General features: G+C 39.3%; 1 protein-coding gene across 1 annotated transcript; it reads right to left on the minus strand.

Moving 5' to 3' along the window:
• Nucleotides 1-6114: 6114 nt before the first annotated feature.
• LOC124775007 (probable aconitate hydratase, mitochondrial) lies at nucleotides 6115-115082 on the minus strand. The gene is given in 16 exon segments (XM_047249760.1): nucleotides 6115-6424; nucleotides 14764-14975; nucleotides 17480-17616; nucleotides 20022-20119; nucleotides 26426-26631; nucleotides 28930-29188; nucleotides 40740-40897; nucleotides 43649-43703; nucleotides 43705-43779; nucleotides 51379-51554; nucleotides 53177-53327; nucleotides 62411-62569; nucleotides 83323-83448; nucleotides 91109-91334; nucleotides 91592-91752; nucleotides 114941-115082. Coding segments are annotated over 16 exon segments (2373 nt in total). The 5' UTR covers nucleotides 114974-115082; the 3' UTR covers nucleotides 6115-6283.
• Nucleotides 115083-144179: the final 29097 nt, after the last annotated feature.

Below are 144179 nucleotides of genomic sequence, written 5' to 3' on the forward strand. Positions count from 1 at the left end.
AGTTTCCTCTTGTGAGCACGTTGTAGGTGTCGCCACCGGCGTCAATCCTGTGTGAATACTCTGAAAAGCTAATCATTTGCATATCACAGTTAGTTAGGCCAGTAGTGTAAATAGCCAATATATATTTCATTCCACCACGAGCGGTCGGTAGTGGTCACAAGACGTCCACCGATACAGTTTGAAGTGGCTGAATGGGAATGATTGAATGTAGAATGGTTTTGTTACTTCTATTGTTGACTTTTGCTTTCTGACAAATGTCACATGTTCTTACTATTTTTTGAACCATACGTTTAACATTCAGAATATAACACCATCTTTGTGTCGTTTCGGTGATATAATATATTGTTCTCTATTTTATAACAGTAGGTTTCGTTACCGTCTTGTTCTGTTATTATTGAGTGTTTTATTTTCTTCTGGATATGGTCTTCGTCTTGCAGCTGTCCTACTATTCCTATACAGGTGCATATATTCTCGACGGTACGGTTGTGACGTCATCAATAAAACTTTAAATTTGGACGCTTGCTCTGCCATTTCTACTAGTTGTGACATTCGTACTGGTAGACGTGACAATGCGACGGCAATATATTATCCTTTCCTTTGATGTACATTAGTCTTAGATCATATTCCTGTAGTACTAGTGCCCAAGTGCTAGTCTGGCATGTAATAACTTGCATGTTAATAGGAAGCTTAAGGCCTGATGATCGCAGAACGAGTTTATCTGTTTGCCGTAAAGATAATAATGGAATTTTAGGAGTGCCCAAATGACACTTAGTGCATCCAGTTCTGTTACTGGATAGGCCCTTTCACACTTGTTAAGCACCCTGCTGGCGAAAGCTATTACCCTTATTTCACAATCCCCTTTGGTTTTTTCTAGTTGAAACAAACATGCTCCTAAACCATAGGATGAAGAATCAGTGGCTATACAAAAATCTTTGTTCATATCGGGATGATATAACAATTGTACATTTACTAAGGCTATATTGATATCTTTGTAGGCTTGCTGACATTCTTCGGACGGGATCAGTTCCAGGTAACGTTTTTACAAAATAAGGTGAGCTATGCTTCATGGTTGAGCAACAGATTCTGTACAAAACGTCAGAAAAAGGAAACCAATCTGATGAATGATTTTTAACTGTTTTTTGTTTATAGGTTATGAGAATTCTTTAATTGCTTGGAGCTTTTTTTCGTCGGACATTGTTCCAACTTAAGTTGTTTTCTCCCAGACTTGGATTTTTCAATATTTGCAGTAATACCTGCCTCTGCTAGTTTACTTAACACTCTCTCTAAAATTTATACATGTTCTTTCCATGTGGGTGTGGCTACTAAAAGATTGTCTACGTAAAGAGTCACTTTTTCTAACAAATCTGCGCCTAGTGCTTGATCCAGTGCGGTAATGAATACTCCTGTGCTTACATTGAGTCCAAAGGTTAATACTCTAAAGTGGTAGCGCCTTCCGTTGAAAATGAAGGCACTATATTTCCTAGATTCTTTCGTTAGCGGGATTTGTCAATAACTGCTTCGCAAATCTATCGAGGTCAGGTATTTTACACCATAAAACTTTTGTATTTGTTCCTCTAGGCTCGCCGGCCTTGTCCTCATGGGTATGATAATTTTATTTATGTTCCTCACGTCTAGGACAAGTCTAATTTTTCCACCGGGTTTGGCTACAGCTACTAGAGGACTGCTATATGGTGATAGGGATGGTTCTAGAATTCCCCATTGCACCATCTTTTGTGTTTCCTTGTTTACTGCTTCTTTAGTCCATGGAACAGAATATGAAGCTTGGCAGTATATTTTGTGGGAAAACACATCTGTATTGTGCTCGTACCCTTTTACGATTCCAGGTCTTTCGGAAAATACTTCACTATAATGGTTTAATAACTGTATAAGTTGTTGCCGTTGTGATCCGGTCAAGTAATCTGATTCTTGTACTTTGCCGTCAATGGTTTTTGTCCAGCTAAATGTTTCATTAGGAACTACATATGCATAATACTCTTATTGTCCCCTTAAGTCGCTGCTTACTTGTAATATTGGCAGCCCTCCGCTTTTAACTTGTATGCACTGGCTATCTGTACCAGGGATACTTTCTGTTCGCACCAAATCCAGCACAATCTGTCTATTTTCATTCAAAATGCAAGTCTTTCCGCTTGAGAGTCAATTTGTGCCTTTCCTGAGCTAAGAAAGTCGCACCCCAGGCTGCAGGCCACTCGCAATCCTTTAACCACCAGAAAGGCACATTTTATGTTTTCCTTTCCGAGGCATGAATCTACCCACACCTGGTATTGAATGTGTTGTACTTGTGCACTAATGGCTCCAGTAACACGACAGTTCTGTACTGGGTATGCAGTTTTGACTTATGGTTTTAAAAAGATCGCAGCTCATGACATTTGTAGTAGCACCTGTATCTATATATATTTATATTGGAATTTCACTGATTCTTGCTTTTACAATGGTGTGCACTACATCTACTTCTGTGTTATTACATTTGTTTGGTTTGGTTAACAAATCCTGTTGCATACTATTTCTGTCCTGTTACCTAAGCAGTCGTACATTGTCTTGTGCATTACTTATGGATGTGCCCCCTATCTGTCCGTCGACCAACAATTGGGAGCTTATTGCGGTCATTTCTCATTTGACGGTCACGCATTGTTATTGCTGCCTTCACCTGTCATCTCAACGATTCTTATGCTACTGTTATTGTCTGTCCATGGTTGCAGTATGGCACTTGCATTCTGTATGGAATTGCGGTTGTCACATTGATAGGTATTACTGTTGACGGGCGGTGGTTGTGTCATTGAAGCTTGCATGCACTGCACCAGATAGTTATGGTTGTTCGCGTTATTACTTTGGTTAGGCCATTGACCATCGTTCGACCTGCGTTTATTTTTCAGGTTGCTGTTGTTATTGTATCTGGGATGGTATCTTTCTTCCCATCTATGTTTTTTATTGTAAGGTGTTTGACCATTTCCGTTTCTGCTATTCTGATCTGCATGTGGGTTTTCTTTGCCATTGCTGTTGTTCTCAAAGTTGATGAGTATTAGTATTATTATTTCGATTCCCATATTTGCGTGACGAAAAGTTCCCGTTTTCTCGGTCCCTATTCACCCTGCTTTCTTCTTACGATAGATCGATTTCATCTAATACAGATAAATATCTTTCCAAGTCATCTACGGGCACATTGATCAGTTTGTCACAAATATGACCTGACAATCGCAATTTTAATATCCTGATTACATCACGTGCTGATATGGGCTCATCCCAATATCTGGTTTTATTAATGTATTTCTCGAAATATTTTTGAAGCGTGCCTTGGTTTTGGTTGCATATCTGTGGGCTATAAACTTTGGTTCTAAGATGTTCTTGAATCGCTTTAGACCAATATCTTTCCAAAAATGATGTTTTGAACTGTGCTACATTATGACAATTGTCTATTATTTTGTTTGCCCACAGGGCAGTGTCACCCTGGATGTGTGCTACAATAAATTGGGTCTTTTGACGGTCTTTCCATATGCTACTACTTGTGGAAGGAGAAGCTGCCACCACCTGATTAGGAGTAAGCTTACTTCCGTGAACATGCATATTTTCTTTTTCTGAATTATTGCTTGTTGATATGAACCGTACATGCCATTTCCTTTTCCACGAGTGTTCCTACTCCGGCCATTTTACCACTGTGTTGAAGCGTTTGCGAATACACACGTTCGAGCTCGGAAATCCGATGGGGAAGGAAGTTGGCCGTGCCCTTTCAAAGGAACCATCCCAGCATTTGCCTGGAGCGATTTAGGGAAATCACAGAAAACCTAAATCAGGATGGCTAGACGCGGGATTGAACAGTCGTCCTCCCAAACCATGGGCTAAAGGCTTATGGATCCTGGGAAACCATCCTCCACGTAACCCATGAGAAGATTGGCATAGGAAGGAGCTATTCTGGTTTCCATGGCCATACCCTAATCTGTTTTTATGTCTGCCCCTTAAAGGCGAAGTAAGTGTCGGTAAGCATAAAGCTGATAAAGGTGAACAGGAAGCATGTCAAAGATTTGGAATCAGATGGGTGCTGACTGACGAAATGTTCAACAGCAGACCTACCATGTACACGGGGAATGCTGGTATAGAGGGAGGTGGCATCAATGGTGACGAGCCAGGTGTGTGGTGGAAGTGGGACGTTCATGGATTTCAGACGATGTGGAAATGGTTGGTGTCTTTAATATAGCAAGAAAGTCTCTGTACTATGGGTTGCAGCTGTGGATCAACTGAGGCAGATATTCATTCAGTAGGTGTTTTGTAGCCAGGAACTATAGGATGGCCAGGATGATTTGGTTTGTGGGTCTTAGGAAGAAGGTAAAAAGATAGGGGTGCAGGGTTTGGACGGAGTGAGAAGTTGTATGGATTGAGGTGTTAGTAGTGAGGGGCCTGAGGTTCTAAGGAGGGACTGCAGGTCAATTTGAATCACAGGGATGGAATCTTGAAGGGAGGTGCTGTATGTAGAGGTATGAGACAACTGCCATAGGCCTTCACTAACATATGATTACTCCTGTCAGTCAAGAACCACGATGGTAGATCCTTTGTCTGATGGGAGGATAATGATGGGGTCGTCAGCTTTTAGGGAATGAAGAGCTGGGAGTTCTTCAAAGGACAGGCTAAGGGTCATGTTATAGGGACCTGAGGAATGGTTCCTTCTCACCCCATTCGTTAAGTTACCTCTGACCTCTGGCGACTTTTCTGAACACAGCCCCCTTTTTCTAAACTTCTCCAGCTCTTTTTCTTCACCCCTCTTCTTTACCCTTCAACTCTTCTGCTGGAAGCCACTGGCTCCAAAAGCTTGCATACCTAAAACGTTTTCTTTTTATGTCTGTTCTCCTGCTGACACTTGATGACTAAATTTTTTTTCTTCTTCATGAAGTTAGGCATTTTAACTGCATCGTCACGCTACATTTATTCACTAACGAAATTCATAATAAATAATCCATCACAGTTTGAGAAGAATAGTAACACCTACAACACTAGAGGGAGAAATGACATTTATTACCCGTTATTAAAGTTGTTAGTGGCTTACAAAGGAGTTCAATATTCAGCAACATCATTTGGGCAATCACATAAAATGACCCACAAGTTGTGAATCTAGCCTAATGTAATTGCTCCTGGACAACTTTCATTCCATTGACAAATTTTTATTTAAAAGCTAGTAGCATGTAGGAAAGTACAAGTTTTTGAGTGTAGTTGCACGAGTAGGAGTAAGGAATAATATGTTCCCTAATGTTAACACCAATCGTGTATATATATCCTGTAAACTAACTTGTTCTACTGTCTGTCTGTCTCTCTCTCTCTCTCTCCAATGCAATGAAAGTAATTAATAATTAATTCCCGAAGTCTTGTTAAGATTTGCAATACAACATTGATATCAAAGGGAGAAATTGACAATGCATTGAATCAATATTAAAGTTGACCAATACATGGAAAAAAAATTGAAGTTCTCAATTAGATACAATAATTTATTTTCCATCTCAACAACAGGCACTACAAAATATACGATACTTAAGTCTTGTTGAAACTCAAGCTACAGAAGAATGGAACTTTTAGGAAGCTCTCAATGTATATATTATAAATAGTTACATAGGAATGGAGGTATCACATTTGTTGATGTGACAAAGTGTCTAGCTGCAAAAATAGAAATGGACGCACCCACTAATGCTGGAAACTTACCTAGTAATTATTGCTTCTTGAAGCGTACCACAATAATACCACAGCTACGCTTGACACTAAAGTTTGCATGCTTCAGGCTCCTTCCAAGCATTGGAAAATGTATATAAAACTGATAGCCCTACTCCAACTGATACAATTTTAAGGGCTGCATTGGTTCAGAAAAATCAGTGTCAACTGAATAAATAGCTATACTTTCACCAGTATCAATTTTTACATCTAGCACTTTGCAACAACAACCCTGTCATTGTCATCATTGTCATTATATTATCGTCATCACCACCATCACACTGACCAGTAAAACAGTGATCAGTTAAAGTTGTTCCTCGTTTTGTTTCGTTCAGTCATCATCAAAAATTCCTTATAAAAAGGGAGGCACTGCATCATTATAACCCATTTATAATAAAATGGGAAGGATAATTACCTTACAATAATTTATTGTGTACAAATTACTGCACATAAGCTGCATCACAAATGTTCATATTACAAATATAAAACAAATGGTTCACTATATACACAACACTTGCAATACGCACTAGTTACTGTCCTGCAACTGTCTACTTGCTGCACCAATAACAGTATATTTCCTTTACTTTCCTGCTGCTACTCTCTTCATGTGATTAAGGGCACTGCCTGCCTTGAACCATTGTATCTGCTGTTCGTTCATTGTGTGATTCAACTGTATCTGCTCTTTCTTTCCATCTGCATGTTTCACTTCTGCCGTTACAGGCTGAAACAAATAGCAATATTTACAATTCTGTAGGCATATACATATTTTTAAAATATGTCAATACAAAGTGACAAAAATGACAAATAAATACTACTACTAAACTATCATATCTATATGTACATCCTGCAAAACACTGAAGTGCATGTCAAAGAATGCTTCCCACTTATCACATTAGGATTGCCTTCTGTTCCATTCAGTTATGGAATTCATAAAGAATAACCTATCCAGGGTGTAATTTATTTATTAATTAAATTCTGGCTTTCAGTTGCAGGAGAAATATATAGGAGGAGTCTAGTAATTCCTGGAGTCCTCACATAATGCTGATCCTTGAAACACTGAGTGACTTGTGGGACAGTTGGCGTCTAAATATGTTGTAAGATTTTACACACACACACACACACACACACACACACACACACACACACACACACACACACACACACACACAAAAAGAAATAGCCTAGGATGGTTTGCATGAGGTATCCTTCTTAGACTTAGTTTATTTTCCAGGTAACCAACCAAATTGAATGCAATCATTCAATATCATGCCCAAACAAACAGTTATTCCCAGGTATTTGTACAAGCTGGAGTCTAAAGATATTACATTTTTGCATTTTGCAAATTTCAGAATTTTACATTTCTGAACATTCAAAGCAATTTGCCGGTCTCTGCACTACTTTTGAATCTTCTTAATATCTGGCTAAATATTTCTGCAGCTATTCTCAGTGAGTACATTATAGGTAACTGTGTAATACGAAAAAATGTGAGGTTACTCTTAATACTGTCTTACAGGTCAGGAAACACTGCAGCTGCCTGACTGCCTTGACCCAGGGCTTTCAGCCACATGAGGTAAGTGCAAGTTGGGATTCATGTGACTGATGTTTTCAGAACCTATGCCGGCCTGCATGTAGGTCGTTCTGATTGATATATGTCACTCTCTCTGACCTTACAATATGTTCTAAAATCCTGCAACAGACATACGACAAGGACACTGAAAGATAGCTCTGTGAATAACTTCTGAACTGTTTCTTATGGACTGGTGTGAGCTTTGCATTTCCTATTACTACATACAAAATTTTGGTTGACGAGTCTTTGGTGTATTACGGTTAAAGAGGGGGCTAACTCTGTCACATATTTATATCATTACGTGACTAACCCAAGGCACAGTAAACTGGTCCCAGTTGCAGATTGCCTACATAACAGCTTCCATGGGATACAAGAACTTTATTTTCAGTATGTCATAATTTTTGACCAAATTTAAAATGCTGCCATAATCTACTGATTAAAGAGTTATAATTTTACATTACAGGTTTAACCCAGCAAAACAAGTATTGCATTTAGAAACTGTGCATATTTCTTAAGCCAGCACAACCAACAGCATGCAAATGTCTTGACTACATTCATAAAATACTAGAGAATGAAAGGATTTATTAAGTTCCAACATACTGAAAACACACCTATACAGAACTCTTTCTTGCTTATACACTTAAGATCAAATATTTAACGCATTAAATCACTTGTAAAGCAATCAGACTTTTGAAACTGTTTTATACCTGGAAGCTTCACTGGCTGCGTAAAGCATCTGACAGGGAACCTAGAGCTTGGCTCAGTTTTAGCAATTTCAACTGCTTCTCAATTGACACAAATTAATCCCCTTTGCAGTGGTGTGGCAATTAAATTGTGACACCACTAATGGAAATTCATTCTATGAGGGGAAGTCAAACAAAAACCTTAAATATTTTTTACTGAGCAGAAGTGGAATAGAAATGTATAATTTTTGGACACAATCTCCCTGTCGAACAACAACCTTCCTCCGATGCATAGGAAGTACATCGATTCCTTTGGGGGGGGGGGGGGGGGGGGGGGGGACTTTTTCTGCGCTTGTGCACAGCCACTTGAGCACCAGCAGCTGCGCCTCTTCATCTGAACGAAATTTCTTCCCTCCCATCATCTCTCTTAGAGGTCCAAACATGTGGCAATCGCTCAGTGCGAAGTCTGGTGAGTCACGTTGGATGTGGCAGAGTATAAAAGTGCAGGTCATCGGTGGTTGCAAGTGTTGCATGGGCAGTACAAGGCTGAGTATTGTCATGCTGCAAAATAACACCCGTAGTCAGCAGTCCATGGTGCTTTGAATGTACTGCAGGCTAAAGCAAATGACTGTGTCCAAAACTTCTTGAGTTTTGGTAATGAGGAATGGCATGACTCCTTGCCTGCTCTCTTTTGTTTTGATTTGGTGGTAGTGTAATCATGTTTCATTTCCTGTAAATGATTCTTGCAAAGAAGCCATAACCTTCAGCTTCTGAGTGCCGCTCAAGTTCTTCGCAGATGTCAACCTGTTGCTCTTCCAGTTCTAGAGCAAGGTGCTGTCGCATCCATCTAGCAAACACTTTGAGAAACTTAAAGACTTCATATTTATGGCTATTTTATTCATTGTCACATGGCTTCAACTGCCACAGTAGTTGGGTGTCACAAGGTGCTATGCCGGACATGAATGCTGAGCGTCTGTCACAGAAATCGTGCCATGTCTGACTTTTCCACTCCACTCGCACACTTGCAGCAGTGATTGACATGTGTCCCCATACTGGAACTTCATTTGCTGATGGATTTCAATAAGTTTCATACCTTTGCTGCTCAGAAAAGGTATGACAGGATGCTGCTCTTCCTTGGTGCATGTCACCAGATGGGAAACCATTTTGAAGAGGTACTGTGGACACATTTCACTAGTCTGTAGTATGTTGCCACCTTGCAAAAAGGGACATTTGAAGAACAGAATTCAGAATTTCTGCTTTTGCTTTGCTATTCTGTGCTACTCAAGAGTGTCTGGACATTAAACTTGGTGCCACTCATAGCCTTCACATATGATCAGAAATTTTTAGATTTTGTGAGTACTTTAGAAAAGATTCTGTCATGGTTGTTACTGAAGGCTTTACAATTTCCCCTTTACAGCGCCAAACATGATCCTCTAAGCAATGCTCCATTTATACTTCTGTGCTTTCTTTTGTACTCCCATTGAAAGGATCCCTTGACATCCCACTCACACAGTCAAGTGTATGAGTGGTGACAAATTCTGTATTTCCTGTAATGTGGACAGCATAGTACCTTAGCTGCATTTGATATCCCTGGTACATGTCTCGGTACGTTTCTTAACACACCCATTTGCAGAATCTTCCAGTCACTTGATTTGCAGGTGCTTACAGATAGCGACTATTTCATCTCATGCCCAAGAATAACATTCATAGTGGGGCTGCACTGTAAACAACTATAAATTTATTTTGTCGATTATCTTAATTTTGTATCAGTTATAACACAAGCCCCTGTTAAGAACTGATTCAAATACACATAACATTTCTGTGTGATATATCTCCTTTTGTTTATGAGTATGAAGATACTCTGAACATGCTGTTGCCTACTAACTACAGTTGGCCATGTTTATTGCACCGAAACAACTTAACAACTGTTCGTACTGACTAAGGCCATCAGACATACTGAAATCGCTACTTCAACCAGTCACCATGCCGTGGCTCTTTAGAAAGTGAAGTAGTAGTAGTAGTAGTAGTAGTAGTACACTCCACTAGTTAGGTGCAAGCCGCAGGAGGTTTAACAGACTGGAGACAGCAATTTAAAGGGTGCAACACAAAGTGTGCTTGAATTGTGATTAACTTGCTATCTTGAACGTTTATCTCTTACAAATATTTAAGACAATATCTTAATTCTGCAGTGTCAATGAACTGATGAATGGTTCACTTTCACTACAAACTGTACATCTCAATACATGCTAGTAAATGTATTACTTAATACATGGACATCTTCCAGATATCAAAAATTTTGTTGATTATGATTAAGTTGTAGGTTATTATTTTACTGATGTACAAATATTTAAAAAATGTGTTTAGAAATTATTTCTACAAATATAAAAAGTGAAATAATAAAGTAGTTCAAAATAAGAATAAAACCACTAGAAATTGTGTTAAACATATTCTGTTCAATTTTGAGGGGGTCTTATGAAATTGTTAAATTTATTATTATTAATTGTTATTTACATAGTGTGTGTGTGTGTGTGTGTGTGTGTGTGTGTGTGTGTGTGTCATTAACATGACTGCTTGAATTGCATTTTTCACCCATGTGCAGTAAATGTGATAAATAGTGAATATAAACTTCTATTTATCATCTTACTTATGTACAAATATAAAAAAATATTTTTGTAACATTGTTAGTATTCCATGCTGGATTTCCCATTGTTTAAATATAAAGTCCTGCATCTTTCATTCAGGGTGTATACGTGGACGAGGAAAAAAAATCCCTAGATTTCCCGGTTAAAAATACACTTTCTCCCGGATGAAAAAACACTTTTTCCGTATTAAGTAACAGCATACTTTTCCTCAGAACTGTAAAACTTATCAATCCTTTCAATGGTTGTGGTTTTACACACCGGCGTAGCATTTCTGGGCACTTTAGAAAACGAAACTCTGGGGGAAAAGCACGTTTTGGAAAGATGTCTGATGTGCAGCAACATGTACACTGCATATTTTTGTATTACGAAAGTATAAATTTGAATTCCACCAAACACTGCATGTTACTTTCCGAAGAACTGAAATCGAGATTGCGATGCACTTTTGTAAGCCAGTCGTAGCTGATGTCAGCGATCTCGCCAGCCGATGACAGCGTATATTCAGAGCATAGCACACATGATGTAGTCAGCCAATAGCAACATCACTTAAGTAGTGCGAACACACAAATAGGAAAAAGTAACAGTTTAAATTAATATACATAGTGTTGCTATAAGAAAAGAAAAGTTTTTACGTATAATATTGGTCTCTTAAGATCAATAAGCTGCAAGAAAAGCTAAGCTTTCAAACATAATGTTGATCTTTTTTGCGCATGTTGCACTTTAAGATACATTACACAAATGTGCCAGTAAAATTTGTAACAATGACATATATGTCTGATCTTCTGGGCTCGCAAATATTATAAATGGTCATTGTCAAAGATTTTATTCTTGAAAGAGTCAAACGCTCTGTGATTTAAAAAATTCATCAGACATTCGCACACAGAGTTCATCTTGCTTAAAAAGAAATTTACTTTGAAAGTAACACTTTCCAAACAACCATTCGGAATATTTTCTCGCGACCTGTTAGAAACAGATTCATTTCAGTAGTTGCCAGATAGCGCTGGAACAGGCTTCACTGCGCTTGCGCAGCTACGGTGACGCAGGAAGCCTGTATGTTTGCATTTGTAAAACATTGAAAGATCTTACAGTATGTCGTAAAAGAAACTAGACATTAGAGGATACTCCAAGAGCATGGGAATTTTGTGAACCATAATAAAATGCATCATTTGGCTTAAAGTGCACATCTGTATGTCCAGATTCAGATGTAAATTTTCTTGGAGTACCAGTACTGTATTATCTCATGTTTGGTTCTTTATTAAGGCATAATCCCATACGTGCTAGAAGATGGGAATGTGAACTTGAAATGCAGCGAATAGTTGAAACTAGCCAATAGTGTGGAATGAAACACTTTGTTCAAATAAATTGACTGGCTCAACAGAAAATATTTCTCTAACAAACCGACAAAAATAACTTAATTGTTCTGCAAGGCGATTAACGCTTGACTGTCAGACAGGTGGAAACAAAATAAAATCTGAAACTAATTACATATTTTAGCCTTCCGTAGTTACGTGAATGTATTTTAATTCACTTGATAGCTCCCGGTCACAGAAATCCGATTTGTTTTCATTTGACGTGAGAGCAATAAACAAAGAGGAAACAGCAAAATCACTTAACGTAAACACGGGTCACGTGTAAGACAAGTTATCTGGTCTTAAGTGTGCCAAAGTGCAGTGCCACACCTCTTCACACAGCGTTCTTCCATCGCATGTCTCTGTATTTCACTCTGTGGAATTCCAACCTGTAATATTTTGTAATGGGTGCCATCAAACTATATTCATGCCAGTGGAAATGAAAATGTCCTGTGGAACCTTTCCTGCTCCCAATCGGCCGGTTTGACATCCTGTCCCTCTTTAAAAAAATCTCACAATTAATACTGGATGGGATTATTTGTAACCGGCAGAACAAGAACTCTTCAGAAAATCTGCAGTCTTTACAGCATATTAGCTAATAACTTGCTGTTTTGTGTGAAATAAAATTAAATATAGGATACATTAAACGAGTAAAGGCAAGAGACAAGCAAGACAGTAGAACACATTTCTTCAACCCTTAAGTCCTAGCTTTTTTTCTCTCTAATCTTGCCACAGCTTTATATGGCGTACTTTACTTTCTGGGAAAGAATCTATTACCTCATCAAAGTTTGTCAATGTTTTGCTACATGAAAAAACAAAATGACGTTGTCTAACACTAGAAAAGCTGTTGATACAAATAGTACCCAAGACAGGTGTGGTTTCTCGATCTGATTACGTGTATTTTGTCACTGTCTGCTAGATAAAATGAAATACGCCTGCCTAATATTGCAGCAATTGTTACACACACCAAATGAACGAGACTGTTTTGGCACAAACGGTCATTTTTATAACACCACAGAATATCATTCATGAAGTACCAATATCAAATGCCTATTAGGCCTACTACAAGAAAAATGCTTTATGTTAGGAAATAGTTTCACATTTCATTCATACACTCTGGTTTCTGAAGCATGAGATTGAAACGTAGTAGTACGGAATTTTTATATAAATTTGGATATTCTATCGTGCTTTGTGTGAGTCCCTGTTTCTTCTCCTTCCACGTTCTAACAAACAATCTTGTCATCACTAATCCTCTAACTATTCCTGCCGGTGTCAAAACTTATTCTTCGGTTAACTTCCCTAACCCTGCCACAATCACCGGTTTAGTTACCCCGCATTTATTCTCCGGTTAGGTGGTGTTATGTGTTCGTACAACACGTTTTGCGCGCTACTCCCAGAACAGAACTTTAGCGGCTGCTAGCCAGGGACTGTATCACCGGCCGTTAGAAGTGTAGCGGTCTGGCCAAATATTTTCTGTCAAAATTTCATTTTCTTGGATACACGGAGGAGACAATACAGAATCTTTTTCGCCTGTTATTCCCGTTAGCCGTTTATTTCCACTGTGGTAGTCTGAATCTATGGAATTCGCTAGTAGTTATAACAACGCTGATCATTTGCAAACCCTGTCAACCACATAAACAGCAATTGGCCATCTCTTTTGACTGCAGGAAAGTTTATTTCTAGATGCGACAGGATTCTCCTGGCAGACATCACGTACACTATGCACGCATTCAAAAATCAACTTACGATTCTTTCAGAAATCAACAGGGATTTGCTCAAAATCATGTGGGTAATCGATAGACCAACGTGCGATCTGCCGCCTGGGGCAGATACAGAAGTTTGTCCCTGACCCCTAGTTCCGGGCCTGTTGCGCATTTGTGAATCTGGCAGCTTAGGCGCACCAGTAAAATTTTTCCAGTAAAATTTTTCCAGATGGCATCTGGCTGCCTGCTGCTACTGCTTGTACAGCTAACTGCTGCGCTTCTCTAGCCAGTAATAGGAGAAAGTACTACTCATATGCGACTCAACTGCACATGTGCATAAGCTCGATCGCAACTCCTCAAGCGAATCTAATGTAAACAGTTGTGACGCCATGCTCATCAGAGTCAATTTGTTGTTATGAAACTTTGCATAGTCTTCCTAAAGCCTTCGACACATTTTGCTTGGCAGACGCTTGTATGAGCACTGTGTTTTGTTGTGTATGCTGCATTTCCTTTGCAACTTCAGTTTTATTTTCTTTTTTTTTTGCTGCAGTATTATTCTGCAGTAGTGAGATACAGTAATATTCTATGTTAGAGTATTGGTTATTACCAGTCAAAGTTACAGAAATTTAACTGAAAACTAAAGCAATGAAAAATTCCCAGAATTCTAAAAAAATTCCCTGGTTTTTCCTGGTTTTCAACGGGATGAAAAAATTCCCGGGTTTTTCCCGGATCTCCCAGTTGTCCCGGGTCGTATATGCCCTGTTCATTACTAATATTAATACACAGCAGGAAATTAAATCAAATAATCTTCTGCATGACACAGGAACAATTTATACCTCATCAAAACAACCATGCCAATACTATGAAGAAGATATAATGGAGATCACGAAATAAGACGAGTCCAAATAATTATTTACAACTTTCTGATTGAAATTTAGATTCAAGTTCTAATATATTATCTTTTTGCTCCCGCTCTTTAAGCAGTTGAACAGTGAGCCACATTAGTTCACTATTACATTTAGGTTTGCAAAAAACAATTTTTTGTTGTCTATAAAAATGACTAGGTTTAGAAGTTTGAGTTTAATGAGGAAGAAATTATAAATGTAACTGGATCCTTACCTTTCCTGGTGCAAGATTTTTAAGACCAAGAAGTGAAATCTTATCTGTAGGTTGTATCTTGTCATAGTCTGCAGGATTAGCAAATGTGAGTGGCAATAGACCCTGCTTCTTCAGGTTGGTCTCATGGATACGAGCAAATGACTTGACAATGATGGCTCGACCACCCAGATGGCGGGGTTCCAGGGCAGCGTGTTCCCTGCTGCTTCCTTCCCCTGAGAAACATTTAATGTCAAGTCACATAAGGAATAGCATTCTACTTAATTTCTAACACAGAAGACATGCTTACACACTCTCAAACTTTCTTATTTAATATGTGAAAACAAAAAATGGCAAGAACAGATACATCTGACACCAGAGATTTAAAATTACTTTGCTGAAACAACAAGCTCTGGATTATGTCTCAAGTTCGACACTGACTGATCAGTTTATGACATAGTAGTATATGGACTACCAAAATGATCCAATACTGTTGGAAACAATCTAGCAGGTAAACATATCACGGTGAGGAGACCACTCGTTTCATTTAGCATAATGAAATTTTCATGTAACACTATGAATACTGATAAACAAATGCTGTGTACAAACTCTTGGAGCTGTTGAGAGATCCCACAGTCATATCACCAAACATGACATCCTTTCACTGTGTTCTTATCAGTCCATCAGTATCCATTCTTCAGTAAAAGTCCTTCAATTTATGCTGCCATTACAACTGTGCAATCATTTTTCATGCCTCTATTCAGAATTATTACCTACTGAACTAAAATTAGGGAACTTCGGAGCAAGATTGTCCCATGGTTCAGACTATCCTGTGTTGACACACCATCACCCCCATAACTCACAATTATTGATTTACCTCTGTTTCAGCAAACAAAGACATGCTGTATAATGACATTATCCTCAACTCATTAATATTTGAAAAAAAGAGTGAAATATTAATGACGAAAAAAAAGCAAAAATCAAGATGACAAATGGAAATTATGATCTCTGTCTCACTTCTGTTTTCCCTCGTGAAGGAAAAATTAACTTGCCACCCCCCCTCTCCTCTATGAAATGGCAAGAAGAGATTGTTACAATGTAACGTGAAGGCTTCTGTATGCCTTGTGACAACAGAGAGAAAACAAACTGGAGTGGATGGAATAGTCACTGCAACAACTCATTACTAATTGCTGCTTTAATGCCAATCCACTGCACAGTGTAAATAACAACTTGGAAAAGTAATGGATATGGTTTCTAGTGAAAGAGTTCCTGGCCATTATTGTTTATCTCCAGAAATACCTGGGGCCCACTGACTTTTACTTCACATTTTAATAGCTATCGATCATCTTTTCTTTTTACACACTGTGTATCTTGCCAGCAATACACTATGGAATATGTTATAAGTGAACTGGTAGTTCACTTCACTCTTTGACAGCATTAAGCAAACAAGTTAAGGTTTTTTTGGGGACAGTCAACTATATCTGCCCGTGCTCAACTGATTACAGTGTTGTTCTTCCACATTACTGAAGTTCTGGGTCGAACATCCATAGCACCTAAACGTTAAACACTACTCACTGCATTCCTTCCTACTTCACTTAGCAGCAAAGAGCTTACTTCCTTCTGGGAACTGGATCCTAACACCATAACCCATCCGAGTTCTAAGTGACATTACAAACAACAATATGGGAAGGCTAGATTGCTACTCACCACATACAGGTGGTGTCGAGTCACAGACAGATTCAATGAAAAAGAACACTAGAGTATTTCAGTTTTTGGACAAAGTCCTCCTTTGGAAATAGAAATGCATGCATGCAAAAACACACATGGCCACGGTCACCAGGCATTAAACCCCTACTGCAACTGTCTCTGATGTGAGTAACTGTCTAGTTGGGGAGCAAAGAATAGGTGTGGAGTAGGGATACAGAGGGATAACAGCGTAGAGATGGGAGTAGATGCTAGTTGCTACCTGTGGGAACATGCAGGAGGATAGGGCTGCCAGGTGCAGTGTTGGGAGTAGGAGGAGGGGGCTAAAGGGGAGGAAGGAAAGTACAATGTAGGTGCATTGGCAGAATAGAAGTACCGAGCGGGAGCAGGGAAGGAGATAGGCAGGTGGAGAACATGGATATTCTCCCTGGTCTTCCACCTGCCTACCCCCCTTCCCTGCTCACTTGCTAGTACTACACATCCCTTCTATCCTGTTAATGCACCCATACTGTCCTTTCCTCTTTTCTACTTCTTTCCTCTCCATAACCCCCCCCCCCCCCCCCACACACACACACACACACACACACATCCTCTCAATACCACTCCCAGCAACTCTATCCAGTCCCCAGCACATCCCTGGACACACCAACAGGTACCACTAGCAGCTTCCCCTACTCCTACCCTGCTATCCCCCTCCATCCCTACCCCACACCTATTCTTTGCTCCCACTCTACCCACCCCAGCTAGATTCTTGTTAATGTCAGGTTATGTTGCAGCAGTGCTTTAGTGCCTGGAGACAGCGGCCATGTGTGTGTGAGTTGTTCTAATGTGTATGTGTTCCCTATGTCTGAAGAAGTAGTTTATCCTAAAGCTGAAATATTTCTAGTGTTCTTTTACACTGCCCGTCTGTGACTCAAGGCCTCTTCTATGTGGTGAGTAGTTCTCTATCCTTTCGTACTGCGATACCAGTGTTTCACATGATTGCTGTAAAAGAGTCTTAACAAGGCACGAGATACCAGTTAAGGATACTACTCACCATAATTCTCATCTCCAACAGCTACCCATCTTACACCCTTCGCTTTGTAGGCTCTCGCAACATCTGGGACTGGTCCCCATTCACCAGTAAGTTGATTTTTCACTTTGTTCATTTCACCATTATCAGCATTCACAGCTCTAAAATTCGAGAAATAATCAATCAACCAATCACTAACTTATGTGCTTCATTACAACAACACTACAAAAGTAATTTACAAGGGCCAACCACAAAGCGAAGAACATTCTGCCATACCAAGATATTCTTTAATAATAATACAGAAACTGAATGGACATGTTTCGGCACATACTTTGTCTACTGTTTCACATTGTTGCCTCTGATATTAAGGCACTTCTTGTACCTTGACACCACTTTGTGTATGCCCTCATTATACCATGTGGCTGCCTAGCTATTCAAGAAGGCCACTGCAGCATCCTTGAGGTCTTCATCATTTGTGAAGCATTTACCAGCAAGGTTTCCTTCAGTTTTGGCAAACAGGAGGAAGTCCGAACATGCCAGGTCTGGACTGTATGGAATATGCTTGAAGATGTCCCACTGGAATTTCTCATGCAGCAAGGCTTGTGTCTGCTGGGCAGTACACAGACATGCAGTGTCATACAACAAAAAAATTCCATGCGAGAGCTTCCCGCTTCAGCAGTTCCGGGAAGCCCAATGAAAACATTCAGGGGTGTCACAGTGTGCATCACTATTGACTGTTGTGTTGCGGGGCATGAAATTGATGAGTAGTGCCCCTTCACTGTCTCAGAATACAGAAGCCTTCAGTTGTTGAGTTGATTCAGTTGGTCTTAACTCGTGTGGCTCCTTTGGTGACTGGCAACGATGCCACTCCATAGATTGTCACTCCATTATGAGGGTGTTATGAGTAACCCAGAGTTCTTTTCACGTAACAATCTGTTCAATGAACATGTTGCCATCCCTTTCTTAATATGCCAAGAAAGCTAATGCAGCTCCCATTCCTGCAGCTTTCTGGTCAGCTGTGAGCAACTGTGGAACCCACCATGCACAAATTTTGTGACATCCCAAGTGCAGAGTGACAATTTCACGCACAATTGAACAAGACATTTCCTGACATTCTTCATGCATGTTGCTACTTGTTAATCTTCTATTATCTTAAATGATGCAAACCATCTCGTGTTTCAGCACATCTGTGATGATGAAGGGCCACGCTGATCTATCTTTATCATGAACATTTGTTCTTCTGTTCTTAGACATTATGCATCGCTTTTGGACACTGGCTACATTCATTAAACTTTTGAAGTAAATGATAAATCTGCAATGAATGTCACAGAGTCTAATATTTTCCACCTGCAGAAACTGAATAACACCTCGCAACTCTCAGTTGGTGAGATTCATAGTCAGCATAGCCATGATCACAGCTATCTCTGCACTTACCGTGTAACCAGGTCCTAATTACAACCACACGCAGTGACTGCCGCATCACAATAAACCAAAAACAGTGAGTGGCTGCTGCAACACAGATGTGTGGACTGTGACACAAATGTTCTTTACTTTCTGGATGGCTCTTATACCTAAGGTTCAAAAATATAAACTAATTCTTGTAATATTTTTATGTAGTTGTTCAACTTATTGAGAACGTATAAAAAGACTAAGAGAAGTACTTTAAAGAATTTTTTGAATTAAACTTTTATGAGGCTTGCTTGAGAATAATATACATAAACACTGCTTACAGGAGAACATTTATACAAAACTCTTCTCCTGTTACAACACTACCAAATGAATATACATTACAGTCATTATCATTCAACTCAGCTTGCTCAGAAATTGACATCACCTATTTTATTGTGTGCTCCCACAACTCATTAATTGATACTTACATGTTTGGTTAAGTTCATAAGCTTCCTGTGTAACCAAGATTAATATTGATCTTGACATTTTATGCATCATTGAGGAGATATGAACAAAAATTTGCTGCTTTCGTCTGTTACGGTCCCTTTCTCTCCTTTCACAATATTGCAGAGGGTGTTACAACATAGCTAATATAATTTACTACAATCAGCACTAAAGTCATGCATACTCTGAACTGCAGCATGAAGCATGAATTACTGCACGCACGCACACACACTCACCCACACCCAGTAGTTACTGCTTCCCCCTCCCCCCCCCCCCCCCACCACCACCACCACTCAATTGAGGACATTTAAAGTGTGAGAAAATGTAGGGATTAGAACATACTGATATGCGATTCATCCTGAAATACTGTTTATGCAGCAATAAAATTACATACCATTATCTGAATATATATTTGCGTGTGTGTTAAAAGTAATATGAAAATGGTTGCTGGTGACAACCAAAATCTGTAATGTTGTGAAGTTACCATGCAATCTTGTTAATGAATAAAATAATATTTTTAGGGCATTACCACAATTTTCCAACCAACCTTTCACAGTATTATTGAGCTGCTATCTTTCCTGAAAGCTTGTTTTAATATAATATCTGCTTTATATTCTTATTTTTCCTCCAGTTTTAGAAAGAAAGCGAACTTAATGATTTATGAATATCTTACCCTATGAACATGTTATTCGAAATGTTATCGAGATGGCCACGATACTTCAGCCATGGGCCTGCTGCAGAGATGTGATCAGTTGTGCACTTGCCCTTTACCTGTAACAATGAAAATTGTGTGTCTTTAGCCTATATTGATATTAAGGTCCTTGTTTGATTACAAAAGCAGAAGCTAGTAGAGAAAACAAAAATAATACAGTCAAGCAAGGACACTAGTGATGTATTCACAATGGTGAAATTATGAAGAGAGAACTGCACAAAATAATACTTTAAGTTAATACTTCATAAACTGTCAAACTTCAAATACAAGAAGCTTATTTATTTATGTTCCACCCTCCTAAACCACTGGACTAATTTCAACCAAACTTGGTAAACATATCACTTAATGTCTGGAGATAAACACTGTGGGGGTAAGACCTACCTAACTTCAGATGGGCAGGGGTGGGGGTTAACAGGAGAGGAACAGAGAAGGAGAAAAGAACAGTGGGTGTGCCAACAGAAAGCAGTGCACACTGAGGGTGAAGCGAAGGAAATCATGAGGAAGTGAAAGGACAAAGGGGGCAGAAATGGGTGGAGGGTACGGGGAGAGTAGGTTACTATACGTTGAGCCTGGGATGACTTTTGGGAGTGGAGAATGTGTTGTATGGATAGCTCCCGTCTGCACAGGTCAGGAAAGCTGGTAGAGGAGGGACAATCCAGATGGCTCCAGTTGTGAAGCAAGCACTGAAATTGGGCACGAAATCTAAAAGCTGCATATTGTGCCACATGGTGATCCATTTTGCTCTTGGTCACAGTTTGCCAGTGCCCATTCATGCTGGTGGACAGCTTAGTCATACCAACATAAAAATCTGAGCAATGATTGCAGCAGAGTTGGTATGTAACATGGCTGCTCACACTGGTGGGAAGAGGAAGTGCTGGGTGGGTGGACTAGGCAGGTCTTGCATATGGGTCTCCCACAGGGATATGATACTTGTGGCAAGGTGTTGGGATTGAGAGTAGTACAGGGACAGAATAGGATGATGTGGAGGTTAGGTGGGTGACAACATGCCACTTTAGGAGGGCTGGAAAGGGTCTTGGGTACGAAACACTGATGAGAGATGTGGTTCAGCAGTTATAGTCTTGGGTCACACGATGTGACAAAGGAAACACTATTTTGTAGCTGGTTCTTGGGGATGGCGGGAGGTTTGGTGGTTGTTGGGGATCCGACACAGGAAATATGTTTGAGGATTAGGTTTGGGAAATAGTGTATCTGTGAAGGCCTTTCTGTAACATTCAGCATACTATGCAAGGGAGCTCCCTGTTACTGCAGATATGCTGTTCCCGGGTGGTCAGGGTGTATGGGAGGGATTTTTTGGTGTAGAAGGGATGACAGCTATCTAAATGCAAGTTGTTGGTTGGTAGGTTTAACATGGACAGAGGTGTGGATGGAGGCAGCAGAAAGGAGGTGGTCAGTTTCCAAGAATGTTGGGTTGAGGATGACCAAGTGAAAGAGATGGGAGAAAAGGTGTTGAGGTTGTAAAGGTATGAAGCTAGGGGGCCCAGGTTCAGATCATTAAGATATCATCAATGAACCTGAACCAGAAAGAGGTTAGGGGTTTGGGGATGCTAGGAAGTCTCATCATCATGTCTGTCTGCAACTCAATGTTTCATCTTTATTGTGAGTAGCAATCTATGGAAGAAGGTTCAAAGTTTTGACACAGCTGCACTGTTGTTTGTAGCAACACTGTGATTACACCAGAAGAGAAATTATTGTGCATGTAGGAATTTGTGCAAAATGAAGCCACTGTTCAAGTGCAACGTGCATTCCACCATCAATTCAGCAAGAAGCAGATTTATGACTGGTATACAAAATTCTTGGAAGTTGGTTGCATATGAAAAGGGAAGAGCACTGGTTGGTGACGCACATCTGATGAAAATATCGAGCATATCCGAGATGCGTCCATGACAGGTAGGTGAGGAACTTCAAACTTCCTCAAATTAATCAATGTTTCATTTACTGGGTAAAGCAAACTGCCATAATATAAGAATTTGTGGCTCACAAATCCTGGCATCATCGTTGAACATGAAAGAGACTCACCAAAACTGAATGTGTTTCATGTTGTTTCTGTTTACAAAGTTTATGGACTTTTCCTTTTTGCAGAGTCACTGACACAGGAATGTAATACCCGGACATGCTGTAAAACTTGTTGTTTCCTCACTTTCCAATAATTGCATTTTTATGCATGACAGCACTCCATTTCATTTTCACCTTGAGGTGCGGTGATATTTTAACAACACCATGCCATAACACAGGAATTTCCAGAAGTGGACAACAAGATCTTTTTTTTTATTGCTTTTGGCTTCCCAGGTCACCAGACCTCATACCTAGCAATTTTTTTTCTGTGGTGGTACATAAAAGAATCTTCGTCCCACCTATGGTAGCTGCCCTTCAAGAACTAAGAAACTGAATTGATGAAGCTGTCCATTCAATAAACAGAGACCTGCTGAATCGTGTATGGAATGAAATGTACTATCATTCTGGTGTTTCACTAAGTGCTTCTGTTGAGTGTATGGTATTGTGTGATTGAGTGTGTGTGTGTGTGTGTGTGTGTGTGTGTGTGTGAGAGAGAGAGAGAGAGAGAGAGAGAGAGAGAGAGAGAGAGAGAACATGAAACTTTAACCTTCCTCTATTCAATTACATGTGCAAAGAGTTTCTTTTTTCCATAGTTCACCTGTAATAAAATCAGTTCTTTCCTTCTGAATCACCCATTACTTTATTGTTAGTATTTGCTACATATCACTGTTACAAAATACTACTGCTTGAAAACTACCATTCACTCTTTAACGCCACAATCCAAATATTTCTACTCTGAGCACTATCATTGCACTTTTTTTCATTAGTTTCCTCACTAAGCACCCTTGCTCCACCCCAGTCACACTTCCTTGTGTGTTGAAACCGTTCAGAGTTACTTTTTGCCCTACTCTACCTCCCACCAACACAATGTGTTATCTGCTAGATAAGATACAGATATCAGCAATGTTTCTACTGCAGCAAACAATACAATTAATTCTACTATCACTGAATCACATTTCTGAAATAACCCAAACTGGTTCAGTAAACATACTGTCAGACTGTTCAACCAGTGGTCGCTGACTTCAGTTTCTTTCTCCTGTTTTGTCTGTAAAATTGTTAAATCTCCTCTTTTGTGAATAGATACACAATCTTATGTCTGTATTTCTTCAACACTTCACAATACATAATTTATACTGATCTTTCATCACGAGAATGGAATGTTCTCATAAATATGGCAACTAATTGCTCCTAGCTGTGTTAAAGTTCAATTTTGTTTAAATGTAGCCAGAAATGTTGTGATCAAATCTTCTCTGTAAATATTTTGCATGGTATTCCAGTGGCCCATTTCCCAGTTAATTCTAGTAAACTGTCTCCACCCTCCCATATCTGCTCCAAAACTCTGCATTAACATACCTTTCAATTCTTTCTTCTGTGATCACATTCCTCTGTTCCAGCTCACTCCCAATACTGGTTGTAGCTCATGCTGAGTATTTCTTGTTATGGTCCTTTATCTGTGACCTTTTCCAGTTCCTGAATCCTCAAACGGACATTGTCCAGCACTGGCATTCCCAAAGAAAGAACTGTCCTCATCTCTTCCACGTTAGGTTTATTTATTATCTTGTCAGTGAAACAATAGTTTCAATGCTCTTTCCTTTCCTTTCCTGGTAAGGCACAGTGTATAATATTACAAGCAGTCAAGTCAGTGTTACACCAGCCAATATTCCAGCCTTCCAGCCATTTAAATGGTGTAAACCTGTCATATCTGCTAGGGCCATGTCCAAATTTGTCCCACCCTTCCTTTGTAAGTTCAAAGAGTTCAAGATACAGTCATTATTTTTCAAATGAGTTCAATGATGGTCTCTTCCAGTTCCCTTCTGCTCAGTATGGCGCCTCAGTCCCAATACTGATTTAGCATATGTATTTATGTATGAATAAGAGACTTCAACTTTCAGAATGACAAACTTCCTGTCAGGGAATAACTGCACGGAAATGGTTAATGAACTAGTCGAAAGAGTAGAGCAAAATTATATTTTAGAGCAATTGTTGTCTAGTACCCAAACCTTAACATTAAAGTTGGTGACATCCGAATTCATTGAATCAAAGAAAGACTGCAGATAGAGATGATTATAGTAACACAATGTTGAAATTGTGAAAGATTAGGTTGCTCGCTATTGTTGGCTAACTGTCTGGAAAACTGAACAATGAAACAGAAAGCTGTCATCACCAAAATTTACAGTGTGGACCCCTTCTATCATCATATGAAGGCATAAGGCTGTTGTTGGCTTCATGATTTATTAATTATGCATGGAAAGGAAGGGAGGAAAATGGAGGAGCAGGGTGTCGAGCCAGATTTTTCTGCCCACCAACAGCTTAAATAATGGAAAGAGTAAAAGTAATGACTCCTCATATATTTGAGCCATTCAGTGGCCAAAACAAACTCAACAATTTTTAAGGTTCCCGTCAAGATCCTCCTCCAGACTTCAGACTTAGCTAGCACAGGAACCCTCCCCCCCCCCCCCCCCCCCACACACACACACACAAAATGTCAAAGAGGACAGTGTATGATAAGCAAGAACAAATGACCGCAACTCTGTAACATTAACAATTTTTATTAGTAACGTTCACAATTTCCAAGAAAGAGCTGTGGTCATTGATGTCACTGAAATGAAATGCTTATGCACCAGCCACATGAAACGGCTACAAAACAGTGTCAGAAATTTTTTCCAATGAAGGACATACCATGAGAAGAAATTCTACTTAAAGAAATATGATCAGTCTAAACTTAATTCCATATTATAGAACACTGTAGTTCACACACATTATGTTTTACTTGAGCGCTGCATTGTGTTTACCTGTACAGCTGTCTCAAATTATTTTCTTGGTGCTAAGACAAAAGCATCTGTCATTGTTTTCTCCCCTCCATACTCTACTATTATCACAGAAAATACAAGTAAAATATTTCACTATTTCCTTCAGTGTGACCGAGTGAGATGGCACAGTGGTTAGCACAGTGGATTCGCATTTGGGAAGATGCTGGTTCTAATCCGCATCCGATCATCCAGATTTAAGTTTTCTGTGATTTCCCCAACATCACTCAAGGCAAATGCCCCAACAAAAACAATTCAAGCTTGTGCTCTGTCTCCAATGACCTCATTGTCGATGGGATGATAAACCATAATCTTCCTTGCTTTCCTTAGGTGTCTCTTGTGTTACTATATAACACTATGAAACCAACATTCAGTATTTTGTTTTTGTTTCATTAATTCAACACATGTTACAAGCACATATTTTCAGTGTGAAGTTTTATTCACAAGGGTAGATAATTTGACACAGGAAAACCATACCTGAACTCAGTCATATTAAGAGTCTCTCTCTCTCTCTCTCTCTCTCTCTCTCTCTCTCTCTCTCTCTCTCAAGAGAAGTCAACCAGTATTTCTGTATGTTTTGTATATCATTTAATTTTGTCATTCTTCTGTTATGTGAATTACTAGCATAACATGCCAAAGAACACAATAAATTATTGCTAGTTATTTTGAAGATAAAGTCTGCCTCCGTAGCATTACTGCCTACCACGCAGGGGGCCCGGGTTCTATTCCCGGCAGGGGACTGGGTGTTGTGTGTCCATCATCATTTTCATCATCACTGACTCGCAAGTTGCCGACGTGGCGTCAACTAAAGACGACTAGCAATACGGTGGCCAAACTCCCCCGAATGGGGCCTCCCAGCCAATAATGCCATATGCTCATTTCCATTCCAAGATACAGCATTCATCTTTACAGGCCAAGTGTACACAACTTTGTTTAACCTGTCTCAGAAGACAGGTGAAAGTCAAACATTTAATATGTGCTGAAACGTCATGTGTGATGCTATCACTTTCTTCCCATGCAGCTCACAAATATTTCCAGAACTTTCATTGCATGTTTGGAACTGGCCAAAGCTCATGTAAATACAGAAATTAAATAGTAACATGGGCACAGTTAACATTTTAGTCTAGGTGTTAGGCATTAGATTATCATTGATATGGACAATTACCCTATGTTGCTATCCACATTTATGACGAGTGGAATTCTGCGAGAGATTAAGTGGATATGTGATTCAGTACACTAATATGGCCTTATTATTAGTTTTCAAAATTGCCCTTATGCCATTTCTCATTGATTTTTCTTATTCCATATTGTTTATTTTTGGATTACACATCAGAAAAAGTAAGAGTGCATATTACATTGGCAGAGACAAAGTCACCCATTATCAAGTGTTAGTTGTCTTCAGGTGTCTACATCAACAACCTTCACAGAAATTATCAATGATACAATGTAAGCCATATGCAGATTACACAAGCACTTCTTCCATACCTTAATGAGTATTGTCATGTCAGTGAGGTCCTTTCCATCCCAAACATCAAATGGTTCCAGAAGTTGCAGACGCTGGCTCTTAGGATCAACATTAACCTTCAATTTGTTACCGTCTGCTGGGGGAGCTTGGTATGTGTCCTCACCTGGGTCAAAGCCTTTCGTTGGTAGTTCATCAGCAAAGGGATCATCCAGCTTAAATTCCTTGCCTGGGAAAAATAATTTCCTTTTTAAATTAATTAGCAATAGCACAAATTTAAAAAAAAAATTCACACACAAAAATATAGCACACCCACTCATAAATGCATGCATGTACAATTGCTCACACAGCAAACCAGAGCAGTGATTTTAATTTAAAAATTGATTAAGTGCTCACAAAGGGAACCAGGACCAATCTTCACTAGAGAGAGATTCCCTGCACCTCTGACCTACATTCTGAACCTCATTTACACTCTCAACTACTTGCTAACAATATTATGACAATGTATTTTGGCTAAGTGTGACAGACAGATGGATGGATGTTGTCATTAGTAGTGTCATGTACAGGGAGACGATATATGGTGTACAAGAAAGATGGACTTAAAACGGTGCTGTGGAAACATTAAAACTCTGATTGGCTCTACTTGGGGGCAAATTTATATCAGAGATATAAGCCAAAAGCACTGGTCCTGGGAGCAGAACAAAGGGGCACGTTAACTACTATGGACAGGGTGGTGGGAGGAAGGAGGGGAAAGAAAGGAAGTTAAATATTGTAGTAACAGACACACACAATGTAGAGGAGAAGAAATTCAAGATGCAAGGGATGGAAATAAAAAGAAAGGTAACACATGGTAGGATGGAGGGCAGGGGAGAGGAGACAAAGGTTTGCAGGTGCACAAGGAAATTGTCGGGGGAAGTAAAATGTAGAAGGCTAAGTGTGGATGAGAAGGGTGACAACATTAATAAGTAAGCCTGGTGGCTCTGCTGAGGAGGATGTTGGCAGCATTCACACAGAATATATGCTACTAGTAGCTTCTGCAAGAGCTACAGAATGTAAATAATGGCATGTGCACTATGTGTACTACTATCTGTGAAAGCATCCGAATTTAAATAACGACATGTGTATAAAAGAAGGTAGTAGCTCAGAAATCTACTACAATAAATAATATTGCCAAACACAGTTACATTTCATGTGTATGATTAGTTTTTTCCCTTTAAAATAGTAACTGAATAATTGAGTAAAATTTGTAAGTTTTCAGTGAAAATATGGACAAGGAAATTAAAGTTCAGGCACCCAACTGCGCAAATAAAATTTCTTCCACTGATATTTCAGCTGTGTGTAGTCCAGCCATCCTCAGAGTGAGTCACAAGACTGATGACAAGGTGCCAAGTGCAGCCTTATATGCTCCACCATGGCGGTAGGTGCCTGCGAGTCACAGACACTGGTCAGCAGCAAAGAGATACGCTTAAACATGCGCCGCCTGTGGCGAAGGCGTACAGACATTTGAATTGCTTATTGATGTATGTTCAGCAGCAATGACACAATAATGGCTTCTCTGCAACTTAATTATCCCAAGAGCCAGATTCCATTTTTTGTCCAAATTAAAACCATTATCTCTTTTTTTTAAATTATTATAAACTAATCTAATCTCTACCCAACTCTTCCTTTTGGGGTTCTGTCTTCAAGGAAGCTATAGAGATTAGATTAGCTAATAATAATTTAATAAACAGAGATAATGGTTTTAATTTGGACAAAGCATGGAATCTGTCACTTGAGATAATTAAACTGCTGAGAAGTCGTCACAGTGACATCGCCGCTGAATATACATTGGCAAGCGAATCAAATATCTGTACGCCTTTGCCGAAGGCAGTGCATGTGAAAGTGTATCTCTTTGATGCTGACTAGCATCTATGACTCGCAGCCACGTACCACCACTGTGGAGTATATAAGGCTGCACTTGGCACCTTGTCAGTCTTGTGTCTCACTCTGAGGATGGCCGGATGATATGCAGCCAAACATCAGTGGAAGAAATTTTATTTGCACAGCTGCTTGCCTGAAATTTAATGCACTATTCATTACACCGCGAAAAGTTGAAAATGCACAAGGATACACATCTCTAGATGAACATTTCTTGAAGTAGAATGATATGTTTAGTTGCTACCAATTTATGCACAATATTTCAACAACTGGGTAGTCACTGAAACAACAACCCAGTTGTGCAACTACAAGCACATTATTAATTTATAATCGTGAGGAAAACTGACAGGTCACAGAGATTCAACTTTTCAGTATGTTGAAATAGTGACAAAAATTCTGTACTTGAGCTTTACTCCTCTGTGCACTTTTTTTTTCTTTTACTATTAGGACACACAAATTATTAAGACATCTGTACAAATTCGATCTGTGCCTATCAATGTGGTACTTAATAACTCAGAAGAGCTGTCTTCATGATCCCTTATACAGGAAGAGCAACTACAGTTTCTGTTGCTTACAACATTAACAGATCTAATAATGCTAAAAAACATACCATCTGATCCCTTCAAGGTATCCTTCGTAGGGTCAAAGTCAAGGGTGCCTGCAATGGACAGAGCAGTAACGAGCTCAGGCGATGTCACAAAGGCATGTGTTGCAGGATTTGCATCATTTCGTCCAGTGAAGTTACGATTGTACGAAGAAACAATTGTATTCTTCTCTCCCTTTTTGACATCTTTGCGATCCCACTGTCCTATACAAGGTCCGCAGGCATTGGCCAAGACTGTGCCTCCAAACTGCCTTAGTGTTTCTGCCTGAAAAATTAATAATCATGGTATTAAAAATGTCAGTTACCAACAGCAAAATTGTCTAGGCAAATAGCGCTATCGGAACAAAAATCAATCCAGCAACACTCAATAAACAAATAAATATTGCACTTACAAGTCATCACATTCCACTGTGGACTTTGAAGTATCATTAGTGAAGCATACAATGAAATGACAATAATTTGTTCCCATGTTAAACAGATGATTCAGTCCCCAAGATTTCTCACTGTTATGCATAATGGCATATTAAAGGAGGGCAAGCAAACGTTTTCAGTCCTTGTTGAGAGAAAAAGGGGGGGGGGGGGGGTGGGGAGGGGGGGGGTGGGAGGAGGGCTGGCAATAAACCTCACTGGTTTCATCTAATGCGAATTAGACATATATCTTTCAGGAAACCCATTAAATAGACAAGTTTATTGGTAGGGTGTGGAAGATTAGGCAGTCAGTGTTATGTTGCTCTACAAAGGAAACAGTTCATTAACATTATGTAAAATAAGGGAAATACAACCACTCACCTATGGTGGATCAAAGCATGGAGCACAGAAACACACAAAATAAAACAGCATTCATACTAGCTTTGGAATATTAGGTCTTTTCCTAGTAATAGTACACACATTCACAAACATAACCACACAAACACTCAAACGCAAGCTCCCATCGCAAGACTAATTATTGGTAATCTGTTACTGAAATCAGTTGCCTGAACTGATAGGGAGAGAGTAGGGAAGGATGAGGTAGTGGAAAAAAGGCAGGTTGTTGCACAGACACACACCAGCCACCTTCTGTTGCGCAATATGAACGCCCATGTTATATCGGCTGCCGAACTAAATAGAGCCGTGCTACGATTCCCAGCTTGACTGTTAGCAGATCATGCATGTTTGTTTATGATGATATTGTACAATCGTATGTGTTCCCTACTGTTGTGGGTATAAATTTGCAATCAAACTTACTTATGGACAGGAGCGCCCGCTATTTCCTGCTACCTTAAAAAAAATTTCCGAACTTCCTTTGTACCTTTCTATATATTACCTGCCATTTATTAACATTGTAACATTTCACCCATAAATTTTCAACTTCTCATTTTCCGTATTTTTTAACAAATTTTCAGTTACTCCTCCTGATGCCAGACCATCCAACCATGAATCTTGGCTCATTCTGCCTGTATCAATCCTGAAAACTTTCCTCTACCCCTAAAAAACTCCAATGACACATCCTCTTTCTAAAGTCCTGTCTGGCACATGGTATACCAGCTAATGGACTTACCATAAAAATGGTCATCACAGGCTGTCTCATATCCTACAGCAGGAGGCTCCACCTTTCTCAATGCCATCAGCCTCTCACCCTCACAAATCAGGCCCTTCATAATCATACAATCCAAGCTCAAAACATACTTTACAGTAGCTACTCTTTTTTGCAAAATCATTTTACTCTGTGACCCCAACAGTTGGAACAGCACTCCCACCACCATTCCCAGCTACTCCAGTCTTATGCCCACATGGGACTACCTACAAGCATGAAAAGCCTACCCCTCTGATCCAACGCCCCTGCCAACCCTCATAGCTCCCCAACCATGCCTTGCAGACTTACTCCACCTTCCATATCTCCAAAAACTTCCATCACTCTCCATGGATCTTGGTACTCCTGAACATCCATCCCACAAAACTGTTGTCAACCTTTCTGCCAAAACTCTGATCCCTCAAGAAGTCCCAGTGTTTTCTAACGGCGTCACCTTTAGCCCAAACTTGATTTCAACCACACTGGAATTGTAGAAACACCTTCTTTCCTTTACTTGTTCTTTGCAAGGGAAACATTTTTTTGGCGCACACACCCCTATTTATAACAGCCAACTGAAACTCCATATACAGCTATGTCTACAGCATTTACAGCCTCCCTACAAACCTGATCCCTCCACAAAGTCATTCTCTGGTTATCTTTAAGGAATTCTCACTTTAACTGGCCTCACCTTCCTTTCCTAGATCCCTTTCTGGTAAGTACATCACCACTTTTGTGGAAAACATTGCCAACTGTAACCTGAAAAACAATCCTGACATCATCATCTTCCCATGACCACAGCGGCCATGAATCATAGTTACTGTGTCGCTGCGGGTCTCCACCAACTTTCCAACACCTCTCCATACAAACCTTACAACCATGATCCCATCCCAAAAGTCTAACATGACCTCAAGCAGTTTCTCAATGCCTTAGGTTCATTTCAAAACCAGACACCTGAATCCACTCCCTTCTCACACCTACAACACCCTACACTACTACTTTCTACCTACTGTCCAAACTCCACAAAGCAAACCCATAGGTCTGCCTACTGGTCACCCAATTGCAGCTGGTTACAATGCTCTCACAGAACGAACGTCTGCCTTTGCTGACCAACACCCCCAAACTCTTGTCCATAGTCTCCCATCCTACATTCAAAACACTGTTCACTTCCTTCACTGCCTCTCCATAGTCACACCAGACTCCCTGTTTGTCAGTGTGGAAGCGACATCCTTTTACACCACCCTCCCCCATGCACACTGCCTTTCCCAACATTGTCCTCATTTCCTCCAGATACCAAACCTGTCAAATTTTTCCTAATCCTCCTGGCCATCCACATTCTGACCCACAATTGTCTCATTTTTGAAGGAAAATCTACAAAGAAATCCATGGTACTGTCATCAGTACTTGCATGGCACCACCCTATGTCAGCTTATTTATGGGCTACCTGAAGGAACCCTTCCTATGCAGTCAACATCTAAATCTCTTGCCTGGTTCAGAGTCAGAAATGACATTTTCACGATTCGGAGTCACAGAATGGACAACATTTGCTCTTTCCTCCATAACTTTAACACTTATTCCCAAACCTGCTTAACCTGATCCTTCTCAACTTGTCAAGCCACCTTCCCAGATATCTACCTCCACCTTTCAGATGGCTCCATAAATACGACTATCCATATCAAGTGCATCAACCACCAACAATACTTCTATTACATGTCAAAAAGTCTCTTCTTTACAGCCTCGCCATCTGTAGACACTGCATATGCAGTGGAAAGCAGGAGCTGCCAAAGTGTGCTGATAACCTTACCAGAGCCTTTACTGATGGACAACATCCTATCCATCTTCCCCATAAACAAGTCTTCTGTGTTATCTGCTTCTCAGACAACAGTAAAACTTTTAACCAGCAACTGACCAGCACTCCTCAGCTCACTCATTATCACCCTGGCCTTGAGAAGCTCCACCACATCCTTCACTAAGACTCTACCTCTTGTCATGGCCTGAGATGTGGGATATTCCACCGAAACTCCTGCCCAAATCGCCCAAAGTAGTGTTCTGCCACTCATGCAATCTACAGAATACCCTTTTCCATTCCTATTCCAAGCCTACTCAAAATCCTGGAACCTATGGATGGTGCTCTTGTCATGGAGCCATGTGCAAGACCTGTCCCATACACCCACCTACCACTTCCTACTGCAGTCCACAGGATTTTTCCACTCAATAAAAGATGGTACCAAGTGCTCGCTCTCTCTCTCTCTCTCTCTCTCTCTCTCTCTCTCTCTCTCTCTCTCTCTCTCTCTCTCTCTCCCCACCCCACTCCAACTCCTCCCTTTCAATACCTCATTTTCTCTCTCCCTCTCTCTTTATCTTCACCTTTCTCTCCTTCCCCCCCCCCCTCCCCTGCTCAGGTCCCACCCTCCTGCATTTATTTTTGCCATACCCTGTGCACTCTTTTCGTCTTGTGTCACTACTGAGTCACCTGTTCGAAGACCTTTCCCGCTACACACTCCCTGCATCCTTCATTACACCCAACTCATCTCTATCTGCTCAGGCGACTGCTCTCAGTAATCAAGTATTAATAATTAGTCTTTCCATGCCCGTGTGTGTGTGTGTGTGTGTGTGTGTGTGTGTGTAATGCTAAAAGAATCGGGGCTCGAAAGCTATGTGAATGCAGTTTTCTGGTTGGTTGGTTTTATTTTTAAAGGGATCAAACTGTGTGGTCATCGGTCCCTTGTTCCAGTGAACCAAGTCCATGGCATAAAACGGAAAACAAACAGTACACACCACAGGAATTCTAGGTGGAAAAAACACGAAGCTGAACAGACTGGGGACAACAGAAGACAAGAAAAGCACAGACACGCAAGAAACAGGCAAAAGAGCTTAAAACAGTACAGCAGATGTCCCGGGCTGGCTGATCATGAGGATAAAAAAGTATGAGCCAGCCACTCTGCAACACATTAAAATTTCCAACCTAAAAGTACTAGGTCAGAAAGCACAGGGAGACAGAGGACAGGACTAAAGCTTAAACCAAAGAATAAAAACTGGCATCATGTAGAAAACATAAAACCAAGTTAGCCGTGGAGGCGTTGTCTCCTAAAATCAAAGGAAGTGTGTCAGAAAGATTAAAATTCCGCCTCAGAATGGCTAGATGTGGACAGTCCAACAAAATGTGGACTACTGTCAAATGGGAACCTGAGCAACAACACGGTGGGGCCTCACGCCAGAGAAGATAGCCATACGTCAGCCAAGTGTGGCTAATGCAAAGGCAGCAGAGGACCACAGAGTCCCTGCGAGAAGCCCGCAGAGAAGACTTCCACTCATTTGTGCTCTCCTTGATGGCACAGAGTTTATTGGGCATATCTAAGCTGCGCCATTCAGCATCCCAAATCCTGAAAAATTTGTGGCTTAACACCGATCGGAGGTCAGGTTCAGGCAGACCAATCTCCAGAAGTGGCTGACGAGTGGCCTGTTTGGCCAGCCTGTCAACAAGCTCATTTCACGGAATTCCGACGTGCCCAGGGGTCCATACAAAGAACATTGACAACCAGACCGTTCTAGGGCATAAACCAACTCCTGGATAGTTGCTACCAGAAGATTGCATGGGTAGCACTGATCAATGGCCTGTAAACCACTGAACGAATCACTGCAGACCAGGTAGGACACACCGGGGCAGGCAGGAACGAATATGCTCAACGGCACGAGAGATGGCCACCAGCTCAGCAGTCAAGACACTGCAGCCATGCGGCAAGGAGCGCTGTCCGATATGTGCCGAGTGAGCGTAGGCAAAGCCTACACGACCATCAACCAGTGAGGCGTCAGTATATATGACTTCAGAACCCTGGGATGCATCGAGTATCGATAGGAAGTGACTGTGGAGTGCCTCAGGAGGAACGGAGTCCTTATGGAAATGCGATAGGTCCAGCCGTAGTTTCAGCCATGGCATACACAACAGAGGTGTATTTTATGGATCCACACGGGACGCTGTAAAGGAAAGGACTCGAGTTCAGACAATAGGGAACAGACACATACAGCAATCGTTATCCCTGACTGAGGTTGCTGTTCCGGGAGATGAACCACTGTGTTCGGGAACAAAAGATGGTAATTCGGATGCTGAGGCGAGCTATGGACGTGCGCTGCATAGTTGGCGAGCAGTTGGCGGCACCTGATGTGCAATGGAGAGACTCCAGCCTCCATTAGGAGACTGGCCACTGGACTAGTTCGAAAAGTCCCCGTTACTAGATGAACCCCACAGTGATGCACAGGATCAAGCAACTTCAATGCTGAGGATGCTGACGAGCCGTACACTACACTCCCATAGTCAAGTCGTGACTAAACCAGGGCTTTGTCGAGCTGCAGCAACGTAGAGCGATCTGCCACCCAAGTGGTGTTGCACAGGCAGTGGAGGGCGTTGAGATACCACCAGCACTGCCGCTTAAGCTGACGAATGTGGGGGAGCCATGTTAGCCTGGTGTCGAAAACCAGTCCTAAAAAACGATATGTTTCGACTACCCGTAGTGGATGGCCATCAAGAAAAAGGGCAGGGTCCGGATTGACTTTCTGTCACTGACAGAAGTGCAAAACATAGGTCTTGTCGGCAGAGAAGTGAAACCCATGACTGCACAGTCCGAATGGCTCCCTGCAGTCAACGTTCAGCAGCACCAATGGTTGAGGAACTGAAGTAAATGCAGAAAGCGTCAGCATATAAGGAGGGCGACACTGACAGCCCTACAGCTGCTGCTAGGCCATTTACAGCAACTAAAAGCAATTGAACACTCAATCCAGAGCCCTGTGGGACCCCATTCTCTTGGATATGGGAGGAGATAAAGGAGTCCTCAACTTGAACACTGAAGGTACAGAGGGAGAGAAAGTTTCGTACAAAAATTGGGAGCGAGCCACAGAGGCCCGAATCATGCAGCGTGGCAAGGATGTGGTGGCACCAGGTCGTGTCGTAGGCCCTCCACAAGTCAAAAAAAGTGGCGACCAGATGTTGGCGCCTGGAAAAAGCTGTTCGGATGGTAGACTCAAGGCACACCAAATTATCTGTCGTTGAGCGACCTCAGTGGGAATCACCCTAGGATGGAGCCAGGAGGCCCAGACACTCCAGGAGCCAACACAACCTCTGTCTCACCATTTGTTCAAGTAATTTGCAGAGAGCATCGGTGAGGCTAATGGGGTGGTAGCTGTCCAACGCTGCAGGGTTCTTCCCAGGATTCAACACTGGGAGGATGATGCTGTCCTGCCACTGGGATGGGAACACTCCCTCATCCCAGATGCGATTCAAGAATGACAGAATCTGACACAATGAGGCCACAGACAGGTGTTTGAGAAATTGAGAGGGAATTTGGTCAGGGCTAGGAGCTGCATCAGGGCAACAGGCAAGGGCGCTGAGGAATTCCCACTCTGTAAAAGGAGCATTGTACGACTCCAGGCGGCGCGATGTAAAAGACAAATGTTGACGTTCTGCCCGCTCTTCCAAGGAACGAAAAGCCAGTTGATAGTTTGCAGATGCAGAACTCCGCGCTAAATTCTCAGCAAAATGCTTGGCGATTTCATCTGAGTCGGTGCACACTGCCCCATTTACTGAAATCCCAGGCACCCCCAGCGGGGTCGGGTAACCATAAAGGTGGCGAATCACCTGGGAGGCAGGGGTATGAGAACCAATGGAGGAAACTTATCTTTCCCAGCACTCTTTGTTCTGCCTTTGTATCAGGAGGCAGGCACGGGCACAGAGCCGCTTAAAAAGAATGAGACACTCCAACAGTGGACACAGCTTATGTCGTTGGAGGGCCCGCCTATGCTCTTTGATGGCCTCAGCGATGTCTGGCGACCACCAAGGCACAGTTTTACGTCGAGGGCACCTGGAAGAAAGAGGAACCGTGCGTTCCACAGCCAATACGACCGGCGCAGTGACCTGCTCGAATATCACATTAATAGCGCCATGCCCAAAAGCAGGAATGGTGGGAGGAGTTGGGAGATCAGAGCAGCCAATTCATTAAGAGGTACTCCACCATACGGAGGAAGGTAGACATTGCAGACGGTAATATCCAAGGCCGTCCTTTTCCTCATAGCAACAGCCTCTAAAGCTGTAAGAAGAGGCAACAATTCAGATTATACAGACATAAGGACATACAGACATACTCCACCTGACGCCCTGTTACAGTCAGTCTAGTTTTTATAATACCCCTGACAGTCACGAAGGGCAGGGGTCCGCATTGCTGGGAACCAGGTTTCTTTGATGGCAATATAGAAAGCAGGTATTGAGCTTAAAATCTGTCTTAGTTCAGCCAATTGGTGGAAAAAAACCACCACAATTCCACTGGAAGATAACGCTTTCTGTGTTCTGGGAAGGCAGGAAGGGACACAGAATGCAGGTTACTCCCTAGGGTCAGTTGCTGCCACCAGTGGAAGGCTAATGGCTAGGTGCATTGCTTCTTTGGAAGCATCAGCGAGAGCTAGGTCCTTGGGGAGGGGGGGGGGGGAGGTTGGGGGGGGGGGGGCGAGCGGAGGACATTAGAAGCTCCACCTTGTCCTCAGAGGCAGAACTGGGGGTGGTGGTGGTGGTGGTGGTGGTGGTGGTGGTGGGACCACCCTGGAACCTCTTTTGGTGGAACAGGTTGTTTCTTTTTCTTGGACTTTTGTTTGTCCTCCCGCCGCTCTTTCGGAGCTAGCTTGGAGGGCTTCCCTGAAGCAGAGACAGGTAAGGACGAAGAGCGGGTAGCCCTCCAACCTGCAGCCTGTAGCTCCTTGAGCCACTGGCTAACTTCCACTTGTGCGCTGTGTGGGGCCCTGGAGGGTAGAGCCCCAAGGGACCCTGTTACGTGGGAGAGTGGCCGAAGAAGGGGGGCACTCCTTCAGCTCAGATGTGGGGCCTGTCATCCCCAATGGTTGGGAGAGCGTTGCTCTCGGAGTTGCGGGAGCAACAGTAATAGGTGGAGCCCCCACCCTTAGGGGAGCAGGTGTGGTCTTGTGGCCCAAAGGGCCAGCCACAAATGACATCACTGAGGAATGTGAAACGTGTGCGGCTGCTACAGCAAATAAAGTTTCCATGCGGACTGGGTTTAACCTCTTGAACTTTTTCTTAGCCTTTGTGTAGGTCAGTCGGTCCAGGGTCTTTTATTCCATTATTTTTCTTTCCTTCTGAAAAACTGGGCACTCTGGTGAGCAAGGGGAATGCTGCACCCCACAGTTGACACAGACGGGACGGTGAATGCATTGAGCGTCAGGATGAGAAGGACATCCACAATCTCAGCATATAAGGCTGGAATTACCGTTGGAAGACATGTAACCGAACTTCCAGCACTTGAAACACCACATAGGGGGAGGGATGTATGGCTGGACATCGCACCGGTACACTATCACCTTGACCTTTTCAGGTCCAGTGTCCTCCTCGAATGCCAAGGTGAAGGCACCGGTGGCAACCCTATTGTCCTTTGGACCCCTGTATATGCGCCAAATGAAGTGAATACCTCGTCGCTCGAGGCTGGCGTGCAACTCATCATCAGACTGCAGAAGGAGGTATTTTCTGAAAGATAAGACCCTGGACCATTTTAAGACTCTTATGGGGCATTATGAAGACAGGACCATCACCCAGGTGGTCGTAGGCAAGGAGCGCCTTTTACTGGGCAGAGGATGCTCTCTGTATTAGGACACCCAGAATGCATCTTGGACAAACTGGCCACCTGCTCATACTTGTCTTCTAAATTGTCAACAAAGAACTGAAGCTTCAAGGTGGTGAAAGATTCCCCATCAGATCATGTGCAAACTAAAAATCAGGGCAAATATGGCTCGTGCCTTTCTGTAGCCTGACATTCCTCCCACAGTGTGGCCAGGGAGGGTAACGATTTCGGATAATATTTCCTGGCATTGAACTGATGCTTTCCACACTTTGAGACTGCTGATTGAGGGCCAGCAACAGATGACACACACTGCTCCATTGTGGGTCATCCGCCTTGATGCCACCCACTATGACCAGGGGCTCTCCCCACGGGTGCCACCCTGACACAGCAAAGAGCACCTGGCAGGATGGCCTTTGCTGGGAGTCCTGAAGCTCCAGGTAGACAGGCATCTACCCCTCAGCATACGCGGGGAGTTAGCAGCTCAGGCATCAGCAGTGCGATCCCTGTGTAGTCAGGGGGCTACCACCTAGAGGGTACATGACGACTCCACTACAACGGGCTGGCTACCGTGCTGGATTTTGGGTGTCAAATATCCATTTGTATCGTGAGTGCGAAGAGGGAAGCGCACAACAGAGGGAAGGTATTCTACCCGGAACATGCTGTGGCCCAAGTGAATGCAAGCTCGGTGCAAGCCTGACTCCGTGACAACAGCGAGTGTGCCGGATCTTAGGGCATGATGGATTTACGATGCACCATGCAAGGCGTCCTTCCCCAAATGGTACGCACTATTAGAAAATTTTGAAAAGTGGAGGTCGAACCCTTTAGGGGACCATCACATTAAGGCCGAAACATTTGAAACTCCTTTTAGTCGCCTCTTACAACAGGCATGATTACTACGGGCCTATTCTAACCCCCAAACCCGCAGGGGGGCCATTTTCTGTTGAGAGTTCTGTACTCCACTGCATCAATCTGATGCAAGTCAGTGGTTGCCTTTCCCTCATTTTTTGTACTACTCCATCAAGGAATTTCTAATACTGTTACGTAATTCATTAATATTAAAAGTCAGAAATATGGGTCCACTTTGCTTCTTGGAAACATTTTCATTTCTTTTATTTTTAAAAAAAGATATCAAATAGCTGGACACCCATTAGTTCCACTCTTTTCTGATATCAATTAAAAAGGAAATGATAATTCTTTTGAAAAAGAAGGGATTTTTTAAATTTATTTTTAAGAGGCCAAAAAGTTAGCTATTTCCAAACACAACTTTTCTTTCCACAGTTTGCAAAATAAAACTCTCACCACACCCTTAAGATTAATTTTCTCAACATGTTTTTATGAAGACTAATGAGGAGTAGATGGACTTGACTCGGTGGTGTCACTTGACCTAAGGCAAGTTTTTCGACGTCACAAGGTGCTGAATGACCTCTCAGAGGATGCTGATTAAACTGGAACTCTCAATCAGAATGATCAGGCAAATAACTTCCAGAAACCTTGCATTAACCATACAATATCCGTAATCAGTTGTCTTCCAATAGAGAATATATTATGGTCATACACGAGTTGTAATGGTTCACACTCAGATAAGGTGCAACATCATACACGTTGAGTGAACTGCTTCTGATCAGACACATCCATCACTGTATCTAGCGCAATTCCTTAATATACACTTTTTTTATTTTTGCAGAATGTCTCAAATGAGTCATAATTATGATATTTCATTTTGTATCGCTGGCACTAACCAACTGCCATGGTGTATTCAGTTCTGGTAAATCATTCATCCTCTTATCAAAAAGGGTGTCATGAAGTTTCCAGTGATTATCCCATTACAACTCAGTGTGTTTTCTGTTCTATCACGGAACCTTAGTTAACCGATAATTGGTAGTAAAGCAGTTCTAGCTTTCTCCTGATCAGCCAGCAGATGTCATACAAGATGGCCACTTGCAGGTGTGCTTTTTTCTCTTTGCTGAACTACTGCAACAGACTCTCGATGGAAAAAGACCCTTTTCATGTATTTTTAACTTTTATCCAGTTACAGAAACCTTTTTAAAAATGGATGTTTTTACAGTGGTGTTCTATTGCTCACTATGTAGGTAGACCTGATGTAAAGATCCTCCATTCGCCCACAGAAACTTACGACAGGACAGGACAGAATGGCGTCAAGGTAGAAGTTATTTAACATTGTCTGACGGATAGTAACTTCCAGGATGTGGGGGTGGAGGGCAAGCAGAAACTATCACACCCCCCCCCCCCCCCCCCACCCAAATCCCCGCAGTTGGTTTTTTTTGCATTGATATAAAATCCTGAAGTGAAATCAATGCTAAATGAAGAATTAGCCATCACTTCAGTGTACTTATTAGCATGTGTGTATCATGGTCAATAGCAGTAACTCCGACATTCAAGCAACTGCTTCAAAATATAGCTTTAATGTCTCATCTTCAGTGAGATTCAGTTTTAGTTCATTAACTGGACCCTACACCGTAACTATGAAAATAAACTAAATCATATGATGGAATGTAAATTATGAAGGCATGTCCAGCTGATATCTTTGTTTCGCTTTTATGATGCTTGTGTATTTATGGCTATTAATCTGCTTATGAAATATTTAACTACAACATTGTCACAAGACAAGCCTTTATAATTTAACATTGAGCCATACTCACAATTCCATCCCTCTCAATTGTTGCTCGCACTTGTTCAGATCCAGGTGTTACATTGAATGGAATCTTCGATTTGAGTCCATGTTTTAGGGCTTGCTTGACAATACTTGCACATCGGCCCATGTCCTCATAGCTAGAATTTGTGCAACTCCCAATGAGACCTAGAAAGAGTAAGAGCGAAGCATCAATATCAAAATGGCACACGAGTGAATGTAGTTGAGGGTACAAAATTTTCCATGTGAAGTTCTATAATGAAAACTTTTTATTACTTTTAGATCATTTATTTTATTTCTGATACTTCATAATACTTGTGAAAGGTATAACAAGTTGTTAAATCTTAAAGAATACATACTAACTGGTTCTAAAGAAAACTTCTGAACACCCAGCATAAATAGAGGCATAGTATGAAGACAGAAGCGGTTCCTTACTGACCTAAGATTTTAATTCGTGTAGTCAGTAAATTACTCTTTATAGTGTAGTGCACTACTGCTCTTTGTGCACATTCCATTTCAGCTGTGGATACAGACATTCATAGTAATGTGACAGGCACATTCATGTTACTTTTTCACTTACTCCACAGAGCAAAAAGTAAATATTTTCATTTTTACTTTTATTTCATAATAGTATGGTTTTGTGTAACCACTGAGCAGACTTATAATCGCTCTCCTTTCACCCTCACTATTTTATCATACGAGGGGAGTCCCAAAAGTAAGGTCTCCTATTTTTTCTAAATACATAGACCTGTTTATTTCTACAATGGTTCACATCAGTTCACAGCTTTAACATTTAGCTATTTTTTGGCACAACCACAATTTCTGTCGATGCAGTTTTGTAGGTACTGTGGCAGTTTTTGTATGCCCAAGTCATACCAGCTCGCTGCCATGCTGTTCAGAAAGTTACGAACCTCTTCTTTCACCTCGTTGTCAGAGCTGAATCGCTTTCTGGCCAAATGTTCATTTAACCAAGGGAACAGGTGATAGTCACTGGGCATGCGTGGGTGAGCGTTGTCATGGAGAATGTGTATGCCCTTGCTCAACATTCCTCTTCTCCAGTTCTGAATTGTCCGTTTGAGTTTTTTCAGAGTCTCATAGTACCTGTCAGTGTTAATTGTGGTCCCAGTGGGCATAAAGTCTACCAACAATACCCCTTTCTGATTTCAAAAAACGGTTGTCATGACTTTACCGGCAGATTGTGTGTGTTTGAATTTCCGCAGCTTTGGCGAAGAAGGATGCAGTCACTGGCGTGATTGTTGCTTTGTCTCAGGTGTAAAGTGGTATGCCCAGGTTTCGTCACCTGTGACAATTGAGTCCATAAAGTTGTCCTGTTCGGCAGCAAGGCAGTGAAGAAATGCGCAGGAAGCATCAACTCGTTGCCGCATGTGGTCCTCAGTCAGCATGCGTGGCACCCCATCTTGCGCACACCTTCCGGTAATTCAATGTTTCTGTTAAAATTCTGTGAACAGTGCTTCGGGAAACCTCAGGAACCAACGAGCAGAGATCATCCAGGGTGATCCGCCGATCTTCACGCATGCTTTTCTCAACCTTCAACACTGTCTCCTCATAAATTGATGGTCTCCCACTCCTTTGTTCATCGTTAATTTCGGCCTGACCAGCTGCAAACTCTCTATGCCACTTATGAACATTTTTGACATCCATGCACGACTCACCATAGACTTCCATCAATTGGTGATGGATTTGAATCGGTGCAGTGCCCTTTGTGTTCAAAAACCGAATAACTGCGCGCAATTCACATTTGGCGGTAACGTCCAATGGGAGCTCTATTCTCAACGGCTGCCAAGCCAAGACTGAGCGCCTTAGCACGGCTTGTGCACGTTTACACACAGTTCATGAAGCACTATTCATAACAGTGTTATCAACTGCCACACAAACAGAGTTCTGTACTTATAAAAAATAGCAGACCTTACTTTTGGGATTACCCTCGTACATCATAACAAGAGCGGTTCATCAGCAAATGTTAAATTTGCAAAGTTTACAGTTTCAAATTCCTGAGTGAAGCACCGGGAACAATGTATGTGAAATTTTCTGTGTATGGCGAAGCAGCTCCACTCACAATTGCGAAGTGAGGACGGCTAGCAGATGTTTCAGCTCAGAACTACAGGGAAACAATTCCAGCTGACTCAAAGAAGTTCAAGGATTTGCAAAATCTACTTCAGTTCATCCCACCAGTGCACCATTCATTTTATAATAGTATTATGTGCAAAGAGAATGGAAGATGTAGAAAGTGGTAGTGACTACGACTGCACTCTTAATGTTGTCTGAACAATCTGTGCTTATGACCTACATTTGTTTAATATATCATGTTAAAACACACTTATTATTTATCAGCAGTTATTTACTATCTAATAGGTAAGAATTAATAAATATCATTCTTTACTGATGTATTACGCCAAGTTCTAAAGTAAGAAAGTGCTAAGCTCACCATTATTTGTGCATGCCTTCATTTAATTGCGATTTACGTAAGGATTTTACTATAAACATGCCATTATACCAACTGAAAATATGGAATAACTGACATAAACCAACATAAGATACTTAAAGTGAAATACGAATATCTGATTTACAGAATTTTTTGAAACTTTAAAATGCACTTCTCCCAGAATGACAAATGTGTAGGATAGTCCATCTTGCTCACAGCCCTTCTTATGTTCTAGGATTAAGTTTGTGACCCTATTGATATCTTCATGATGTTAGTTACATAATTCAGATACAACATGGTAAACAGTCTAATGACTAACATGATTACACTTTGTACAATTATTGTATTATGTTTGATAGTGATAATATATTTGTTCTGTTTCACCATTCACTTCTGCTTAAGATGTGTAACACGGAAGGTTAGTGTTTATGCTGTTTAGTTTCCACTCTCGACATTTTCCTTGTAAAAGTACTTACCCACTCTAATGTCCAAGGGCCATCCTTTCTCCTTAGCTGTTTGACCAACTTTTGAAAATAGGATGACATAAATCTGGGGTGAAGGGTCCATTGATGTGTGGTTCTAGTGTGTCCAAGTTCAGCTCTATTGTCTGCAATATGAGGAAAAAAATCTGAAGTAAATTATGTATTGGATGGCAATTTATACACACATAAATAAATGGCAAACGCTACTTGAACAACATGTAACAGAATAATAATGGTACATTTTTCTGATCATAACATGGGAAGAGAACAAAGTACATAACAAAAAGTAAGAAACTAACACTGACATGAATGAATTTAACGATTTGTCTTGAAATTGTGAAGGAGAATCAAGCAAGTGTGTTTCATAGCGCAAAGAAATGTACAAAGATTCAGAAGTATTATGTTCATGTGGACAATATTGTTACCTAAAAAGAATAAAAATTTCATTAGTATTTTCTAGCTATGTAATGATACAAGAAATGAGTAACAGGTTTAAAGTTCCAGTCTTGCAATTTGATAAAATTGGCAGTTTCTTCAACATAAGCAAAGTACAAACAACTTACTGGGAAGAACAACCAAACCAAAGAGACATTGTGTGTAACATAAAAAACACTCAATAACCATTCAAATCACTATAAACATTTTAACAAATAAAACTATAACAATTAAGAGTGTCAAGAACAATAAGGTGTTTTCCAAAACCTGGATAGTTGTATGCAGGTGCTTTAGTCACAACTAATGTTTTTCACGTCAGCAGACTCCTCTTCAGGTTTATCTGCCAAAACTACAAATCTCTTGAGGGGGGGGGGGGAGGGGGTAAGGTACGGAGTATCCGGCCAGAGAGGGGGGACGCGACGGAAGCACCAGCTGGAGATGGGGGGAGGGGGGAGGGGCAGTCAGCCAGCCAGAGAGAGAGAGAGAGAGAAGAGAGAGAGAGAGAGAGAGAGAGAGAGAGAGGGGGGGGGGGGGGGGGGACGGATCGGTCCGGACAGAGAGAGAGTCATACAGAGTGGTCCAACAGAGAGAGGGGTGGAGCACAGACAGAGAGGGGCAGGGGGGAGAACAGACAGATAGAGAGTGGGTGTGGGAGGGGGGCAGACAGACAGACACACGGAGGGAGGGGGGGGGGGGGGGTGGAGCAGACAGACAGAGAAGGGGTGGAGCACACACATACCACCAGACAGGGGGAAGAAGCAGACAGAAAGAGGGGGGAGGTGGGTGTATGGACTGTTGTCCTGCCTAGAGGAGCCGGCTATCCTGACCAAGGCACGAAGACAGCGGAGGCATGGTAGCGGAAGCATGTACACACGATCCTTGATGAAGCCCAAAGGAAAAACTCGCATGGCGTTAGGTTCGGTGAACGTGGAGGCCATGCAAAGCAAGCCCTGTCATTGGGCCTCTTGCGGCCTATCCAGCACTTGGGTACAGTTGGGAAGTTTAACCAATGTTCAGTGGATTGTGGCAGAAACATTGCGCACTGGTGCCAAACACAACTGTTTGAGTTGCTCTTTCATTTGACATATCATTTATAAGTGTAAGTTTAATGTAATAAATATTATAAAGCTTTAAAACCCCCGATATTCATTTATAAACACCCTGTATATTCGTTCAATGATAGCTGCTGACATGCAAATGCATTTACAGCTAGGCAATGCACTACCTCCAAATTGGGTCAAAAATGGTTCGAGAAATTGAGGTGTAAAGGTGTGTGTACTTGCCCCAATTATTTGATCTAGCTGAGCATATTTGTGACAAGAAGTAAATCATGATCACTTTTGGAATTGCTCCAAAATATGGACAGTGGCTGAGTCGTAATGAAGCAATGTGGTTTCCAAAAACTTTGAGTATTTTATGAAGTCCATGCAAGGATGCACTACTGCTGTTATCAGGACAAACGACAATCTCAGCCTACTTAACAGGTAGACATAAACAGTTACATCTACATACATACTCTGCAATCCACCATATGGTGCGTGTCGGAAGGTACCTCATACCACAACTAGCATCTTCTCTCCCTGTTCCACTCCCACACAGAACGAGGGAAAAATGACTGCATATGTGCCTCTGTACGAGCCCTAATCTCTCTTATCTTATCTTGGTGGTCTTTCAGCGAAATGTAAGTTGGCGGCAGTAAAATTGTACTGCAGTCAGCCTCAAATGCTGGTTCTCTAAATTTCCTCAGTAGCAATTCACGAAAAGAATGCCTCCTTTCCTCCAGAGACTCCCACCCGAGTTCCTGAAGGATTTCCGTAACACTCGCGTGATGATCAAACCTGCCAGTAACAAATCTAGCAGCCCGCCTCTGAGTTGCTTCTATGTCCTCCCTCAATCCAACCTGATAGGGATCCCAAATGCTCAAGCAGTACTCAAGAATAGGTCATATTAGTATTAGTCTCCTTTACAGATGAACCACATCTTCCCAAAATTCTACCAATGAACCGAAGACGACTATCCGCCTTCCCCACAACTGCCATTACATGCTTTTCCCACTTCATATCGCTGTGCAATGTTACGCCCAAATATTTGATCGGCATGACTGTGTCAAGCGCTACACTACTAATGGAGTATTCAAACGTTTCAGGATTCTTTTTCCTATTCATCTGCATTAATTTACATTTATCTATATTTAGAGTTAGCTGCCATTCTTTACACTAATCACAAATCCTGTCCAAGTCATCTTGTATCCTCCTACAGTCACTCAATGACGACACCTTCCTGTACACCACAGCATCATCAGCAAACAGCCGCACATTGCTATCCACCCTATCCAAAAGATCATTTATGTAGATAGAAAACAACAGCGGACGTACCACACTTCCCTGGGGCACTCCAGATGATACCCTCACCTCCAATGAACACTCACCATCGAGGACAACGTACTAGGTTCTATTACTTAAGAAGTCTTCCAGCCACTCACATACTTGGGAACTGATCCCATATGCCTGTACCTTAGTTAGGAGTCTGCAGGTGGGCACCGAATCAAATGCTTTCTCAAGGTCAAGAAATATGGCATCCATCTGACCCTTCATCCATCGTTCGCAAGATGTCAAGTGAAAAAAGGGCGAGTTGCGTTTCGCAGTAGCGATGCTTTCTAAAGCCGTGCTGATGCATGGACAGCAACTTCTTTGTCTCAAGGAAATTCATTATATTCGAACTGAGAATATGTTCGAGAATCCTGCAACAAACCAATGTTAAGGATATTGGTCTGTAATTTTGAGGATCCATCCTCCTACCCTTCTTATATACAGGCGTCACCTACGCTTTTTTCCAGTCGCTCGGGACTTTACGTTGGGCAAGAGATACGCAATAAATGCTAGCTAAGTAAGGAGCCAATGCCGTAGAGTACACTCTGTAAAACCGAATTGGAATGCCATCAGGACCTGGCGATTTATTTACTTTCAACCCATTCAGCTGCTTCACAACCCCAGGGGTGTCTATCACTACGTCCTCTATATGGGAATCCGTACGAGACTCAAACGGCGGTATGTTTGTACGATCCTCCTGCGTGAAAGATTTCTCAAATGCTAAATTTAAAATTTCAGCTTTCGTTTTGCTGTCTTCCGTTGCCAGGCTAGACTGATCAGTGAGTGACTGAATGGAAGCCTTCGACTCGCTTACCAATTTTACGTAAGACCAGAATTTCCTTGGGTTTTCAGCAAGATCTTTTACTAAGGTATGACGGTGGTAGTGGTTGTATGCTTCAGGCATCGATCTGTTTACAGCAGCACAAATCTTTACTTACTTTCTCCTGTCCTCATTCTCCCGCTCTCTCTTGTACCGCGAGTGCAACTGTCTTTGCTTCCTGAGCATTCTCCGAATCGCGCTGTTAAACCACGGTGGGTCTTTTCCGTCTGTAACCCACTTTTACGGCACATACTTGTCCAATGTGTGATTTGCAATGTGTTTAAAATTTGCCCATAATTCTTCCACGTCCATCATACCGGAGGTAAATGAAGTCGATTCATTTACTAAATAGGATGCTAACAACTGCTTATCCACTCTTTCTAGTAAGAATACTCTCCTAGCCTTCTTGACTGACATTTTAAATTTCATGACCATAGTCATAATGACAACATCACGATCACTAACCCCTGTCTCAACACTGACACCGTCGATGAGGTCTGGTTTGTTCATGGCTACCAGATCTAAAATATTTCCATTACGCCTTGGCTATTGATTTAGCTGTTCAAGACAGTTTTCGGATAATGTGTTCAAAAGTAATTCACATGACGGCTTGTCGGTACCACCTGTAATGAATCCATAGACATTCCAGTCTATACTAGGTAGGCTGAAGTCACCTCCGACTAATATAGCATGATCCGGGTACTTCCGCAATACAGAATGTAGACTCCCTTCGAATGATTCTAGAACTGTCACGGCGGAACCTGGTGGCCGGTAGTAACACCCCACAATTAACTTTATTTCCCCTAGCCCTGTTAAACGTGACCAGATAACTTCACAATCACACTCTACTTCTAATGAGTAAACGCTCAGCTGTATACGAACGAACTTCAAGTGAGCCACAGAACCAAACTGTCTGGAAATCTGAGATCAGCCTGTAATTAAAAATGTACGTGGCTTAATCAAAAAGCAATGGGAACTTTTTAATTTTACAGGTTTTACACATCCGATTTTCAATTTTTTTCTCATTCACACACGTTTTTAATGTATAATCGCATTTTCAGTTGTTTTGAATATATAGTTTAATGTTGACAGTTTAATAGGTTATACACGTTTTTGAATGCTCCGGGGTTTTTTAGTTTCAAAAATTATGGGTCAAAGAATTTGCATTAAATTTTGCTTGGAAAATGGAATAAAGTACAGCACCGCATATGAAATACGGACTGTGGCTTTTGGCTTGTCTGCTATGGGCGACACAAAAGTTTACAAGTGGTGTAAAAGTTTAAAAGAGGGTTGAGAAGACATTTAAGAGGACAACCGCCAAGCAAATCAATTACTGATGACAATATGGAAGAAGTAAAGAAAATGGTGCTGGAAAATTGTTGAATCACTATCTGAGAGGTTGCTGATGATGTCGGCATATCCTATGTCTCATGCCAAGCAATTTTTTTGGATTTTTGGGCATGAAATGTGTAGCAGCAAAGTTTATCCCAGAATTTTAATTTTGACTAAAAAGAAGTCACTTAAACATCACTCCGGAATTGCTGAATAATGTTGACAATGATCCAGAATTTCTAAAGATGGTTACAACAGGTGACAAAACATGGGCAATACAGATATAATGTCTAAACCATGACCCAAACATTCCAGTGCAAACTGCCTGAAGAGCAAACACCAAAAAAATTGGCAAGTTTGATCATACGTGAGTGTGGTTCTCACTGTTTTCTTCGATTACTTTGGGATAGTGCATTGTGAGTTCCTGCCTTCTAGCTGTACAGGCAATAAGCAACACTACCTGGAAGTTTTGCACCATTTTCATGTAGCAATCCAAAGAAATTGACCACAATAGCGGTAAAACAACTCATGGAGATTGCGTCATGATAATGTTCCCACTCGGATTTTTTGGCAAAAAACAAAACCGGTATGTTGTCTCAGCCACCATATTAACCAGACGTGGACCCCTACGACTTCTTTCTATTCCAGAGGCTGAAGAGGACGACGAAAGGATGTCGTTTTGCCACCACTGATGATGAAAAAGAAGTTCCAGAAGTGTTTCCAAGACTGGAGAAAGTGGCTGCCACAATTTTATTACATCTGAGGAGGGATTACTTTGAAGGGGACAAATGTGGTGTTGAACACAAAGATTCTTTAAGGAAAAAAATGCTGTTACTTTTTAATCACTTTTAGATAAATCAAGTCATTAATCGCATGAAGTTGCAGGGACACAGAATGCGAAATTTTGTTGAAATATACGAGTGTACCCAGTATATAGTGCAAAGGTAAAAAAAAAAAATCTAGCCATCAGCACACAAAACAACATTGTATCATACTAAATTTGAAGTGTGTGTGTGTGTGTGTTCTCTCTCTCTCTCTCTCTCTCTCTCTCTCTCTTTCTTTCTTTCTTTCAGTGTATTACATTTATACAGCAGCTTAAAAATAGAACTTTAGTGCTGGAATAAATATGAATGACGAGTCAGATTTCAAATGAGTGATCAAGTAGCTTTAGATCAAGTCGAACTTCTGAAAGTGTTTCAAAATTCATTTCCATTTTGAGTACATACAATGCCTGTTCTTAATGTTAGTGCTAACTGCTAATATAACATGAATCAGTGCACTGTTTATTTTTATTATTGGCAATTCATTTTGATTTCCTACTTGTTAACAGTAACAAATTCATGGATTTTATTATTTGGATGCCACTGATTTTGTATCATCTATTATGGGTAGGAGGATATAAGATGAACATCAACACAAGCAAAACGAGGATAATGGAATGTAGTCGAATTAAGTCTGGTGATGCTGAGGGAATTAGATTAGGAAATGAGACACTTGAAGTAGTAAAGGAGTTTTGCTATTTGGGGAACAAAATAACTGATGCTGATCGAAATAGAGAGAATATAAAATGTGGACTGGCAATGGCAAGGAAAGTGTTTCTGAAGAAGAGAAATTTGTTAACATCAAGTATAGATTTAAATGTCAGGAAGTCGTTTCTGAAAGTATTTGTATGGAGTGTAGCCATGTATGGAAGTGAAACATGGACGATAAATAGTTTGGACAAGAAGAGAATAGAAGCTTTCGAAATGGGGTGCTACAGAAGAATGCTGAAGATTAGATGGGTAGATCACATAACTAATGAGGAGGTATTGAATAGAATTGGGGAGAAGAGGAGTTTGTGGCACAACCTGACAAGAAGAAGGGACCGGTTGGTAGGACATGTTCTGAGGCATCAAGGGATCACAAATTTAGCATTGGAGGGCAGCGTGGAGGGTAAAAATCATAGAGGGAGACCAAGAGATGAATACACTAAGCAGATTCAGAAGGATGTAGGCTGCAGTAGGTACTGGGAGATGAAGAAGCTTGCACAGGATAGAGTAGCATGGAGAGCTGCATCAAACCAGTCTCTGGACTGAAGACAACAACAACAACAACAACAACAACAGTATGATTATGTGAAAGTTTTATGAACCTCATGAGGGTCCATGAAGAAAAACGGGTTGTTAAAATTTTTTACTGGACAGCAGCTGTTAGTGGTAAATCAGGACCTTTCAAATACCTTACAAGCAGTGGGGTACCACTTTTTTAAAATGTCATTTCATGCCGGCTGGTCTGATGGGTTATTCTGTTGTAATTATACAATTTGTGTCTTAGGTATTTCCCTGTTACAAGTATATCTATTCTAATGTGCAAGTGGAGAAATCACCTGACATATGATGTCTCATTACAGTTAAACATCGCAAAATCACTTAAGTGACTGGCATACATTTAATTGACGCTATAGATTACACACTGGAAGTGACCTCTGTTCATACACTTCATGAACAGTAAGATAATATATGACCATGAAAAAGGTAGATAAGCTTAGTGCAGCGAGATTCTGCTAGCTTCTTAGATTCATATAATTGGTATATACCAACTTTTTGTTGGAAGTGGGGAAAAGTACGATCACTCAGTTTTGTTAATTTAATCTACAAACCTTAAATGATGCCTGCCAACAGAATGACGGAGCAATGTTACAATAAAGTGTGTGTGGGGCAGGAGGGAGGGAGAAAGAGGAGGAAACGGGAGAAGAGAAAGGGGGGGGGGGGGGGTGAGGGTAATTATACCTGATCATAAGGTGCTCCTGGATCTGCAGAGAAAAGTGACTTAACATATTTGTCTGCCTCCTCAGCGATATCCTTTCTATTTGTGGCTACCAAATAGTCTCTCATACGCCGATTATATGGGAAAATTGAAGTGGTTGCACCAATCTCAGCACCCATGTTACAAATAGTGGCCATACCTGTAACAATGTAATACCTGTAATTAGCATATAAACAAAGTTCTTGAAGAGTTGAGGGAAACACAAACATCCTCTACTTCAATAGAGGAATGAAATTATTTTTCATCACCAATATTCATCCTACAGTCCAATAACTTGCAAACAAAGATGACTTGAAGGAAGGTGTAGATGAATAATGTAACTGTAGTATGTATTAGTACTGAGTCAATATCACAACTTTGAAGTTGACAGTACTATATGATATAAATGTTTACATCCATAACATTTACTCTAGTACAATTTTCTTGCCCATGGTTTTCAAAGGAACAAAACTTAATATATAAATCAATAATCAGTGAGCATACGGCATGGCAAAACAAAATACCAATGTGGTCAATCAAAGAGAGGATGCTAGATCCAGAAGTGTTGAGATCAGTGTCCAGAAGGCCATTTACAAACTGAACTCTTCTCTACGGGAAGATGCAAAAAATTCTCTCTCTTACTTCAGCTGGAACTGTTTCTCAGTGCTATCAGTTTCCAGCTTGCCACCATATTTATTTACACAATTATTTCCACATTATTAAAGTTCTTATGGTGTGAAACAACATTAAGCGCTGCAAAAGTCAACGCAAAAACTGGAAAACCATTACGAAGGGCCATGTTAACAGCAATCACGAGTTATGATGGGTGGCTAAAATGGCAAAACAATAGTTTATTCTCAATGGGCAATAACAATACATGCTTCTGACTGTGGTGACAAATCTAAATTTGTAACGTGAGCAACTACACTTATGTAAGTGTATGCCCATGAAAAGAAGCCTTATTTCTGGACAATAACATTGCTTGTTCATGGCATAACTGTGATGATTCATACCTAGCCTAGACAGTGGGCTATACTACAGCACCAACTGCTATCAAAATTTTATTATTTTGAATTTAATGCATTTATTTGAACAATACAAGTAAATACATAAGTTATATATACAAAGTCTCAATATGGAGATAAGGATGAAAACATCATATGAACATTGAGCAATTTGTACATTCCAGCATGCAAAGGTCATCTGGTTAAGAGTTGCAGAACAACAACAACAATAATAATAAACAGTTCAGGGAATTGCGTGTGTATAATCCTACCAGGCAGAGGGGACATACAAAAGTCGTTTATGGTGAATCTTCACATCATTAAGAAGTGACAGTTAAGAGTGATTACTGGATACTACACACCATCCTCCCATTGACCACATCGTATTTCCCAGAATGGTACATGCCAAAATCAGTTCAATATCATGCACAAGTGGAGTACGTAAGTTGGTGTATCCTGCTAATTGACATCTGTCTACAAACACTCAACTTTCACAACTGCTCACAAAGATCTGAACACCGCAGTATTACCTAGCTCAGCAGTCAGTTTTGGCAATCACCTCATTGTCACTGACACTTCCTTCCTCAAATTTAAATATACTACATTCAACCCGATGTTTTCTTGAGCAAAGTCACAAATATCCGACTAATAGAGAAGCAGCATTGTTCTTAATTACTGATTGTAGCAGATGAGACTCCAATTTTTAGATATATTTTCTGCTCCAATTTTTAGATACATTTAGGAGTGTTACCTGCTGCAATATATACACATTACTCACCAGTGCACGAAATTGAGTCCACTCCAGGACCATGGTACTCCACAATAGCACCAGTACCGCCTTTCACAGTGAGTATTCCAGCAACTTTCAAAATGATATCTTTGGGCGATGTCCATCCCTTCAACTTGCCTGTGAGATTTACTCCAATCACCTAAAAATGTGATACTAATGTATAACTCTAGAGTATACAGGTAGCATATAAAATTACTCAATACCGAACATTTCCATATGAAAAGCCATAGTTAAAGTGCAAACTTTAGTAAGAAAAGTAACAAAGTTTTAATAAGCAAAGGAATTGTAGGCAGAGTAAATAAGAAATTTACACATATCTTTCACCATAAACAGCAAAATCAATTCCTTTAGTAACTGCAGCAGCAAGCTATTATTCTCCATAGTATAAGGCTGTAAATGCAATATGCCAAACATTTTCTGTTCACTACTCAACCAGTCCTTTGAGTAATTTCAGAGCTTACTTGTCATGGTTTACTGAACAGTATGTTCGGTGTTCCACTTCTCATTGCACGTTGTGCTGAATACAAAAATCCTGTCTTCTAGCCCGCCTATTACGACATTTATTTTCTAACACCAATTACATTCCTTAAAGGATTTTCAACTGAGATGACCCCGTTTTTCACCATAACAAAAAATGTGCCTCCTAATTACAAGAAAGCACAGGTCACACCCATCTGTTAGAAGGGTAGTGGCAGAAGTGAACAACTGAACTATCATCCAGTACCATGTACCTGTTGTAGAGTCTTAAAATACAGTGATGTATCTCTACAAGAATTCTCTCTTCCATGCCAATAAGTACTGATTTTTACAGCATCTATCATGCAGAACCTGATTTGTACATTTCTCACAGGGCATCCTGAAAGCCATCACCCAAGCCCTTATGGTAGATGCAGAATTTCTCTACTTACAAAAAGGATTTGACTCCACATAAAACACTTCCAGATGAAAGTATGATCACATCTGTTATAGCCAAAATTTGTGACTTCAGTGAGGATTTCTTGGCGGGGAGAAAGTAAAATACGAGGCATGACCATAAAATAAGGTCTCCAATTATATTTTCACATAGGAAACACCTTTATTGACAATATTACATTGATCGAAAGGCTGGACTTACAGCTATTTTTCAACGTTATGACCAATGCAACTGAAGCAATTCAGAGGAGGGCAGCAGTTACCAGTAGGATTGAACAACACCTAATTGTTATGGAGATGCTTTGGGAACTGAAATGGGGTTTCTTGGAGAGGAGGCAATGTTCTTTTTGAGAAACAATACTGAGAATATTTAGAGAACTGGTATTTAAAGCTGACTGTCAAACTGTTCTACTGCCACCAACATACATCGTGTGTAAGGACCACAAAGATAAAATACGAGAAATTAGGGTTCATATGGAGGCATATAGACAGTTGTTTCTCCCAAACTCTATTTGTTAGCCAAACAGGAAAGGAAACAACAAGTAGTGGTACAGGGTACCTTCCACCACGCGCTGTATGGTAGCTTGCGGAGTATCAATAAAGATGTAGATGTAAATTTACATGTCCTGTGGCATTTTTTGTATACCCTTGCCACAGAACTCTTCTGCCACATTTTGTAAGTAGCACTCAGCCTCGTTTTTCAGCTCTTCATTGAACTGGAAATTTATTCTATCCACGAGTGATCTCAGCTCCAGAAACATATGAAAATCACTAGGTGCTAAGAAGTCTGCGTTGTAAAGAGGGGAGGAGAGGTCAGAATGTCATGTCCAAATTGGCCCAGGAGATTGATTGTTGCATGCCAATCTTCAAGCATTTCTGTCTTCATTTTTGCAATTATTTTGGCCAAAATCAAAGGGCAACCAGAAGGCTGTTGGTCATGGACGTTTTCAGGCTGTATGTCGATCCTTGAACTCTCTGACTCACTTTCACGTTTTTTTATGTCCATACACTATATATAGACTTTATATAATAGATGATGAATGGCAATGGGGGTAGTGCCCGGATCACTGGATGTAACTTACACATGGTGAGAGAATCCAAGGGGAACCCATTGCGAACAGCTGCCCATCAAAACTGAGCATCTCAGTGGGCTCAGATTGGTGAGGGCTTGAAGGGGGAAGGGTTGGGGCACTAGCCAGGCTACATTCCAGTGTTGTCGGATCGCATGTAAAAGTGTTCCTCACAGCTTCAGCATCTCTGAGACCTTATTTTGTGGACACACCTCACATCCTGGATGGAGGAGAAACTGCAGTCACACCCCAGTAATGCATGTTGGATCATTATTATTCACATTTACATTAATGACCTGGCAGTTAATATTAATAACAATTTCTTACTTTTTCAGATGATGCAGTTACCTATAATGAGGACTTGGAAAAAAAAAAACCCTCTGCAAAAATATTCAGTCATATCTTGACCAGTTTTGAGAGGTAAGAGCTTTAAATGCCAGAAATGTAACGTTGTAAAGACAGTCACCTATGAGTAAAATATCAATGAGTCACAATCAAAATCCGTAAAATCATATCAATACTAGCAGTTGAAAATGGAGGCTCATATTCCAGCTCCCAACATGTGTTAAGTGCAGTCACTAAAAGTTTTTGAATGCACAGAACACAGCACCACTCTAAATTCATAGTCAGCTGTTCCTGGTCTATAAGGATAACATCATGAGAAACACAACAATAGGCCATCAATCATTACAGGCAACCTTATGTGGGGACACATTGTGGAGAACTGTCACATTACAATAATGGGACTTGACAATCTAAACCCACAGATGTGCTGGGTCTTGTATGAAACTGTCAAGGAGTACCTGCTGTACTGGAAATTACATGGCATGTGGTGGTCATAGCTAAAGGCTCCAGAACACAAAATAATGAGCATGGGGGCAGCTCTGACTTTTCTGCAGTGGTACCACGATGACAGTGATGAACTTCTGGATCATTTCATCACAGGCATTGAGACATGGGTTTCACACATTACCCCCAGGAACCAAGCAGTAGTCAATGCATTGGCATCACAGTGGCTTTCCCTGCAAGATGAAGCATGAGAAGTGCTGTGTTCAGTGTTCTGGGACAGACAGATGGGGACTTCTAATCATATTCCTGACCAGACGAGAGAATTACTGCAAAACAATACAGATATGATGGACCATTCAGAACAAACAGCTTGCGATGTTCAGTGCCAATGTTGACTTGCTACATGATAATGTTGAGCACAGCACAACTCAATAGACAAGAGAGCTATTGCAAATGTCTGGCTGGGAGGTGTTTGATAATCCACCTTACAGTGCAAAGCTAGCTCCTAGTAAGTTCCATCTGATCTGGAACCTCAAGAAACTTCTGTGCGGTGGGAGTCAATGTTTTCACACTGATGGAGAGGCAGAGATGTTGACACACAGTGGTTCCAATCCCAGGTGGCAAAGATGACACAGGGATACAAAAGTTCATCCCATATTACGACAAATTTCTGAATTCCAGAGGTGAATATATTGAAAAATAACTCAACATTTCCTGTATCTGTTCTAGTAAATATTTCAATTAAATTACTTTTTGTCTCTATTCATGACCCCCATGGAAACTTACTATATGAATATGTCTTAGATAGAAGAGGGAATATGGAACATATGCGAAGAAGGGCAATAGGGATGACCACAGGTTACTTTGCGCCACAGGATAGTCACAGAAATGCTGAAAAATCTCAACTAGCAGATGTTTGAAGTCATGCTGACTATCCTGCAAAAGCCTACAGTCTGTTTTAATTACTTGATAGCTGACACTTCACAGGCTGGAGCTGGTTTCCTCCAATCGGAGAGCTCAACATCGCACCTGAACCATTCGCAATTGCCAAACTGCCCCAACAAATGCTCAGGTGACTCCCACTGTGACTAGTACTGTGGCGCGCACAGCCACACAAACGCAACGGTCGGCTACGGCGATAGAGTTTATCGGCGCCTGCAACTTAGTGCCGGCGCGTTCCGCCAGCCGGCGCTAGGGGCGTTCCCATCAAACATTCAATCAGCTGTGAACTACGCCCGAGCCTTTTTCCGGCGTGGGTCGTCACACTACGATATCACCATCCACCATTCAGGGATCGCCAACGGCCGCAAATCATCACTCCGGAATCAGCAGAGGAAGACTGTAGCCGCCATGTTAAATCGCCGGAAGAAAGGGAAACAGGAGTCTTTCAACCCGCCATGGACTGCCGCATCGAAGATACTTCGATGCAGCCGGAACGCCTTTGCTGCGCCGGCCATCGACCCCAGACTCTGCGCCGATCTACTTCCTCGGCATCCGCCGGAATGCGTAGAGAGAAAACTCGACAAAGGAACGTAAATTCAGTTCAGTTGCTAATATTTCAATTCAATAAGATGGCATATTCTTTAGCTTGTTATAAAATTTTGGTAGGAAAAGGAGTTTTTTCCGAAGAAAGTTTCTCCTTTTGTAAAATTAAGCACTGGCCTTGCTCCACTCAAAAAAAATTTTTGTTCGCACATGGGTGTTAATCTGAGGATATAACAACTAGTTTTGTGTGTCAAATGTGTGTATTCCATTACCATCATTGTGCATGTGCTTTGTGTGTGGTTTACCATGTCTGATGAAATCCAAAAGAAAAGGGGCAGACCCAGAAACAAGGATACAAACACACTACAAAAGAAAGTATGAGAAGGAGCTGCATTTAAAGGACAATCACAACACCTCATGTGTAATGTGCAGGAATACTTTGAGAGGGAGGTGGAAAACGGGGGACCACTCTTAATGGTTTCCAAAGATGACATGCAAACATCAGCTGTGATGAAGGTTAGTGAACCGACCATACTTCATATTACTAAAGAGAAGTATGGGAATGAAAGAAATGAAGCAGGACCCTCTTGTCTTCATATGATGGGCAAGAAAAGAAGAATGCAGAAATGCATAACAAATCTGGATGCTTTCGCCAAAGATACGATCCGGTTGGCCTACATTAGATTAGCTTCCTACAACACTGGGGGATGCTGAACTTTTTGAAGGCAGCAGATCATTGTTGTGACTAGTTCTGCAGTCTTGGTTTTAAATACAAACATATTTCAGGCTGTAAATCACTGATGGAACAAGAAGACAAAGCCACACAGCGACGCAGATTTTTTGCATGAAATTTAATATATTAATTTCAAGGGCATTGTTTGGATTGATGAAACATGGGTGAATGCAGGACATACTGTTACAAAAGGTTGGAGTGGCAACCAAGAAAAAGGTATGACACTTCCCAGTGGAAAAGGTGATAGAGTATCCTTTTGCATACTGGTACCTACCACAGCTTTATTTCCAGCTGTCAACTGCTTTTCAGATCCAAGAAAATATCAGAGTACCATGAGGAAATCAATCGTGAAACATTTTTACATTAGATCAAAAATATGTTGTCACCAAGTTTAGAAAATAAGTCAGTAACTATTACTGACGGTGCCCCATACCATTCAGTTTTAAAGGATAAGACTCGAACCCTGTTCTTTCGAAGGAAGACACTATTTAATAGTTATGACAACACAGAGTTATTCCAGATGATTCACTAAAATAAGTACACTACTGACCATTAAAATTGCTACACCACGAAGATATCACACTACAGACGTGAAATCTAACTGACAGGAAGAAGATGCTGTGATATACAAATGATTAGCTTTTCAGAGCATTCACACAAGGTTGGTGCCAGTGGCAACACCTACAACGTGCTGACATGAGGAACGTTTCCAACCAATTTCTCACACACAAACAGCAGTTGACCGGCGTTGCCTGGTGAAACGTCGTTGTGATGCCTCGTGTAAGGAGGTGAAATGCGTACCATCATGTTTCCGACTTTGATAAAGGTCGGATTGTAGCCTATCGTGATTGCGGTTTATCGTATCGCAACATTGCTGCTCATGTTGGTCGAGATCCAATGACTGTTAGCAGAATATGGAATCGGTGGGTTCAGGAGGGTAATACGGAACACTGTGCTGGATCCCAACGGCCTCGTATTACTAGCAGTTGAGATGACTGGCATCTCATCCGCATGGCTGTAACAGATCGTGCTGCCACGTCTCTAGCCCTGAGTCAACAGATGGGGACATTTGCAAGACAACAACCATCTGTACGAACAGGTCAACGACATTTGCAGCAGCATGGACTATCAGCTCTGAGACCATGGCTGCGGTTACCCTTGACGCTGCATCACAGACAGGAGCGCCTGCGATGGTGTACTCAACGACGAACCTGGCTGCACGAATGGCAAAACGTCATTTTTTCGGATGAATCGAGGTTCTGTTTACAGCATCATGATGATCGCATCAGTGTTTGGCGACATAGCGGTGAATGTACATTGGAAGTGTGTATTCGTCATCGCCATACTGGCCTATCACCCGGCATGATGGTATGGGGTGCCATTGGTTACACGTCTCGGTCACCTCTTGTTCCCATTGACGGCACTTTGAACAGTGGACGTTACAATTCAGCAGGATAATGCATGACCGCATGTTGCAGGTCCTGTACGCGCCTTTCTGGATACAGAAAATGTTCGGCTGCTGCCTTGGCCAGCACATTCTCCAAATCTCTCACCAACTGAAAACGTCTGGTCAATGGTGGCTGAGCAACTGGCTCGTCACAATACATCAGTCACTACTCTTGATGAACTGTGGTATTGTGTTGAAGATGCATGGACAGCTGTACCCGTACACGCCATTCAAGCTCTGTTTGACTCAATGCCCAGGTGTATCAAGGCCATTATTACGGCCAGAGGTGGTTGTTCTGGGTAGTGATTTCTCAGGATCTATGCACCCGAATTGCGTGAAAATGTAATCACATGTCAGTTCTAGTACAACATATTTGTCCAATGAATACTCATTTGTCATCTGCATTTCTTCTTGGTGTAGCAATTTTAATGGCCAGTAGTGTATAATTATTAGAATTCATGTCATTTCACTAACTATCTTAGAGTTGACTATAAAGACCTTTTGGAAGTTATGGTATGCAATATTGACAGTTACACTTGTATGATCAAAGTAAAATGTGAAGATTGTCCAGGCAAACAAGCCCTACTTGACATGTTTGAAGAATCCAAGGAAGACAGTTTGATGCCTGAAAATACAAAATACAGACAATGGGTGATAAGACACAACTGAAATATTGACCGTCATAAAATCAGAAGAAGAGGTTTTTGAAGTGTTGGTGGCAAACCTTGAAAATCTGAATATGCATCGTTTTATTGCAAAAGCTCAAAGTCAATTTCTGAAAGACAAAAAGCAAACCTTGGCAGCTGATGAATGCTTAGTTCTTGCTGACTTTTCGGAAAATTATTCCTTTGTCATTCAAGATGAAGTACAAGGGCACTACTGGGTAAACGAACAGGCCACAGTTTATCCATTTGTATTATAATATAAAGATGAGGATGAACTAATGAGCCACAGCTTTTGTGTCATTAGTGACTACCTTGAACGCAACACAACAGCAGTGCACATTTTTCAAATAAAATTAACAGACTACAATAAACAGCATCACCCTTCCATAAAAAAACTGATTTACTTTTCGGATGAGGCAGTAAGTCAATATATAAAAAAAAAATATTAACGTCTCCTTTCATAAAGAAGATTTTGGGTCTGATGTAGAATGGCACTTTTCCACTTCATGCCATGGGTGATGGTGTCGGGGGTATAACAAAGTGAGCTGTCACAAAGCAAGTCTGCAGCGGACCGATGACAATCATATCATAACACCCCAAGAAATGTTTGAATTCTGTAAAAAACATATCAAAGGAATTACCTATGTTTTTGTACAATGTGAGGAAATAGAAAAGTCTTTGGCAGTGTTTTGAAGGAAAGGTACAACACTTGTCAGAAGATTAAAGGCGCTCGATCTTTTCATTGTTTTGTACCCCATTCACACATCTTACTGAAGTGTAAGATCACATCAACTTCGCCTGATAGTGAACTTCATCAGTGTGGAATACTTGTACAAATAGTTCTTCAAAATAAAGACATAGTGGCTTGTGTTTACGATGAACAGTAGTGGATTGGAGAAGTTGATAATACTGACTGTCAAAACTAAGATGTACATGTTTGTATTTTGTCACCCTCCAGGACCAAGGACATCTTTTAAAAAAATTGAGAAGGATCAAGTTCGGATGCCACTTAAAAATGTACTAAGGAAGCTGTCTCCCATGGAATTTACAACTGTGACTGGGCGACCTTATGATCTAACACCCAAAATGAGTGAACAAATTTCTCAAATGTTCAATGAACGACGTACTGAAAACAAATAACAAGAAAATATAATGTAATTAGTAGGCATATTTTCAATAAAAAAGTAAGTAATCATAGATATGATTAAATTATATACTGTAACTGATATATTTTGTTCCACAAGCCTAAATATCGCAGATTTTATGAAACGTATTTTGACTTGTGTTTGTAATTTTTTTCCATAACTTCCAATTGAATCTCAAAGCTGAAATTTATACTGAAGTTTGATATCATAAACGTCTAGTAACTGTGAAATTTTCAGATTTTTATCTGGTCCCGAACAAAGATATTGCAGGCCACAAAATGAAGAAATAAAAAAATCCATTTTTTAAAATGGAGTAATGTTTTATGTGTAAGGTGCTCACCATTGATACTCTATAAAAAAGTAACTACTGTATACTACTCAGTGTAATAGCAGAAAAACATTAAAGCTGAGAAATTATTCTTTCTTTGGAAAACTACTGTTCAAAAATTGAGTTTTTTTAATTTGTGGCTGATAACTTTGAACTATTAAAATATAAAAGAATACATTCAGCTAAGGAATAATGATGTTAATATGTAGCCCCGAGTGTGTTGAACTAAATGCATTTTATCTGAAAGGCTTAGGACAATCCACTACTGAATAATCGTAAAAAATGTAGATGCTTGCAAATAGGAAAAAATGCATGCGGCCTGGAACAAATTGGCCGCCATTTCAAAATAATAAACAATAAATTTTTTAAAAAAATATTTTTGTGACTACTAAACATTGGGGAATTCACCGAACAAATATAAAATTTTTCTGAGATGGTCAAGCAACCAGTGCTGGACCACTTGGTATGTATTGGCTCTATAGCAAGTAGCAATCTATCCTTTCCATAGCTTTGTGCCTAAAGAGAAAGCTTTTTTTTTTTTTTTTTTTTTTTTTTTTTTTTTTTTTTTTTTTTTTTAAGAAAGCCACCTTTTTACTACATCATATTCACAGATAACAAGAAAGGAACATATATATTTCTGAAACTTACCTTTGGACATTTGAGTTCCCATGGAATATTTGCCATAACATCAACAGCATCAGCTCCACCAACTCCAATACACAGACAACCAAGTCCTCCACCATTTGGTGTGTGAGAATCAGTGCCAATCATTAGCAGTCCTGGGAATGCATAATTCTCAAGAATAATCTGCAACAAAATGTAATTAAATGTCACAAGAGTCTTGAAAATTTCCCAGTAATCCCCTACAGTATGTAACAGCACATATACTTGCCATGACCTAGAAGTCTGATACAACTACCAGAAATTAGGCAAACATACTTCTGTTAAAAAAAGCTTAGTGAATGCTCTGTCAGTTGATGTGAAATATATAGTGGCCCAGCAGTAAAAATCATGGAAATGTGCAAACAACTTAACTGTTTAACATTTCCCAATCTGTATTTTAGCAATGTGCCACTTTCCCACCATTTTTAATAAAGTATGGAGGAAGATCATCTCAAAAACAAAATGACAAATTTACTGAATGAACATAAGAATGAATAGTAAAAACTATAAAATCCCTCACTTTTGATATCTTGAAGCAAAATATACATCAGCTGTTTAACACATCTGTAATCTTTTCCAACAGACAGGGAACTTTGATTTCCAGAATTATAATCCTGTTTTGTGGGAAATTACTCTGTTGAGGACAAAAATGAAAATATGCTAAAGCTAATGTTATGTTTTGTGCTGCTGTAAGATAATGACAAATTTTTTGGTATACAATATCTAGCAACACGAGAATTTTATTTAGAAGATAATGCGACAAACAATGCAAAATCAGCAGTTTTTAACAAAGTAATACGAAGTACATGATTCTTAGCAACATAAGATGAAGTAGCTGGTTTTAATGAAATGTTGCAGAAAACGGCATTTTTCCCTGTTGCCACATAAAAAAACATCATACACCTGGGGATGTCAGTGCCAATTGTACCACAAAACCTCGTTTAATGCAATAGTTCATTTCTTACACTAAGAAATGAGACCAGAGGTCTTTTGTATCCACTCATTGCCAACCTTAGGGATTAAACAATATCTTGTGCAATAGCATTGTGGTAGCCATGGTTGAATGCTTTGTTTCATTATTGCTAATGCAGATTTCTCAAGCAATACCACTATTGAACATGTAAATACATTACACAATTTAAATTTTGATTACACAAAATTTCATTTCAGCATTTGTCATATGGGTAAGAGCATGACGAACTCTGCACCTGACACTGTGAGCACAGCTTTTAATGCAAACTGACTTCCAAAAATATTATTTAATGCCACTAGAACAGTTTTGGTATTGTTTCGAAAGACATTGCAAGAGTTTCTGCATTCACAGAAAAAAAAAAAAACAAAAAAACTGTACAACTATTTACTGAGTTGCAATTCATCTCGCTACACATTTTTCAGCCATGTAGCTGTTCACCAAATATGTTCAAGTGTATTGATGTTTCCTCAACAATTCTCATGAAATCTCATTTGAGAAATTCTGTGTCTATCCATTGTACCCTGTGTGCTAAAGTACTTCCCAAGTGAAAATGCCATAGTGTGCAATGACTGCTGAAGACAGTGCATGGGTATGAAACCGAATGGTTTTATGCATGCAATAAGTCAGCTCCATTTTCTTTATTCACTTTTATTTTTGCAAGTACTGCAACAGCAGAATTTCATTGGAGCATAAAGACACTATTTTGAAACATGTGCAGAGTGAAAAACATAGGGGCAACAAAATGAAGCAGCCCAGTTTGCCAGTGAAGTGGCAGTCATCAATTAGTAGCCGCTCTGAAGAGGAAAAGCAACTGGGTATCTGGCCAAAAAGACTGTGGAAACATTTTTGAAGGCCAACATTACACTCAACAAACTGGAAAACGAAGATTTTCAGCAATGGATGAACAAATCATTGATGGTGAGCAGCACTTTGTTAGTAGTAAAAATGTAGTTTGACCTCCACGCTTACAACTTGATATTCAATAAAATTATGTATTTTGCTGTAGTACAGTACCAAAATAGGTAACTAGTAGAATAATTATCCCACTTTAGGCACAGGCAACATTTAACATGTAAAAATAATAAGAGAGACTATTGTGCCTCAATACAATACCAAACAATGCTATCGTGGAGCAGCTAGCAGGTAAAAATGTCATTGAGCTGTCTCCACACTGCATTTGCAACATGATTTGCAACATTTTTGGGAACATGTTTCCTGCCACTATTTTGTGGCCAATGTTCACAATATGTTCTAAATGTCTTTCAAAACATGGAAACAGCTATCCATAGCAGTGTCGGCATGAATCAAAGGAAACTATGTTCCTGGACAGCCACAGCATACCACCACTGAACAGCACTAGCATATGTCTATACTTTGCGTTGTTTTTGTGTGCAACTACACACACAAGGACATCTATATAAGACGCCAGCTGGGTGGGCAATTTCACAATCTCGGTGTTCTGCCTAGATGCAGCAGAGTACAAACAGGACTCTCACAGATCTTGCATTCCCAGTACAAATGGGGACAATCACGTGTGATCTGTGGTAACACAAAGGAGAGAATACACAGAGTGAGTTCTGCACTGAATGCAGACTGGCATCACACTAAGGTGCAAGTTTCCAAGTGTTTCAGTCATATTTTGTCACTGTATCAACCAAAAATTGAGTAGTCACTATTATGTTCAAAGCTAAGATAGGTAGGCTGTGTTAGCCATTGCCAAATCATGTTAACATTAAAACCATGCTATGTTCTGTTTATTTTTGTCTAAAGAAATTGGATACAATAAATGTTGAATTTGGAACAATTGTCCAGTTGTTAATGCACTTACAAAAATTCAGACAAATGGCTGAATTCTATTTCTTGCAGCTAAGTGTATTTTTTAATACTTTTCTTAGTTGTACATTAACAAACTCAAAGCTTTAACTCCCAGCGATGTAAATTGGCAACTTTTCTGATTAAAATCATCCCTAGATTTTCAAAGTATATTCTTCGGTACCAATAATAATTATCTTTTTTTATTTTGCAATTTCTGAATTGTGAATGTCACACTTGGCTGTCCAGCCTTTCAGTTTCTCAGTGAGATCCATGAGCCAAAAGAAATTAATTTCTGCCTTCTCATGTAGCAACACAGGTTTTTAGAAGACATGAAAAACTGAAGCCATAATACCAACAGTGTATTCTGCAACCATTCTAGCCCTATACAATCAGTAGTTAAAAATTCGTTCCTTTGAACCTTGGACATACATTCGTGGGTATAGTTTTGTGTTTTCCTGTATGATGCAGAAACATATGGTAGGGCCAGTCAGCTAGTAGCAAGTTCAGTAGTTTTTTGTGAATATGTTCACACTCATGGTTGCATTCTTCAATACACCTCTGTTTGAAATTCTTGCACGGCAGCCAATATCTGGGTATTAAAAGTTGTAGCTGACAACAACAGTAAGCAGACCAATGCTAAATGAACATTTTTAATTGTAAAATTTATTTCCACAAGCAACAAGATGCTGTAGGATTACATATTTCCATCAATTGCGCCCATGCAAGGGGGAGAAATGAAGTACCTGTGAGAACAAACATGCCATTTAACACCAATCTTTTTCAGTACAAAATAAAGCTGATTTCAGGTTTTGGAAAGTTATATAGTGGGAAGAGGTGGTGATAAAAAAGCTGCTAGATGTTCTACGTCACCTTCCAGGGAAAAATTAAAATGAGAAGCAATATAGCTGCAATGTAGCTTTCAATTTGCTTACAAAAGCATTGCAGAATCAGAAAAATAAGGATACTGGAAATGTTGCACCTACAGCCAATATGTGGCATGGATGCTGAGAAAATTGCCATAAATACAGTGCTGAACGATGTTTCAGGCAGAGTTAGCTTCCTGCAAGATTATAGAATAAGTATGTGGTGTTGTGTAGAGTGCATCAACAGAGGGTATTGATTCCCCAGTCATATTTGCTAGCAACACAGTCAAGGAAGACTTGCTTTTTGGTGTGTTTGTAGTTCTTGGAAGGGAAAAAAAAATAGAAATTTGATAAAGTGTTATTACACAAAGTTTTACATTTAGTTATCTTCACATAATCCTACAGGACTTCCAACAGTGATCTACAAACTTCATGTACTATATGAGACATGGCTTGCTTCCAAAGTGTGAAATAAATACATAAGGCTTTGAATGAACCTCCTGTTGCCAAGAAAATGAAGAGTAACAGCAAGTCTTTGGTTGACTGGAACTGCTACCTGAAATGTAAGTCTTTTTTTTAACACACGATGCTACCCCATATTTACCAGAATTTCAAAGTCTGTGGATGACATCCAAGTGAAGTTATATATATATATATATATATATATATATATATATATATATATATATATATAAAACTTTTCTCCCTTATTCAGTTCCTACAGCAAGTTATTCCTGCAAGTTGCTCTGCAGTAGTTCATCCAACAATGATAGCTTGTTCTTTCATTTGCATGAACCTTCAAGTACTAATAGTGCAGTGCTGCATATCAACAGTTTCCTCATACCTAGACATAATGTAGCAGGTAATATATATTCCATACAAGAAACAGCATTACACACTATGTGAATACACTATGGGAAATGATTGCTGCCAGTGTGGACAGTGACCTTAACAAGGAACAAAGTTTCAAACTTGTTGCAGAACACCATTGGAAACATGCTTGCAACAAAGACATATATCCAATAGCAACGCATACAGGGCTATTACAAATGATTGAAGCGATTTCATAAATTCACTGTAGCTCCATTGATTGACATATGGTCACGACACACTACAGATACGTAGAAAAACTCAAAGTTTTGTTCGGCTGAAGCCGCACTTCAGGTTTCTGCCGCCAGCGCGCTCGAGAGCGCAGTGAGACAAAATGGCGACAGGAGCCGAGAAAGCGTATGTCGTGCTTGAAATGTACTCACATCAGTCAGTCATAACAGTGCAACGACACTTCAGGACGAAGGTCAACAAAGATCCACCAACTGCTAACTCCATTCGGCGATGGTATGCACAGTTTAAAGCTTCTGAATGCCTCTGTAAGGGGAAATCAACGGATCAGCCTGCAGTGAGCGAAGAAACGGTTGAACACGTGCGGACAAGTTTCACGCGTAGCCTGCGGAAGTCGACGAATAAAGCGAGCAGGGAGCTAAACGTACCACAGCCGACGGTTTGGAAAATCTTACGGAAAAGGCTAAAGCAGAAGCCTTACCGTTAACAATTGCTACAAGCCCTGACACCCGATGACAAAGTCAAATGCTTTGAATTTTCGGCGCGGTTGCAACAGCTCATGGAAGAGGATGCGTTCAGTGCGAAACTTGTTTTCAGTGATGAAGCAACATTTTTTCTTAATAGTGAAGTGAACAGACACAATGTGCGAATCTGGGCGGTAGAGAATCTTCACGCATTCGTGCAGCAAATTCGCAATTCACCAAAAGTAAACGTGTTTGTGCAATCTCACGGTTTAAAGTTTACGGCCCCTTTTTCTTCTGCGAAAAAAACGTTACAGGACACGTGTATCTGGACATGCTGGAAAATTGGCTCACGCCACAACCGGAGACCGACAGCGCCGACTTCATCTTTCAACAGGACGGTGCTCCACCGCACTTCCATCATGATGTTCGGCATTTCTTAAACAGGAGATTGGAAAACCGATGGATCGGTCGTGGTGGAGATCATGATCAGCAATTCATGTCATGGCCTCCACGCTCTCCCGACTTAACCCGATGCGATTTATTTCTGTGGGGTTATGTGAAAGATTCAGTGTTTAAACCTCCTCTACAAAGAAACGTGCCAGAACTGCGAGCTCGCATCAACGATGCTTTTGAACACATTGATGGGGTCATGCTGCGCCGAGTGTGAGAGGAACTTTATTATCGGCTTGATGTCTGCCGAAAAAAGGGGCACATAGCGAACATTTGTGAATGCCTAAAAAAACTTTTTGAGTTTTTGTACGTGTGTGCAAAGCATTGTGAAAATATCCCAAATAATAAAGTTATTGTAGAGCTGTGAAATCGCTTCAATCATTTGTAATAACCCTGTATATGAATTTCAACTGACAAGAGCACTGATGGGAGAGGCTGTTGTGTTTTCACTGTACTGTTAAAAACTGAAAAAGTGTGCAGTGTGATGAGCTTGTGACATTTTGAGGGCTCTTCAGAACTGTATGATACCATAACGTTAAAGCAGTTCTGTGCGATAGTGCTAGATACATAAACAAATGTGTTGACTCTTTGAAAAGGTGTTGAGTGCTAGACACATACACAACCTGACTGCAGATGTTTTTTGAGGATCTTAGCAAGTTGAACACAACAAAAGACAACTCAAAGAGTAAAGAGTGGTTTCTTGAGCACCAGGAGGAGGAAATATTTTTATTTGCTGGTTTTGAAGGAAAGGAACAGAGATGCAGTTTTAACTGACTAGAACTCTTGGCTGTCCACAGACATTTACATGGAAGAATGTTTTGTAGAAGTTTAATTCTTCTGCAGAGCTAACATGAGGCAGCTGTCCAATGCACACACACTGAGTATGTCCATCCGCTGTATGATGCAGTTAACTGGATTCTTAGGGATACCAAGATAGTTAAAGAATACACCAGTGACTTCAATAACATGCCTATCTTCTTAGAGACTTAAAAATATCCCATTTTGCATGAACTTTATTCAAATATAGAAGAGTTTGAAGAAGGTTTTAGTACTGTGGGACAAAGGATTGTTTCATGATGAAAAATAAGATACAAAAATAGAGAGGCAAATGTTTCATGCAGAAGTTACAGTTGGATTGAAGCACACTTTAAGATGAGGGTGTCAACTCTCATAGCCACAGATCCAAATATATCTGTCTTCAAAGCTCTATACCAATGGTAGACAATGAAAATCTCAGAACTCTATCTGTCTCAAACTCGTAATTCCTGTAGCCAGAAACTTCATTATCAAGAGAAATTTGAAAGTGTGTGGATTTCTCTAATCTGTCTATAACTAGGCTTCTACTACACAGTCACACATGGAGAAACTTGCTTTATTTATTTATTTATTTATTTATTAAGAAATCAGTTTTGCTTCACATACAAGGTTTTTCATTGCCTACCATCGACATTTGTGTGTTAACTCCAGGAGAATAAGCCTGAATCCCATTCATGTAGGCATAGCAAGGATCTTTCAGTCAGTGCCTGGAATGCCTGGCCTTAGTAGTGCAGATACGCTGAAAGGGTAATCTCTTTGTAATATTGCTGAAAAGCATACCACATGTCCGTGCAGACAGGAAATGTGAATATAGTAAATGTCTAAGGCCAACATGAGTTGACAATCAGCAGTTTGCAGTTGTGGAACCAAAAGCTATTTTGTTTCTGTATTCCCATGTTGATAGTGACAGGTCATTTTCTAATGAGCAAAGTGTTGGCAAATTGGCAACACAATCTCTCTCAAGATAACCAAGAAATCATGACAATTCTGCCATTTGAAAAAACTGTCTGTAGCATTTTGCTGACAGCCTATTTGCTTTGATGTGTTCTTTTTCTTTCATTATGAAATTTAATGTCTTCTTTTTTTTCCTTTCTGTTCTGTCCTGAAGTCTGTTTAAGGTAGATAAACAAAATACATGTGGCAACTTAAATATAATGCAACTGATTTTACAGTTTCATTTTAAACGTGACACTGACAAACGGTTAAATAGGACAAAAAGAAATATCTGGGAAGAGGAGCAAATATGAAGCAAATGCTCCAAAAAATTAATACCAAAATCTGCAAAAAATAGCAATGAAGTAATCTATAAAGTAAAATTATTTTTTCCTCTCCCTAATAGCTTGCTTATGACCTAAGAATGTGACAAACACATTTTAGTATAATTAAAATGCTCAATGAAATATGATAAAGTGTGTTTGGAATTTCATCCACAGGAGTAGAAAAGTTTTATAATTTTGAAATGTGAACCCAGCAATGCTTCGCAATTAGACCATTGCATGCCAAGTGTTATAATTTCAGAGAAGTTCCCGCATGACCACCCTGGGTGTTGCTGAATTTTTCTGTGAACAGTCACACATGTTTCCAATAAACATTGACAAAGTTTACTTTCACCAGTTCAATATGTGCAGAGATATATTCATATAATGAGCCCAAAGTGCAGCATCAACAGTGCATCCATGAGATTTCAGCAACTCTGACACACAATATATCTGGCAATATTTTCTTGAAAGAAATAAAACTATGTCATCTTGTACAACTTTATGTGCTATCTTAAGCAAAGTAACTAAAAATAATGAAAAACATTAATTCACTGAGTGAACTGGACGTGGAGAATTTGGAAAAAAAAAGTATAGCATTTCATATTTCTGAAAGTAACTGCAGCATAAACCTGAAACTTTGCACGTAACAACTTACCAAAACAAAATTTGATTCTCCTACTGCTTTCCAATTAGTTTACAAGTTTTTTTGCCCCAACTTTACAAAACAGGAGCCTTCTGCAAACTCTTTTAAATCATTTCCATTAAAAAAACATGTTCTAAACCACATAAAAACTGTATCTGATCTTGCAATTCGATCATGTGGGAGAAAAGGTGGGGGGCGCACTGAAAATGTGCCCATATTCTGCTGGTATTCTGCTGGTACTCAAATTATTATGTTCTACAATTGTTTACTAGGAAAGGAGCTCAAGTCAGAAAAGCTGCAAGAAAGCAAATATATTTTTTGACATCTCTACAGCATTCAGCTCTACAGAATTCTTTTTATAAGAAAGGAGGAAATAGAGTAAGGAACCCAATAAAAAGATCACTTTTCTCTTTTCTTGTGTGTCTAATAATTTAAAGAAGCCACATTTGTAAAGTGTAATTTTTTGGCTTCCATCTTATCAAAATTTCTTCTCAAACCATACAGTCAGTGGAATCATATGGCTGGCAGTATAGTCTTCCTCATGACATTCTACAGAAAAAAGTTCTAAGTAAACATAAGCTTAGAATCCTAAAAGAGACCTCTTCTAGTTTTGGCCTCTGGCACTTATAGAAACGTACCATCAGCTTGGGATCCTGTGTAAAGAAACCCTATCAACTTTGGGAACCTGTGGTAAAGAAACTCACCTGTGACTGCTGTTGCAAGCTATCAGATGTGGTCCCTATGGCAACACAGATGCTGGTTTTCTCACTTTGAATGAACACAGCAGTGGTTAGGCCACCATAGACCATAGCAAAAAGTTTATACAATTCTTCATGAGTACACTAATGTTTTAGATTAACCGCAAATTATGTTAAAACAAAGTATGCTTTATCCTAAACCAGCACATCAATAGCACTACACAATAAAAATACATACCAATAATTCTTTACAACATGGATCCATTCTAAAAAGTGTCAGGAAGCCTGCTGTGAACTTCACCAAAATTTACGCAATATAACAGTGCTTAAAAAGCTGCAGGCTATTTATACGATGTGTGCTGCAGCTGTTATGCAACAATTTTACTACCATTACCTCCACTGTCTTGGCAATGTGCCGTTAAATTATGAAGTTTACAACCAGTTTGAGAGTGTGGTTATCGCAGAAAAACATACAAATATCTCCTGATGACTAGTGGCAAAAGACCTGCATTTTTTGAAGCCTTTCGAGTTATTTGGACTTTATATCAATTCCTAGTTGTAAGGACTTTTTATATTGCCTTACCCAGGCAGTACTATACAATTACTTAACATAAGAGTGTTTGCAGGACACTTATGGTAAAAATTGGTCAAAAACAGACATTTTTGGCATTTTAGAAGAAAAATGATCAATTTTTCCCTAAATTTGGGAACTACTGGAAAGCAGTACAAGAATGAAATTTGACATTCTAAGGCCTTGTATTGCTAAGTTATGTGCAAAGTTTCAGGTGTATCCCGCTATTCCTTCCGTCGATATAAAAAGCTAAAACTTCATATTCTTTTCAACTGTCTATTTTTTTGGACACCTTTGCTTCAAATTATGCATATGCAAATCACTGAAGAAATCTTTTTTTTAGTATTTTACTTAAGAGTACAAAAGGTTGTACAAGATTACCTAGCTTCCTTTTTTTTTCAGAAAATATTACCACAGCTACTGTATCTCAAAATTGCTGGGTGCACTGTTGATAGCTGCACCATGGCGTCAAACAGATAACTGTACTTCTGAAAGTATTGAATTAAATATTGTGAAACGATACCACTGTCCACTAGGAATGCATGATTGTTCACACAAAACTTCATCAAAATCCATGATGATTATGTGGGAACTTCTAGTCCGCTTGGCATGCAATGACCAAATTGTTAAATATGTATGGGAACTGGATAGACGACCTACTCTAGGTATACCTATACATCTTGTCAGGACGGTTTCTCGGTGTGACTTCATTCACTTTTAATGTACAGAACTCGAAATTATAAAAGTAATATAGAATACGACTGAAAATAAGACTGCTTTGTTTTTGTTTTAAGATACTTTAACTTTTTGTATGCAGTACTATTACAAAACTTCAGTATACACAACACTTTTTGTTTTTTGGATGCTGTGTGGTAAGAGTATAATATAAGGTGGTTATCTGGACTGGCAGTTCATGAAAGGGGAACATATAACTGATCATGAGAGAAACACACTGATCAAATAAATTCCAACGTACTTTAGTTTCTAACCTTGAGCCTTGGACATTGTTATTGCAAACAAAACCTCGATTTGGAATTGAAGTCGCTGAAAATGAATAGGTAAATCAGTTTATATCACTCATCATTACATCACCAGCTACTTAACCTGGGAGGATAGTGTCTTCAATGTCACTACTTCATGTAGTTTTAATCTGCAAATGGTACCATTATGAAGTTTTGGAGGAGTGAAATTGCATACTAGTATTACAGTAACACTAACTAAGCACCAAACTGTGTGGTGGAAAGCTAGCTGGATTCATTTAATTTAGGAATTCTAGTGGATATTGAACCACATCTTTATGCGCAACTACAGTATCAACTGACTGGTATTTCATATATTCTCCTATAACTTTTTCCAAAATAATAGAGGGAAACATTCCACGTGGGAAAAATATATCTAAAAACAAAGATGATGTGACTTACCAAACGAAAGTGCTGGCAGGTCGATACACACACAAACAAACACAAACACACACACAAAATTCAAGCTTTCGCAACCAACGGTTGCTTCATCAGGAAAGAGGGAAGGAGAGGGAAAGACGCACCTACACAGACAAGTGTGTGTGTGTGTGTGTGTGTGTGTGTGTGTGTGTGTGTGTGTGTGTGTGTGTGTGGGGGGGGGGGGGGGCGGGGGGGAGTGTATACTTTTCCCCCTAAGGTAAGTCTTTCCGCTCCCGGGATTGGAATGACTCCTTACCCTCTCCCTTAAAACTCACATCCTTTCGTCTTTCCCTCTCCTTCCCTCTTTCCTGATGAAGCAACAGTGGGTTGCGAAAGCTCGAATTTTGTGTGTATGTTTGTGTGTCTATCGACCTGCCAGCACTTTCGTTTGGCAAGTCACATCATCTTTGTTTTTAGATATATTTTTCCAAAATAATATTGTTAATTTCAGGCGTATCACAAGGTTTTGGACGATTCAAGTTCCACAATAGTATTCTAATCTTAAGCTGATAAGCGGTAAGCACAACTTTTCTAATATACAGGTTTTCTGTTAAAACTGGCTGCGAGGAAGAAAATAGAGCCACTCGTTTTCGCAAAAAACAGTTTTCTTTCCCGTAGTCAGTTTTAACAGAAAACCTGTACATTGTTGTGTAACAAATATATGGCTCACTCCCGTCTGAATGTTTAGAAGAGTATAATGAGAAAAATTTAAAGCAAATATGTCAAGAACTTCCGAGATATTTTTCCTAACAACATTTCCCCTTTTAATAGGGTGGTGGATGAAAAGCTGGCTCCAAGTACTAGACTGCTCACTGTTGCCCACCAGTTTCCATCTATTGTTTCAAAGCTCTTGTGGCTATGTTTTGTACTGTCAGTATTTCTTCATTATCGAATTATTACATTCTTATCTATTTTTTGTTGTATCTACTTGTGGCAGGCAACAATTTGTGAGTAATTAGCAAGCAGTCTGCACTCTGGGCCAATTTTTTGTGCGCCATTATATACATTAGTACGTATTGCACAATAGCCTCTACAGTATACTAAATTATCTTGAAACACACCCTTCTTGTTCTGTAACATGTTTAAATTCTGTAGAAATAAAGCAAAGTTTATTACAAGGTGTCTTCCAAAATTAAGGTCCGTTTCACCATAAAGAAGTAAGCACATGAGAAAAGGTTCTTATTGACTATAATATTTTACTACATATTTATTTTACTTTTCCGCATAATCACTGTTCACATCTACAAACTTTCTGTTACACTGCAACAGCTTCTTTAATCTCTCTGTATAGGAGTCTACCAACTGGGAATTAAACCAGGTGGTAATGCCAGTCTTGAGTTCATCATCATTTTGAAAAATCCACCCAGCCTCTTTTTCAAATGCAAGAAGAGGAAATAGATGCAAGATTGAGACAGTACAGATGGTCATCAAAAAAGTTCCCAACGAAACTCTTAAATCTTCTCCTTGGTTTTGGCAGCAGTGTGAGAGCGGGCATTGTCTTACACACAAAAGCTAACGGTTTCCCCACAGCATCAATTTTGAATCGCACATCTGATTTTCATTAGTGTTTCACAGTGTGTGTCAGCTGTAATTATTGCCCCACAGCCCATGAAATAATCTAAAGGGCACCCTTTTCATTCCAAAAAAATGGCAGCCATAATTTTTCAAATTGGTAAGCGAGATCGCTTCAACTTTTTGGTTTGGGTGAACTCTGATTGGCAGCACTGTACGAGCAGCCCTTAGCGGCTCGCCATCTCAACTGTTCATGACGTCGCCTTTCCGGCTCAGATCTTTTTTAATATGTGACTTGTAAGTACTGCATCCTTTCTAGTCAGTACAAACTTTAATTTTATTAATGTGCTATATACCTAATATGTTTTAGAACAGTTAGTCTAATTCTGAAGACGACTCTCATAGTAGCGTCAAAACCAGGTCAATTTTGACTTAATATTTGTGACCGAGAGCTTATTTGTTCCAATATAATTCTGACACAGTCAATGGACCTTAGCAGCTATGTTCAAAATTTTAATTAAATTCTTGTAGTTGATTATGTATTCACAGTAGGATCCAGCTCTCTGGAGTGTGTTTTTGTTTTCCAGTGGTGGAGCTGATGCCAGCAGGCCCAGTCTTCATGATGTTGGTGGTGACCAGTATATAATGCCACATACAGTGACTGGTAAGCTCCTGAATGCGTCGATACAGTCATTCAAAATTAAACTCATTTGTTCATTAAGTAATAGGTCCATTGCCATTTTCTATGTATATAAATCTCAATTTCCTCCAATAGGTTCAGTAACTGTCCTTTCAATGCCCCATGCAATCCTCAAAATCATCTTGCACATTTCCTGACATGTTTCTGCTCATCCAAATGTGTACCAATTGCACTCTTATTGTCGCTATATGGATGTTCTTTGAAGCGAGAACAGTTACTGCATATACTGGAGGAAATGGATATCTATGTACACAGAAAGCAGCAACCAGGGTTATTGCTTAATGAACAGAGTTAGTAAGCTGAATGCCTATTTTGACATATTCAGTAACTTACTAGTCTGAGCAGCATTGTGCACCACATTGGCTCTGAGGGCTGCTATGTACCCGGGCAAAGAACACCCTAAAGAGAGGATATGAGGTGGCAACAGCTAGATTCTATTCTGAACAACCTATCGACTGTCAAGGCTTAATTCAATAATTACTGCTTCATTACGCATCTTTCAAATAAGATGGTGTTTTATTTATTTTTTATTTTGAGAAGTTTAGTGTTAATAGATTCTAAATTAACTTTTACATCATTCATTCCGAGTTTCTCACAATGTTGTGTTATTTACATTGTCCTACAAGGAGGTTTCTGTTAACAAACAGTTGCCTTTTGCAAGTTTTATTTGGACTGAGTATGGATTTTATTTCTATATATTTTATTTCATTTTTTATTGTCAGACAATATTTTGCCATATGAAACCATTCTATTACAAACTACTGAATTTATTACAGTGCTAGTTATGCACAAACCTCAATACTAGGGCCCTTTACTGGCCGTAGTTATGTTTGTGTAAGTATAGGATGTCCCCACGCCATCACCCACACTTTATATGTACAGATTGTTTTGTAATACCCCATATGGCTTTTAGCTACCGTATTTACTTGAATCTAAGCCGCACTCGAATCTAAGCCGCACCTGAAATTTGAGGCTCAAAAATCAAGGCGAGAGAAAAGTTTTAGGCCACACCTCAAAATCGAAAGAAAGTTGGTCCATTGTAATATGAGACACAATTTAGGTCCGATGAATGACGATACAGCTACAGTAGTTTGGTTCGAGTCGTAAGCTTAGCAGTTAAGCTTTACCAGGTAGCCATTGCTATGCGTCAGGCGCCCCGTCCGTATTTATACAGGTACCCTTCCTTTTTCACGTGCTTCATTGGTTTGAATCGATTGCTTATTCTTCTTTGATCTGATAAGTGCCGTTCTCTTTGTTATACGTGTTTACGTCACTCTAAGCTGAAAATGCATTACTGTACTGTGTCTTGCATTGTTTGTCGCATTCTGATAATGTGTGTTTACGACCTGTCGCTGCTTGCGGCATGGCTTGCTTTTGTGCGCGCTACCGCCGCTTACAATAAAAAAAAGAGAGGAATTGTCTCATTAGCGAAACAATGGCAAGAGACTGCTATTTGTTGTTACTTACACTGCTGTTTTCTTTGATAATGATCAACACGAACCAAATAATAGACTGCGAATGATAGATGTTCTGAACGAGAGTTTAGCTAAAATTTTTCTCCGTTTGAAAATCTTTGCAGACGCCTCTTTTGTACATTGCATTCTGCACAGAAATTAGAGTCAGCTTAGATTTTTAAATCTCGTCAATTGCCGTGCTTCATTTCTGACTATCACCATTAGGCATAAGAATAATACGAATATAAACATGACATGATATGTATATTCTTCCGCATTTTGCTGTTGTCTCACACTAGTTTCGTAGTTTATTAGGCAGACAGGATTTAAATGAGATAGCAGCAAACACGAAAGAATACATGGCAAAATGTTTATATTCGTATTATTCTTATGGTGAAGAGAATACTGCATATGATTCACGGTTCATAAAAGTTCCTATTAGTAACAATCGCTTTTCACAGGTAGGAAAAAATTCAAAACGTAGAGTTGGCCATATTGATAATCATCCCAAACAGTCTTGCCAGTTGGATTTTCATAGTACATTGAAACGCTGCTATATTCAAAGATGAACAACACGGAATTTGTATTTACTTTGTTGGGTAATGTATGAAAATGCAGTGGTAGAAACTCGGGGCGGAGAAAAAGCTCGTCTTCGACCGTTTTTTTAATTTATTTACTGACGCAGAGGTTTTGGCGCCAGTATTTATCTTTGTGCCTGCAAAGCATGCCTGTGTAGCGCTACATATATTCAACTGCAAAAGTTAGTTGTGGCGGCACCTACCAACATTTTTCAGAACTTCCGCTTACTTTGCACTCGATTCTAAGCCGCAGGCAGTTTTTTGGATTACAAAAACCAGAAAAAAAGTGTGGCTTAGATTCAAGTAAATACAGTATGTTATATTTTTTGTATTCTTAGGTTCTGAGTGTAGTCAGCCCTGAGGTAAATGAACTTATTTTTGTCACAGTGCTTTTTCTATTTGTAACAGATCTGATGTTGAAACTACACTGAAACACAGCAATTGCATCTGTGATGAAGATGGACATTTATGTAGGGTTAGTACATGGTCATCATAAAAAGAGGACTGTGTGTGTGTGTGTGTGTGTGTGTGTGTGTGTGTGTGTGTGTCAGAGAGAGAGAGAGAGAGAGAGAGAGAGAGAGAGAGAGAAGGGGGGGGGGGGGGACACTTTTGCAATAAAAACTTCAAAGTAAACCCTGTAAAAGTACCTTAAATTAAAACAGTGGCTTTCTGTGGAAGACTAAATACGTACTACCTTGAAGGTTTATTCATCATCACTATTCTATATTTCATTACTGTTTTTATCACTTTTACGCCACAAACTTTTGAAGGATGAAGAAATTGTTCTTAACAGTTTTTTGCTTCCCATAAATTATCGATAAAAGTTTAGACAGTTCAAGCATTTGAAATTTTGCTGAACACACACAACACCTTTTATGTTTTCTATTTTCAGTCTCTTCCTGCCCTTGGTCGAACATGTTTTTATGAGACGAAAGACACGTTCTGTGTTAGCATTGTAACTAGGTATAGAAAAAAATGAATTCTACAATTTTCAGCAGTTCAGAATAACATAACCCTAGATGACTGAATGAAATATGCATACAACCCTTCAGCTGCTGGTTGATTTGTTTCCCTTGATAGCACTTCAAAAATTTTATTAAGTTACAAAACTTAATAAAGTACAATGTATCATAATGCTTTATTTGTTTGGTTGTTGAGATATGTTACACAGTTTTCAACATCTCCCAAATAGGAATTCTTGATAGCTGCATGCACTTTAATACTGTTGATACTGAGCCAGCCACTTGTGTAGATATTCAACAGCAGAACCACATACAACTGTCATCTCTTTGCCAATCCTGTAACACTCATGTGAGTAACCTCCCTCCCCTTTTTATGTGTAAGTATTGCCTTTATTTTTTAAGGCGCATATAATTATGTTTGCACCTTCCCTCTGTACAGTTTGTAAAGTAGAGTCTAGAACAGAAATAGGTTCAGCTAGAGAATTCGATTCTTTCTCCAAGTTCACCATATTATTGTTGAAAACTGACTGTGTGAACATCACAGCAACAGAACTTTGAGAAAGGAAGTACGATTTCAATCCTGGGAACATACGAATCAATACAAGGAAATAGGGAGGACCACCTAGTTTTTGTATGGTATAACAACTGCTGGTATCTAACCTCCACAAAGTTCTTTCAGCTTCTCTGTGCATACCATTTAAATGGAAAAAGTATTTTAATATCCTCAAAACAACTGAATCAATATCAGTCTTCACCCCAGAATCAAAACAATGTTACACACAATTGTACAGATTGTACAGACACCCCATGGAACTCGCTTAGCAACGACAGAGTCTTTGTGCAAACTGTGTGTAATTTACTTGAGCAGTCCATTGACAAAGTTATAATGGTACCGAACTGCATGAAATGCCAGAGTACCTTCAAATGCACACACCGAATCATTCTCTTTACTCTGATTTGTAATTAAAAACTTTGTAAGTTTGGAAGATGAGCTTACATCCTGCGGATGTTCTTGTTTACAACTGCTTTCATGTGCTTCTAGATCAAATGCAGCTGAAAACAATGTGAGGGTATTACAGTCTGTAATAATAAATACCCATTTAGACTAATACAATCCAACAATACTTATATGACATACTTTTATTAGCAACTAACATGTAAGTACCAGCACAGCAAATCAAGAATTGTGCTTTGTGTTCACTTCTTCCTTTTTATGATGATTTATATTTCCCCACATGCACAACACTAAACATGACTTTCTTTTTGGCACTTTGTATTTAATTTCATAACACTTTGATGCAAAAGACACACCACTATCTCAAATAAACAACATAACTTTAACCTCAAATTCTGAGGCTAGCAGAAGCAACACCAAAGAACACAATGTGAAAGACAGAACATACTGGTTGAGTAAAGGCCAGAGAACTTCCTAATAATCTCACCGACGACACCAAATATGGAAGCTATCCTTACAGCACATCATTTGCTCCAATAACCTTGTACCTTTGTTTTTGTATCTGTCGACAACCAGCACTTCTGCCTTTTGATGAGCCGTCTCTATTCATAAATAATTCATTACCAAATCAAAGATAGATTTCTTTGTCAAAAGTAATACAGATGTATTACAATTAATCACAGTGATGACTTATTTCCTTTGTTCAAAAAATTTTTGTTCTTGGAGCTGAAAAAAAAAAGAGAACATTTTGTATACCTGCCTGGACATTTTCTTGCATCAAAGAGAGGACATATGGTAGCCCTGCATTTATGAATTTACATTAATATTATTTATATTAATGTTAAGAGTTTACTACACCATTTTCCTAATTGTAATTAGGTTTCTAAGTAACTGTTCATGCACTTCTACAGGTATTTATTTATTTACACGACAATTTCCATAGGACCAAATTGAGGAGCAAATCTCCAAGGTCATGAAATGTGTCAGTACATGAAATTACAACATAAAACTAATAACAGATAAAATAAATTGTTTATGGACCCGAAAAAAGTCAAGCCATAAGTTTAAGTAAATGCAAACAAAAATACAACACGAATTAGCTTAATTTTTCCAAGGATCTCCTCAACAGGATAGAAGTAATGACCCATGAGAAAAATTTCCAGTTTCGATTTGAAAGTGCTGGGATTAATGCTAAGATTTTTGAATTCTAGTGGTAGCTTACTGAAAATGAATGCAGCAGTATACTGCATACCTTTCTGCACAAGAGTTAAGGAAGTCTGATGAAAATGCAGGTTTGATTTCTGCGAGTATTAACTGAGTGAAAGCTGCTTATTCTTGGGAATGAGCTAGTATTGTTAACAAGAAATGACAGCAAGGACAATGTCAAAATTCCCAGACTCGCAAACAGGGGTCAACAAGAGGTTCATGAACTTACACCACTTATTGCCCAAACCGCCCATTTCTGAGCCAAATATATCCTTTCAGAGTGGGAAGAGTTACCCCAAAATATAATACCATAAGACATAAGTGAATGAAAATAAGCTAATAGACTATTTTCATGTTGAACAATCACTCACTCCAGATTCTGCTTGAATAGTAAAAATGGCAACATTAAGTCTTAAACAAGATACTGAATGTGGCCTTTCAATGAGAGTTTACTATCTATCTGAACACCTCGAAACTTGAACTGTTCAGTTTCACTGATCATATGCCCATTCTATGAAATTAAAACATCAGGTTTTGTTGAATTGTGTGTTAGAAACTGTAAAAACTGAGTCTTTCTGTGAAGGAGTTAGTTTATTTTCTACAAGCCAAGAACTTAGGTCATGAACTGCACTACTTGAAACCAAGTCAATGTTGCACACAACATCCTTTATTACCAAGCCAGTGTTATCAGCAAACAGAAATATTTTAGAGTTACTCGTAATACTAGAGGGCATATCATTTATATAAATAAGGAACAGGAGTAGCCCCAACACTGATCCCTGGGGCACCCCCCACTTGACCATACTCCACTCAGACCCCACATCACAACCATTCTCAACACTGAATAATGACCTTTTGCTGTCTGTTTCTAAAGTAAGAGGTGAACCAACTGTGAGCTACTCCCCGTATTCCGTAATGGTCCAACTTCTGGAGCAATATCTCTTGACAACACCATCAAACGCCTTAGTTAAATAAAAAAATATGCCTAGCGTTCGAAAGCTTTTGTTTAACCCATCCAGTACCTCACAGACAAAAGAATATAGCATTTTCAGTTGTTAAACAACTTCTAAAGCTGAACTGTACATTTGATAGCAAATTACGTGATATAAAATGATCAATTATCCTTACATACACAGGCTTTTCAATAACTTTAGCAAACACTGATGGCATAGAAATAGGTCTATATTATCCCTTTCTCCCTTTTCATAAAGCGACTTTACTACTGAGTACTTTAATGGTTCAGGAAATTGACCATTCCTAAAGGAAAAATTACAAATATGGCTAAGTCGATCTGTGCTGCTGACCAGACACTTCCTTCACAACTGACCATATGGTTTTAATTTTATCCTGTGAATTAGCTATTCTATTCGCATACCACATACTCTTTGCCTTCCTAACAACATTTTTAAGCACCTTACAGTACTGTTTGTAATGGGGTACTGTAGCTTGATTGTGACTACTTCTAACATTTTTATATAATTCCTGCTTTATTCTACATGAAAACACATGTGAGGGAGCCATCACTGAAGCTCCTCTTCTGATTAAGAAACTTTTTAGTGAACTACTTTGTTCTCTCTCTTCACTACATTTTGTCAGAATGCTGACTGGTGTGAACCCCTATAATAGTATTTGTAGAGGTAGCAAAATCTCTCCAGCAAAATGGTCTAGCAAATTATTCAATGAGGTAATAACATCTAGTGCTGCACAACCTAACCAATCACAAAGCACATGCTCACAATTTCTGCAAACAAAAACAATGTAAAAACTGTGACAGTAGATGGGCACATTTCTTAGAGCACATATGTCATCACAATAATGCAGTTTTTTTACTCTTCCAGATTAAAGTGTTGATCAAATTTTATGGCTACAATATGAAGCAAACATGTTGAGCATTCATTTCTCTGGAAGATCTAAACGTTAGATGGCAGTTAATTCATTTAAACTCAAATAAATATAAAATACTGACAAGCAACTGCCACTATTATGTATCTCTGAAGAAATTGAACAGCGATTAAACAATCAACTTAAAATAACAAGATATCAGAAATAAAATGACAATATACAAGAACATTTTTTTTAGGACTTACACAAAAACAACTGTATTGCAGCTTCATTATGAAACAAAACCCGTGAAAGCAACAACATTTTCTGCAATTTTAATGTCCGACCTCAGCGCAAATCGTAGAATGAGCTCTCCTACATTCAGTACTTTTGATACTTAAACCTTCACCATAAGCAAGGGTGAATGTGAAAAGCTCTGTGTTTCTCATGCTTCTGTGATGAATTACGTATTATCACAGACCAACATACACACACACACACACACACACACACACACACACATATATATATATATATATATATATATATATATATATATATATATATATATATATATATATATATATATATATATATATATATATATATAATAAAAATAATAATAATAATAATCACTAAGAGCGGCAAAGTTAACCAACCTGATGAATAATCCCAGAACCAGGTTTCCAGAAACCAACTCCATACTTGGCACCAGCTGAACTTAGGAAGTCATATACTTCTTGGTTGATATCCTTGGCTCTTGCAAGGTCTTTTACACCACCAACCTAAAAATCATACATTAAATCTAATTACTTATATTTAATCAATGTGAAAGCAGAATTATTCCAGTGCCCCTCAAATTATAACAATAGTAGGTACGACAATATCAAAAGATTCTTTCTGCAAGTAAATGTTTTATTAACTTGGTAATGGGAAGTCTTGTGGAATGTAAGTAATTTGGGGGTAAACTTAAAAAGAGGCACTGAGTCGTTGAAAGGTGAATAAGAGATTCTGCTAGTTTTAAGATGAAGAAGCGCACACCAGGCATTTGGGTAGACAGCTGGCTGGTGGGCATAAAATGCTGTGCATAAAGTGCAACAGAGTTGATGCATGACATTACTGCTGACGTATGACATGACTAACTTCACAGGTGGCCCTACCTCTGATTGGACAGAATAAGCCTGTGATGGGACTGACATTAGATGTCCTTTGTGGATGTATCTGACCGGTCTTGCCCGTGATTCTTCTACAGGGATAAAAATTGTGTGGCAAGCGGTTGGGTGTGGGAGTGGCATAAGGATGGATTAGGATATTGTACAGAGTAGGTGGGCAGAGGAACAATCCACCAACAGTCCCAACACCTCCTAAAGGAGTTATTCCACCACCCAGTGAATCTATGCAATATGTTAGTCCCTATGCCACCCCCATTCCCAACATGGGTTACATTTCCAAGCAAGACCCAATCGTAATATCTGTCCAATAAACCTATATAGCACATCCTTCTTCATACCTATCATAGGCTTATCCTATCCAATCAAAGGAAGGATCACCTGTGAAAGCAGTCTTGTCATACACTAGCTCTGTCAATTTTTGCATAGCATTTCATGTCGGGTGACCATGAAACAGTTGCCCATCAGAATGAATGGCAACCATGAAACTGCAATGAAGAGCAGGGTTAATCACCCAGTGGCAAAACACGCTGTTGAGTACAACTGGCTCTATTTCAATGGCTGCTTCACATCAACATTTTGATTATTGGATCCTCCTATCATCCAACTGACTTATCCCCTGATGTAATCAAAAACTATAGAGAAAATGTCAGCTCACTTGTACTCAAGTTCCCCAATCATACTGTAATGATCAGCGAATACTTTAATCACCCAACAATTGTTTGGGAAAACGGCAATTTTGTTAGTGGTGGGCATTATAAGACACCCTATGAAACTGTATGAACTAGATTAAAAAAAATCAAGTGTGTTATATCCCAATGAGGAACTTGAAATTTTCAGCACAGGTCAGGAGCATGTGGAAGTACCCTGGCTCAAGTTTAAAAGAATAGCCGACCATGTACTGGATAGATATGTACCCAGCAGAACAGTTCATAATAAGAGGGAACCTCCATGGTATACAGTCACTGTAAAGAAACTTCTAAAGAAACAGAGATTATTGCATAATAGGTGTAAAACACATTGTGCTGCTATAGTTAGATGCTGAATGAAACACGTCTTCTAACTAGATCTCTCAAACAAAAAATCGTGCCCAGTTCTTGGTGGAATGCATGGGTCACAAATGTCTACATGAAGGGTAGTAGAAATGATCCACAAAAGTACAGCCCAATATCCATGACATAGATTTGTTGTAGAATCTTAAAACATATTCTTAGCTCAAACATAATGAGGTATCTTTAACAGAATGACCTCCTCAATGCCAACCAGCATGGATTCCAACAACACCGATCATGTGAAACCCATCTTGCACTTTTATCACATTACATACTGAAAGCTTCGGATCAAGACAGTGAGGTTGATGTAATAGTTCTTTATTTCCAAAAAACATTTGACTCAGTTCCACACCTAAGCTTGTCGTCAAAAGTATGGTCATATGGGTATCAAGTGAAATTTGTGACCGGATTGAGGACTTTTTGGTAGGGACGATCCAGCGTGTTATCTTGGATGGAGAGTCATCATCAGAAGTAGAAGTAACTTAGAGTTTGACGCAGGGAAGTGTGTCAGGACCCTTGCTGTTAATGTTATATACTGATGTTACTATTCATATTGTCTGAAAGGTCATCAGGATTTTTGCAGATGATGCAAAGTTATCTGTAATGAAGTACCATCTGAAGGAAGCTGCACAAGTATTCAGTCAGACCTTGATAAGGTTTCGAAGTGCTGCAAAGATTGGTAACCTGCTTTCAATATTCACAAATGTAATATTGTGCATATCACAAAATGAAAAAAAAGGAGTATCCCATGACTAGCATCAATGAGTCTGTTGGAAACAGCCAACTCACAAATACCTGGGTGTAGCACTTTCTAGAGACATAGAATGGAATGACCACATAGGCTCAGTCATGGTTTATATTGATATAATACTGGGGAAATTAAATCAGTTTACAAAGGAGACTGGTTACGAATCACTTTTGTGACTCATCCTAGAATATTACTCAAATGTGCAAGACCCATACCAAATAGGACTAAGAGGGGATACTGAACTTATACAGAGAAACACACCACAAATGGTCACAGGTTTGTTCAATACATGGACGAATATCACAGAGATACTGAAGGAACTGAACTCACGGACTCTTGAAGACAGACTATCTCAAAAAAGTCCATTAACAGAGTTTCAAAAATCGGCTTTAAATGGTGACTTTAGGAATATACTACAATCCCCTACGTATCACTCACACAAGGATAGTGAGGGCAATATTAGAATAATTACTGCAAGCACAGAGGCATCCAAACAATTATTCTTCCCATGCTCCATATGTGAATGGAACAGGAAGAAACCATAACAAGACTGGCACAATTGGACGTACCCTTCACCATCCACCTCACAGTGACTTGTAGAGTATAGCTGTAGATGTAGATGTGAACACACTGCAGAGTGCCTTGAAAAAGCACTGCAAGCAGTGAGAGCAGGGTACATGGGAAGCTGTTCACTGAACAAAACAGGTTGTGACATAATAAATGTACTTTAATAGAGCTGTGGTGGTTCTTATCAACAAGTACGAACTGCGGAGCATAAGATTATCAATAGAGGTTACAGCATGCACTTTTTTTTATGGAAGAATAGTAATGTCTGCTGCTAATATCTTAGTTCTAAAAGTGATGAATTCAGTGATGTTTCACCTTCAAAAATCAGATTAGTATTACTGGCTAAATTACAATTTTTTAAGTTAGATTTATCTAGGTTACATATATTTTACTAACACTATTATGTCCTCAGTCACAAAATTTTTATTTTCTTATTACTGTCTGATGCATTTTGGAGCTACAACTCCATTTTCACCAAACAGTAACAGAACAACACTTATTAGTTTTTAAACAAGGAAACTTTGTCAGCCAGGACGTATGCAAAAAGTACTATTGATATAAAAGGAATAAGGCACTGAAACTTTACCTGTATTTGACTACATGATATCCATATTCTGGATTGGTGAAAGACTTCCACGTTTGCATTTGCTTTCTCTACGATTTGGCTTGTTTATGACAGTGCTCATAGTGGCCACCAAATCTTAATTTTCAAATTAAAGATTTTTTACAGGTTAAAGTTGTCATTTTCTAGTCATAACTTCACTTATATTTACTCAGTGGGGTTAAGAAACATACTACACTGGACAGAACAAGTTACATATTTTAAAACTATATGTCGTCCAAGTTGAATTATGTCACATTCTGATGTACACCTTGTGCAGTGTAAATGTGTACAGATCTGTAGTTAAGCTGGATGGGGCACATAAAATGTCATGCAGCAGGTGAGGAATGGCTTTATTGATCACAAAGTATGCTTGATGTTTTTCAAAATAATTTCCACCTTCATTTCTAAAGATGTAAATAGTTCTGAAACGAATTATGCATACTTTGTGAGCAATAAAGTCATTTAACACTGTCTGGTTATACTGGACTTCTTATGATCAACTAATGATTCAAACAGCCAGCACATGCCACAAGTGATAAAGGCAGACACATTAAAATACACATTCACGTCTACTGAACTAATGACCATAGAATGTCGTAGTTAATCTTAACCATAATTAAGTCACATCTAGAAATTTCTCATCGAAATTTTTTTGATGTAACAATAATCTAAAATTGGTCTGCCAAAGAGTGACTTCTCTCCTTTAAAAAACAAGAGTACCCCATTCCTCAGTTCAAACATACTTTTCAATACTTTACCCCTTGAAAGGCATCGAGCATTACGTATCAAGGTCATGTTTAGTTAGTAGCATCTTTGGAAAGAATGCACACCAAGTTTCAGCCATATTGGTCTATTTCTTTGTGTTTGGCATTCGTGTGAATCAAGGAAGTTGAGTCACTGTCAAAAAATGGACAAAAAAGAATTTTGTGTGGTGATCAAACACTACTTTATGAAAGGCAAACCACCTCACGAGACTAGAAGCTTGATAAACATTACAGTGACTCTGCACCTTCGATTAAAACAGTTTATAAGTGGTTTCAAAATTTTCGGAGTGGCCGTATGGGTACAAGTGATGCTGAACATTCTGGATGCCCTGTGGAAGTTACGACTACAGAAATCATTGATAAAATCCATGATATGGTGATGGATGACAGAAGAATTAAGGTGCGTGAGATTGCTAGTGCTGTGGGCATCTCGAATGAACGGGTATGTAATATTTTGCATAAACATTTGGACATGAGAAAACTACCCGCAAGATGGGTTCCGCGATTGTTCACGCTTGACCAAAAACAATCATGTGAAGTGTTGCAAGGATGGTTTGCAGCTGTTCAAGAAGAATCCGCAGGACTTTAAGCGCCGTTTTGTCACTGTGGATTATAACATGGATATATTACTATACTCCTGAGACCAAACAACAATCTAAACAATGGGTTACCAAGGGAGAATCTGCACCAAAACAGGCGAAGACCATTCAGTCAGCCAGAAAGGCTATGGCAACTGTCTTTTGGGATTCGCAAGGAATAACCCTCATCGAGTACCTGGAAAATGGTAAAACTATTACAGGTAAATATTATTCATCATTATTGGACCATCTGAAAACAGAGCTGCAAGAAAAACACCAGCAATTGGACCGCAAAAAAGTTCTTTTCCATCACGACAATGCACCGGCACACACCTCAGCAGTTGTGGTCCCAAAATTAATGGAAATAGGATTCCAACTCGTTTCACATCCCCCCCTATTTTCCAGACTTGGCTCCCTCGGACTACTATTTGTTCCCAATTTGAAGAGATGGCTGGTGGGACAAAGATTTTATTCAAACAAGGAGGTGATTGCAGCAACTAATAGCTATTTTGCAGACTTGGACAATTCCTATTATTCGGAAGGGATCAACAAATTAGAACAGCGTTGGACAAAGTGTATAAGTCTAAAGGAGACTATATTGAAGTAGTTTTTTATTTTTGCACGGACTTTTCGAACGCCCCTGTTTGTATAGCCGTTTGCAGAACTTCATGAGGGGGTGGACCACGTTCTTTAGCAGCCAGAGCCTCCTGATGAATCATGCAGTGAGGTCATACAGCATCAGAAGCTACAGCTTAAAGTTTCACTTGCAATCCACCATGAATTCCAGACATTGAGCGAGCTCCGTCTGTGCATACTCCAATGCGCCTAAGCCACGATATACCGTTTTGATTAAAAGAGTATTGAGCATGTCAAAAAGGCTTTCAGCTGTAGCTATTTTTAGTATCAGCTCACAGAAAAGAAATTCCTCTATCAAACCAACATAAGCAATAAAACGATCATCTTTATGAATGTCAGTTGCTTCGTCCACTTTAAGTGCAAAATAGCTGTTGCACAATTTATCGATTAACTGCTCGAGTAAATCGTCAGAAATATCTAAAACTGTTCTACGCACCGTGTCATTAGAGACGGGAATACTTTTCAACTGTTGAGCATACGAGTCAACGAGCATTGTTGATACTATATCAAATCACTGCTGGTAAATCCAGAGTTTCTGCAACCGTATGTAGTTTCTTGCATTTAGCAATTCAATGAGAAATCTGGCAAGAGACTAAAAGGGCCTTGGGCGTCACATTCGTCATTCTAGTTAAAGTTCTTCTGGGTAGATAATAAAGCATTTAGTTTCTTCACCATTGATCGTAGTTTTTGTGAAGCCTAGCAATAAATAGTTTGCATCATACCTCCTCATTTTCACCTTTGGAGTATCTCCCTCCCCTCCGCCACTTGACGGACCACTGTTGTCTTTATGTTTGTCACTAGTCAGGAACTGCTTCATACTGCAGTCAAGTCTTCCTCACACAGTCTATAATTATAAGACTATAACTATAGTTGTCACTACTGGGATGCATCGAGATACCTGAACCAAACCTTGCACTGCATGGGATAGTTACGGGAATAGTATTGGCACAGGTGACAAAGGGTATTCTGCCGACTATCTAAAGAAGCAACACAACCTAGGAACAAAGCCTACTCAGCTCACACGTGTAGGCTTTGTTCCTAGGCGGCATTGAAGGAAGTCGCACAGCTCGACCAATCACTTCAAACAACGCTGAAAATGTGGCTGGGGTTTCATATTGTCATTGACCACACCTGGTGTTAACTCCAAAGTCTGGTGAAATTCAAGCCAGATCAACGGCATGTCATATGTTTGACAGAAGATAAACCTAACTGTCTGTTGCTAAGAACACATGCCCCCCCCTGCCCCCCCCCCCAAACATAACACATTCCCCCTTGCACACGATTTGTGCTGCCCCCTCCCCGCCCTTGGGGTCACACCCCACAGTTTGAGAACCACTGCTCTAAAGCTAACTGTTCACTGTAATAAATCATATGCCAAAGCTACCTGCTATGTATTTCTGCAGATTTCTTTCCATAAAAACTGTGAAATACAGCTGAAATCACCATGGTGGAATGAATGCAGTGATTTCCAAAATCAATGCAAGGAATTCAAAGAATGAAGCAAAGAACAGATTAATTTAATTTTTAAAAAAATGTCTGCCCAAAAAGAGTCTGCATGGTTGAGAAGAAGAAGAAATCTTGAGAATCAAAATGAGTAACTGCTCTCAAAATACTAACATACTTTAAAGCACTGAAAATATGGAAAGGAAATGAATACCAGGAAAATCAAGCATTTAGAAATAGAACTTTTGAAATGGAGAATAATAATGGTGCACAAGTTTTATGACAATAACACAGTAAAGAAAATATCAGTATTTTGTAGTGGCTCCTGTTTTTATGGAGGACGACACGGGCATAGGAGTTGTAGAATATCACTTTCAATGCATTTTTTTTTTCCCTTCATTTATTGAGAAAATAGCCACCTCTGTAACACTGCCATGAGAGCCAGAGTACGTTTTTCCGCTTTCCCCAAAAATCTTTTAACATCAAATTAGCCACATTGACACCTGCGCTATACATATTTTAAATTCTTGCAGAAATATCTGAGATGAAGAACATAGCTCAATGATGCTTCATAATCAACAATTATTATAACTTGTTTACTGGCAACTTCATTCTCTCTTAATGAATGCTTCGATCTTTTCTTCACGGAATTAATACCCTCTTTGCTTCCTTAATTTCAAACTCAAGAGTTGGACAGCACTTGGTATGCTATGGTTATACTTTAATGTCTCAGATGAGAATGTTCTTGGTCGCATTTTAAACTCAACAGTTAATGTGGAAGTTTTTTAAAGCTATTTACCCCAATATATTATGATACAACATTTACGTTACATTTTTCAGTTTATTCTATTCTGTCAGACAGTCTTAACACAATACACACATACCTGAGCTTCAATAAGATGGTCACAGTGTATTGTTGATGGGACAGCAACCTTTGGCAGACCTGATGAGATGAACTGCAGCATTGCCATCTGTGCAGTAGCATCTTGCATTGCAACACGGTCCGGTCTCAGCCTGAGGTAACTTGTGCCACGCACAATATCCTGCTTGTCCGGTTCATCCAAATGAGAATAAAGAACCTTTTCTGATAACGTCAGAGGGCGACCCAGTCTATTGTGAAACCAAAGTACAATGATGCATTATTCATTGTTTTAATACCTTAAGCATCTAAACAGAATACCACCTATATGCACTCAACCTTACTGCAACGTTCCAAAGAATTTGCAATTTAAATTATGGACGTGTCATGTGAAGATAAATGAATTTCATGTTAATAGCAAACAACACTGCAAATTTCAAACAAAAAAGTCTGCTTTATATTTTCACTTAATATTACAGAAGCCAACAATCAACAGGTGGATACCTACCTCTTTTTAACAATACTAAGGTTCTTCTCAAGTTTTTCGTAGGGTAAGTAACTGTCTTTGTCGAACCTGCTCATGGCGACTTTCCGAGCCGCAGCAGCAAGTGGCGAAACATGAAAGCATCGCCGTTGAATTTCTTGTGCAGCAACCAGCCATGGTGTTCCCTACATTGCAAATGTACCAATTGGTAACAAACACTAAAACTGCTCATGTGACAAAAAGGTATTTCACAGCACAAGCATAAATGCATAATATTTGTGCAAATAAGGTTCAAACTCATGTTCGAAACTACTTGCTACTAAAATAGTTTCAGTAATTAGAATTGTCACAAACTTTTCTCTAGTAAAAAAGCATATGGCATCAAGGGATTTTGAAATTTAAGCACAAACTGATTTGGCATAGTTGAAACAATGCACTGTTTCTGTGTAAAAGGCACGAGGAGGACAGTGAGAATTAGAGGAAAAGAAAAAGATCATAATAAAGATTATTCAGAATGCTGCTTATAAGAGCCTCAAACAAACCAAACAGTTTATGATTCCACATTCCTGGTGCAATAAATATTAACATAGGCCTAACTTTCTATTTTGGAACTAAAGCACTGCACTGCAGTAGAAATTGAGGTTTTCTAGTCATTTAAAATGAATGGCAGGGTGAGACTTTCCAGGGAGGGCCCACAAAAGAAACCTTCACCTCCAAATGTATGACTCAGTCTGATCTAAATATGAAAATAATTCTTCACAAGATGCAAATGTCAAACTAAATTACACATACAGAACATAGCCTGGATATTACATTGGAAAGAAAAGAGCAGCTATGAGATACAGGATGCTTAATGATGTATTGCTGAAGAGAAGAGTCTGGTGATAAAAGGCTGATAAGGAAAATACATACTTTGGGCAAAAGGGGAAACAAGCAATTTGATGGCCACTTCAGTAATAATAATAATAATAATAATAATAATAATAATAATAATAATAATAATAATATAGGAAGTCACGCTTGATCAAGGTCCGCGTCACTTTCCATTTTTGACCAGACATAACGTCTGAGAAAAACAACAACAACAACAACAACAACAACAACAACAACAACAACAATAATAATAATATACATTAGTAACTTCCTGGCAGATTAAATAGATTAAATCTATGTGCCAGATTGAGACTAACTTGGGACCTTTGCCTTCTTGGGTAAATGTTTGGGTAGCTCAACCCATAGAGCACTTGCCCGTGAAAGGCAGAGGACCTGAGTTCGGGTCTCAGTATGGTAACAGTTCCAATCTGTCAGGAATTTTCCTATCAGCAGCAGCACAACTGCAGAGTGAAAGTTTTATTCAAATATATATAAGTGATACCTACCTTTATGCAAAGAATTTGCAGGCTATATTCTGAAGCGAACTATTACCTGAATCTTTTATTTTAAGTAAAAAAGAAAATTAAATACTCATCAAGCTCAAGGTTACTATTAACACTACAGTACTTTATTCTACATTGGAAGTTGTGTATCAAAGGAATGTCAACCTCGGATACAGCTTGTCATCTCAAAGAATAAGCACTGAACTTTGGATACTTTTAACACATGCAAGGAATCTAATCTTGAGCATGAAATAAATGTTCAGACAGGTATCTAACACCCAAATCTTTGTGCACGAACGTACTACCTGCAGTTTCCCAAGTATGGTATGGAGCAAATTTAAAGGGTTTATCCTCACTAAAACTCAACCTCATTCATTCAGTATGGGATTATGAGAGCAATTTGGATGGAAACACTCCAAAATATAAACTCAACAAAATTGACATCCTGCAGCACCGTGCTATTAGACTTGTTTTGGCAGTAAGAAATCCACTCTGACAAACATACTACTGATGGAAGCCAAAGAAATACCACTGAAAATTTGTGTATCTATTAACTCAGGAAATTATATTTTGCAGGGCACTTAAGTCACTGTTCCTCTTCAGAGATTTCAGCTGTCCAACAAAACAAGCAGTACCAGGGATATGCTGTGTAGCAAAGAAATAACTCTATTAGCCTGCAGTTGCAGTCACACTAAATACACCACTCCACTCATATTGAGTTAGGTGACACCTCTGATGTTAAGACTTTAGTGTTAAACTCCTCGCTACAAACCATCCATACCACGTCAACCAAGGCGTTCCTTCACTTCTATCTCTGAAGACCGAAATACCATTCAGCAAACCTTAAAGTACCCGGTAAGCATCTCGATATACACTTGCAGATGTAAGTCGAGTGAAGCAACAGGATTTGCATACTTGTGCCCCACTACGAAAACACCCTCCTCCCTCAAAATGAGCAGCTTTACAGTTGAAGTTCTGGGAGTAAGAAGCACTCGGATATACAATGCATAACATCAGTGATATTCCACTAACAGATTTGCAGAATCACCTCAAAAAACTAGATTGTCAATCCTGGAACTTGAAAACAATCTATTACCTCTTTGATGTAAAGAAACTATCCAGTGATCAAATGACCCAAAATATACACTTTCTCTGGGTGACAGGGCATTGTGGTGCAAGACAGCTAATTGTTAACCAATTAGTAAAGAGTGGCACCACAAAAGAAATACCTTTCATTGTATGTCTAACTTATACAACAATCAAAGTTTAAACATCTCCATATTGTGAATGTCCCCCCCCCCCCCCCCCCAAAGAAATAGCAGATCAAGACAAGCTTCTGTTCGGCTGTTCCCACTATGCGAGTCACCAGGCAACTATCAAACCAGGAATCCCCCACCCACAAGCGTTACAAATCTTACCTGACAGACAAAAATTTATGTCCTCATCACAATACATTTTATGTAGTCATCACTGCCAAATGTATATGTTGGCAAGCGGAGGAGGAATGTTGGACGTGGATGGAAACAGTCAGGATGCACCATATTAAAACTTTGCCATGATCTTCAAGTGTTTTAATATTCCCAGCCACAGTGCCGTGTTCCTCTCTGTCTGCATCACAGGGTCCTGCAATGCCGAAGACGCCACTTCGCTGTCTGCAAAAGAGCTTGGTGCGGGATGGCTACCTCTGCAACCCGTGCAATGTACTGCAGCATGCCGGCCGTGAACAGCCGCAGGCATTTTGACGTCAGGATGTGCCGGCAGCCAACTCAGAGGCCTTTGCCCCCTTTGCCTCAGTGCTGCTAACTGGAGAGCCGCAGTGGCCCGCTGCGTGCTTCTTTGCCGTCGTGGTTAAGATTGCGACGACAAGCACCTGCGATCCGACAACCAAATCAGCAGCCCTCACCTTGGGATGCCTCCGGCATGGGTTGGGAGCCAACAAGACTGCCCGCGGTAGCGAGCTGTCGAGTGGCCCGCCCCTGGCTGGCTACGGACCCTGATGGACTGGAATGCTGGTGCCCCATCTGCTGCAGTGTGTAGCCGGTGATGTGACACGCCCTGCTGTCACAGGAGAGCTGCCACACTTTAAACCCCTTTGTTAGAAAACCGGCACCTATTTATACGCGGATGTGTGCCTCTGTTTTGCTAACGTGCCACTCTGAGTCATGTACTCCTAACACCTAGGCAGGCGAGTGGGCCCCTTCTGCCTGTAACTTGCGCTATGCAAACTGCTGCGTTTACTCTTTTCAGTGATTCTACGGCCCTGTGGCCTCCATTCTATTTCGCAACCACTGGTAAGTTTAACTTACTGTCAACAGGCCCGCACCTGGCTGTAACTTGTGCGGTCAGAAGTATTGCACAGAATCTAAATTCTTCCTATCTTAAACGGTGGTGCCGCTACAATATTCCCCCTTCGGAAAGACCCAGTCCCCGGGTCGACGTCTAACTACTCTTAAACTTGTTTGGGTCAGCACATACTTATGACATAGTTACTACTACTATTAGAAAACTTAGATGTGGTCTACTCCTCTTAAAACACATGACATGAGGGGGGGAAAAAAATCCTTACTGGATGACCACTCCACTTAATGTTCGATCAACCCCTTACCTGCCCGTCTTATGCCCTCGATATCCAATCCACTGGGACTTGGACTACCATCAGTTCCCTCTTGGAATTGGTTCTCTGCCTGATCAGAATGGAAAACAACACACAACAAAGTTAAGGTCGCGATGGCACTTGGCACAGAGGTGGTCAAAACGATCGTTACTTGTCATTGCCTTTCCCTATATCGAGTGACATGTTGCACAATCTGTTCGGCTGGGACGCGCCCCTCTTGCTCTGAAATGAACTGATTCCAGAGTTGGATTTAACAAGGTCCAATTCTGCCTTCGCAAAAACTCTAAAGTTTCTTCTGGCCAGTACAGCTGTGGCTGTGTAACATTCAATTGAGTGAGTCCTGAAATTGACACTGGCAGACTGGAGGTTGATCCTATTATGTTACATGCAGTTCCATTGATTAAAATTCCGCTATCCTTGAGCTCCATATGTTTCACTTCGGCAAATACTCCATGCTCAAAACAACTTGCTATTACCATCAAAATTTTCGTAGGTGAAGAAGATCCAAGGCATCCTGATCCACTGCAAGCTCAATTTTGGCTCCACGATGCCCCTTAGATAGTCTAGTTCTTTCCTCCTGGCCTGCTCTCACTCACTCACTCACTCACTCACTCACTTGCCTGGAATCACATCCGGACAACCCTTAAATGGCCGCAACCGCCCAATGTGTACTATCGTTGTTCTAGTTGGTAGCTGAAGGTTAACATTAACGGGGTATGTGGTTTCAACTACTTGGTATGGCCTTTGATACCTTGCGACAAACTACTTCGTTTTCCCTTTTGGCATATAGGGGCTGGATAGCATTACCCATTGCCCTACTCTATACTGTGGTAAACTTCTTTTCCACTTCACGGCATCTTCCTGCCTTTCCAAAGCCTTCGTATTTGCCTTTAGTACCCGTTTCCAAACATCTTGAATTGTCCTCGTGAATTGACGTACAGATTCACCAGTCCTTCCTTTCTGTAGGTTCATTAAATCAAATGGCGACAGCATTTTTCACCCATACACTACCTCAAACGGAGACAAACCAGCATTGGTATGGACTTTTGCATTGTATGCGCATACAATACGCTTCAAATACTCGCCCCACTGATGGTCATGAGAATCCACATAAAAACTCAGCATCTGCCCAACTGTTCTGTGTACCCATTCTGTCCTTCCGTTTGCCTGTGGATGCAAAGCGCTCGTCCACAACTTCTTTACATTCAACAATTCACACAGTTCCTTCATTAAATACGACATGAAGTTGGTCCCTTGGTCAGAAATTATTGTCTCTGGTACACCAAACTTCAAAATCCAGTTGTTTACTAACACTTGCGCGACCATTGCTGCCTGTTGATTTGGAATAACCACCATCTCCACATACCTCGAAAAATGGTCTATTATTGTCAGAACAAATCTGTTCCCTAATGTTGTTCGACTGATACATCCTAAGACATCAATTCCCAACACAGAAAACAGACATGCCGCTTCCAGCAATCTTTGTAGCTGTATCCGTTTCAGACTCAAATCTGCTCTCTGCACAGATGGTATACAATTCTTGACATGCTGATCCACAACTGCTTTCCTACCCCTCCACCACTCTCCTATTTGTTGCTCTACTCCCGCCATGACCAGATAACACATGATCTTGAGCTTCTTTTAAAACCTCACCTCTCAGCTTCACTGGCACTACTACCCTTGGCCCTATCTTCTTTTCCCTGCACAGAAGGCCGTCGTATATTGTGGCTGTGTCCACTACAATTTACAATCGTTGTCCACGTCCTGTAATTCTTGCCATACTGCTAGGTCATAATCTACAACTTCTACTTTTGCCACCTTTCTACTCAGTGCATCCGCATTACCGTGCTTCTTCCCAGGCTTGTGCACCACCTCGCAGTCTAATTCACTAAGCCTCACAGCCCACCTAGCGAGTCTAGTGGACGGATCCTTCAACCCCAACAACCACTTCAACGCAGCATGATCTGTCACTATCCAATATCTTCTCCCATATAAATAACATTTAAAATACGTTATTCGATACATTATGCTAAGCATCTCCCCCTCTGTTGTTGAATAATTACTCTCTGCTGCATTCAACTGCCTAGACACATGGGCTACAGGATGTTCTTTCCCATCAATTTCCTGATTAAGAACACACCCTAATGCTTGATTCGATGCATCGCATGCTAGAATAAATTCCTTTTCAAAATCTGGAAACACAAGAACTGGACTTGATGTTAACACTTCTTTCAGTTTGTCAAATCCTTACTGACACTGTTCTGTCCACTCAAATTTCACACCCTTCCATAATCGCAACAATGGCTGTGCTAAATCTGCAAAACCCTTCATGAACTTTCGATAGAAATTGCAAATTCTGATGAATGATTGCACTTCCTTAACTGTTTTCAGCTCCCGAAAATCCCTTACAGCCTTTACCAACCTCTGATCTGTTTGCACTCCGTCCTTACTGATGATAATACCTAAATATTTCCACTTCTTCCAATGCAAAATGACCCTTCTCCTGGCTCAAAGTCAAACGAGCTGCTATTAACCTCATAAATACTTCCCGTAACTGCTATCTATGCTGCTCCATACTACTTGCAAACACTACAATGTCATCCAAATAGACAAGACACTGCCGTGGTTTCAAACCCCTCAACACACTGTCTAGCAACCTCTGAAACGTTGCCAGAGCATTTTTCACACCAAATGGCATTATGATGTACTGGTAATGGCCTCCAGGAGTAGAGAAAGAAGTTTTTGGATGATCCTCTGGAGCCACCTCAACTGATGATAACCACTTGTCAAATCAATCATAGAAAAGTACTGGCACTGTCCTAAGTGATCCAAAGTCTCCGATATGTTTGGAATGGGGTATGCGTCTGTTACTGTCTTATTATTGAGGTAGTCACAACAGAACCTGTATTTCTTAGTTCCATCCACAGATTTTTTTTTAAGGCACAACGACAATGCCCACTCCCCATCAACTATTACTATGCTCTATAATACCATCTGCAAGCTGCTTATCAATGAAATCCTCCACAATTGGCTGTAAATACCTCGGTATTCTGTATGGTTTATGGTAAACAGATGCTTCATTCCCTGTTGGTATTCTATGTTAAACTCGCGGAAAAACAAATCCTTAAATACCCAAAACAATTCTTCTGTATGCTCTTTTTCCTCCTCCTTTCAAATGCTTAACTTAGTTATGCAATGCAGTTCTATCGGCAGTTAGTGGTTGATCGCTACGCCTACCTCTCGAACACCAGTCTTCAGTCTTCACCATCTGGTACATCCAAATTCACTACTGAAACTCCTTTCCACAAATTCGCGGCTACAGCGCCTAATTTATCCACATTCATGGGGACTACCCACCCATCGTTTCCCTCTTTTACATGTACAATACTATGTTTCACAAAACAATCTAATGGATCCAGAAATTCATTATCCTACAATGGTTCAATAACACATACCGTACCCACAGGTAGATTTGACTCCACACTTACCCAAACAGACATCCCAGTGCCACAAGACACACACTCATGCAAATTACGCCTTACTGCTCATGTACACGGGTCAATTGGTTTGTTCATTGCGTTGAACGCCTCTCGCGACAGCTCTGCATCAACAACAGTTTCCCCTAGCTGAAATAACATTCCACCAAGTTCCACAGTTCGTTGTCCAAGGACAATTTTGGCATGATGTTGATGCAAGAAGTCTACTCCTAGGGTCATGGCATAGCCCTCGCTTACCCATGGTACTACCTCCAAGCAAGCATCAAATCGGACTTTCCCTATGCGAAAGTCAACTGTCACTGACCCCAAAGGTGTGACCTTATCCCCCACTCCATGCAACCTATAACGTGGTGGGTCTAACTTCCTTTGTCCCATTAAATCTTAGTAGCCACTGACACTTGCGCCCCTGTGTCCAACAAAATCCTAAAACTGAAGTTCCTAATGGATCCTACAACTGAACATTCCACCTCTAAATACGTATTTGTAGCATTGAAATTAAACGGGAGCTCGCCCAGGTGAGTCTTGGGCCCCCTCTGCCGTTTAAAAATTGTCCATCCCTACGAACTCCACTTCTCCATCCTCCACGCTGTTGATTTCCACACCTTCCTCTATTTCTTGGTGACTGGGTACATTGCCTCTGCACATGTCCCATACGACCACACACATAACATACCCACTGTAAACACTGTTTATCACGGGGGTTGCCACGTCTATTTCCTCACATTGGATTGCCAGCCGAATGGCTGTATACAAATCTTTCAGAGTCTCTTCACATTCTGTGCCATATGCGCCGGTAACCTCCTGCAACAGAACACCATTCGCTTTATCACTGACCCAACTCTTAAGTATACTCATTAATTTCTCTTATTCTGTCCTCAAATTCCTCTAATCGCCTCACCTGTCTCTTCACCATTGTACTCAACCTCTCCCTAAAGTACCGAGCGCTATTCTGTTTCTTGTACCTCTGTAAAAGCACCTCTTTCAATTGCTTGAACTGCCCAGCCTTCCTCAAGGCCTGAGGACACCACTTATGTCTTCACTTCACCCATTAATCTAATCTTGGCTACATGTAACAACTGTTCATCAGACCAACCTTTCATCACAGCTGAAGTTTCCAAGTCTTCCACAAATGAACAAGCATCCTCAGATGCCTTGTCAGAAAATGGAATAATCAAACTCGCGGCAGCTGGATCACTCTCCTGCTGCGGCACCCTAGGCAACAACGACTGATCCGATGCGGTTTCCCGCTCACTCCAAGATGTTAATTCACTTCTCAACTGCGAATTGTCCGCTGTTAATTGTGTTACCTTTTCCAACAAAATCCATACCGCTTCTGGTTCCAACACACCTTGTGCCCCTGACTGCCATTGTGTTGCTTTCATTCCCAGTTCGTCCCATTTCAACCTCCCACAGAAACAAAACATTTAACTACAAAAATAAACTGACTTCCTACAGCTCAGTATCTCATCTTATGTTTAGGAGGAGATAAATAAAACATCATACTCAACCAAATACAAAAGTAATTAAATGCCATGAATGAAGAAAAATCTTACTGCCCAAACACACTAATACTTACTCTGACAACACAAAGAAAGAAAGCGTCCAATACTCAAAAAAGAAAAATTGGTCAACACACCACATTTTGTGACTTTAATGCAGGCAGTGGGCTCTAACATCGTACTGTACAGATGATGCCCGCTATTCTGACACCAAATGTAGCTGTCATTGCCAAATGTATATGCTGGCGTGAGGGGCAGGAATGGTGGACGTGGATGGTAACTGTCAGGATGCGCCATATAAATATTCGGCCACGATCTTCAAATGTTTTATTATTCCCAGCTACAGTGCCGCATTCCTCTGTCTGCGTCACAGGGTCCACCGATTCCAAGGACGCCACTTTACTGTCTCCAAAACAGCTTGGCACAGAAGGGCTACTTCTACAACCCATGCAACATACTGTGGCATGCCGGCCATGTCCAGCCGCGGTGTTTTGGTGATGTCAGGATGTGCCGGCAGCCGACTCGGAGGCCTTCGCCCCCGTTGCCTCAGCTCTGCTCGCTGGGGAGCCGCAGGGCAGCCCACTGCCTGCTTCTTCACTGTCATGGTTAAGATCGCAGCGACAGCAAGTACCTGCGATCCGACAGCCAAATCTGTGGCCCTCGCCTTGGGATGCCTCCGGCCAACAAGACTGCCCGCAGTAGCTAGCTGTCAAGTGGCCCACTGCTGGTTGGCTACGGACACCGAGTTGGCCTCAGACAGTTGAACCAGTGCCCCGCCGTGGACTGGAACGCTGGCACCCCATCTGCTGTTGCGTGTAGCCATTGGTGTGACACGCCCCACCATCCACGGAGAGCTGCTACACTTGAATCCCCTTTGTTACAAAACCGGCACCTATTTATACGTGGCATGCCCCTCTGTTTTGCTAACGCGCCGTTCTGAGTCTTGTACTCATAACACCTAGGTAGGCCAGTGGGCCCCTTTTGCCTGTAACTTGTGCCATGTAAACTGATGCATTTTCAGTGGTTCTACGGCCCTGTGGCCTCCATTCTGCTTCGAAACTGCTGGTAAGCATAACTTACTGTTAACAGGCCTGCACCTGGCTGTAACTTGTGCGCTCAGAAGCATTGCACCGAATCTAAATTTTTCCTATCTTAAACAGTGGTGGTGCCACTACACAAGAGATGGACAATCAACTCCAAGTTCCACGATGTGAAGAAACAACCATAGTAACATCAATATCTGACGATGCGTACGCAACACAAACTACAAACAGGAGAGGAAACTGTACACATTCATTTTATAATTTGTTGTTTCTGTAGTGTTTATCTCTTGTCCGATTAGATATTTAATTATATCTAAAAACAAAGATGATGTGACTTACCAAACGAAAGCACTGGCACGTCGATAGACACACACAAACAAACACACAAAATAAAATTCTAGCTTTCGCAACCACCCACCCACACACACATAAAAATACAGACACAAGCAGACATATACAGAGGCAAAGAGTTTGGGCAGAGATCTCTGTATATGTCTGCTTGTGTCTGTATATATGTGTGTGTGTGTGTGTGTGTGTGTGTGTGTGTGTGTGTGTGTGTGTGTGTGCGCGCACGCGCGCGAGTGTATACCCGTCCTTTTTTCCCCCCTAAGGTAAGTCCTTCCACTCCCGGGATTGGAATGACTCCTTACCCTCTCCCTTAAAACCCAAATCCTTTCGTCTTTCCCTCTCCTTCCCTCTTTCCTGACGAAGCAACCGTTGGTTGCGAAAGCTAGAATTTTATTTTGTGTGTATGTTTGTGTGTCTATCGACGTGCCAGCGCTTTCGTTTGGTAAGTCACATCATCTTTGTTTTTAGATATATTTTTTCCCACGTGGAATGTTTCCCTCTATTATATAGATATTTAATTATAATGATGAACCCCCTTAAACTTACTCCAGTGAAAAATAACTGCCAACAGTTAACATAACAAACAAGAATAAGAGAATTTGTACATTTTTGTTATTTGTCATGGTATGTGATTAAGAAATGGTGACATATAAGAGATCTGAACTATCTAGAATAGTTATTTAACGGCCTGTGAAATACAAACACTGAATAGTCAGCTCTCAAACATTTCGCTAAAACAGGCTGTGAAGCCCCTGGAACATGCTGTTGAAGAAAACAAACAATGTAGATATTTGTATTAATGTATCTTTATAAAATATACAAGTCACAGTTTTCAAACCACGTTTAAACACTGACGATATAAGCAGCACGCCTCATTCATGTAAAAGTTAACCACAAATACTTTCAGCAGCAGATATGAAATCCATAGTTACAATACCTACACTAAAGACACAAAGACTACTGCTTAATTAAATTGAAAAACAAGTCCCTAAAAATGTTTAACTGTACAAGAGCATTTAATGATAATCGGCTGAATTTTTTATAATTTACCAATGATTTAAGACAGCAATCACACTATTTCTTTTCTTCTTTCTCAGGTGGTTACCTTGAGATGTGCTACACTCTGTTACCATACTATCAATTTTATAATTATATCACTGTAGATTACAGTATAATCATGAGAAAGTCACGCCCATCATGGATGCTGTACGATCAGCTTTAAGAAGGGTAATTAACTATAAATACAGGGGTGCAACAAAAATATGGAAATATCATAAGAAATGTATGCCTGAACATATGTAAATACAGATGCTAACCAAGCCTACAGGTTGCGCTGTTGTATTTGACCATGAATGGCACCTGTGCAATGTCCCCAATACATTGCAAGTGTCAATACTGGTCACAAGAGTGTCCCGTAAAGATGTGAGTGCAGCACACCAGAGCTTCATGAAGAATATGGATCTGTGTCTAACCAAAGTAGTATACGTGTTTCATGGTTTAAGAGGCAGTTATCCCACTTTTAGGGGAAGTGGAAAAACAGCAACTGCTAAGTCGCAACACAGATGAAAGTGTGTGTTGAGTGAACATAGCACACAGTCATTGAAAATGATCGATATGAAAATACGATGACAACAGCTGCAAATCTCACTGAATAACTGAGGGTCATTGGAACTGTCAGATTCGACCTGCTTGCTTTCCCCGTGACATAATGGTATTGTGGTGTGTGATGTCACTATGGCACAGTGTTTCCGAGTTTGTTTGTGTTTGTAGATGTTGCGTTTATGTATTTGATGCTGCCTCTGGTGTTGGATGTTGACGTGTTGAGTGTAATGTCTGGTATCGAGTTCATGTGAGTATCTTGTGATAATGTGGGTTTATTTGAGTCTAGGTAATCAGTGCCGTAATGTTGATTTGGAAGTGCTTTCTTTATTTTCAGTGAGTTATGTTTTTTCCTTTTGTTTATACGTTTGACGTTTTTGTTAGATCTGACTACCTGTGTGTGTGTATGTGTGTGTGTGTGTGTGTGTGTGTGTGTGGATCCATTTTGTTGGTAAATAATCTTTGTTGGTAAATAATCTTTGTTTTGGTTTTATTTTATAGTTATTGTGATGTTTTGTCTGTTTTATATATATGGTATTTCAGTTGTGTTTTAACTGATATATAGAATATGGGGGTTTCTGTGAGTTGTTCTAAGTTTTGTTTTCGTATTAGCGGTTTGCCAGTAGGTATCATGACCCATGTTTAAGCTATACAGGTCAAGGGATATTTCCAATTCCACTTTTCATAGTTGGTTTTCGATTCCACTTTTTGGAATTGCAAATGTTGACTTTTCTGGTATCATGAGCTTCGTTTGAGCTATATGAGTCAAGCTAAGTGTTCAGTTGCTGTTGATTTTGTGCCTGTAGCATTTAATATGTATGTTAAGATTTTCTTTGTATATAATATTTGTTTTGAGATGGTGCAGTGTGTGACATAATATATATATTTAGCTTGTCAGAACCCTAAGCCCACAAATTCCCACGGTTGTCATGTTAGTTAATTTTATTGTTGGGGTAACACACTTGCGGCATTTTTTCCTTTGTTGGCACGAGTGTGCAGCGATGACATCACCACCGTATTGTATACACTGAAAGTACACATTTCCACCATATTGATGATGTCATGCATCAAAAGGGTCAAAGCAGGTGGGTGGAACTGGATGCTTATCTAATGCCAGAACTGGAAGTTTCACTTGTGAACCCTGTTGGCACCAAACCAACATAGGGAGCTCCATAAGCAGGAAATTACAAAATGAGCTGAAATTGTAAGACTACTCATCAGTTTTGCAAATGCCCGTAATGGGAAAAGGTGCAGATGAAGCCATAAAACCTGGAATATGGATCAAGTGAAGAAAGTCATTTGGTCAGATTAACTGTTTCACACTGTTTCCAGCTTCTAGCTGAGATTATGTTCCAGGAGTGAAACATCTCAGTGGTATGAAGATTTAAGTAGTCATACCATGGCATTCAATGGGCTCCACAATTACTCTCCAGTTTTGAATTAGTGTCAAGGTTTATGTGACAGTTTTAGCTAATCAGGTCCATCTCGTGCTACAATGTTGGTTACCCTAACTGTTGAGCTATGTTCCAAGATGACAGACAAGGACCCTGGCCAAACAGCTCACTTTGTCCAAACAGCCACATCTCTCCTGGCCACTGCAGTCGCCAGAATTCCTTATTATTGAGTCTCTGTGGTCTCCTTTACAGAGAAGGCTGCTATCCACCTCAACCATCATTATCAGAACTTGTCACTACTTTTCAGGAAGAATAGTTTGATTTGATTTCTTTATTAATCCGTGACACTATTTACATTGTATGGATTTCGTCATTGAATAATAGACAATTTAACAGTTTAAATTTGTTTCTTACACAATAGTTGACAGTGAAATTTTCTTATAATCTAATTTACATTTTTCAGTCTTATATAATTATTATTTCTCCATACAGTTTAACACAGAACTTTCAGATTTTAAGCAACCTTTTTTAATTCAAGTACTCCATTACTGTATAGTAACTTTTCTTTTCTTTTTTTAGTTTTTCTTTGAAGGAGGAGATTGTCTCTATGTCTTAGGTTTTGCGGTAATTTATTATATAATTTGAGGGCATTGTACAGTAGACTCTGTTGCATTTTAACTTTATTTTTTCCATCCAGATACAAATTATTGCAGTTCCTAGTTTCGTTACCATGTACAGAACCACTGTTAACAGTGTCCAATAATTTTTTTTTTTTTAAATGTACATAACATTCTGAAAAATATATTCACATGGGACAGTTAAGATTTCCACCATTTTAAAAAGTTCAAGGCGGTGAGCCATGCTGCTACTCTTTGTCATTATACGTACTGCTCTTTTCTGCAATTTGAATATAGCTTCGATATTTTTTCCTGTTCACTCCTCAGAACATTATCCCATAACTAACAACAGAATGGATATACGCAAAGTATACTGATCTAATACATGAAATATGGAATGCTGAGGTAAGATTCCCTTGGAAACCACAAAGGACCCATTCTTATCCAGTCTCAGATGACTGAAAGCTGTTTTGAATGCCAACGAGTTCCATCCACAATATTAGACATAGTAATGTGTGGAGTTTCCAGTGTTTCCATATTTTTGACCAACCCTTGTATAATTCAATTACTGAAAAATATGCTAGATAGTACAGTATGGGTACAGCAATCACTTTCTGCCACTGTAGCACACCAAATCATACTACTAAAACCATCAAATTTTGCATTTTATCATTTAAACTAAAGACTGAAACCATAAATTACAGCATGTTAGCTTGAAAAGCACTGAAATCAAGACAGTGACTGCTTGATCTGCTTCTGTCAGCTAAACACAACTAGCACAAGATACGTGATCCAGTCAGCCAACCTCAACCTATTCAGAAATAAAGAGCTACATATTTCACAAGCAACTAAGTAAACATTGCTGCTTCTCTTTTGACACACAAATTTAAGCTTTGCTCTTGTGTACCATCATAATATCTCCATACGAAAAACCAAGTATTTGTGAAGGCACAGCTTATTCAATACTATATGTTTATTAATCTGTGTGCGCATGGCAAAAAAGTCATATTGCAATCAGCCGACTATATCACATGTCCCGTGCTTTCTGTGATTAACTGATAGACGCAAATCGAGCAGCCGCTACCTTTATTTCAGTGGATTTCAAGCTGACATGCTGAAACTGGTGATTTTTGTATTATTATTTGTGTATTACAAAAATATGCTGTTTAAATTATACAGCACATCAAAGATCTTTCCAACATGTTTTTAGTACAGTTAGTTGTGCTACAGCAGCACAATACGCAGTAACATTATAAAGGATGATTTTTCCCCTGTGTACAAACTCTAGGGATTGATCGACAAGAGGATACAGGACGAAAAAGGTTTAATGAACTTATGTCTGGAAATGCATGGTTTCCAGGCTAGAGACCATTTACTCTATTATACTTTGTTGCAGTGACTGCAGTCTAATGTGTGCTGTAACATGCAGCCACAGTTACAGTATGCACGGTATCCTCCAAGAGAGTGGTACTGTTCCTCACACATCATGCCCTAGTGCCCTTTCCTGCCATACTGATCGATAGCATGTCCAATTCAGTTCTCTTGCTGACTCATCTTATAATGGATTTGATACTGCGCTGTATACAATGGTTCTGTATTGAAATCGAAAGCATGTCAACAAGGTGTTTACTTACGAAAAGGCAAATGGTAAAGGACAGCCGGCAGCAAGGTAATGTCAGGAGACCTATACCCGCCGACAACAAACACAGCATTCAATATTTGCAACAGTATTTTGCCATTTGTCTCCAACAGGGTAATTTCAGGATACAGGAAATCATTAAGGATGTACCCAAAATGTTCAGACACCTGACCTGGAGAAAAATTTGATTAGCACAGTTGAAGGCGACCACTGTGTCAGTGCCATGCAGTTTGCCCTCCGCTGCAGGATACACCAGACGACTGTATGGAACATTCTCCATGATAATTGTTACTACACTTATCACTTACACTGCATGCAGGGCTTACTAGCGACAGACTTTCCACATGGGGAGAAGTTCTGTCAGGGTCATTCCATGTCAATTCAACACACCTCTCAACCTGACCCTCTCAGATTTCTTTCAAATTTGGTGCATTCAATGACCCATATAAGAGATGAAAAAATACCAATTTGCAGATGTACATTACAGCTGTGAAGAAAGTTACAGGTGTGGAAAGTTTGGAATTTGTGCTCAATTAACATGCATATGTTACAACATAAATTACTGTAATTCTGGTTCTAATTTAGTTACAGCAATGAAAATGGTACCATTGGAAAATTCACGAATAGACCTTTACATTGATATGCCACACGGCAGGTTTCTGAGAATTTTCATACTAAAGGTCATTGACCATGACCTTTGACCTTTAATATCTCAAAACATTTTTTTTTGAAAAAATATATTTAATTGCTCCAGTGTGTTACTATAAATATGGTAAATATCTAGTTAAGTGCACCATCCAACGTGCAGTAAGCAGCTATGTATCCGGTTTTTTTCTGTAACACCAGCCAATAGCAGTTGCTTTTATTCAGACTTGTTCTTTAATATTTCTAGCTGTGCACAGCCAATTAGCGACACCTTTATTTCAACCAATCAACATTAGCCTGTTATAGTGAACAGCCAATCAGAGAGACTCTTATTCCAACTAGTCACCATTAGTCCACTGATCTCTATATATTATGCAATTTTTGTTTCGTATGTTTTATGGCTGTGGCTTGTTTAACAAAGTGCAGTGTAAATGTGTTGTAAAGCAATATTTAGTAAAAAATGGATTTCAAGTCAAAATTGTATTGTTGCAATCTGTTTAGGGAAGACGGTCATGCAAGAGTGCAGAAGAATTTAAGGAATGTTCAGGAGAGGATGATAAATATTCTGATGTATTGTTGGATGGAAAAATTTGCAGTAAATATAGAAAAAAATCTCACAAAACCCAACAATCACTGCAGATGTTGCCTCAGTTGTGCCTGGTACTTCCAGAGAAGATTTAAGTGAAGATAAGTAGCATCAGAGCTGGCACTTGAGGCTTTAAATGGTAGCCTTCAGTATTTAGGCTGAATCTTCTGTGAAGAAAAAGACCCTTCAGAGTGAGAAAAAGTACCCAAAGCAAAAACTGAAAAAGATAGCCTCTTATGCTGGAGCATACTTATGTGGCACAACCGGAAAAAGAAGAGAGTGAAAATGGAGAAAGTGAAATTATCATCCAGCTGAAAGATAAGTTTCCAAATTCAGACTGCATGTGCGACAAAACACAAATTCTAATTGTACTTCCAAAGAGATTGAGTATAAGGAAAACTATCAAAGAATTTTCTGCTTCAGATTACATGGTACGGAGAGCAAAACAGTTAGTAGCGGAACATGGTATATTAGTGACACCAAATCCTAAGCCAAATAAGACATTATGTGAGAAACTGTTCGGTGTGCGCGATTTTTAATGTGATCATGACGTGAGCCGTATGATGCCAGGAAGAAAAGATTGTTGTCTGTGAAAGAAATGGAATTACAGTACATAAAAAAGCAGATAGTATTGCACAACCTTAACGAACTGTATGCATATTTCAAAGATAAATACCTACATATAAATATTGGATTCTCCAAATTTTGTGAGTTGTGGACAAAGCACTGTGTTCTTGCCAATGCCAGTGTAACCCATGCTGTGTGTGTGTGTGTGTGTGTGTGTGTGTGTGTGTGTGTGTGTGTGTGTGTGTGTGTGTGTTGTACCAGAATTTCAAGTTAATGATTGAAGGTTGTAAATTTAAAGCACTAACAAAGAGTGAAAAATACACATTACCATCATACAAGCACTGTGTAGCATTTGGTACATGTAATCCTGCACTACCAGCATGTTTCTTAGGTTCATGTCCCTATTGTCCATGTGTGACAAGACAAACTGATTATCTGTATGGTCTGCTTGGTAAGAACTGCATTGATGAAATTGCATACAAGTGTTGATTAACTACAGGCACGGTAGTTCTAGAGGCTATAACAAAGTCAACAGATGATTTCATTGAGGTGTTTGCATCGGGGTTACAACAGCTCCTACTGAACTCATTTATCTCCCAGCAGCAGTCACATTTCTGTAAAATCACTAAAGAAGGTCTCAAAGTAAATGAGACTCTTGTTCTCTGTGACTTTATAGAAAATTTCTCCTTCACCATTCAGGATGAGGTAGACGGATTCCGCTGGAATAATTCACAGGCTACAATTCATGCATTTGTTGCTTACTACAGAGACTCAAGCACTAATTAAATACGACATGTATTGTAAGTGGAAATATCTGACTGCCATCAGCATGATACAGTGCATGTTTATTCTTTCCACACAAATTTCATGAATCTCTTAAAATGTCAGTTTTGAAATTCAAAGCACATTTATTACTTTTTGGATGGATGTACTGCCCAATACAAAAACAGAAAAAAAACTTTATGAATCTGTCCTACCATCAAGAAAATTTTTATGTTACAACAGAATAGCATTTCTTTGATACAGCGCATGGTAAATGACCTTGTAATGGGGTAGCAGGAACTGTAAAGAGATTAGCAAGACTTGCCAGCCACAAGCGACCTTATGAATATCATATTTTGACATCAAGACGGTTGTTTGAGTGGTGCAAGGAAAATATTCCTTCATGTGTCTTCCATTACACATCAGTTTCCCACCATGATGAAGATACGATCAAGCTGAAACAACATTTCAAAAATACAAGGCCGATTCCAGGTATTCATAAACTTCATTGTGTAATACCTGTTAACAAAGGTTTAGTAAGGACAAAGACATGTTCTGCTTGTTTAGTGAGTAGAAAACAGTCACTGATTGCTGCGGTCAATGAAATGCTGTTAACAAATATACATGGATTTGTTGCCTGTATGTATGACAGTCATTGGTGGGTCGCAAATGTCTTACAAACATGTGAAGAAACGGATGAAGTAAAGGTCAACCTCTTGCATCCACATGGACCATCTCCATCACTTGTGTTTCCTGCAAAACCAGGCACTGGTGTCATCTGAAAATGTGACATTATCACAACAGTGGATCCAATGACACCAACTGGAAGCACATACAATCTCCCTGCATCAGGTCTGGTGAACATTAACAATTTAGTTGGAGAATAGTGAAGAGAGATCTAATAACTTTTCATTGCCTTTTCATTACAACTGTAATGTAAGTAATTCATAATACCACTATAATAATGTAAACCATATTTCTGTACAATATTACTTATGGATTGTACTTTATCATAATTTGTGTTTCATATATGTGTGTCACCTTCTTCACTTCGGTAGTGCATGATGCCTTTGGTGTGCAATCTTAATATACCATATTCATAGTAACATACTGGAGCAATTAAATACATTTTTTTCAAAAATATTCAAGATGGTTTATTTATTTATTTATATAGATGATGTGACTTACCATACGAAAGTGCTGGCAGGTCGATAGACACACAAACAAACACATACATACACACAAAATTCAAGCTTTCGCAACCAACGGTTGCTTCGTCAGGAAAGAGGGAAGGAGAGGGAAAGACGAAAGGATGTGGGTTTTAAGGGAGAGGGTAAGGAGTCATTCCAATCCCGGGAGTGTAAAGACTTACCTTAGGGGGGAAAAGGACACACACACACACACACACACACACACACACACACACACACAAGCAGATATATATATTTTCAAGGTCAATGCCCTTTAGCATGAAAATTCTCAGAAACTTGTCATGTGGCATATCAATGTAAAGGTCTATTTGTTAGCTCTCCAATGGTACCATTTCCATTGCTGTAACTGAATTAGAACCAGAATTACAGGCACTTATGTTGTGACAGATGCATGTAAATTTCGCACAAATTCCATACTTTACAGACCTATAACTTTCTTCACAGTTGTAACACACACCTGTAAATTGGTATTTTTCCATCTCTTACCTGGGTCATTGAATGCACCAAATTCGAAAGCAATCTGAAATGTATTGACATGGAATGACCCGCCACTTATTTCTTCACCAGGCAACCGCGATTCCAGGATTTGGGTCATCTATGCTATTCACAGATGAGGTCATGTTTACACAGAGTGGTATCTTCAACTTTCATAACAGTCATCTGTTTTATAGAATGCAGAACCCCCATGGTATTGTGACAGCGAATCATCAGCATCAGTGCAGGCGGGATAACTGGTGACCATATTTTGGGACCTGTCTTACTTTCACGTCACCGAACAGGCTGGAACTATCGACATTTCTTGTGGGTGACTTTGCCTGCCTGCTGGAAGAACTGTCATTGTTGATTCAAAGGGTTATGTGGCTGCCACATAATGGTGCTCCAGCCCACTTTGCCGTTAATGTTAAGACAAATCTCAATTGTGCCTTCCCTCATCAATGGATTGGGCAAGGAGGTCCAGCTACATGGCCTGCTCACTCACCAGATCTCAATCCGTGTGATTTTTGGTTATGGAGGCCACCTCCGAAGTATTCCAGATGTGGACACACTGAGGCAGCGCTTTCATGCTGCCTTTGACACTGTTCGGATGCGGTCTGGTCAATGTGAACACGTGAGACAGAAAATACTATGGTATGCGTTGAGGTACAGGGAAACCATTTTCAACACATACTATAACAGTGGCTGCATGGTACAGCATGTATTAGACTGCAATCTCCGTAACAATGTATGACTGAATAAATGGTCTCTAGCATGGAAACGATGCATTTCCGGATATAATTTCATTAAACCTTTTTTGTTCCATATCCTCTCACCAATCAATTCATTGAGTTTGTATACAGCAGAAAAAGAAATCACCCTGTATAAAAAGTTTACAAAAATGGTATACAAGTCCAATATTCACACAAACGTGTTTATGTTAGGACATGTGTTTGGCTGTAGTCTTGCTGAAGGAATTATCCCAGTACTTGCATGAAATGAAGTTGTAAAACCTAAATCAGGATAGTAAGACAGAGGAAACTCCACCCTCACAAACACGAAGTAAGTTTCTGAACTGCACCAGCTCGTATGGTTGATCCCTACTGAAGACCCTACAATGTTCTTTTGATCATACACGATTTCCACCAAACAAATAAAAACATAGTTTTGCACTGCAGAAACTATGAGACCCGCTGGTGACTCCAGGACCACAAATATGTACGTCTTCATGTCCTCCCTTCAGTATGCCTGGAAAACTGAATCAACCCACTGCTGACTAGTGACAGGTTCAACTCCACTATAGACCATAGCACATTTTCTTGTAATTTTGTATTGTAATGTGACAAGGTGGTGGTCTCCCATCACTAATCACTACTGTACTCAGAGTCCTAATTTTTAATTGTGAAGTATGCACTATTTATGGAGTAGTTCCAGCTGCCTTTTTAAACAGATGTATTTTAGTAAACTTCTTGGGCAATGTATCATATAATTTTATACCCAAACAGAAAATACTATTTTGAGTTTGCTCAATTTTCCTTGGTAAAACCAAGTCCTAATTGACTCTTCTTCCATGATTATTTATACAACCATCAGTGAACACTAATGTTTTCCCCGATATGAACAACAGATTGACATACATACCCACTTGATGCAATAAGGAAATGCATTTTTTAAAATCATTATTTACAATGAGCCCAACCACCAGTTTCTGTTACTATACTTACGGCCTTTACCTGCAATTATAAAACAGTATCCGTACTGATCGTATGTAGGAATAGGTCACCATAAGGTAATGGCTCTTACAACCTGTTACTAGAAACCTATGAGCATTACATGCTGCAAACATTAAGGATGTCAGTATGTGTGTGTTCATTCAATCTTAACTAATGTCGTCCATCCCTAAAAACTGTCCCCCCCCCCCCCCCCACCCTACAAGCTAGACCTACTGTCTATACTTTTGCCCCCTCTTTGTGCTGAAGTGCTTACTATTTATTGGTTTGGTTTGTGGGATTAAAGGGACCAGACTGCTACGGTCATCGGTCCGCTTACTATTTGTCTTGTTTATGTTCGAAGTTATTTTTCTTACACATTGCCCACTGTAAACATCACTTAGGGTTTCCATTTGCCTCCTCCCATTAGGGTTCTGGCGTTCTGTCAGTGATCATGAGGCTGCTGCCATCAGCAAATTTTCTTTGTGTCTTATACCGTCTGGAAAGTCACTGACATATAATAAGACTAGAACTGGGTGCAATACACTACCCTGTGGCACACCTACATCTATGTGTTTGACAACCTTTTCCCAGAAAATACATCGTCTGCTAACATGTGAACAATCTCTACCTCTTGCTGGATATTTTTCTGCTACGACTGATATTCGTCTTATACCTAATGCTTGTTCTTTGTTTACTAGTATTTTATTATCCACACTGTCAAAAGTGTGGCACAAGGCGTCAAGTACCGCTTTTGTGAACTCTGTAATGACTGATATTTTACTTTCCGACTTCAGTCCCCAATGAAGGTTTGTTAAAACCGTTGTAGTTATCCAAGCAACTCATTAGCACATATTTAATGACCACTTTAATTATTAAGAACTGTGATAGCAGTGAAAATTGCCTGTGGTTTCCTGCACTTTGTGCATGACTTTTCGTTAGTAGCGGCCTGCTTTTGGTATCTTGGAAAATTACCAAAGCTGAAGGATGCATTAATTACACAATGATCTTTACCAATCACTGATATATATTCTTCGCGGGATCACACAGCCCCACACGCCAAATAGTAATATAAAAGTAAAGGATACTAAAAGGGAAAAAATTTTCATTCAATACAAAAAGTATCCATGATATCTCAGTTTATTTCGTGGATGCTACAACATATTTAGTATACGGAAAAGGTGAATCGTGACACGATTACAGGGCCACCGATTCCAAAATTAGGGCTATGAATTTACTTAAAAATATTGCACGAACTGTATCGTCGAAAGCATTTATGATAAGAAAGCCGGCACTCGCCTTAACAGAACACACACCAATAGGTTTATCAGTCAACTGGCCACGAACTAAACTTGAGCCCTATCTATTAATCATACGGGTTGAAGTTCAAGTACTATCACTTTTTTTATTTCGCATCCGAAACATTAGAAATTACCAAGTGAAACGTTACATCAACGATTTTACTGATTTGGTATGCAACAAGAACTTTGTATTCAGCCGATTCGGAATTCATGTAGTAACATCATTATTAGATTGTGAAAAATACACTATCACCTGCTGTCTTGAAAGAATTTATGCTTATAATATTAACAAAGACAACACTACAGGCCGGTAACCTGTAATTACTCGTGACCTCTAGTTGGGAAATTAGGTCGTCTGCTGGTAATTTTTAATACACACAGTTACCCGTGTAGACGAAGGGGGACTATGACTTTTGCCACTGGTTACTATAAAATACTTCACATTTTCACAATTAAATCACAATAACTTGAAAAACAATAAGGTTTCTATACCTGGCTATGAAGAACCCGAACACAATACGCCATAGCAGCAGCAGACGAAGACAGTAATATCTGCGACTATACCTCGCAATATTGCCTCTCAGCATTAAATACTGGGGTGGGGAACTTGATCTCTGGAACAATCACGATTGGTACGACGATGCTGCGATCAGCGAATATACCGATGTGATTAAACGGAATTTTTATCAAATTAAGAGTACAGGAAAAGAATAAGTAAGAGTTATGTATGCTGTGAGATATAGGATTCCGTTTTGTCGACTCTGTTAGTCGACTAATTAGATAAAATGAATATAAGACATTCTGTAATTTGCTTTAGATTAGGCATGCAGGGTAATAATGTGCTAATATCTGCCTCTACAGGGAATGAATGTACTTGTCCAATGTTGTGTATTATGTTTTAGATTCATTGTGGGTTGGCAAACAATGTTAAAGCAAGTAACAGGGAATTCTGCTTTATTCTGCATTGTTGGTACTACAGTCCACTGAATCCGCAGGAGAGTGTCGCAGAGATACTGAAGGAACTGAATTGGCAGACTCTTCAAAACAGACGGCAATTATCCCAAGAAAGTCTATTAACGAAGTTTCAAGAACCGGCTTGAAATAATGGCTCTAGGCTACGATCCCCTATGTATCGCTCACATAGGGATCGTGAGGATAAGATTAGAATAATTAATGCACGCGACAGAGGCATTCAAACAATCATTCTTCCCGCGCCCCCTACGAGAATGGAACGCTGAGAAACCTTAATAACTGGTACAATGGGACGTATCCTCAGCAATGCAAATTGCTATGGTTTGCTGAGTATAGATGTAGCTGTACGCTTCATAGTTGACACGTCATGGGTTGTAGCTTGTTCCTCCAGAGCGCTCAGCGTCACGTCCGAAGTGTTCGCTGTTGCCAAACGACAACAACCATTACTTCACTTGCTCTTCTTGGTCAGGTTTTCTTTCTTGATTTGTTTGGATCCTGAATCTTGGGTCTGGCCTTTTTATTTCGTGTTTCATCGCAGGTGATAATCACACTAAAAGCCACATACACAACGATGCTAACGAAACACACACGTTTCATGCATAGTACTAACCGTAAACTACTGGATACTTCCAAACAAGATGCGATTCAGCGTCATTTATGCAGTTATTGTAATCACAGGGATCAGGTTATATTAGGTAAGCTTCACAAAACATTGCGTGCAACCAAAGTTTTGAAAGCTATCAATTAAACGTCTCGACTGGAGCACCAGAGTTATATAAACAAGAGCATTCTGCAGTGTAATGACCTAGTGTAGTAGTTTGTGCATTAAGCTGGTATGTAAAAGGTTAAAGGTTCGAATCTCGCCAAATGGAACCATTTTTTATTTAACTAAATCCAAACAAATGATTTTAATGATCATTTTTATTAAATGGTTTAAATGTATTTTTTATTTCTAATGCTTTCCCACGTCATTTTCCTCATCATATCGACTTTTCTATTTACTCTTATTTTCTTCCTGTCATTCTTTTTTCGTTTGGAATCTACTTGTGTTGCCTATAATCTGCAACCAAGTGCAACCAGCGCTCTTCATTCGTTGGTAACACAGCCCTCCATCTAACCAGTGTCAGGATAGTTTCGGGCAATGAATGACAGCGAGAAATTACAGTTTGCTTTTACCACTAAAACTGAAATTTTGTTGTGAAAGATGGCTGCAAACAAACATATTACGAAATTTTTCTTTCTTGAGCTTGCTCATAGATGTTAGCCTTAAACGCTGCGAACAAAGCGATCGTGATTTTAGTTCTGCTGCAGATTGTTTTATCGCCGTTTTCACGGATACGTTACATATCACGAGGCTTTGGTTAGGTTAGGACATGAGTTTGAATTCAGGGCTACAAAATCGGTCGTCTGCTACATTTCACTTAAAATCAGCTGCCAACAGAGCATCTCCCATTTCTGTCATACATCGCAGTGGCCACTTCCAACATTGCTCCACATTACACATTACAGCATTTGTGAAACGACCTCCATATTTGTGTGCCACTTACAACTGAGCGGTAGCTGACAGCGGATGTGGCAAAACTGTAGTGGCAAGTCAGAGATGTCAACTATCAAGTAATTCTTTTTATTTTATTTTTTATTGGTCTTGCAGATCATACATTTTGTACAGCAAAGCACATGATGATACAGGATAAGTCAATTTGAAAATTATGTTAAGACAGTGTATAGTGAGAGATGACAGTAGTGGCACATAGCTCACATAGCAGAATACATGATGGATATATAGACAAAATATAAAAAAGGTGGTGTGTGATGAGAGGCATAGTGAAAACTGTTGCTTTAGTTCGAGACAGTCTGTTTAAAAATGCAGACATTGTAAGTGAGACATTTCAGTTTTAATAGTTTATTATTTGTATTGGTTGATGAGTACTTCATCTGAGGATGAAAGATAGAGGCCTTCAGAGTCTAACAGTCTTAGGAAAAGGCATGTAGAAGGGCAAATGAGTACAGCCATGAAGAAATTAACATTTCAATTGCGTGAACTAGAAGAAGACTATAAGTTAAAGTGTTTTGAGGAAATAAGTTCTGAAGAAAGATCAAATAATACAAGAAAATTTAAGAATAAAGAAAATTGAAATGAACAATCATTGCATCTGACATTGCTCATTACAATACTTCCAGTCCACACAAGGAGATCAATGAAGAATGAAGATGAAGAACAGCTTTGAGAGTGTAGTTTCAATTACAGATGAGAGTGAATCTCGACGACACTGTACATGAAATTACTATGTGCAGAAAGACCTTCATGCCAGTACATGGTATAACAAGGCATCGATTAATGATAGTTCAGAAATTTTAGAAGTTTAGTGAGTGTCTTTGTGATGGAAGGGGTGAGCATAGAATGTTATGGAAGAAGTAGGAAAGACAATTTATGATCACAAGGATTCATTTACAGATAGATCAAGTCGCTACAGTAATGTCAAGACCAAAACATTTAATCTCCCATGGGAACTTTTGGTGAAAGAATACATAAGACATTCTATGAAAAATACACAAATTTTGATATTTCATATGCAATGTATAGAAAAGTATGCCACACCAAATACAACGTTGCTGTTGCGTACCCAAGGAGTGATACATGCTCAATCTGTTGTAAGTAGACTGCTGAGATGAAACTGCTGAACGCAACATTATCTGAAATTTAGGTGACAGCATGAAGAAACAAGTCTTGAAAGACACTAGCAAGATCATCATTGATCACAAGGTACACAAACTCAAAGCTGAAACGTTTTATTCCACACAGAGAAATGATTATATAAAAGTCGAAAGTCTAATAAAACAGAAATAATCTACATTGAATACCAAAACCATTTATACTCCGAACATGAGTACTAATGATGTCTGTTACGAAAGGTAGTTGTCTTTTCATATTCATCATGTTTCAAGTGCAACTTCAGTAGTTTGCACTTACACTGAAGATACAGGAAGGGAAGTGGTCAACGAAGTTGTTTCCTTTTTAAATCACTTTGTGACAGAATTATTGGACAAGAAAGCCAAACATCTTGAAGCTTTCTGCGATTCGTGTTCAGGCCAGAACAAAAATTACACTTTTATAAAGTATTGAAATTATCTTCTGAGAGAACTGAAACGTCCAGGAACAGTGAAAGTAGCTTTCTCAACTAGAGAACATTCCTCTTAGAGCCACGTAATTATATGAGATTGATTAATGCAAAAACAGAAGCTTAAGTTCCAATGGACTGAGTGCAGAACATGACTGGAGCTTAATGCAAACCTTAGCCAATTGATGCTATGGTGGTCAATCAACACATGATCCAAAATTGGGAACAGTTTTTGTAGAAGAAATATTTTAGGAAATATCCGTTCCTAACAAGGACATCAGAGAGGTAGTCAGAAAAAAACAGCCCTGCCTCGTTCAACATCGAGAAACAGCCATTCCTAATAAGGCTTATGAGAGAGGTAGTCAGAAAAAAAAAGCCCTGCCTCATTCAACATCGAGAAACTTACAACGGAGCTTGGATTTCATCGCTGGCGAGATCTCCACAGCAACTTCAAGACATTCACCACTATTCCTGTAAATGTTCGTGAAATGTGAATTTCTACATACGTAGGACTTACAATCCTTTGTTGGTGATAATGGACCCTCAGTCTGATGAAGATGCAAGCTGTGAAACCACTATATTGGAAAATTTAGGATGTTCTGACGATTACGAACCATCAGAATCTGAAATGTCCGATTCTTCAGGAAATTTTAACAGTTTATAAATATATAATTTTCTTTGGCTGTAACACTGTTCCATGTAGTCCTTTGAAATGCAATACTGGTCGCCCTACACAAGCATTGTCACTAAGTAAACTCTGAAAAATAATAATTAACTTAATGCTCAATCTAAAAAATGTAGTAGCGTAGCAATCTGCAATTAACCTCTAAAAAATAACAAAAAAATTGATGCCTAACCAAGAAGAAGTTGAAAAAACACAACATGAATTTCCGAAACGAAGTAAAAAAGGTAAAAACAGGAGAGTAAAAAATCAGAGAGGAAGAAGAAAAGAAATTCTGGCACAGCATACATAAATAAGGAAGGGAAAATCGTTTCTAAGAAGAAATTCAGTAACACAAGCTGTAACTGCGCCCCACAAATGTGTGGAGAAGGTATCTGAAGAGTCACACAGAAATTCCTTTGAAATACTTTGGAAATTAGGTTCCTTTTCTTGTCAGAATGCGTGTGTGTGTAGGATGTTTAAGCAAATGAGACTAAACGTAGGGCCCTAGAGATGAATCAAGATAGTCAATGTCAACTACCAACCAGTTTTGCATTCATGTTGATAGAACTACGAGGGTGAGTCAAATGAAAACCTTCAATATTTTTTTTAAATATTATTTATTGTGCAGAAGTGGTACAAAGCTGTATCACTTTTCAATATAATCTCCCCCAAGATCAATGCAAGTCCTCCAGCACTTACAAAGTGCATGAATTCGTTTAGAAAAAAATTCTTTTGGTAGACCACACAACCACTCATGCACCGCGTGGCGTACCTCTTCATCAGAACGGAACTTCTTTCCTCCCATTGCGTCTTTGTGTGGTCCAGACATATTGAAATCACTTGGGGCAAGGCCTGGGGAGTATGGTGGATGAGGGAGACACTCAAAATGCAGATCTGTGATTGTTGCAACTGTTGTATGGGCAGTGTGGGGCCATGCATTGTCATGTTGCAAAAGGACACTTGCTGACAGCAACCCATGTCGCTTTGATTTGATTGGCGCAGATGATTTTTTAGGAGACCTGTTTACGGTTCACTGGTGACAGTGGTTCCTCTAGGTATGTAATGCTCCAAAATGACACCTTTTTCTTCCCAAAAGAGAGTCAGTATAACCTTTCCTGCTGATGGTTCTGTTCGAAACTTCTTTGGGTTTGGTGATGAGGGATGGCGCCATTCTTTGCTCGCTCTCTTCGTTTCCGGTTGGTGGAAGTGAACTCAGGTTTCGTCCACAGTAACGATTCTTGCAAGGAAGCCATTACCTTCTCATTCAAAGCGCCGAGGAAGTTCTTCACAAGCATCAACACGTCGCTCTCTGATTTCAGGAGTCAGCTGCCGTGGCACCCATCTTGCAGACACTTCGTGAAACTGGAGCACATCATGCACAATGTGGTGTGCTGATCCATGACTAATCTGTAAACATGCTGCAATTTCATTCAGTGTCACTCAGCGGTTTTCCTTCACTATGGCTTCAACTGCTGCAATGTTCCGCAGAGTCACAACTCGTTGTGCCTGACCTGGACGAAGAGCATCTTCCACTGATGTCACACCATTTGCAGACTTCCTACTCTATTCGTAGGATTGCTGCTGTGACAAACACGCATCACCGTACTGAACCTTCATTCGTCGATGGATTTCAGTAGCTTTCAGACGTTCACTGCGCAAAAACCGAATAACAGAACACTGTTCTTCCCTGGTGCAAGTCGCAAGTGGGGCGGCCATCTTTATACTGATACTACGACGGCATGTGTGCATCTGCACTACGCTGCCACCTACAGGCCATTCTGCACGCTGTTTGTAGCACCTTACCAACTCATCGGATAACGGCGCAAAATTTCGAGTTTTTATTACAAATTTAAGGTTTTCATTTGACTCACGCTCTTAGTATTAAAGTATGCAAAAAATATTTCCTTTAAACCTTCCAAATTTCAGATGGGTGGCTGACCAACACTATTAAGAAATTGAAAGTAAGAGACTAACCAGGAGCAGATAAGCGAGGAAGTTACCCATGAAAAAATCTCCGATGAAAGAATGACTGTAGTTCAGAATTATATCTCATCATTCCCCTCATATCAGTCTCATTTTACTAAAACGGAAAACCCAGATATAAAGTATTAGCCCCTGACCTTAATGAATGCTTTCTATACAACTTATACAGAGAGTACTGCAAGGAGGGAAATATTTTACCTGTTGAAGAGCCCATTCATTACAGATGTTTCAATAGTGGCTTCAACTTGCACTTTCACGCACAATGTGAAGATACCTCGTTAAAATATGGAACATACAGAATAACATGTCTACTTTAGAAGACAAAAATGAAAAAAAGTAACTTGAAAGCATAGTATGAATTTCGTTTTCAAAGGGCACAGGCTCCTTGAACAGCAATGACCTTAGATTCATAAAATTCAAAGACTGATAAATTGTTTTATGCCTTTTCTTTTGCCCCACAGAAAGTTCTGTCTTCCCCATATTTACCACTTCGACGGCTTATTATAAAAGAGACATGCATTTATACAATCTAGGCTCTCATGAGCTATCAACTAATTTCGGCTTTATGTACACATGGGATGAGATGACTGCTTCAAGTGGTTCACAAGAAATAGCTTTTTGTGTTACAAAACGCATTACTCAACATAAAGACACGTTGGCATATGTAGTGACACTTGAGGAAATTTGAGATTTGAATTGTGTTATGAAATTGATGAAGGCAGTGACAACATACACTAAGGTGATAAAACTCATGGGATAGCAAGAGACGTATATACTTTATGGCAGTAGCATTGCTTACGAAAGGTATAAAAGGGATGTGTATTGGTGGAGCTGTCATTTGTACCCAGTTGATTCATGTCAAAAATTTCCCTACATCATTGTGGCCACATGACTGGAATTCACAGACTTTGAATGCGGAATGGTAGTTGGAGCTAGACGCATGGGAAATTCCATTTCGGAAATCGTTAGGGAATTTAGTATTCCGAAAGCCAAGTATCGAGAGTGTGCCAAGCGTGCCAAATTTCAGGCGTTACCCCTCACCACGAACAGTGCAATGGTCGATGGCCTTTACTTAATGATCTAGAGAAGTGGCGTTTGCGTAGAGTTATCAGCACTAACTGACAAGCAACATTGCCTGAAATAACCGCAGAAATCAATGTATGGTGTACGACGAACGTATCCGTTAGGACAGCTCAGCGGAACTAGGCTTTAATGGACTATGACAGCAGACGACAGAAGTGAGCGCCTTTGCTAACAGCGCAGCATTGTCTGCAACGCCTCTCCTGGGCTCATGAAGATATCGGTTCGATCCTAGACGACTGGAAACCCGTGGACTTCTCAGATGAGTTGCGGTTTCAGTTGGTATGAGATTATGGCGAGGTTCGAGTGTGGTGTAGACCCTACAAAGCTGTGGACCCAAGTTGTCAACAAAGCACTGTGTAAGCTGGGGGGGGGGGGTGTGGAGGGGAGAGTGGCTCCACAATGGAGTGGGCTATGTTTACCTGGAATGGACTGCGTTCTCTGGTGAAACGGAATTGATCATTGACTTGAAATGCCTCTGTTAGGCTACTTGGAGACCATTTACAGCCATTCATGGACTTCATGTTCCCAAACAACGATGGAATTTTTGCAGATGACCGTACACCATGTCACTGGACCATAGTTGTTCACCACTGGTTTGAAGAATATTCTGGACAATTTGAGCGAATGATTGGGCCACCCACATTGCCTGACATGAATCCCATCAAGTATTTATGGGACATAATCGAAAGGTTAGTAAATGTGCAAAATCCTGCACTAGCAATACTTTCGCAGTTATGGAGGGTAATAGAGGCAGCATGGCTCAATATTTCTGTAGGGGACTTCCAACGACTTATTGAGCCTTTGCCAAGTCGAGTTGCTGCACTAAACAGGGCAATAGGAGGTCTGACATGATATTAGGAGGTATGCTAAGATTTTTGCCACAGCGTAGAAATTATTGACCGTAAGTTTATGATTAGTGGTCGCCCCTACCTCTCCAATGTTTCAGGTTTTGGATCCATAGATTCTTATGCAAGAGATAAGACCGTTTTTGTCCCTGCTGATTGGCGCTCCATAGTCTCATAGTGAAGAAAAAAAGAAATTTTGTTTTTGTAACAGAAATATAAATATCAATTCAAGACTTCAAGCCTACAAAGAATTTTGAACAAGAAGTTACAAAGAGAAAGAAAGTGCCATGAACATACTGGTGTCATGACTCAACAAGTGGTGGATTTGCTTAGTGGAAAACGAACCACTGACACTATAATACAAGGAAACTCAAAATGAGGAATTTCCATATGTCTAAAGAAAGCTTAATCAGGAAGGGACCAAGACCTGTGACTAAGGTCATCTTCTATGTTACATTTCACACATCAACCATGCTTACTTCCAGCAACTTACAACAGTTGAAACAACAGAGATACACAATACAGGCCTGCTGAAATTTTTGAAACTGAACATCACTGAGCTTTCTCATTGCAAAGAAAGCATGTTTTCACTGTATTACTGTTACTTATTGAGTAAAATATGTAATTTGTAACTAAAAATATGTTTTTTTCTTGTTTTTCATTTTACAATATATATAAGTTTGTTCAAAGGCGAAGTGGTATAAGTCACTTGAGCCCACAGCACCTTTCTGTATTGCACAACAAAAAAGTACTAATAATTTCTTGTGTAATTTATTATAATACGTGCAACAAAACCTTCTTTATTTCAAAATACGTAAAACAGACTAAAATATTTTGACACATGGTGTTTTAAAAAAAATACAGTTTTACTTGCAGTATCTTCTATTGCTCTATATCCAAGTAGCACTTTTTCCCTTGTGACACAGGACATTACTTTAAATATTATGCTAATAAAACTACAATTTGAATATTTAAGGTATCAGTTTATATTATATTTAATGCATGTTAAATGTTCCTCCAAATGACTTTAGTATTCATTAATTTTATCTATTAATACCCACAAAATTAAGTTTCAAACTATGAAATTGCTCTCCTGAAAATTTTGATAACTTGGACAGTACTGCAGTGCCAGTTTCTTTGGACTTTCTGTAGAATAAGCATGATTGCACAGAATAATATCAAAGAATTACCTCTATTTTGGCACTTGCATTAACAGTGTAGTACAATGTCATTCATCTACAATCTTTTGCATTATAAATAAATTCATCTAATCTTACCATAGCGCATTTGTTGGTTCTATCTTTTTTACTTCTGCATGTCCTGATTCATTTGTAGATTGTATTGTCACATTTGATGACACTTATTTTTTAGTCTCAAAACGAAACCAGATGGTTTCATATCAGTTATAAATGGTGAGAAAAGTGAAATTTCAAGCCTGGAATACAAACAAGAAAATATATTTAGCCAAAAGTTTAGTTAAAGCATAACCAATACACAGCTCAGAATATACCGAAGAAATCTAAGAAATAGAATACCAGACAAAACAACATTCTCCAAAAGCAATCACCAAAAAGATAGATTCACAACAGATACAACATATTATGGTCAAATTTTAACCCTGGATTTTATTCTTACAACAATACAACAAGCAGAAAATGGTGCGAATTATCCAGATAACAACCAAGAGGATTCACAGAGGATCAACAGAGTTTGGCTTTCGCTTGAGACCTACGAGATTCATAAATAATTCATAAGAGATTCTAGGTACTGTTACTGATGATAAGATGAACCCTCTTCACATCGATTGCTTAAGACATATAGGATGTGTTCTTCCAGTACCAAAATTCATCAACAGTCAAATTCCATTGCAAACAAACTCTTTTGATTAGAGCATGACTGGCACGGCTGCTGGGTCAAGTTTAACCTTCGCTTATTCTGTTGGAATACAAGTACTGCATACCTGTCAAAGCCCACTGAAAAGTGAAACTTATTTAAGGAGAGACATGACTGCACTGCTGGTCAGTTGAATTTACACTTATTCTGTTGCAATGTAAGTAATCCCCTCCATGACAGTTCTCATTACCTTCTGAAGATAAAATTAGTCTGTTGGTGTCAATTACAACCACATGGGCTACACATAGTTGCTTCAATGAATCATACCCACAGTTTTTCCGTGGCATATTAGGCATTATTTCTGTGCTCTTATGCAGTCTATTGTCACTATGAGATGAACAATCAGTTATATTAGTGAGGTGGACTTAATTCATCATGCTCCCAGTCTTTAACTGTGGGTTGATGCTGAGAATGAGTCTTCTGTTAAGGGGCTACGGAACGCCCTATACTTGCAATGTTAAAATAACGCTTATAAATTACATCTTTCCTCACAAAGTATTTGAGGTAGGAAGTTGAACTTTTTACAGATTATTTATTGGAATATGGGCTACAACTTAACACAGGGATTTTACAAAATTTTAGTTCAGTTATTAAAGATTATTTTTTTTCAATTGTAATGAAAATTCAGAACATTTTTTTGCAATTTTTTATTTATATATTCAAAAATATACAGTTTTTTGGAAAAAGGCTGTGTTAAATTATGTAGAAGGTACTGTGTAACATTTCTGAAAGTTTGAAACAAATATGTTTGGAAGATCCTTAGAAAACATGTAATTAGTATGAGAAAATAAAATATTTGGGAATCGAGCGACAAAGATTGGATTAACGTTTTAGTGCATTCCAGGTCCATAGGATGGATTATCTTCATCCTCTGCAAACTCCTCCTCCAGCTTCCTCTTGTTCCTCCTCCTGTTTACTCTTGCTTCTATTTCTAGACTCTTTACAGCCCTGTCTGCAGCCCGAAGGCGTTCCTTGTCTAAAGCAAGCATCGCTCGTTGTTGTGTTCGTAGATTTTGCTACCATTTTCTTCAGTTGCAGTAACTGCAACACTGTTCCAAAAGGTGGTCATGTATGAACACTTATCACATTTCAGTTGTATATCACTAGCAAGTCCTACGTGCTTTATTATGGAGAGTTCCAGACCAACTTCACTACAATGAATACATCTTACACAGTTTGAAAAAATTCCTTTGAGATCCGACATATCAAATATTTCATTCACATCTGATTCGCCCATAAAACATTCATAGTTTTCACTCATTGAACCAAGCTTCTTCTGTGAAGTATTTTCTTTCCCACTTTGACTGCTATGGGCAGGTGTACTTGAGAGGTTAGGTTCACTCACTTGGTTATCGTCTTTATTGTTTACAGTAATAACACATACCTTTGGCTTTCCAACATTTCTCCTTTTCTTAAAAGGCTTCAGAGGATTTCTAATAACTTTACATTTACTCATTATTATACTTCAACAAAACAGAGACTCAAGAAACAGAATTAATTACGAATATTTTCGAGATACCGACAGAGTAAATAAACATGAAACAATCGACAATCACACCAGCGATATATACTGAACCACCACAGGTTAGCCACAACACATACTTTATCTCACATCACTAAAATGTACCTGATGAACACGGACGTTAATAATAACACCATTTGACAGCAGTTTAACAGCGCCACAGTGGGTCACGCCCATGTAGAACACATTTCAAAAAAAATTTAAAAATACTTGTAGTCTTCGGAATTGAATAAATTATATATTTATTAAAAGGTAATAGTCTGCAGATTCAGAAAACGCAAAAAAGTAAAAATTGAACTTTTCATGATTTTGAGCCTTTCCGGAGCCCCTTAACATTTCCTGTCTGCCTGCCTGTGAATACACTATAAAATCACTCCGAGGTAGCTCTGAAGATCCAGGAAGGTCTAACAGAATTATACAGTGCAATAACTCTACTCCAACCGCTCAGTCAGAAACGTTTAAGAAGTATTAATGTCTCCTAAATAATTTTCAACATTATGGTATGTTGATAATTTTTAGTTTTGGACTGTCTAATTGCAACTGAATGAAACACAGTTTTCGTACCAATCCCATTTTGCATTAATTTCTTAGCTAGCCTTCTTCAGTGGCATAGAATATTCACATGTTTTGGTTTTACTACTTAGTTTACATTTTCAGATGAGGTATATATAAGTTATAAACAATTATGGTGGGTGCCTTTTCTACTATGTAGTAATAATTTTAAATTATAGCTACAGGTTCCATGGATGTTATTATACATGTTGCGTTTTTGGTACAAAGTTAAAAATTATCAACATACTGTAATATTACACACAGCCTAGGACAACGGGACTACAAAAGTTGAATATCAACGTTACTTTCCTAGTCCTGAATCAGTTGTCTTCCATGCAATTTTTTCCTTAACATATTATACACACAAATATACAACTGTATAATGGATTTCTTTGGACTCCAGGGGAATATATATGCTGTTGACCCTAATCTTAAGAGGCCTACCCAACTTTCAACTCTATTAAAACATCACAGAAGTAGTTATTTAGTGTGAGTATATGGACAGCCTGCATTTTTGCCAGGTTTTTGCAAGATAAGGATAGGAAAATCTCACAAGAATAGTTAACCAGTGCCAAATTTCTGGTAGGAAAGTTACAAGATGAAATAAACAATTCACTTGGAGTATATAAAAACCCAAGATGACGAAAATAGGGAACAAGAGATAAATGGAGCTATTAACATGGCTGTCGAAGCAGCAGCTTTTTCAATTTATAAGTATCAGTTTTCTTGCTGTTTACTAGGCTACATGCAGCGGATGTAATCCCATATAATTTTAAGTTCTTGTTTATTTTTAGTACAATGAACAGTTTAAGTTTCTACAAGTTACATCACTCTTTTCAATAGGTGTCTTCACTTGTTTCACATCCTTGAAGATTCCCGTTGTTGGTGGGATTTACAGAATACAAAGTCTGAACGAATGAATTTTGGTTCGGAAAGTTGATTGAATATGTTAAGATAAAATCAGATAGCTCTAACCCAAGCCACTTGTCAAAGGTAAACATTGTGGACGGATTTCTCGCACTGGTTTTGTACCTGGAAGAGCTGAAGTTCGAGTTCTGATACAATAGTTTACAAAAATGATGGTATTCTTCAATTTGCTACATTTTATGACTATTGCAACAAGCGCGTTATTTCTAACCATCGTAATGTATTCCAAGTCATGAATGTAATATCCAGAAGATGTGTTTTTCACAAATTAAGCAATTTTCGGTGTTTTTGAAATTTTTTAAATTTTGTATTGAAATTATTACATCCATTTTGCTATAGAGGCTCTGGTTCAATGTAATTTATCACAAAGTTCACTATTTTCATCAGTTCCTTCCTTTAACATTTAATTATTGTCTTTTTCTTTTTTTGCAGGAGTGCCACATACACACAGGCAGTTGATTTTGAATTTTTTCAGTACAAATGTCAGGATTGAAACGGATATTATTTACATATATTCACATTTTTCACACTATCTCATAAAGCAGTTCATTGGTTTCATGCCATCCTCTAGGTATAAAAGTGGCACCCTCCCCAGCATCATGGCAGTTAGCTTTTCCCTCGATGTCGCTGGAGGCAATCATCAAGAGCTTTGGAACTTATCCAAATTTGACATAGCCAGTTAATTGAGGACGTTTTAGCCACATGAACACTATAACCGAGAAACTTAGTAGATCATCGAATACAAGAAGTCATAAATTAGTATCAACAGTTTTATACACAGCTGTTGTAAACTTCAACATAGCTAATCAGTGAGGACAGTTGTTGGGACATTAAAAGAGTCCACCATATTCCAGCAGTAGCCAAACACCACAAGAAATGAATCCGAACATTTATCATTTCTGATGACTGTGACTGTTTGTAATAAAATATGAAAAACTGACCAATGGCTGAACCCAGCGAGAGATTACAGGTCATTACAATGTTAACACCCAAATCCAAAGTGAAGTATGAGATAAAAAATTAGTAAGAAAAACTTTTTCTGAGATTGTTGTACAACTCCAAAATACATTCACTGCCAATGGTGCCACTACCTCCCGGTATCAGAAGCCCTGACTTACAGAAAGTCTGTAGAAGGTGACAGTTTTCGAAAAATGGAACAAGAAATGGGAAAAACAAGAAACAGAAATTGTAGTCCTGACAGAGGGAACTTTGTAATGTACAAGATATTGATTAAAATTATCGCCAATTTCACTGTATAAAACTGAAATTTTTAATCAACAACGCAAAGAAACTGATTTCAGAAACAGATATAGCACTACAACCCACTTACAAGTTGTGAACAAAATTACAGAAAAGAGATGTGGGTATTAATGATCAATTTCACGTAGACCTACACCATTACTCCACAAGCCAGATTGACGTTAACTATTAAATTATAATTTTAGTACCATTATCATTTTCTCCTTTCCCTGCGCTCTTCGCAAATGGTATGCTGGGTAAAGAAGTATTGGTTATATTCCACATTAAGAATGAATATGACTGAATTTCTCATCTTTTAATGAGTTGACTTACACATTAAACACTGTGTGATAATAGAGAGTAATACGACACAACACATCAAAATATTAACAAATAGGGTTACACTCTATCCAGGAAAAGGGGGCGTGTCCTCTTTTTTTGTATTTTGACTGAGTATGGCAAACGTTTTTATATTTGATAAACTGTTCTATATTTTGCTGTATATGAATTTAATATTTAAAATTTTTCATTGATTTTTATTAGTTTACTTAATTTCTCTATGGTTACAAACATATGCTTCTGATTACATTAACACCGACAAGTAACTTCAGTTCTAAGATATGTGCACTCCTTGAAATGTACATCAAAGATCCGGTTCATTGTTGGACACAAGGATGGCAGACTATGATGTGAATAAGAAGGAAAAATGTCATTGTCATGTATCTTTCTGTTAGATTTTTTCTTTGTAAATAACACATATTTCTCAAGCAAACCATCAGTTATCAGTGAATAATGAACTGTCTGCCTATTTCATTGAAATTTCAATATACCTACATTTACTAGCTGTAGTGAATATTTTGTCTTTAGAAGTGCTGGGAAGTGCCTCTAATAGTGAAAAGACTAGGGAGTGTAAATTTTTACATAAACTAAGACAAAAATATCCTTGTTGTAGAGAAGGGCATAGTGAAAGTGAATCGAAATGTAAAATGTCTGACAGCTATATGAATACTGAAAACAAAGGTACACGAGATTTTGAAAAAACACGGGAGTAACGAAAATCTCAGAAAATTTGTTAGAATAAATACCACTTCATTAAATATTTCATCAGTTCTACATCTACATCTACATCCATACTCCGCAAGCCACCTGACGGTGTGTAGAGGAGGGTACTTTGAGTTCCTCTATCGGTTCTCCCTTCTGTTCCAGTCTCATACTGTTCATGGAAAGAAAGATTGTCGGTATGCCTCTGTGTGGGCTCTAATCTCTCTGATTTTATCCTCATGGTCTCTTCAGGAGATATACGTAGGAGGGAGCAATATACTGCTTGACTCCTCGGTGATGATATGTTCTCAAAACTTCAACAAAAGCCTGTACCGAGCTACTGAGCGTCTCTCTTGCAGAGTCTTCCACTGGAGTTTATTTATCATCTCCGTAACGCTTTCGCGATTACTAAGTGATCCTGTAACGAAATGCGCTGCTCTCCATTGGATCTTCTCTGTCTCTTCTATCAATCCTATCTGGTACGGATCCCACACCGGTGAGCAGTATTCAAGCAGTGGGCGAACAAGTGTACTGTAACCTACTTCCTTTGTTTTCGGACTGCATTTCCTTAGGATTCTTCCAATGGATCTCAGTCTGGCATCTGCTTTACCGACGATTAATTTTATATGGACATTCCATTTTAAATCATTCCTAATGCCTACTCCCAGATAAGCTAAAGGATATAGGATCTTTCTTTGTATGTATTCACAGCACATTACACTTGTCTACATTGAGATTCAATTGTCATTCCCTGCACCATGAGTCAGTTCATTGCACCTTTGGTAAAACATTTACCAGTTCAGAAGAAAGATAAAGTTGGCGACTATGGTATTACAATCTTTTATAACAATTAATTTATCTCAACGTTAAATAAAGTACTGTTCTTGGACTCTTATATTGCTTAAAACACAAACTGTTGTTGACCAAAACTACAGCAATACTAAATGGATACTTGCTTCCCATTCAATTGACATGTTTCATGATGGTATAGTATCTCTGGGTTTGGCTACTGATGCGAGTAACCAAGGGTCTCTGAAATTATTTCTTGTAATAAAAAGCATTATAACTGGAAGAATAATCACACAAAAGACCTCAAAGAGTTGCACACCTGTGCTAATGAAAAATCGAGGACAATGTATGAATACATTTCTGAGATCTTACAAAAGCATAAAATTACTTAAAAATATAGTCAGTGTCAACTTTGACTGTCTTGCTCCTCCTCAGGGAAACAACTTATTTTCATCACTAAACGTAATATTAATAAAAATCTTATAGAAGTTGGGTGTGTGGCCCATATTTTGCACAACTGCTTCCAGCATGTTGCTGTTACATTACCAATGAACATAGATACCACATAACTGGAGATTTTGAATTGCTTTACTAACTACACATTTAGGACAGATGAATATAAGGAGTTCTATGAATTTGTTCATTTTACTTACTAACAGTTTTTGACTTCTTGCAAAATTAGGTAGTTGAGCTAATTTCCTGCCATGGAGAGGCTGATTGAAATGTTCCCTGCTATAAAGTGTTTTCTCTCCCATTCAGCCAAATCTGTACCAATAACTACAAGATAATTATTTGAAAACGAGTTCTCATAACTGTATCTTTGGTTTCTTCATTCGACTAAGTTTGTTTTCCATTTTAGTATCTCAGCAGCGAAAAGTCAAAATAATGCTGTTGTGGAAATACATGGCACACATCTGCCTGTTCTTGTTCCCCTAAATGACATCCTGAAAATTGAGTTCGTAGAACCAAAGACAAAATAAGTCTTTGAACTATCCTACCAAATCAAAAATGACTGTAACGTTTTTCATTAAAATGTGCACAGTTTCTATTACACTTGCATTGCTATTCTAAGGGAGTAGTCCAAGCCTGTGGAAGAATTTAAGTGTTTCCAGCGGCTGAAATTTGACAATATAACAAATATTAGATATGACATTTTGCCATGCATAGAATACCTGCGATTCAAGAGTTTTAGTGTTGATGATTCTAAGCCATTTGATCAGTTCTGCTCTTTACAGCGTTACTTCAGCGCAGGTAACTGCGGCACAGAAACAGATTTAAATTTGGGTAAAAAGCTATGTAAATTCTTCAGCAGCAAAAATTGCTGCTTGTGCTGAAAACTCTGAAAACGTAACAGTTCTGTCGCTCCATTCTAAGTTACACTACAAACGTTCAAAGAGTGTTTTCTTACAATCTACATCTAAAGCCATACCACTGTAAAGTGCTTGGCAGAGGGTACATATAATTGTACTGGATAACTACTGGGTCTTTTTCCCATTCCACTCAAGTATGGAGTGCAGAAAGGGTGATTGTTTAAACGTGTGCTTTAAGTAATATAATCTTATCCTCACATTCGTTACGAGAGCGATACGTAGGGCGTTGTAGCATATTCCTAAAGTCATAATTTAAAACTGGCTCCTGACTGTTAGCAATCTTTCTCAGCTTAGTTTCCACCAGTCTTCAAGAGCCTGCCAGTGTAGTTCTTGCAACATCTCTCTGACAGAGATAAGGTACTGGCAGAAGTAGGGCTGTTAGGAGGGCTCGTGGGTCATACTAGAGTAACTCAGTCAATAGAGCTCTTGTCTACAAAAGGCAAAAGCCCCGAGTTCGGGTCTCAGTCCAGCATACTGTTTCAATCCGCCAGAAAGTTTCATATCCACAGACACTCCGCTGCAGAACGGAACTTTCATTCTGGAAACATGACCCAGGCTGTGGCTAAGCCACGTCACCGCAATATTCAGGAATGCTAGCCCTGGAAGTTTTGTAGAAGAGCTGATGTGCATTTTGGAAGGTAGGAGATGAGGCACTTCTGAAAGTAGGGTTATGAGAATGGGTCGTGAGTGTTGCTTGGCTAGCTCAATTGGTAGTGCACTTGCCTATGAAAGAGGAAGGTTGAGTTGGAATTTGACCCTGGCACACAGTTTTAACCTGCCAGAAATTATCATCTCTATGATACTTTCCGATGTTTCAAGGAAATGCATCTCTGTACCTGCTCAATATCCCCTGTTAGCCCCATTTGGGATGGGTCCCACACTTGAGCAATATTCTAAGATGAGGCGCCTGACTGATTTGTAAGCTATCTCCTTCATAGGTCCTTAGTATTCTACTGATAACCTGAAGTCTGTTATATGCTTCACCCACCACTGAACCTATCTGGTTGTCTCATTTCATTTCCTTACTAAGTGTTAGCCCAGGCATTTGCATGAGTTTATCAATTCCAACTGTGACTCACTGATATCATGTCATAGGATATTACAATTTTTCCATTTGTGAAGTACACAATGTTACATTTATGAACATTTAAATCAAGTTGCCTTTCTTTGTACTATTTTGAAGTCTTGCCGAGGTATGACTGAATATTTGTGCAGCATTGTTCAATCTGCACTTCATTGTAGATAACTGCATCACCTGCAAAAAGTTTGAGGTTAGTGTTAATATTATCCACAAACTCATTAATATACAATATGAACTGCAATCGAATCAACACACTTCTCTGGAATACACCCAAAGTAACTTCTACATTTGTCGATGACTCTCTGTCCTAGAATACATGCTGTATACTCCCTACCAAGATAACCTCAACACAGACACAAATCTCACTTGGTACCCCATACAATCATACTTTTGCTAATAAGCATTGGTGTGCTACTGAGTCAACTATTTTTCGGAAATCAAGAAATATTGCGTCTACATCACTGCCTTAATCCATGTCTTTAAGTATGTCATGTGAGAAATTTTCTTGTTGTATTTGATATGATCGACACTTTCGAAATCTATGCTAATTGGTTTTGAGGAGGTCGTTCCATTCAAGACATCTTATCACTTAGTTCAAAATATGTTCTAAGATTCTACAAGAAATGGATATTAAGGATATTGGACAGTAATTTTGTAGATCACTTCCACTGCACTCATTATAGATAACTTTGAACTGTGTTTTCTTCGAATTCCTGGGCTGTGTGTTTTATTCAATGGACCTAGGGTTATAATTAACAGAGGGGCTAACTCAGTCACAAATTCAGTATAAAAGCTGATAAGAAGCTGGGACTTTGTTCAGTTTTAACGATTTTTGCTGTTTCTCAGTGCCACTGATACGAACGCTTATTCCACTCATTCCTTCGTGGTACAAGAATTAAATTGAGGCAGCATTCCTGAATTTTTGTTTGTCAATGAAAATAGAATTGAGGATTTCTGCTTTTGCTTTCTGGTTTTAATTTCGGTAACTATTTTGTCCATGAGTGACTGGAAACTGATTTAGGTGCCATTAACAGGTTTTACATACGACCAGAATTTTTTTGGGTTTTGGGACAGATCATTCGACAGTATTCTGCAGTGGTAGTCATTGAAAGCTTCATGTGTTGCTCTTTTGACAGCCAAACATGTTCCATTCAGCATCCCTCTATCTACAGTCCCATGCTTAGTTTTATCCTATTGTGCAGCAGCCTCTGTTGCTTTACAACTTTCGTAAATGTTTACTATGGAGGGTCACACTCATTATGAACTGTTCTACTTGTTACATGCCTATCCAGTGCATGGTGAATTATTCTTTTAAACATGCACCATAGTTCTTCTATATGTTCCTGTACTGAGTGAAAAGTTTCCAGTTGGTCATTGAGATACAGGTGTGAAGATAATTTTTTCTTCTGGTGTGAGGAGAAGGGGGAGGTGGTTCAGATCTGTTCAAGTATAAGATGTTCATTCAGGTCAGTATCCCAAAATGTTAGCAGCAGAAGTGTCATTAACAGTTTCAACGTTTATAATTGCAGCACAAGTTGTATCCACAGAAAATTCTGATACAAATGAATGGAAATGAAGGCACTGCAGTAGCAAAATTGCGATGCTTCTTGATGCTGATGTAATTCGCTCTGTAAATCACTAGTACTTAGCGCCTGTAGACTGTATGTTACGTGACAGTCAATTTTAAATGCTTTCTTTCTCAACATAGTTAACTACATATTGTCTAAGATTTGAAATCAGCCAGCATCACTTAAGTTACTTCTGTCAACAAACGAAGATATATCACTTATTACAGGTGGGGTCGGAAATAGAGAAACATCAACACAATTGTAGCTATCTTCTGATCTCACAAAATCAGACTGAGAACAAAAAGTGAAACTAATACCATCTTCCTGTATTTTTAACATATTTACCACTTTCTTTAAGGTCTTCATTGGGTGATTCCAGTTTTGCTACTTTTCTATTCAAAGTGATTTAATTTGTGCTTGTTAGGTTTCTTTGTGAACTGTTGGCACTATGACAGCTCATAAAAAGAGCCAATGAACATGTGAAATGTTTGGTGTTGAAATTTTCTGCCACTGTAAGGCTTAAGTAATTAGAAATGCTTTGTGTTAAGGGAAAATAGTGAAAGTAGCCTAAGTAAGACGATTTTCTAGAACACGTGTTATCTAATGCATAATCTGAAAAGAATGAAATATTTAAAAATTCCACATACTGACTTTGGTAGTCCTCCAGAACAAGGATCCCCAGACTTTTTGCCCTTCTGTACAACATGATAAGCTCACATGTGGTACTTATTTGTGGCAAATAACATAAAATTAAATTGAGCCACTTCTGATCCAATTCATAAGTGAGAAAGAGAAAAATAAAATTTAAAATATATATTAAACTTTTTCATCACAAATACTATAAAGCAGTTGTGCATGAGCATAATAAACTGAAAATTAGAGTGAAGAAAAGAAAATAATTCTAGATCAAATGGAACTTTGATGCTATATCAAACTTCAGAATCAGTAATTACAGAGTTCTCAAATTTATATTCTGATGAAAGAATATCTACATGATTCAGTTGTAAGCATGTTACTGTTTATCTTTATCACAGTCTGAAAGTCTGGCTCGATTGAGCTCAGCTTTACTCCCAAGCCTTTGTCAGCCCTAACGCTGTAACTATATTTATTTTTATTGTACAAGAAGTTAGAAAACCGACTTTCACACAGATAATTAGTGACAAATGGCACCAAAAATCGGACTGATTGTTTTGAAAGAGAAGGGTACTATATTCGCTTTCTGTTCCCATCCAAAAAGGAAGCAGAGTTTTCTTTTTGAAATCATCTTCCATTAACCTGTCACTAGATACATCGATGAAAGTTTCTTTTGTAATTACTTCTCTGGTACTTTTCCTGAAAACTGATATTTTATCCAGGCATACTTTGTGTAATGTTTGGGAAAGTACTTTTCGTAACATTTTTGAAGGATCTCTAAATCTGTAGTAATGTCTCTAAGAAAATCGTCTGTGGGAGATAGTTCATTGTCTTCTAAAAATGATGTAAGTGTAGGTAAAGCAAAAGAATTAAGGTTTGAGCACTTATGAACTAAAAAGAGACAGCTTTCGTTTGAAAGATGATATTTTGTTATTTACTAAGAAAGTCATTATGCATCCTCTTTGTAGGCTCATATTCCAAATATAAATCCTGTCGAAGATATCAGCAACTGCAGATAACCATTGATAATCACCAAAAAATTCTTTATACAATATACCAGTGTTTTTGTCACTGAGAAATATAAAAACTTCAGATCTAAGTTTAAATATTTAGTTTAAAATATTCCTGCGAGAGAAACATCCTACTTCCATATGTAGGAACAAAGCTTTAAATTTATCTCCCATATCTTTAGACAACACTGTGAATAGCGATGAGTTTAGACCCCTCACTTTGAGACGTTTATAACCTTTACAGCGTCTGTCAAAACAATATAAAGAGCTTTGGGGCTTCAGGATATAGTTAGAACTCAATGCTTCTCGCCATATTATACAGTGTGTGCTTCAACAATCATGTGCAACTTTCTTCACTTTTGCCATCAGTCCTGTTAAGTGACTATTCATTTCCTTCGCTATACATTTCCCCCATCTCTACAAATACCAACACATTTTTGCAAGGAATACCTACTGTAAACAAATAAAGGTCAATGATACTGAAAATATTTTCTGCTGTACCATTTGACATATGCTGTTTGAAAATAAAAACTCTTCTCTTATATCTCCATTATAGTCAATAAGTAAAGGAAAATGGGTAACTACATCGCATTTGCGATGATTGCACTATAATAGATCTGAAGAGAGAAACAAATACACTCTTGCAGTTGTAATAGCAACTTTTCTACAATATTGGAAGACATGTCTTTAGTTTACCTTGTTGTTGGGTAATGGAACTTTCTGTAGTTCCTAGGCAGCTGTTTCCTTGTAAACTGTTTCGACTATGTCTCTAGCTGTGGACAGTAATAAGGACTCACCAATATTCCTTATTTTTTTAACTTACTTGTTAGCATCAGTGTTTATGAAATCTGCCATGCAAAATGAACTCTCTTTTACAAAACCCAGATTTCCTTTAAGAAAAAGCAATAGGTTTACCAACTAACTCTGAGTGATTAGAACTTTGATGACACAGTACATGAAAGTCACACAACCAAGTTAAACTTCACATCACAACTGTAGTTGTCAAGAATGAGCTTGTTGCAATACACACAGTCCAGCTCCAGATAAAAGCCTTCTTCATATCACAATGTCATTCAACATGGCGCCCAACAAAGTGACAATAACAGCAATAAACTATTCACTGCATAATGGCCACTGCAGCGTCACAGAACGATACCCTGCATATATTGGTAGCAGTTGCAGAATGGCACGAAAAGTATCGTGTAACCGCCAACAATCTATCAAAATATTGCCAATGTCAAAACAAGATGAATCATTCCCGGCCACGGCAGCGACGACAAATGAAGGGAGGTGTGGAGGGGTTACATCCAATCTTCCTATGTTCTACATACATTCCGAAACAAAGATGCTGCGGTTAATCCATTTTGTTTAACATTACACAGGTGCTACTTTCATCAGTCAGTTTCCTACTGCTAAATAAAGTATCACAAGCAAATAATTTTACTTATAGCAGTACGTGTTTTGTTCACTTGTATGCGAACCACTTGGAATGTCCTTGCATACCACCAGCGATATATATATCACTATGTGGGAACCCTTGGTCCAGAAGATAGACCCATTCACAAAAAACACATCACTGTAATGGTTTATTCGTTACAAGAAGATAGTTATTAACAAAGAAGGCATTAGTATGACAGTCACTAAATTATTTTTTTCTGTTTACTCATTAGCTCCGTTGGGTAAACTGAAGAATGTTATTGGAATGTAGCGAGTTGTGTTACTGTGACTTACACTTCTGTTTTGAAGTTTCTTGGCTTTAAATGAAAAGCTGTGATTGCCATGCCACTGTTCACATGTAACTCGCTGTTTTTATTTGAAATAAAAAATCTTCCCCAGCCAAAGGAAGCTATTGGACATATGACATAACATTCTCATTTGTTTCATACTCACATACCGGTGATCCAAGTAACTGACCCACATCATATGTAAATGTTTCGTCAAGCAAACTGCAAGATTTTGTAGTTTCTTACTTTGTACACAGAAGGCAATTGCATTTGTGTAACGTGAACATATCATACAATCTGTCCAATTTTTCTTGATGCAATGCCCCCTCATACAGTTAAGAATTCGCCAACATAAATTGGAAGTTTTCGTGATGCTTACCACTGTGCTTGCCAATCTACACAAACTGACATTAGTTATTATAAGTGGCACTGCACTAGCCATTATGCATTGAACTGCTTGACATTAGACTGTTCCATTAATTTATTTTCATTTCATACTCATTGCTACAAGAATGTACTAGATATCAACATGTACATAGTCCTGATGTGCTTTCATGAAACCTTGTTACTTCCTTATGTCATATCCCTGGCATTAAGTGGTCAGATTGTAATGCAGTTGCAAATATCAACATTATAGGAGAGTTCCCCCACAAAATTCCATTGAACAAACTATACTGCTATTGACTTGTGGCAGAAAAGCAGGTCCACCGAGTAGGATTTACGTGAATTCGCCGTATTCAACAGTTTTCTGTTTCCTTCAGCATGTTATCAATTTTTGCTGTTTTGCAGAGGAACAAGATTTGAAAATACGTCAAAATTACGTAGTCTGTGACATAATTTGTAGGTGTGTCATAGGAGTTAAGGATTGACAGCCATTTAGAACTGCTGGCAGGGGTGGCCAAGCGGTTCTAGGCGCTTCAGTCCGCAACCGCGCGACCGCTACGGTCGCAGGTTCGAATCCTGCCTCGGGTGTGGATGTGTGTAATGTCCTTAGATTAGTTAAGTTTAAGTAGTTCTATGTTCTAGGGGACTGATGACCTCAGATATTAAGTCCCATAGTGCTCAGAGCCATTTGAACCTTTAGAACTATTACTGAAATAAAATATGAATCAAAAGCAAAATTGTATATTTAGGTATGCCAAAATATAGGATGGCTTCTGTGTGGCGGGAATCCTACCCTCATACAGCTGGCCTTGTGGACATGGAAATTACATCCCTATGCTTTAGTAATGAAACGTTTTTCGTTCATTTTCGAACATTATTCTATACATTACACTACATATAAAGTCATGTGTTGCTCCCCAGTGGGTCTTCTGGAGAATTACCTTTATTTTTTAATGTGTTTAAAAGGGCACAAGAAACAAATTATGCATGTTTTATTTAAGTGGTAGCCCCTAACCTTAATATTGAGTGGATGATACAAGAGTTACATTTATTGTCATGTAAGGTTAGTATGATTAAATTAACACATATATTGAATACTAGTTTACTCTGCCAAAACATAGATAAAAAACTTAGCAAGAAATATCACTTCAGATGACCTGGCCAAACAACACAGTCTGTTATGCTAAGTATTGCAACTTCCTTTGTGCTATCAGTGTGACTAAATGTTTTAAAAGTTCCATAGGCTATACTTGTCTGTGTTGCTTAACCCTCAAGTCAACAAATAAACGCTCAGTGATTGGTCAGTGACCCTAGGCCACAGCCACCATGTATTGCTATACCACTGGAATAAATCCAACTTATGTATTACGTATATTCATGGACATTCACAGAGATTTTTCAAGGAGCAGGGGTAAGGCTTTAGAATTCAAATTTTCTATACAAGTGAGTTGGATAGTTGCGAGAGATGTTGTGACATAAGAGCTACATTGAATAAGTAGCACAAAAAACGTATCACAGAGAACTGACACAATATGTGACTAAAAACTCTTTACCCAGTCTCCTGTGGAAGGGAGTGGGCAAGTACCCTATATTGCCACCTCTTGCGAACGCCTATGGGTATACTGTTGTTACATCACTACAAATTAAATTCTGGGACGCTCTGAGGTTTAAGATAATAAAAACGTTCAAGGATTTGGTATTCACTATCGTGTTTAAACCATGTATTTTTTAATTTCAAGTTTTAGTAATCTCAGACACTATACTTACATTCCATGGATATAAACAGCAGTCGATATAAGTAGGCAGTGGTAAGTTAAGATTTCCCCAGAGTGAAGAGTTTCGTGCACAAAAAGCTGGAAGGGGAAGTTTGTTCGCATTTTGAGAAGAGACATAACAGGGGGAATGTTATCTTCATGCCATACAATGATGCCACTTTAGGTATGCATGCGTGCAGATAATCAGTGGGTGTGGTATTAACGACATGTGGAGGTACAAGGTTATGTGAAAGCATATCATATAGTTTTTCATCTCAAACATACTCATTACATTATTTATTTTTCAGTTGGCACACAAAACATGAGTTCGTCACTCTACTGTAGTGCCAATGCTGTTAGATCATTAGAACAGGCAGCAGTCGAAACACAAGGACAGTCGCCAAGTAGAGAGCTGAATTCTGTTTACCCAGTAACAAATGCTCTATCTGATCATGATACATCGTTAGTCAGGGATAAATGACATAGTCCCTTACAGTGTGGATACACCTCAGTGGGAGTATGTTAGAATCATTGATGACGACAGGGCAAATGTTTTTAAGAGGAGTTTACAAGAAACAACTGAGGATGAAATTTATGAAGAACCAAATGCCAACATAAAATTTAATCTATTCCATGATAAATTCATATCAGTATTTGAAAATAGCTTTCTGCAGAAGGGAAATTAAACAGCCATGTAAAAAGCATGGATCACTAAGGGGATTAAAGTATCTTGCGAAAGGAAAATGGAAATGTATCTTCTGGGAAGAACAAGTAGAGAGCCTGCACTAGTTAAGCACTGCAAAAACTACTCAAAATTGCTAAGAAAGGTCATTTAAAAAATCGAGAAACATGCACATAATGTCAGAAATCAGTATGTCTGACAATAGAGTAAGGGAATATGGAATATAGCGAAGGAAGAGATAGGACAGCCAACCACAGAAGGGGTTAACATTACTACTGAACTAAATTGAACGGTTATAAATGACAAGTCACAGGTAGCAAACGTGTTTAATAATCATTTCTTAAATACAGTAGAAAGGATAGGGACCATCAGCTCAAGTGGAAGATGACAGCAATATGTTGAAGAAGTAACTCATAAAATTACATCATGTGAATGTACCACCAACTTCACTTGTGAAATCAAGAGGTACATACATTGTCTCAATAATAAAAGCTCTTCTGGTTCTGATAATGTTTCTGTGGTGTGCGTATTGTAAGACCTTCAGTACACACACCATCAGATTATTTGACTTGTCACTCTAATGAAGTAGGCGAGTGTCAGCAATATGTCTCGTGGTCTTATCATGGCGTGTTTATCTTCTGCCATTAGGTCAGACGATAGAAATGCCACTTAGAGTAGCAGATTGATGGTGACCAACTTTAAACAGAACTTGATTAATTTTCACACACATTTATTAAAATAATAAAAAGCATAGACATTACGTAACTTGATTCTGGGTGCTATTTGCAATTGACAATCTGAAGTTCCTTTGGTCTTGGTACGTTAATCTTATTCTCATATATCTCTGATACTGGACAAAGTGTCTATACATTTATCTTCATGGCTATGTACAAGAATATGATAATCTTATTAGGCGCAGACTGAAACTTGACTATAGACTGGTACAGACTAATGCAGACTGACTAATCGGAGGTCTGTACACTCGTTATAATACCTCGCGCATTCAGGTATCACTGTGTGAGTGTGATCCACGAGGAGAAAAGGTTCCACGTTAGCAGCAGTCTCATTGGCTGAGTTACATATTAATACGCGTAAGCAGAATTTGGTCCATCTCTAAGGCAGCGCCATCTCGTAGTGCGGAGATGGACGAGTGCTGCGCCTGTGCTGTAGTGTTTAGCGGGGCGCGCTCTAGTGGGAAAGTTGTGTATGCGCTGACTATGCGAAACTATGTACACATCACTTTCCAATAGAGTACTAAAGGTTTGTTCCCATATAATACCACTATTGGTATACTGTTGTTATATCACTATGAATTGAACTCTGGGATGCTTCAAAGTTTAAAATATTAAAAGTGTTCAAGGTTTTGGTAATCAGATTTAATCTTTGTCCAAAGTACATAATGCATCATTAACTCAAGACATTTTTCCAAAGAGACTAAAATATGCCTCTTTAAGAAATCTGATAAGAGAGATGTCAGTAACTACTGCCCTTTTTAAATGCTGACATCATTTTCCAAAATTTTTGAGAAGGTCATGTATTCTAGAATAGTATCTCATCTTGGAAACAATAATATCCACAGTAAATCACCAGTTGGGTTTCAGAATGGTTGCTCTACTGATAATGCCATTTACATGTTCACACACCAGTCATTACATACAAAATTTCTCATCAACATCGTTTGGTTGCAGATGACAAGTTACCTGTAATAAATAATATACAAGTGGTCCTGAAAAATCATAAAGGTGTTGACAAAATGAAACTAATTATTGTTTGAACTAAATATCCACAAAATTTTGTACTCATTTAGAAAAATATTCACATTACAGATTAAATAAAACGGAAACCCACTGATGAAGGCACATGGGTGCTAAAAGATATTTGGGAACTTGGAAAAAACGGTGTTTAACATAACCTGCGGACCTTACATCCTACAGTTTTAACTGCAAACATGGTAAACACAAGGAGTTGCAAATCCAAATGGTGAAGAGATTACAAACATTAAATAACAAAATAGCACTGGTAGGTATCTTCTATGACGTATTGATTGTGTGAATCATAGTATACTCCCAGACAAATTGAGGTTTTATGGGACTGATGTTATCGCCAACCAATGGATAATGTTATACCTAACCAAAAGAACACAGAAAGCTGTATTTAGTAGTAATTCAACCAACAGAATCCAGGGACATAATTATGACTGGGGACAAATCGCATATGGGGTTCCCCAAAGTTCAATATTAGGTCCACTACAATTTCTCATATATGTAAATGATGTACCACCTAATGTACAACAAGCAGAATTAGTTCTTTTTGCAGATGACACCAGTATTGTAATCACTCCTAGTAAAAAGGAAGGACAAGGTCCTCAAAAGTATCATTGACTGGTTTTCTGTGAATAGTCTTAACTTGAATTTCACAAAGACACATCATATTCAATTCTGTACCTCTAAGGGTGCTGCACCAGTGATAAGTGCCGCACATTGTGATGAAGTAATACACAGGGTGGGAACTTCAAAATTCTTAAGTGTCCATATTGTTGAGAATTTAAATTGGAAAAAACACATTTTGGAACTCCTAAAATGTCTTAGTTCAGCTGTATTTTCACTTAGAATCACAGCAAATTTTGGGGGGGGGGAGAAATCAGTAAGCTGACATATTTTGCTTATTTCCATTCAGTAATGTCACTTGGAATAATGTTCTGGGTTAAGTCATCTTTAAGAAAGAAGGTCTTCATTGCGTAAAAACGTGCTGTAAGAATAATATGTCATGATCACTTGTGATCATCTTGTAGACATCTGTTTAAAGGGTTGGTCATTCTGACTACTGCTTCACTGTATATTTATTCCCTTATGAAGTTTGTTGTGATCAATCCACTACAGTTCAAAAGGAACAATGA

The sequence above is a fragment of the Schistocerca piceifrons genome, chromosome 2, assembly GCF_021461385.2.
Source record: "Schistocerca piceifrons isolate TAMUIC-IGC-003096 chromosome 2, iqSchPice1.1, whole genome shotgun sequence".
NCBI lineage: Eukaryota > Metazoa > Arthropoda > Insecta > Orthoptera > Acrididae > Schistocerca > Schistocerca piceifrons.